General features: G+C 32.6%; 1 protein-coding gene across 1 annotated transcript; it reads right to left on the bottom strand.

Moving 5' to 3' along the window:
• Nucleotides 1-24,106: 24,106 nt before the first annotated feature.
• LOC124539951 lies at nt 24,107-132,728 on the bottom strand. The gene is made up of 9 exons (XM_047117311.1): nt 132,602-132,728; nt 76,271-77,147; nt 72,144-72,330; nt 69,595-69,694; nt 66,531-66,639; nt 35,941-36,032; nt 28,276-28,468; nt 27,894-28,048; nt 24,107-25,612 (listed from the first exon to the last, which is right to left on the bottom strand). Exons 2-9 carry the CDS (start codon nt 77,094-77,096, stop codon nt 25,481-25,483), a joined length of 1,794 nt encoding a protein of 597 aa, XP_046973267.1. The 5' UTR covers nt 77,097-77,147; nt 132,602-132,728; the 3' UTR covers nt 24,107-25,480.
• Nucleotides 132,729-144,179: the final 11,451 nt, after the last annotated feature.

The following is a 144,179-nucleotide window of genomic DNA, read 5'->3' as shown; positions in this document are numbered from 1 at the left end:
CGTGTATAGAACATATATAATGCTAGCAATTAAACGCTATCGTCCGATAATATAATCATATTAATACAAGTGGGGTGGGGGCTATCTCGTCTGAGATTTGCCACCTGCATTCAAATTTACTAACTTAAGACATACAACATACAGTTTTAGTTGTATTCGTTCTGATGATTGAGAGTTCAAATCCAGGCAAGCTCCACTATATTTGTGCTTAATTTGTGTTTATAATTCATCTCGTGCTCGGTGGTGAAGGAAAACATCGTGAGGAAACCTGCATGTGTCTAATTTCATCGAAATTCTGCCACATGTGCATTCCACCGACCCGCATAGGAACAGCGTGGTGGAATATGTTCCAAAAGGCCTCCTCTTCCAATAAGGAGAGGGTCCTTATTGGAAGAGGAGGCCTTATATCAGCGGTGGGAAATGTACAGGCTGTTACTTTACTTTTTTTTACTATAGATACGATTTTTACCAGAAACCTGTAATGAGCACATCTTGTTACAAAAGTACTCTGTATTTTGATCATATTACCTGTAATAGGTATCGACGACTTCGGCGGTCGAGTTGGTGTACACCGGTTTTCATGACTACGCCACTCCGACGTAGAAAAAGTTCATTAGTTTTCTATGTTGTCTTGGGTCTGGGTGTTTGTGGTATCGTCGTTACTGCTGATTTTTCATAACACATTTGTTTTGGCTACTTACATTTGAATCAGAGTAATGTATGTGATGCTGTCCAATATATAAAATATTTCTCGTTGATTTTCTCATATAATTTTTACATAAAAAGGTGAAATCCTAAATTCATTGTTAACTAGCTTTATGAATACAGATGGAAACTAATTTGCCAAAAGTTATATAATATTTCGATAAAAAAACCATGAAAACAATCAAGATTAATCTTCAATCCTAAATTGTAATGATGTCTGCTAATAACCCTTTGTTGTAACTCCACGATTTGAGAACAATGCTATTGATGACGCAGCTATTATCGAATATCCGAAAATCGCACAATTAATCTGTAGATTCAGCTTCCGTCGGCGGTTTTTCCGAAATTTGATGCATCGGTTAAGATAAAAAAGAATTTGTTTAATTTATTGCCTATATCGCCAAAATTACCTTGTAATTAGTGCTGGTGGGAAAAATGTGGTATTTTTTTATTTAAGCTTGTTTTAGCTAATGAGACGTACCTTTATGTAGCAAGAGATTTTGTAATTAGAAATTTGTCAAGGTTATCGACCATGTTTTAGGTTTCGATGTAATCTTTTTTGCAGACAAATATTTTCCAAGATAGTTCACTATTACCTTCACTCGTACGCTTATATTCGGTAAGGAGGATATAATAATTATTAAAAGTAGGTGTGAAAGAAAGGATATTTCTAATAATAAAAAAACTCTTCTAAAATGAAAGTTTTGATAAAAAGAAAAAAATCTTATTTAGCACAAACAACAATAACAGTTTCACAAAGAATCTTAACATTTGCATTTTATTAAGTTTTCAGGCGACCTACTTTTGCTATATAGTTTCTGAGAGTTAAAGTACATAATCAGCAATAAGCGATACCCATATCCCTATTATTCTAACTACCTTGTTGGTGTAGTGGATGAGGCCGCAAATCTGTATGTTCTAGGTTCGACGACGATTATGAACTTCTAATTACACATATTTATTTGCTATCAGTTTCAATAAATAGTAAAGTTTTATATATCATTTGGAGAGGCCTATGTCCAGCAGGGGACGGGTACGGGTTGATGATGATGATGATATAACACAAGCTGTGTCATCAATAAAATTAGTGTTGAAACCTGAGTAAAGTAATTCCTTATAACATCAGCTATGTGCCAGTGGAATTCCAATCAAAATCGGTCCAGCTGTTCCAGAGAGAGACAGACAGATAAACATTGAAAAATATGTTATACATACATACCGTGTATTCATATACAGTTAGTAAAAAGCGTTTGTCTCAATATTACAAATAAACACTTCAATTTTATTATACATATATAGTAGAAACTCCTTTGTGTCATGTCTCAAAACAATTGTCTTAATCGTTCGACCACGCATTGTGACGTCGACAAAGAACATACTCAAGTGCAAACGCATTTACACGCCGAGACTTAATTGCACATCAAAGTGTTGTTAAACTCAGACGCGCAATCTTTAGGTATAGCGACGCTCTTCAAGTTCAAAGGAGTGCCTTTTAGTCGTTACTTTTATTTAATCTGTGGCATTAATTAAAGGATCTAAGTGCCTCAATAATGCGTGACATAAAACATATATAAATACATTTTAATTTAATCGTGGCGAATGTGTTTGAAACGCAATACAAATGAACTGAAAATGTTTTAAGAATGTTACCATTACCAAAATTAAAAAATCGCAATTTGAAAAATAATTCTCCTTCTTCATTATTATGTTATTATGCATTGTATGAATAAGTCTTATCATCATAAACGACTGGAATTGAATTTAAACTCTAAATGAATATTCAAAAATTCAACATTGCATATTTTTACAGTTATTAATTGCGGGATATTTACCATGCTTTTTATTTTTGGTGGTGACCGGTGTTTACGTAGCAAACGTACAAGAAAGGAGGTAGTCCGATACGGACACTTCTAACATTATCAACATATACCCGCAAACTTCAGTCTCGTGAACAAGACATTCGTAGATAATGTTGAAATATCGAGCTCCACCGAACACAAATAAAAAACATGGTAATTATCTTGAAATGAATAACTTTAATAATAAAAATAACCATGTTCATTTAAAATCTTATTGCATTTTTTTTGTTAATATCTAAAATGAACAACACATGTATGTACGTAACAGTTTTTAAATTACTTTATTGAATTTTTGGTTTGCTTTATAAATACAAACTATGTATTCGTACATTTTTAAAATTTCCAATATTAATTTCCACTTTTTAATTTTATCCAGGTCAAATTAAATGAACGAAGATAAAAATAGAATACTTTTTTTTGTAGCTTTTTGCTATTGTGTTTCGTACGCCATTGTTACGTCGGGGATAATATTTAAGCTGCTAGTAAATTTTGACAATCAGTAAAATAGTGTTATATTAAGCTGAAGAGTGTGTTGGATTATTTCAACGAAATTCAGGTATTACTAGTCGGACTATATACGATAAAAATGCTTTTATGTTAGATAGCCCATCTGTTGAGAAGGAATATTACAGGATATCACACTATAGCCAAACCAGACACTGGTGATATTTTCTTTATGACTGGCATATTTATCTTTTACATCGTAATACAAGTTTTGTTGTATGCCAGTTTGAATGGTGTGTGAGCTAGTGTAACTACAGGCATGAGGAACATAACATCTTAGCTCATTCGGTTGTCATAAGCCGATTGGTTAACATTTCTAACAGCGCTAATGTATGGGCGATTGTTACAATATGCCACCAGATTAAACATCTGCCAATCAGTCTACTTACATTAAAAAAAATGAGACGGGCCTGAAAAGATCACATAATTATACAGTTATATTGTATAATTATGAGAACGTTTATAAGAACTTGATGATATTCGTTTATGAAGTTTAAATAATCCACCAATATAAGGAAAATAATAAAAACACAACGGTATCATATCGAACTGGATGCGACTGGGACATTTTGTGAATAAAGATTTTATTATATTTAGTATCGTTTAACACTACAATATATAAAGTATTTTTTTAATATTATTTAATTATTGTTATCTCGTATGACACTCTCTGTCTCTTTCACACCAACCATCATAAATAAAACAAATAGCATCGATTGCATTAATTCCCTCTTGTTATAAGCATTTAGTGAACGAAATTAAGTTTCAACGTGATAAATACACTCAAAAAAAAATGTTTTCTAAAGCGTAATATCAGTTATGTGGTCGTCATGCAAACAACGCTAGTATATACTTAGCATAATATATGAAATTAAAAAATATATATTAAACAATTTTATAAATATTGTATTGTAAGTCTTATCTAGAGATTATGATATCAACGAACGTATCAAGTCGTACCTTGAGAATTTAATTTAGTTCTTTGGAAACTTTTGTAAGGAATAATCTTTGTTAACAAATTATATTGTCGCTCTTGTTTTCAGTTCAATTATTTAATAAATTACAGCTTAATTAAGCAAATACTTTTAAAAGCTTATTATAGATACATGTATGTATCAAAGTTTGACGCTGTTTACGAAATGTTTGACGAACACAGACTTTACACACACATTGACATATAGTACTTGCCTGGATTGGAACTCAAAATCTTCTATTATCTTATTCCAGCCTCTAGGCTATCCGATAGTCGACCACAAAACTTGGATATTGCACTTTCTTAAGTGACTTTATAAACTTTAAATTATCAAACAAAGTTAGTCGGTAAAGCAAACTGTCGGTTCGTTTGCATTTCAAACGCATGCTAACAAAACTTACGGACCACTGGTTCTCAAAGGGCGTACCCAATTATTTACTATAGAATAATGACAGGGTAGAACGTGACGTGATCTAAAATTAGGCATCTTTAAGTGAAGTGACGGATGTAACCGACTGAATCTCGAAGTCGAATTAGGGTCAAATCATTTCAATGTAAAGGTTACCTAAATAACTATTCCATTGATTATCTAGGTGCCCAAGCATAAGCGCCAAAGGGATCTCATGTGTCTACGGTTAAGGGTAAAAATATTTTGGATATTTTATGCAAAGTCAGTTTGAAAATAGAATGACAGTTATTTCTTATGCGTTTTAAGTTATTTTACATTTGCAATTTTATAAAGAAACATCACCAATGGGTCAATTGTTCAATAAAACGGAATGGACTAAGACGACCCTGATATTGCTTTCGTAAAGTTTTAGGCTTTTAGGATACACTGCTTTAATAGCCAGCTATATAAGCAGAGATAAATCTCTTTGTTCAGTTTATCTATATAATGTAACCTAAACAGCTCGCTGTCTTCTTAAGGGTGGTATGGCCAAGGTCAGTTAAAAGTTACAGTCAATACATTTAACAAATAACTTCAAGTTACACTATTGAGTTGTTATGAAAAATAACCGGAAGCTCGAATGGAATGTAAATAACATTAAAGTCAGATATAATAGCCGAGGTGGCCCAGCGGTTAGAACGCGTGCATCATAACCAATTATTTCGGATTCAAACCCACACAGGCATCACTGAAAATTCATGTGCTTTATTTGTGTTTATATTTCATCTCGTGCTCGGCGGTAAAGGAAAATATAGTGAGGAAATATGCATGTGTCTAATTTCATAGAAAGTCTGCCACATGTATATTTCACCTACCGCATTGGAACAGCGTGGTGGAATATGTTTCAAAACCTTCTCCTCAAAAAGGAAGAGGAGAACCCTGGCCCAGCAGTGGGAAATTTACAGGCTGTTGTTGTTGTTATTGTAGATATGATGTCATATAATACAATATTAATGGTATTAATTGTATCATATTGTGTATCATAATCATAATTGATTCATATGAACCATTCCTCAAGTCAAGTATATACACGACTTTACGTTTAACGGGAACAAATTAAAAAATAAAAATCCCAGTCCGGGAATAAATTACTCGGCCAATTATTTTTTTAATTTACCGCCCTCGGCGTTTTCATATTAATCTTTGAGTATTATTTATTTGAACGGCTTTTTTAATATTGTTATTAATTTACAACTAGTGAATGTAATATTTGGAAAATGATTATTAAATTTTCATATGAAAATGTTGAAATAAATTTAAATCAACAGCTTGTCAACTTTGTCGATTTGATGACGTTGCGTCATCAAATAGAATAAATCTTACAAATTTTGTAAAAGAAAAATTTTAACTGCACGGGTACTTCTTTCTGACCGGAAAAACGCATTACGCGTGTATGACCGGTGCCCAGCACTGCACTCGAGTACACTGGAATACTGAATTAAAAATCCAGCACGCGCCACAGGATCGCTTTACACCTACTAACGTGACACCCTGACGGTCAGTCTGTCTATGCGGGCCTCCGATTCCTTAGGAGAATTCCCGGGGTACAGAAAACCCTCTCAGATCCTGCAGCGCCTATTGAGGGGGTCTGTTGAGGTAAAAAAGTTAATTAAAAAAAAGTGATCGTTATGTTTTACGCTCGTTAGAGATATATAAAAGGATAAAGGGTACCTAGAACCTACCCCTACCCGTAATCACGCTCGGATGGAAAGCCATTTATACAGTTAATATTAACAGTTTACAAATTGATGTTTTGAATTACAATTAACCCGATACTTGATGTTAATCACTTAATGTAATTAATGCTTTAAATATTAACGGTAGTCACTGGATACGAATTAAATTCATTAGCAAATAATTTGTATCGAGTTATTTGTTGTTACAAGGCAATTACTCATAGATTTTTAAATTGTTCGGAAGAGGACGGGTAAATGGGCGGGTAAATGGAGTATATTAGTGATTCCTTAATTGCCCAAATCAATCATTGCGTATTCTTAAAAATAAGATCATCATCAAAGGTAGACGTTAGCGCCGTGATAAATATAAACCGATCCTTAACTCGCCACTGCACAACCAACTTTGGGAGTATGATTTGGGTCCAATGAGCACGATACCCAAATATATGTGCAAACTTATAATCTGGCGGTTAAAAATCCGATACGACCACAGACTCCAGGGGCTAAGTTTACGTGCTCTCAGAAACAAGGAAATGTAAAAATTTACAACTTCCAAACTGTAAATCTAATAAAATAAATTAAAAGTAACAGCCTGTAAGTTTCCCTCTGCTGCGATAAGGTCTCCTTTTCCAGTAATGCAGGTTTCCTCAAGATGTTTTCCTTCACCGCCGAGCACGAGATGAATTATTATAAACACAAATTAAGCACATAAATATGGTGGTGCTTGCCTGGGTTTGAACCCTCAATCATCGGTTAAGATGCACGTGTTCTAACTACTGGGCCATCTCAGCTCTAACTAAGGAAATAAAAAATATTATTTATTACATAAGTTACAAAATTTAAATAACGATACAGGTAACGAGAGTATAAAAAAAAGCTCCATCAAAATAAATAAAGGCTGTTTAGTCCGATAAGGCAGAGTAAATAAAGCCTCGTAATTGCTAATAGTCTGAATTGTTCGGAACTTTATTAATATGTCCCCGAGGTACTTCGGTGCTCCAGCGATATTAACAACTAATGAAACACTGCTTCCGAACAATATTTCTCAGCGATAACAAATATTTTATTGAATATTTGTGTTCGAAATTATCTCAATAACATATTTAATAGAAAATTAAATTCAAATCAAACATAAATTCAATATAAGATTTATATAAAATTAGGAGTGAAGGGTATTTGAAGTATGAATCTATTTACGTAATATGTTTCAATGTTTTATAAATTATGTGAATGTAACTCTGTCTGTCTGTCGCTCTTTCACGACCAAACCGCTGAACTGAATTTGATTAAATTTGGTATGAAGCAAACTTGAACTAAAAGAAAGGACATAGGGTACTTTTTTGCCAAACATGCGAACCACAACCCTGCGAAGCCGCGGGCGACTTCTAGTTTCTGAATATGTTAAGAAATTATGGCGTAAAATTGAATTCCAAGCCGTATTTAACTCAAGTGATAGTTTATAAATAAGAATTAACAACATTAAATGCTTAAATATATATATACAAATATGAACTAAAACTAGTTACTGTATAAATCTTGACCGCGTGGAATGGTGGCAAGAATGCTAGCAGCATTTCCCCGTTGAATCGCAATTCCGATCCTCTGGGCAAAAAACGAACCAGCCCTCCTGTCACCAGTGGAGGCAATGAGGCGAGGTGTTATACTTTTGATGAAGCTTTTTGCACCACTACTCCAAGGGCCAAGAACTTATAAAAAAAAAAGTAAAAAATAAAAAAGCCGTATTCGATGTTAAAAATGAATTTGTCAAATCCAGCAGCTTCTAAACATAATCTATTGAGAGCAAACTTTTGAGTTCTAAGGACGAGGATTCGTATACCGCCTTATATCATTATCAAGTATCTGCTCGTCGGTAGAGATACTTGGGAGATTTGTTAACTTGAAACTTTTAGATGTTCTTAGAACCTTGGCTATGGACTGTATTTAATTAATTTGACGACAAAGACCCGCTGAATTTCTTTCGCCGATTCATCTCAGGAAATGTGTTTCTTTTTCCGAACCGATAGTAGTGTTTAATTTGACCATCAATTAGTTAGTGTAATGCTTCTAAATTGAATAAATGAATTTGAGTTTGAGTTTGAGTTTGGACACAAGATATGCTATTAAGTTCACGCTGGCTGGTAAAGAATCTTGGACTTTTTATGTGACGAGATTTCCATTGTCCAAGGAATTCTAGGCAAAGTTAAGATCCTCTTAATAAAAATAACTTTTACGTATAGCGTGTTCTCTATGAGCTCAAAGAAATTACTCGTAATGATGATAAAATACCATAATAATGACGTGTTCTCTGTGTACAGCATTGGAAAACGTTGAAGCGAAAAAAATATGGATATATATATATATTATGTTATTCAATTTTATTTATTTATTTTTGTATCTTTTTCTTTCTATACTTAAAATTGAATACTTTTGATTTGTAACATCTATATAAAGAACTAAAGAAGAAGAAAATTGTTATAGTTAATCGAAAATAAGGCATCCACGACACAAGCTCGCTTAGTGTGGACGCCCCTGGAAATCGCGCCATGATATCACTTCAGCAAAATGTTATGGTTGTAATGTGTTCCCTGTCAACATTAAGTTATTGCTGGTAATAAAGTATTTTTCATTTTCATTTTCATATTCGTGTCTTATCTATCTATTCCAAATTAAATATTTAAGCAGCGTTCAATTTAAAAACATCCAAGCCACTGGAGTTACTTCACTAACGACCAAGTACTTACAGTCTCTAAATTAAAATTGATTTGACATTTGAAAGAAAAATACTTTTCATTGTTTGACTAATCACCCTTTAAATATTTTTTTTGATATAGGTACATAATAGATTAATGATCATTAAATATAACGGAAAACGTATCAATGATTTCTTAAATTAAATGGACGATGTGAGCTATTGTATGCTACGACTACGTGGAGTGAAGCAATATCCATAAATGTCAACGGCATCTGGCAAATTGTACTGGTGTTCAGTTAATGAGATGCAAATGGTTATTCCAATCGGTGGACCTTTCAGGATCGGCCATAACGGCCATTTATGAGATGGACACGTGTGGAATTACAAAATGTACACTTGAAATAAGGATACATTAATCGTGACTGCATAAGACAGTTATAAAATCAGTATTTGAAACACTGAAACGAATTTAAAATGACAGGTCACCTAAAGATCCAATACTATTTAATAAAAAAAATACATTGGTAAAGAAGGCATTTTATTTAATACACGATTATATAAATGATAAAATGGCGTGAAGCTAATGCTCGTACATATATAACTGTATTTAACTAACATGACTTTGTATTTTTTTAAATTGTAATAACATAACTAATTAGATTATTACCGGTTCTTCTCTGTAGAATCTGCATTCAGAACCGATTCCGGTAGCGTCACTTAGTATAGTTTGTTAAATGGCAGAAGTGCTTGTATATTTGAATAAAGTATATTTTAATTTTGAATGATTTATAACTAGCTGTGCCCGCGACCTTGTACGCGTTTGAATTTAACAAAAAAAAATTGTAGCCTAAGTTACTCCTTATTATATCAGTTATCAGCCAGTGAAAGTCAAAATCGGTCCAGCCGTTCCAGAGATGGCCAATCAATGAGTCGAGATGGCCCAGTGGTTAGAACGCGTGCATCTCAACCGATGATTGCGGGTTCAAACCAGGCGAGCACCGCTGATTCATGTGCTTAATTTGTCTTTATAATTCGTCTCGTGCTCAGCGGTGAAGGAAAACATCGTGAGGAAACCTGCATGTGACAAATTTCATAGAAATTCTGTCACATGTGTATTCCACCAATCCGCATTGGAACAGCGTGGTGGAATATGTTCCAAACCTTCCCATCAAAGGGAGAGGAGGCCTTTAGCCCAGCAGTGGGAATTTACAGGCTGTTGTTGTTGTTGTTTGTTGTTGTTCCAGAGATAGACAAATAATAGCGCTGAATAGTATTTGTTGATTACTGTCTGTGACGTACTAGAATAATTGAGACATCGTACCTTGACCTTGTAACCTTCCAGATCCCATTCAGCCAGGATCTAATAAATATTAAATAAACAAAAAGGTTCAACAATGATATTACATTTGCAAATTACTTTAAATTCGTAATAGTTGCTTTTTCAGCGTTGTTTCAATAATTAATGTCATTTAACTCCATTCATTGCTCATATATTCTCACGTTGAAAATTGTTAAATGGACATGACGTTATTGATTTACAATTTTGGCTAATACTCTATTGGGATAAGGTTCATTTTGATGTAAAACAATTTGCGTTTTTCGACGTTTTATATTTCAGATTTCAAAGCTAAATTAAAGGTAACAGGCGATTAAATATTCAAAACAAAAGGGCCGTTGGGGAAGACTCCCCAAGAGATGCTTTAAGTTTATTTAAAATTAACCTTATGACTTGGGTGTAAGACTCAATTTACCTTCGCAACTGAATGTGAGCTCAAGAAAGAAGAAGTTTAAAGGATCTATTATCTTAAATAGAAACAGATTTCGTTTGTAGGTAACGTGCTTACTGAGTCTTTACTTAATAGGAGGGAACTGATAAGAACATTTAGCCTGCGTAATTACATAAATACCAATAGCAACAGTCTCTTGCTATTTGACAGTAAGAGACAAGATTATGATGACAAAATATATGATAAGTATTAATATGAGTGTTAGTTTTTTTATGGAATGTGTTGGCGGACGAGCGTATGGCCCAATTGATTGATAGACAATGACACTGTAAGAAATATTAACTATTCCTTACATCGTCACTGCGCCACCAACCTTGGGAACTAAGATGTTATGTCCCTTGTGCCTGTATTTACACTGGCTCACTCACCTTCAAACCGGAACACTACAATACTGAGTAGTGTTGTTTGGCGGCAGAATAACTGATAAGTGGGTGGTACCTACCCAGACGAGCTTGCACAAAGCCCTACCACCAAGTACCGGTACAGTCAGTGCGACTAATATTTGAGATTTGTTATTCTAGAATGTGAAAATGATTTTCGATTCTTATTTTGCGTGTTCCCACTCGGTGGTTCAAATATTGTGAGAAATTCTATATATTAAATTAATTTTTAACATATTCTAGTCAATCAAGATTCAAAGGTACCAGTAAGTTTTTACTTAGTAATGGTATTAACTCAGTGGGTGTTTGCCTGATATTTGAATATTTCGCGCTTGCCGGTGAAGGAATATTCATGAGCAAACCTGAAGAATCTCCAACATATATGTTATTATGAGTTTTAAGACATTTTCTACTTCGCAAAACTACAAGTAAGTTTTCTTCGACGGTTTTTCCCAACCGATACGATTTGGGAACCTTCAAGAAAAGAGTATTAAGAAAAGAGTATACTCCTTCCTTAAAGGCCGGCGTCGCACCTATAAGCGCGTGTTGCAGATGTCCATGGGCGGTGGTAATCTCTTTCCATGCAGGTGAACCTCCTGCTCGCTGGCCCATACATAAAAAAAAATAATCAAAACTTGGAACAAGATCCTAACTTTTTTTAAAAAGAAGAGGAGGCCTCAAGACTCATCGTTCAAAAGGATGCCTTTACAATTAATTTAGAAACATCTTTACTATTCTTCCTGTGTAAATTTCATAGCGGACACACATTTTTTCGTAACTTATACTTAAATAAAGTTTCAAGTTTCAGTCCCATAATCGTGAAAGATCCAATCGTTACTGTAACCGCTGTAACTTTTTACGATAATACATAATAATATTCGTAGTCCAAATTGGGCGCATATAAAACCTCTTTAAGGGATCCAAGGGTACGGGTGGACCTTGTTCCGGAACTAACAATTCAGTCGGTAAGTCTTTATAAGGAAACGATTGATGATGACTAAGTTGGTAATCGAAGAAAAGTTTACGACATTTGTTGTAAATTTGGAATCCTTGGAAGTAAAAGACGACCTCAGTGGTCGAGTGGTGTGTACTGTTTTCATGGGTACGCCACTCCGAGGTCCCGGGTTCGATTCCCGGCCGAGTCGATGTAGATCATCATTACTTTCCTATGCTGTCATAGGTCTGGGTGTTTGTGTCGGTTGTTACTTCTGATTTTCCATAACACAAGAGCTGTAGCTACTTACATTGGGCTCGGAGTAATATATGTGACGTTGTCTCATATTTATTTATTTATTTATTTATTATAAGAAGCTCAAAACATCGCCATATAAAGTATTTTATTTTTGAATCGTCAAAATATTATAAACATATATACGTGAAAAAGCAACACATATTAAAAAAAAATAAGTTATCTAAACAAACGAGTGTCGTAGTAATGTGCAGTTTTATTAAGTTTGTAAAATCAGAGAACTTTTACGTCTAAATAATAATGAACATAATGGTTATTGAAATACATAGATATATGTTTGATAAAAACTTAATTTTTCCGAACCATACTAACTAATCTATATTAATATTATAATGTGAAAGTAACTTTGTCTGTCTGTCATTCTTTCATGACCAAACCGCTGAACCGAATTTGATGACTTTGAATATGAAGCAAATTTGAACTGCAAGAAAAGACATAGGCCTTTTTGCCTAACAGATGACGACACTAAAACGCGACCAAAACAGCGGGTGACTACTAGTCATACATATACTATAGCATAACAAGTAAGTATACGTTGCAATCGGACTTTACTTTTTCGTAGTTCATAAGATCCATGTTTTCTAGATAAATATAATGGGTTAGGTGATAATTAATCAAAACTTTATTTTTGAAATGTCTCTTTCTTAAAATTTGACGACCTCCGTGGTTGAGTGGTGTGTACACCGGTTTTCATGGGTACGCCACTCCGAAGTCCCGAGTTCGATTCCCGGCCGAATCAATGTAGATTATCATTAGTTTTCTATGTTGTCGTTACCGTCGTTACTTCTGATTGTCCATAACACAAGTGCTTACATTGGGATCAGAGTAATGTATGGGATGTTTTCTCATATTTATTTTATTTATTTATTTATTAAATTAGTAAATAGAAAAGCGTAGTTGCATTTCCAAGAGTACACGTGACCTCACAGATATTTCCCGTATCATCGCCCTCGAGGAGATTCCAGCTTCCGCGTCATTGCTATTCAATCCACTTACACCAATACAATTTATTGAGGCCGGAACTCATATCCTAGAAATAATGTTACCTGAAATACACTTCATGTATTTTATTTCCCAATAGGGTTAAAGTTTTTATATAGATAAGAAAAACACTCACCTCGAGCAATGTACAGGCAGTCCTTGGACTTACGACGTTTAGGTAATGCGCGACGTATATCGAAACTGCGTATAGTACGACACAACTTAGATGTCGCATCGGCAAAATTCGTAAAACCGATCACATCCGAATTAAGTACGCTATCCCAAATTATCAATATTTATTTCTTATGTGAATATGATCTTTACACAAACGTAATATCACATGACCTAATATATGATTTAATAACATTAAATGCTTAAATAAATACAAATATGAACAACGGGAGAAATGCTGCCAGCATTCTTGCCACCATTCCACGCGGTCTAACTAGTGATAGTTCCTAATATATTAGTCAATTTAACACGTCGATTTATAAGCACTTGCCTTCTCGGGTTGAACTGGCACGAGAGTCTATAGCGACGAATAGCGTCGAATGGTACGATAGGGAGCTGTTTCTATTGTTTGTATAAATAAACAGTAATCGGTTTGATTGAATTTGCCGATGCTACATCTAAGTTATGTCTTACTATAAGTACATATATAAATAAAAATTTTAACAAAAAGAAAAACCGACTTCAAACAAAACACTATTTTAAAACACATGAATATACACTAAAAAGTAATAAAATTATTGCGTATTCAACCTATTTTTTAGAGTCCTCCTAACTAAAATGAAATGAAAAATATTAGACTACTTAAAAGTCGATTTACGATTATATAAGATAGTTATAGTTATTGCTATATTCTTTATTTTTTTCTTATTTTTTTCTTTCTATGACACTGACCTTGCGAAAACTGAATTCTACGATGCTGGAATTTGAAACAATTGACGTATGCTTGAGGAATAGTGTCAAAACCTTGTTCGACGTACCTAACTTGAGACGAAGTAAGTCGAAGCGACGTTATTGGTAACTCGACGTATATCCGCTACGAGGTGATAGGGGTGACTATTTGCATTAATGTTAACCCCCATATGCATAATCCAAAAGTCACCCATTTTTGAGTTATCACAGTATCACGAGTTATCACGATAATAATAGAACAAGTAACCTTATTCTTCTTTCTTATTATAAAGAGATGTTTTATTTTTATAAAATTATCCATTCACGTCCCTATCGCTTGTTTCTAAACATTATTTTTGTTATGGTAAGGTTTATATTATTTACAAATAATATACATGACTTTTGGAGTGGAAAGAAAACTAATATTTGGAACATATCTACTATCAATATTGTATAATAGTACATGTTACAGACTCGTATAATATTTTTAATAGTTTTGCTTTTTTCTTTGTTATACTATTCGTACCCGCGACTTTTAATTTAACAAAAAGGTTATAAAAGTATTCCACATTACATCAACTATCTTCTAGTGGAGGTCCCATAAAATTCAATTTGAAACAAACGTTCAAACAGAGAGATGGACATAAATTGTAAAAATATTATTTTGCTATATTTACCGTACACATACAAATGTATTAAGTAAAAGACGATTATTTTATAAAAAACTGACACTCCAATTTTACTATATTTACAGATTTGAAATCGGACTGGCAAGAAGGCCACGTGATTGTCTGGTCACAAGTGCTAGCAGACATTAGTATGGCCAGAAATATTAATCATTTCTCATATTACCAAACCGCCTTGCATTAAGATGCACGCGTGGTCAACCACTGGGCCGGGCACTCAGGCAAGCACCACGGAATATTTGTTGTTGCTGTTGGTGAAATCAATTATAAGATTCGATATAAAATACTTAAGATGATTGATGAATAAATGTCGGCGTAACCAAGAGAGATTACCTTTCGTAATTTCTGATTATTTAAGAGCGCAGTCTGTAAGCGTGGGAATTTATTTTCGAACACACACATAGGTATTTTACAATAATACATTTGCATTTTTCGGTGTATCGTACGCATCCCCTGAAATACTTAGTTGCTTTTTGTCGATGCAACGAATAAATTATATTTTCATTGCGCATTCACAACGTAGGATTTATAAAAATACATTTAAATACGAGCAATGTAATTAGCTATGAGGTTGTCACTCGCAAAATCAATTTTAAATTGTTTGTTAGCAAAGGGTGCGGTCCGAGTGCAATAAGATGCCTAATATACCTAATGATTTATAGATTTTCAACTGCTTTTGTTGCTTCTAAATAAATTATTATTATTTTGAGAATATTTTAGACACATTAAATAATCACTTACTAATATTTAATAAATAAAAATAACGGAAGCATATATTAATTATATTGTTTTTTTTTTCATTTCACTAAAATCTATTAAATAAACACAAAAAATATTACAATTTGACAATTATTACGATAACAGCGATATGAAAAAAATATCTAAAACATTTTTTTTTATATAAATTACAATCAGAAGCAGAAAAACTAATAATACATTTACAAAAAAATAAAACAAATTTTTTGGTGTTATGGGGGATAAAAAATCTTTGTCTTGATTAAACAAGTCAATAACACAAGAAAATGTTTTTTATGAAATAATTCAATTAAAATTATTTTATATTAGGTATATAAAAATAAAGGGGTTGGGCCGTTGACGGGATCTGCTCATAAAAAGTACTAAGCATCAATACACAGAGGAATGTATATCAACATTTTTGCTTAGCACTATGTACTAACTAATGTATTAATAAAGCAGTTAAATATTTAAGAATTAAGCAGACTAACGTCATCAACATCATGAGCAATGGTATGAGTTACCGTTCGTTTTAAATTTGGAATTTAGAAAAAAAATTAGGCAACTGTGAGGCAGCAAATCCTCCACAAAACAGCAGCTCCAAAGCAGTAAAACTCTCCAGTTAAGTCAACCGAGAAATATAATAATACTTTGGAATATAATTTTAAAAATATATGACGATAGAATGACTTTGATTAAATGATAGAGCCGTGTAGTTTTTTCTGTATGATCTGTTAGACGAGCATGAATGAGTTACTACTGTGATCACAGGTATTCCGTTAATGTCTACTGCGACGTCTAGTAACACTAAATCAAATTCCTATGCAGCTTCTTCCATTCCATGTATAACATTAATCGTACAGGTTTTTAGATTTACAGGGTATTGCAAGATAAGCAGAAACCTGTTTTAATCCAGCATAACCAGTACCTTTCGACATAAAACCAGACACAGCAGTCTCATTAATATTCAGGTTTCCACAATTTTCATCCTCACAATTTTGCATTTCTAATTCGACATTACAAATTTTGCACATTAATATTTAAGATTTTACAGAGGTAAATTCAGAATGCAAATCCTTTTTTTTTCTTTTAAAAGTTGAAGATGCTTGAAATCATGTATCCAAATGCCGAATTGCGATTTGTGATTTTCTGTAATTGCTCGTAAAAGTGTACCTAAAGGGGCGCAACTTCATCTCAGTGCCCCAAGTCATCCACATCTGCATGTGGTGCACCCTGATCTACGAGGCGACCCTGGCGACCGATTGATGGTAGGATGAACATCTAAAACAGCGTAAATAAGTGATACAGACATAGTCACCTATGCGTGAACGCCCTGCGATTTCCAGCCCGAAAGCCAAGCTTGGTGAGTATAGCATTTACTCCAAAAGAAGGACCAAAATGTCCACGGCTCCACTATTCTACTATTCTTGATTACGGCGGTGGCCACAGTAACAGTAGGGCAGGCTCTGCCAAGAAACTCCGTGTTACGAACGGCCCCACAAACAAACTAACCCTACAACAACAACAGCCTGTAAATTCCCACTGCTGGGCTAAAGGCCTCCTCTCCCTTTGAGGAGAAGGTTTGGAACATATTCCACCACGCTGTTCTTCGGTTTCCTCACGATGTCAACCTTCACCGCAGAGCACGAGATAAATTATAAAGACAAATTAAGCTCATGAATCAGCGGTGCTTGCTGGGTTTGAACCCGCAATCATCGATTAAGATGCACGCGTTCTAATCACTGGGTCATCTCGACTCAACTAAACTTAGGTTTAGGTTTATCGTATTAACAAACGATTAGGTTTGATGAACATCTGGTGCAACTGGAAGAGAAACTGAAATATATAAAATAATACCTTTGAGGTATCTGCGAAATTCGAAGAGAGGGAGAGGACAAAATCACTTAGATTCGGGTCCTCTTATGAACTTCAGGGAGGGAAACCAACAATCTCAAGGCGGGACCGGGTTTCTGGTGCATAAGGACCTCATTAATAACTTCAATACAAATGGGATATTTACCATATTTTTTATGTTTCTTAGATGCAGCTCCATATTTGGACATTATCTACGAATGTCTTGTGCATGAGTCTCATGATAAAAATAGCCATGTTAATTTTAAATCTCATTAATAACGTTGTCGAAATCTCCAGTGAGTTGACAGGGGTTGCGTACTTCTTCAAAGTTGTACAGGTTACGCACCCAACAAGACACCTTCAGATGATGAAGAGGAAAATATGTACCAAGGCATATCAGGCAAAGCCCCGATGCAATGACCAAAAATTAGATAGATTTCATCATAAAGGACAAGCGACGGATACTAGGAGATGTCTCTTTGGTCACCGGGTTTAATACCGGAAGTGATCACCAACTCGTACGAGGCACTCTGGATATTCCTTTCAAGCTCGAACGTGCCTATTTGATGAAGTCCACGTTTAGACCTAACATGCTTCAAGCCGGAGATAGCAACCGATTCGCTGCCTTGGAAGCCTTAAACGACGTTGACCAGAAACTTGCACAAGTGGTAGGAATTCTGCGAGATGAAGGCAAGAAATTCCTTCAGCAGAGACTCTGCAGCTCATGCAGGAGCGACGAGGTAACCATCTACTTCATCAGATAGGGCTCAGACAAACTACAAAATCACGAGACTTGTGCAACATGATCTCCACAACTCGAATATCCATTCCAGCGAACGGGCGATCGAGCTACGCAATGCATCTTACAAATTTTTCGATATTTATGACCAAAAATAAAAATTAAAACAAAAATTGTTGCTGAGTTTTTGACTTTTTTGATCGACATTTTCATAACGATGACGACAATGATGACGATAACGACGAACGCGAAAATGATTAAGATATCTTTGTAGAGCACAAAAAAAGGTACAAAAAAGGTTCTCGTAAAAATTTTCGAATCTCATCGGATTGCCGAGTTATTGCCGGGAACAAATTTTACCATTTTTTCAAGATGGCGGCCTTAGCGCCCCGGAATTCATGGCCTTTCATTGTCATTTATCTGCCTTTTTTTTTGACGAAATGACTGCACTAATAAGCAATGATAAGTAAAACATTAACCGATTAGCAATCATACTTGTTCAGTTCATCTGATTCCTTGAAAAGTAAAAATTAACAATTGCGTCCCACGACACTCGGGCCCCACCCTTATGTTCGCTTGTCTATGTGTGCGTAGACGTTTCGCGTAATTATAATGTTCGGCTCGAAATAAAATTGACGTGCTCTCACCTTGAGCTCTGGGGAGGGACTGAAGATTTATTGACAGCGATGTCGAATAAAAAATCAAAACCGTCAAATGATTTTCTCCATACTAAAATGTATGGACGACGAATGCAAAAAAGTAAGTAATATTTAAATAAAAAATACTAAAATATTGTGTAATATAATAAAAATTTAATGTGGTACACTTATTATTTGCACTTTTGAGACCCTTTTTAAGCAAAAATACATGAATAAACTAGCAGCTAAATAGCTCAGTAAAGCTAAATAAAAAAGGTCGATTTCAGTGTTTGGAGTCATGTTGGCGATGAATATGCTAGGTTATTGATGTATATTCTAGATATATTAAGATGTAAAACTTGAGACATATCTATTAAGATACTGCATGTAATTTTTTATCCATATTCGATGCTCCAGTTTTCAGATATTTAAAAACTAGTAAGTGCTATTTTAGCGTTCCGTAAGGACGGCCCCCTTAAGAGTTACATTTCATCGTATAGTATAATTTTATTTTACAAAATCGGTCGCATTTACTAGTCTTGTTTAAGCTGGAAAGTTTTATTTTACAAATATAATGTACAAATGAAATGCTACGCTTCCCCCAGTGTCCCATATAACTTTGTAGATCAAACACAGAACAGTTAATTTTAATCTCCGAAGTAATTGGGAGTTACCCTTTTTGGTTATTAACAAATTTCCGCATCCCAATTAGGAAGATGAAGAGAGATAGATATATACAATTGTAAAATGATGAAAATGAAAGAGTGAATACGTGTTTTGTTTAGTGTTGCAAGTAGTAAAAATAAAAGAACGTTTATCACTAACTAGCGATCCGTCCCGGCTTCAACAACAAACAACAACAACAGCCTGTAAATTTCCACTGCTGGGCTAAAGGCCTCCTCTCCCTTTGAGGAAAAGGTTTGGAATATATTCCACCACGCTGTTCCAATGCGGGTTGGTGGAATACACATGTGGCCGAATTTCTATGAAATTTGTCACATGCAGGTCTCCTCACGATGTTTTCCTTCACCGTCGAGTACGAGATGAATTATAAAGACAAATTAAGCACATAAATCAGCGGTGCTTGCCTGGGTTTGAACGCGCAATCGTCGGTTAAGATGCACGCGTTCTAACCACTGGGCCATCTCGACTCATCTGTCTGTGTCCCGGCTTCGCACGGGTGCAATGCTGATACTACAGATTATTTTTTTTTAGTTTAGTACATATATTGTGTCTATATCAAATACAAAAACCTTCCCTTCTAATCACTCAATTTATTAAAAAAAAAAACCACATTCAAATCCGTTGCGTAATTTTAAAGAAATAAGCATACATATACAGACAGTGGTAAGCGACATTGTTATATACTATGTAATGATATAAAATAAAAATTCAATATTCAATTTAAATAGTTAGTTTATTTGCAACTATCATATTTAATCACATACAGTTTCAAATTGAAAAACACCAAAAACTTTAACATATTATGAAACACTATACACATTTTTGTGTTATACAATATCATTATTAACTATTTAGAAAGCTCAGACTTTAGATTTTAAGATAGAAAACGTTACATAGTAGTACGAAAACAACACTCACTTTATAAACTAATTATTATATTATATATAAATAGGTTGGGGGGAAATGTCTGTCGTATTTTAAATAAGCAGGTAATTTCTCTTGTAAATTAAAAAGTGACTGGTGAGTTATTGGGATTTTTACCTGAAAGATGGCAACAAGTTGTAAGAAATAACGGGGCAGATATAATTCATTAATATTAAATACATAATTTTTTAAATGAATTCAAATATTTTCTTTAAAATACGACAGAACTTTCCCTCCAACCTATTATTAAGTCTGTATAACTGTTACATGATTTATTATTTAAAGCATTATGATCATTTTTTCTATATATATATGAATAATACAAAACGCCGAACTTCAGTGATGTTAAATTTGAAAGACAGCCTACACAGTAGATTTCATTATGCACAAGTGCCTTCTTTATTCGAATGTCTTTGACAGGAGAGAAATCATGTATCATTATTTACGTACTTTCCGAGGTTGAGTTGAGTTAGAAAATGTGATGCCTTATTTTTTAGCTGTCTGATCCGATGCCCGAGCCTATCTGCGGCTTCTTATGATTCTTAAGCCTTATTGGTTTAACAAATCGATATGAATTACTAATAGAAGATAAGAGTGAAATTTATAAAAATTAATGTGTCACCATAAGTCGTTTTTCATATCTCACGAGTGAGACTCGAAGTAGGTCCGATAGGTCATATGAGATTATAAGAAACAGAGTGAAATAAACATTTCTGTATTAGTTTATATAATGGATAAACATGGATGTTTATTAAAGAATTTAATTACTATTTCATACATGTATACTTTGAATACATGTGTAATCAATCGTAACGTTTATAAGCTTAAAGATTATCATGATTTTTTTTATATTAACTTCATTTTTTTAATTCGGAACACTGAAAGAAGAAAGTATACATTGATAAGAAACACGATCTCTCTTTTATACTCTTAGGCTGATTTACAAAGCTGTCTCCAAAAATAATGTACCGATAGTTTGCTCCAGAAATATGATCATACATGGGTCGGGTTTTATAAAGACAGAACTCACAACACAACACTAAAATATACAAAAATAATATTATAATAGACTTATATGTAGAATATATGATCCAGAAAATACCAAAAGTAAAAAGTTGCGTTGTATGGAACAAAAACAAAACTATAATTATGTATTAGTAATCATAGGTATTTGTGTTTATATTCATATAATTGAATATAAATAATAACATACAATAATGCATAATTATGATACAATTATTTTAATCGATACATGTAATATATCTTCCAGATAATATTGCACATGGTTTTATAGATATACAGCATTCTACAAACAGTGGTTTGAAAATATTAGCATTAGGTAATTCATGAACTTTATTTTTAGAAATACAAGAATTTTATTCGTTAACCTAAAAAATTAACCTCAACATTTTGACGACTAATAATAAATTGAAACATATTAATGTAATTTATCTAAATTAAAAAGTAATAAAAATGTTTATAAGCGTTTGAATAAAACTCAACTTTTGATAATGATTTCTACATTTTATACGAATCAAATTCGAATGTAATAAATATATGTATATCAGTTTTTCTAAATAAGTTTTGTCAAAATATCGTCTACTTTTAAAATCATAAAATCATTTGTTTTTTTTTCTCAGTCTGTCTTTCTAATATTATCATAAATCTTGACTTATAGAGAAATGATAATAGAAAGTTCTTAAATTATTTATCTGTGCCAAGAAATTGACATATCATTTTATGAAGAATTTAAGAAAATATAGGTAATTTTATGGCACAGATAAAATCTAAAACAGATCATTCAATATAAAAAGTTCGTAGAAAGTTTTATATAGAAAAATATAGTTAGTTTACTAACAATAACATGAACTTACATACAACACTACTATTAATATTTAACCAAGCGTCATTTTGCTATAATTACGTAATACTGACAGTACGTCTAAATACACTTAGAAATCTATGTTTTTTTTTTTTTATAATAATATGTATTTTGTATTCTCTAACATCATTCAAAGATAAAAAATCATCCATGACAAGTAGGTATTATTAATTTAGAATTAAAAAAGAAAACAAATAATTCTCATTAAGTATAGAAGTAAATACAAATAATTTAGAAATTATAATTAACCCAAAAATAAATGTCAGTAAGGAAGACGTCGCTTAATCTTACGATCTTAGGAATTAAATTAATAAATAGGCTGAATAGTGCAATACTTTTACCTTCTAAGAAAAAATAATAAAATAAAAATAATATCTGTCATTCATATACTTCATGTAGTCACATTTTTTTTTATTTTTGAAAAGAGAGCAGCGATTTTCCTTTTGTAGTCTGCTTTCCATAAATTCTAATAAAACCTCGTGGTTAGAACGTTGACAAAAATTCTTTTGTAAAATCGTGTGATTATCAATGTTATTCAATTTTAAGTTTTTATATTTACAAATAATATTATAAAATGCCCATCGAAGTAGATAGTTGCTGTAATCATAAGCATCTATTGCTTGAAATGATAATCGTAGCGTACGAAATATTAAAATTCGTTGAGATATTGCTTTAGAAGAATAAAAATGATTGAAATACATCAATAATAAAAAAACCTGCGTCAAAACACTGATGTCAAACAGTCTTGATTAATCGTGGGCGGATTGAAGAGGCTATACATCCTACACGGTTTGCGCTTAGACTCCTTTTATACGAGTACCATTCAAAATCAACTTCTTAGAAAATTATGGTATGCTTTAAAGGTTCTTTCCGAGCTTCAAAGTCATGCTCACTTCGCAAATTGTTTATCTTAAAAGGATACTAATTGGGTAAGTGTCCTTTTGAGAGATATATTACAACATTTATTAAATTTGTAAGTATATACGTTTGCTCTCTAAAAGTAATAAGCAGTGTAAAGTCTCATAAGACAATGACGATTCAAAAGTTGTTGGCAATTAAAAATTTTTTTCAATATATTTGAAATATGGTAATAGTTATTTATTAACCTAAATACATTTCAAATAGAAATAGAAACAATAATAACCTCAATTAATCGCAATCTGAGAACTGTCATTTGAAATAAAAAAACAAACAGCAAAAATACTACTTTACAATATATTTTTTAAATGATATATATTTAGAAAAAAATACCTAATATTTTGAAGTCATAAATAGTTTTAGTCATCATTTAAACCAGCTATGACGTCAGAAGATAGCGTGGGCTACTCCTATTCTTATTTTATTCACTATGTTTGTCAAGCCTCTACCAGAAATAAAATAAATGACGTAATTGGAAGCCAACAGTAAAAAAAGAAGGAAAATATGAGGTCGAATTATTAATGTACTTAAACAACTACAATAGAATTTCTACAACAGTGTTAAATCCTATTACTTTGTCAACAATATTTAATATCGAAAAGGTCGTATTGACTTATGATTGATCCTATCAATTTATGTTCTCCTGGTACCCTTAGCTGGCCTTCGACCGTTTTCATTTTCATTTCAATAATTTGACAACTAACAAGACTTTCCTTCCAAGTACTAAGTAATTTATTAATTACAGTATTTTATCACCAATACTAAATTAAAAAAAAAAAAACTAAAATAGTTTCATGGTACTTTTAAAAATAGTTATACATATATAACTACAAACACCTGTGAACGATAACTCAATTAAATATAAAACTTATAAAATGACGGTAGATTATAATCTATCGATTAGGTTAGGTTAGAAAAATTAATTTCTATAGATTATAATCTAACGAAAAATAATACATTAAATTGTAGATTACGGTTGATAACTTTGGACAGTATTTAAGATGATAATCGAATCATTATCTAATATGTAAGAGTGTAGTACGAATTGTATAACACGTTTTTCTTTTCACAACAATGATTTCGTATTCTACACGGAAATACTATTTTTCTCACAGAAAAACTGATAAAGAATTTAAGGCATAAGAGACGTTTCAATTGATATAGTATATTAATCTATTTTAGTATGCATGAATAGTCATCAACACAAATAGTGTTTATTCAATTTCAATTAATTTGGTGGAAACTGTTTATAATTAATTCCGAACATTTACCCACAATTTTATGTTAATTTTTAAATGAAATTTTGTTAATCATTTTATCAGTGATAATTGTTAAGTACTCTTTTCGATCTTAATAGTTATTTATCAAATAAAGCAAGCTTATTCTGTGAAAGAAGTAAGTAAGATTATTGAGTGAAATGACAGTAAAATTTCAAAACAAAAGGTCGATTTTGAGTGCACACTTACAGTTCTACCAGGTTTATTAGGCTATACGCTGTGAAAAGTTTTTTATGAGACAGAATTGAAGTATCCGGTGATCGAGGGACCAGAAATACTGGGTACAAGAAAGCATCCTCTTTGTCCAAAAATCAGTTACATCATCTCAAGTTTTATCATCAGAACTATTTATTTAGAAAATCTTTTTAGTAAGTAATTTTGCTACCAAGAAAAAAATAAAAATAAGTAAGACATGGTTGTAAGAATGAAAGAAAACGAACATCATCTTAAAATTAGTTCTAAATATACATAAAAACCCTTTCAGGATTGTTTTTTTACATCTAAAGATCCCCAAAAGGATAATAGGCATAGAATTTCAACAAGATTCTTTCAATACATCAAATTTTATCCAACACATTCGCAATTGTAACATTATTCCTTTGTTCTTTTAGTCGCCGTTATTCTTCATTGCTCATACTCGTATTCCATTTTTAAAAACCATTTTCTAATAACAGTTGTTATATGGAACCTACCGAATCATTCCAAGATTTCTCTCAACAGTATAACATGAATAAACTTAAAACTTCATGGAAACATGTAGTATATACTAAGTTAGTGTTGATTCATAGACTCCACGATGGTTCAATTATTTTGTTCTCCATTCAATTTGTTGCTTACGACCATTCAGAACAAAATCTGTTTCAGCTGACCTATATCATGAAAAGAGATTTTATTGAATCTTGAGATTTTGTTCAATTTTCAAATATTTATCATAAAATGATACGTCTTTGCACTTTGCGTTTGTGTTGTAAAATGAGCTGGATACGATTTTACAAGACGTGTAAGTTTTCGCACGATTTTGACTTCGATATGTCGTTAATGCAGATCTTCTGGAGAAGTTCCCGAGCGATGCTGAGTGATATGTGTGTGCGGGAACTGGCCAGTTTCGACGGTTTGGCATCCTGTGTACAAAGAAAATAAATGATATTTAAGTCTTTTCTTATACAGGAAGAAAACTTTTTCCTTGAAATAAATATTTCTAAATTGTCTTCCTGAATAGTTGGTCGTAATTTTATTTATATTTTTTTACGTATAAGCTTATACTATTGGAGAAATTTTTATTTCAAAAGATTTTTTTCCATGGTTTTTGTGTGATTACCTTCTAATGAGTTCAACATAAAAAAAAACAACCTTATGAAGTATCTATTTGTCTATTACACGTAATTCACGAAACATATTTTATAATTTAATAAACTTTAAAATTCAACAAATGTAAAAAAAAAACAGGTACTTATAAATTAATTATAACAATTCATACATAAAATATTGTGTGTTAAATGTGTTAAAATCTCAACTCGAGCAAAATTTAATTTCCATCAGTGTGGTGACCTTGAAGACGTCGTGGGAGGAAACATTTACAAACAAAGGCTTACGTCGAGCTTTTGACAGAAGCTCTTTCGTTAATTTTAATGAAATTTGATCAAGTTTGATTTAATTAATCGAACAAATGGAACGCCTATTTATTCAGAGAATGCTTCTTATGAATTTCGTTAAATTAATTAAAAAACATTTAATAAAATTATGTCAAGTTTTGACTTAAAATTTAATAAAGAAAGTATAAACAAAATATTAAAATATTATTTTTAAAACTCCAATTGATAGGAGTGAGCTAGACGGCGCTTAAAATATTGTGGCAATTATTTTTCACTAAAATCAACACTGATAATATGGTGCATCGAGTTGAAGAGTCAACTGGTTCATTTAAAATTACAAGGAACATCTTAGATCCTACGTTAATCGGTACGTTGATGATGAGAAGAAAGTCATTTTGTTCTTTCTCTCTCTTTCTTACACCATTGATTTGACATTCAAAAGAAAAAGACACACCATTGCTTAAGCCGTATATTTCTTAAGTTTAATAAAAGAACATTTAATTAACGCGTCGTTTTTTGAAATTTCATCTTTTTTTATAGTATTGTTATACACAAAAGTACATATTTCACAAAGGTAAGTTAAATCCAAGGAGCATCCTTGGACCTACCTGAAGGACGTACAAGAGGTTGGTAGCTGTGGAAAAACAAAAGAATTCCTACTTTATATAATTAACTAGAAATGAAACCTCTTTTTTTAAATGTAATTTTTTACTGAAAAAATAACCTAGACGGGTGTTCCCCTTTTTACTATCTCATCCATGATTTGCATTTGCTAAAAGAACGCTGAAATATATTTTCAACGTCAAAAACACACTTTTTAGAACAGATTTATTACACTTGATATGAAAATATATAGACATATTTCTGAACGTTGGATGATAAACAAAAAGAACTAAACAACTTCAGTATTTATTTTTATTATTTATTTATTTTTCGGATAAAACTAAGTTAGTTTTAATCCGTAAATGATATTATACAAAAAATATTTTACTCAGATTTTCTACGACAGTTTCGTCTGACTCGATCTGACATCAAATGTAATTTAAAAAAGTTCAGTTGTCAACTGTTTTTTTTTTTAATTCTTGAACTTTATAATAAATCCATAAAATTTTTAAATTTAAACTTCCATGGGGATCTATATTATTAATTCAAAGCAAAGGTTTCTCATTTAAAATTTATTTATTGGTTATATATTTTTATTTTTACTGCCTTTCTGATCTTTACTCTTGAGAATGCCTTGGAATTGCCGAGACGCGGAAGGCTTAGGTGTATACGTGTCCGATGATTAACAAAAAATCCTTTAGTCGGCGTACGATACCTAGAATTGGTGACGTTTTCGCTATACTCTACTTTGCTGGAATTTATATTATATGTAGCTATAACATAGTTTTTTCAGCATTAAAATAATTTAGTTACTATAATATATTAGCTTAAACATATATATCAAAAAATTTACATAATTTCGGTTAAATAATACAAGTTCAACAGGCTTAACAGATTCAACTCAAAGCGTCATAACGAAAGGCAGTTAGAGATCCAATAAAGCCTTCTTATTCCTTCATACTTTTTTCCATATATTTTATAAAGTTACGTATTATTGACGTCATAATAGCTGAAAAAAATATGGTCACACTTTTTTATAAGTATAAGTGACCTATTTGCAAAATACATTGAAATATATTGAAAATAATTTATATTTTAAATATAATCACAATCCTTAATAATACAACAATATTTGACGTTAAAAAAGTTTAGTGAGTAAAAAAAAATTACGTAATTTTCTTCTAATTTCAAAAACTTTTATGTTTACCTGTTTTCCACTTTTCTTTGCATGTTTTTTATCACGGCTTTCTTTCAATCGTATCTGTTTCAGGATCCCAACGAGGAGCTCGTCCACGTTGTGCTGGATTCCAGATGATGTCTCAATGAACTTGCAGTCCTTTGTCGTCGCCATAGCTTTGCCCTCTGCAATAACAAGCCTAATATAATTACGCGCTAGACTGTGAAAAAATAATTTACCTTTCAAACGTTTTATTATTATTGTTATATCTTTAATATTAAATTTATATTTAGTCTCAAACAAAAAAGTCGTTTTCTCGTGTAACTTAATTTTGTTAAAATAATGTTTGAATTAGAAAGCGAGCTGAGATGGCTCAATGGTTAGAAACCAAATATAAATGCAAATCACTCACCATTTGTAGAAACTTGCCTGGCTCTCGCCAAGTCAGCCTTATTGCCGACGAGGACTACGGTTCGGTCCACTGTGAATTGCTCTCTGGCCAAGTAGGATAGAAGTTCTCCAGCTCTGATGAAGGAACTCTTGGCCACAACGGAGTATACGACCACGCACGCGTGAGGTTCATACGTTGATAGACAATTTTCAACCTAAGAGCAATAAAAATATTTTTGTACCTAATTATTGAAAAATATTAGCATGAAAGATTATTTTATATATATCTAGATATAATGTATGCTTTATTTTTATTTAATTATTATTTTTTATGTTATAGGTTGACGGACGAGCATATGGGTCACCTGATGGTAAGTGGTCACCATCACCCATAGACAGTGAAGCTGTAAAAAAGTATTAACTATTCCTTACATCGTCAATGTCCCACTAACCTTGGGAACTAAGATGTTACGACCCTTGTGCCTGTAGTTAATATGTTTAAATTATCTATAAAGAAGAGCAAAGTAAAGTAACAGCCTGTAAATTTCCCACTGCTGGAATAAGGCATCCTCTTCCATTAAGAAGAGGGGTTGGAACATATTATCTATATCAATCTTTAAATCACATTTTTTAATCGAACGAAAAATCTGACGTAATAATAAAATTATTCGATGATACAATAATAATAACAATATAATAGGGTTTATTGAAGAATATTAAATATCGTTATTGTGTAATTAATTTCGCGGATAATGGACATCATCATAAACAAATCTGTTTTGATTGGTGTTATGGAATCTTTTAAATTGTATGCAGTTATTTAAAATATCACTTTTGCTCTTTCGTAACGATATTACGACTTCATCAGATCTTATGTATGCAATAATATGCTTTTCTTACAGTTAAAATATAGGCTTTACAACTTTTTTTTGGTATACGTTTTAAGACACGAGAATAAAACAGAATTTATTGTTGGTATTTGTTTACGACTAAATGACGTAACGTGACACAAAAAAAAAAAAAAAAAAAAAATACAGACGAATTGATAACCTCCTCCTTTTGGAAGTCGGTTGATAAACCCAATGCCTATAATTTTTACTTTGATATTACGTTTTTTATTTCGTACGTATGCTGTTATTTAAGGATATTTAAGAGTATGTTCTTAATTTAAATTATGTGGAAACATTATTCAATTTTTTTATCAAAATATAACACGTGTAACTGTTACGAAAAAGGATTTACTTGAAATATTATATTTTAAATGTGAATATTTACTCTTTTACTTCTGTCATAAAAACCGCTGATTTAAATATACCCGGAAATGTAATGTTATATTAAAGTACAGTATATATTTTTTTAATTTCAGTAAAAATATAATATAAATAAAAAAAAAAATTATTGGAAAAAGCACATACATTACTCTGATCCAAATATAAGTAGCTAAAGCACTTGTGTTATGGGAAAGACACCTAGACCCAAGACAACATAGAAAGCTTATGAGCTTATTCATCGACTCAGCCGGGAATCGAACCTGAGATCTCGGATTGGCTACGATTGACCAAGGAGTTCTTCACAAATTTAAAATTTTTAATATTTCTACTATTTCTAGACCTAATAATCTGTTACATACAGATCCGATAAAGGTATGATATTTTTCATTTATAACACTATTTAGCTGGTAATATTACCCGTTACTTTTAAAATGTTAGAAAAAATATATGTCGGCGCGGAACCACGAATTTAAGAAAAACACGTGTCCAGAAATGATTATTTTAATAATTTAAAACTGTTTCATTGTTAAATGAATAATTTTTAGTGAATTTTGAAATGTTAAATTACTCTGAAAAATTTAATGTTTGTAAACAACTGTTATCTTGAGTGAATAAGTCTACCCACCTATTTTTGTTATAAAAGATCAAGCGACCGCCGGTTTCGACAGACTTGGTCGAGCCGTCGGAGCGATCGGACCGTCTCATATTGGAATAAATCAGAGAGGATTAATTCCTGAGTTTTATTTCATACCAGCGAGAATGGTTAAAGATCGAAACTCTGACACTCGTGACGTTAGCTATGCTGACGTCATGTATTTTTAAAAACGGGCTCGGACATGCTGCTCCGTTATCAGAAGCGGGATTGGAAAAAGCTCCGATCTCTGCTACGTCCTCATCAGCTTCGGTTCCACCTGTCACATAAGGATCGCTACAAGACAGAACCATATTGCGAAGTGATAAGAAGATCTCTAAGCACTTCACACTAACTGCCTGCAACTTCGGTGTAAGGGGGCCCATCTGTATGGCAGGACCGCAAGCCACGGATCCAATAAATCATTCATCAGCTCCAAGGCCGACTAGTGCGGGAGTACCCACTTCGTCAACACTTGAGGCGGCTACTTCCAACAATTAAGAACAATACGCTTCAAGGGCATCCTCATTTGCCATGCTGTTCATATGTGTGGAACATCTTAATTGAAAAATCAACAAGAGACCATGTGGATCACGGAGATCATGGATAACACGGGGAAATGAGACACACTAAGATAAACAACACGTCAGGAACCAGCCGAGCAAATGGCCAAGTGGAAAGAATTATTACTACCCTCAAAAACGAGTTAATAAAAATGAAGATCTGCGAGACCGAACAATGCATCTAGTATATGGAGTTGCACCACCCACTTTTTGCACAAAGAAAACATTGCATACCACCTGAACCTCTTAAACCTGATCGACATTAATAAAGAGTCCACGTAACCACCATTACTTGATGTGATTAATTAATTGTGTCTTTCGAGATTTGCAGGTTTCATAAGAATAACGACAGTGGAGAAGGTGGTCGGCAGAGGGCGCTCGTGATCAGCTTCGTCGTGCACCGCAGCCGGGCGACCAAGAAATGCGACTGGTGCAGAGCGCGCACCGTCCCGCAGAATGGCCGTGACAGTGGGAGTTGTCGTGCATATCACGAGCTGGTCAGTCAGTGCGAGTGGTCAGCATCGACGAGAACTAATCATCGCATAAAACTGTGAGGCAAAATTTACTTATCTTACCTCTTAAAATCTAAAGAAATAAAAAAGAGCAATAACAAAAAAGAAAAAAAAAATTTTGAATATTAATTACCATTGAGATTCCTCATGCAACCATAACTACACACGTACACTCTGGTTTGAGAGTGATACCTCTGAGCTAACCACGTGTTACCCTCGTACTACTCACGGATCCTTGATGTATCCAAAAGTGAACCATGAGATACCGTTGGGAGGCGTTGTGGAGCCGTGGTAGCCATTTATATACCGTAATCTGGAGAGTGATACCTCTGAGCTAACCACGTGTTACCCTTGAGCTACCCGCGGATCCTTGATGTATCCACAGAGAACCATGAGATACCGTAGGGAGACCTTGTGGACCGTGGTTAGACATGTATACACCACAGATCTACGAGAACCTTTAGTAGCCATGTATATACCATAGTCTGGAGAGTGATACCTCTGAGCTAACCACGTGTTACCCTCGAGCTACCCACGGATCCTTGATGTATCCACAGAGAACCATGAGATACCGTAGGGAGACCTTGTGGACCGTGGTATAGACATGTATACACCACAGATCTACGAGAACCTTTAACAGTTATTATGACACAGTTATGAGCATAGTATGCGTAAAATCTGCCCATATTTATTATAATGAAGGTGCATGAGAGATTTGTGTACTGTTTTACAAAACAATTATCAAAGGTCAACATGATGTGTTGCTTACAGATACCTGCTTCAAAAATGTTTTTTGATTCGCAGATTTCCAATCGCACAACTTAGGCAGGTGCAGAGCGCGCACCGCCTGTCAGAATGGCCGTGTCGGCGCGGAACCACGAATTTAAGAAAAACACGTGTCCAGAAATGATTATTTTAATAATTTAAAACTGTTTCATTGTTAAATGAATAATTTTTAGTGAATTTTGAAATGTTAAATTACTCTGAAAAATTTAATGTTTGTAAACAACTGTTATCTTGAGTGAATAAGTCTACCCACCTATTTTTGTTATAAAAGATCAAGCGACCGCCGGTTTCGACAGACTTGGTCGAGCCGTCGGAGCGATCGGACCGTCTCATATTGGAATAAATCAGAGAGGATTAATTCCTGAGTTTTATTTCATACCAGCGAGAATGGTTAAAGATCGAAACTCTGACACTCGTGACGTTAGCTATGCTGACGTCATGTATTTTTAAAAACGGGCTCGGACATGCTGCTCCGTTATATATTATTTTTATAAAACAAAACAATATTCTGTTAATTCAAGTTATAATTAACTTTTGCGTTGTCATGTAATAGTTTTCCATTAAATATATAGCTACCACTTGTTCAGAATATATATTAAAGAAATTTAGTGAGAAACTCAGTCCGTTAATCTTTTCCTTCAATTATTATTTATTTTAATATTAATATTGGTATATGTTTTGCAAGTAAATCATCGAATATTACATCCACGCATTTTTAGTATTATTTATATTTCTTGAAATATATGGCCCTAATTTTTTTTTTAGGGTTCCGTAGCTCTTATGGAAAAATGAAACCCCTTATAATACCAGTTCGTTGTCTGACTGTCTGTCTGTCCGTAACGGGAGTTTTACGAAAAATAGAAGTAAAAAATTTAAATGAATACTAAATATTGAGATATGATTAGTCCTTTATAGCTTTAAATCACCATATCAATCTTACTCGCAAAATAATAAGCTATTTGACTGGTTTTTAAAAATCCATTTTCTATTATTTAGTAGAGGTTAAGGAACCCAGTAAAAGTTGATTTTTTTTATTTCTAGTACATATTTGCCGAAAAATATCATATTAAAAATTCCATATTTAAATAACGCGCGAAAACGCTACATGGACAATATGGCGCTGCAATGGGGTCGGTGACGTCACTTTGCTGTATTTTAATCTGTGGTACATATAGTAGAAAAACAAGGCTTACAAGAAAGTGACTTCATCATAAGCCCGGCCAATCAGGAGCGTTTTGTGTCACGTGACAAACTTAAATAAATTAATAATTATTTTCAAGTTTCGTTAGTAAATAACCATTTTTAAACTCATAATATACACTGATTACAATAATTCACAATTTATTTTTCGCATTGTCAAATAGCCCATTGTGATAAGGAATCTGCATTTCACAGTTCGACTCGCACTTGCCGAGTCTTTTGTAACATTAAATTTATTGATAGTTTATAGGATGTAACCGATATTACCTATATATAAGTTTTAAAGTGATTACATTTAAGTTATAAGTAAGTAATAAGTTTTGTGTAGTTATTTATAAAGAAGTTTCTAGTTCAATGCCTCCGAGTTGCAGACGGTCGTTAGAAAGGGATAGCTAATTTATTATCCTTGGGTAAAAGCCTGTCCCGACGATGTGAGATTTTTGATTTATCCTATTATTGTAGAAATAGCTGTTTTTAATCTATATATGACAGAAAACTGGCGTATACTTTAGAACTAGCGCGCAATGGTAACTTTTGTCACGGTGACTTTTTTAGTCACTCTTGTCAATCCGTGAATATGTACAGATGCAGACACAAATGTCACGTCGTAATGTGCGCGCACCTCCATACATATTCACGGACTCGACAAGAGTGACGATACAGTCACCGTGACAAAAGTTACCAGTGCGCGCTAGTTCTTATGGTATAAAATAGACGAAAAAAGCCTTAAAGATTTTCCTATTTACTTAATAATATCCTACGTACCATTAACATCTGTTAAATGATATTAAACTAAGAATTAAATTGAATAGATTATGAAAGCTTAAATCATAAAACAGCAAAAATAAAAATCACATAAATCTATGTATAGTACGACACAACATAGATGTAGCATCGGCAAAATTCGTAAAACCGATCAAATTCGTATTAGGTATGCTATCTCAAATTATCAATATTTATTTCTTACGTGAATATGATCTTTTCACAAACGTAATAACTTGTAATATCGTATGACCTAATATATTCGTCAATTTGATTCGTCGTCATGGTTGAACTGACGCGAGAATCTATAGCCACGAATAGCGTCGAATAGCGCGAAAGGGAGCTTTTTCTTTCGGTTGTGTGAATCAGCAGTAATCGGTTTTATTGCATTATCCGATGCTACATCTAAGTTGTGTCGTACTGCATAATATTAAAAATCAATTATAATATTTAGACTTACTATCTTGTCAATCTGACAATTATAATAAAAAAATCGGTTTAAATTGAAGTGTTAATAGTCTATCATTATTTGTTTCCTTTATTAAATCACTTATATATTGAATATTTTTTTAAACATTTCATCACAGTTATGTATTTTTTTTTATAATTTGTTATTGGATTATTTGCATAATCGAGCTTCTTAGTTGCCAATTATGCCCTTTAAGTATCCGCAAAACGTTTTTGCTGTTGTCGAAGTCACATAATTAGTTTTTTTTGTATGAAACTTTATTTTAACCACAGCATTGGTTGCAAAAGATACTCATACATCATAGAGCTAAACCTTCCCCATGCTAATTTGATGATGATGACCTTCAATTAATTAACGCTAAACATATACGTACACGATATATGAACATATAAGCGATTTAGTATTTCTCGAAACAAGAAAACACTCGTGTGAAAGGTTAATGACCTATGACCTATTTATTAGAAAGACAAAGTTAACGACACATGACGTCACTCATAATCCGTAAGTTATAATGAAAACAATGACGCATTAGTGCCTTCGGATACTACTACCTTTATCGAGATAGATATTCTAAAGATAAATATATTTTCACATCAACTAACATATATTATTTATTTAATAATTTATATAATTAATTGCCAGGCGTTCGATTTCTGAAAAATTATATTTTGATTAGACAATGATTCTTAGTAACATATCTTATGTATGTTCTTTTATTTATTTTGAGAGCTGAGATGGCCCAGTGGTTAGAACGCGTGCATCTTAACCGATGATAGCGGATTCAAACCCAGACAAGTACCACTATATATATGTGCTTAATTTGTATTAATAATTCATCTAGAGCTCGGCGGTGAAGGAAAACACCGTGAGGAAACCTGCATGTGTCTAATTTCATCGAAATTCTGTGACATGTGCATTCCACCAACCCGCATTGGGACAGAGTGGTGGAATATGTTCCAAACCCTCTCTTTAATGGAAGAGGAGGCCTTATTCCCGAAGTGGGAAATTTACAGGCCTTTACTTTACTTACTTATTTATTTATTTCAGGAAGACAACAGCATATAATACGAAGTATAAACATTAAAAATACCTCATACAGACAATAGAGCGAATTACTGTTTTCCATTGAATTGTACAAACTTAATATTAGTCAAAAGAAGTAGCAACACACATTGTTGATAGATTACACGAAGAAGTTATAAAATATACATAAACGAATGTAAGACGTAATCTATAAATCTATATGTATGTATATACATACTTATCATCATCATCATCATCATTCTCCTGCCCTTATCCCAATTTTATTTGGGGTCGGCACAGCATGTCTTCTCCTTCCATACTTCTCTGTCAGACGTCATCTCACAAGTAACATTCTTTCTAGCCATATCGTCTTTCACACAATCCATCCATCGTATATATACATACTTATATATTTTAAATTGTTAATGTTTTATATAATTATGAATGAAGAACATGCTGTAATTTCTTACCGACATCTCAGTGCTGGGATGGTCAATGAATATGAGCTCTGATTCTTCCCCGTCCAACAGCACTGAAACGGATTTCTCGCCGAACTCGTCATCTGAAACAACAATATTATCAAAATACCGATGATCGAAACTTTGACAATGTTTTAATAATTACAAATCAATGAAAGACGTGTATGAAATGGGGGAGAAGTTACAATCATCACACAAAAGATGTCCTAAAACTAGTCGCTATAAGTCTACACTGACAATAATTTTTTATAGGTGGGTTTTATAAATCAAGCGTGGTATGATGCTTCATCTTTCGCTGCTTATGTTAGCTTTGATTTCACGTGTCAGTTTATAGTAACATTTACCAAACAATAAAATGCACTAATATGTGGTAAACGATGTTGGTTTTGTAATTTCTAAGTAGTTTTTAAGAACAAAATCTATTGAAATTAAACAAGCTATAACGGATTTGAATCGCGTATATTAATTATTTTTAACATCCCGACGTTTCGAGCACTGTAAGCGGTCGTGGTCACGGGTAGAATTTAAGACAACATTGTAACAAAATCTATGACGATTTTTATAGGCTCGTAACAAATAATTTGTCTAAATAACCAAGAGTTGATATGCCTTGGTGAGATCTACACCGAACATTTCAAATTCAAATCTACATATACAGACTGAGTATACCTATACTTCACTTATAAGGCGTAAGTAACCCTGTCTGTCTTGCAAAATTCAACTTTGTATGTTATCCTTCTTAACCCCTTACCTAAGAAACCCAATTGAAAATAATTTGTGAATTGAAAATTACATTGTGGATAAGATAAAATAGGCATATCCGGGTTTAGCGGAAAGGTTCTCGTCCAAACAGACACATTTAAGAATGTATTTTTTTTAATAGTTTTCCGCAAATATTTTTAAACATTTTTTGAAACATGGGACAACATCACATCCATTACTGATCCCAATGTAAGTAGCTAAAGCACTTGGGTTGTGGAAAATCATAAATAAGGACGGTACCACAAACACCCAGACCCAAGAAAATATAGAAAACTAATGAATTTTCTACATCGACTCGGCCAGGAATCGAACCCGGGACCTCGGAGTGGCGTACCCATGAAACCCGGTAAACACTACTCGACCACGGAGGTCGTCAAATTTATATGTATGTTTTTATTTCCAGCCAACACAAACAACATTTTCGTATAGCAAATTGATGACGAGGCTTTCTTCACTATGTATTTTGAATTAATTAATATCGTTCCGTTTTGAAATCGAACCATCGTCAATAGTTAGAACAACGTTTCCAACTAATTGATAGTTGCTCATTATTTACAAGTTAATACTAATCATTCGATCGTCCGCCCACTAATTACAAGATTGGAACAATTTTGAGCGTTTCATCGGAAATTATCAGAACGTAACACAGCTATAATTGGATGTAGTTTTAGTCGACTGAATATGGCTTTTGGGTGTTATATCGTTTGATAGTATATTCGAATGTAAGCTACACATATAATGGAATGTCAGTCTTTTGAAGTTTTTAAGCAATATTGAATCCTATTGCCTGTCTGATGTCTTTGATTCAATTGTGTTTACGAGTTTATTGCTGATTGTAATGTTTTGAAGATAGGAAATACTTTTACATACATAATTGTACTTTAGTCTAACTTAGTGATATTTGAATAGTTGGGTGGTAATCAAACGTTTTAACACTAAACATTAATTAGTGTGATACAGTTTAAATGATTAGCCAGTGTAACTACACGCATAACTTCTTAGTGCCGTAGTTTGGTGGTTTGGTTAATATTCCTAACAGCCGATTGCTTTGGTCGCTTACCATTTGCGAGCTAAATACATAATAATAAAGGAATGGCGGTAAAACTCCGTAAAGAAGACATTCTTATGAATATGTTACATTTTTTACAACTACTAGCGCCGCTCCGATTTTAAACGGGTACAATTTATTATAATATAGTTACCCGAACACACACATATATGTATATATTTAACGTCTTTTTCATCATTAAAGATAATTAAATCATTACTGAATTTGGTTTAGTTTTATATTCTGTGATTTTAAAAGCAAAGTATGAGAAAATAATTATGTACAAAAAGGTTTACATAAGATGAAGAACGATATAGTATAAAAAGTGGCAATTGTCTGCCCACACGCGCCCGCCGCTTACCCACATCATAAATTAACGCTCTCTGTTTTACCGACCGTTAATAATAACTGAAATATAAGGTAGAATTCAGTATTCCCAACGTTTCAATTATTTTGTATACCAACAGTTCAAAGTAAAATCTTTTGCAAGACATTTTTAAAAGGTAAACAATTCATACAACGCGAGTTCACAATGTGTCCTTATGGAAGTAATAAATAAATAAATCACAACACGCTTACAGTTTTTAATTCGTGAAAGTGTGCGCAAGGCACCATCTACCCTGAAATTGTCGGTACTGCTGTGTTCCGGTTTGGATTTTGAGTGTATGCCCAAAGGGCATAACATCTCAGGTATTGGTGGCAAATACGTATTTGAAGGAATGGTTATTATTTCTTACGGTTGGCGGCGGTAAGGGTTCGTCTATTATTTTATTGGAATAATGTATTTATTAAAAATAATAGTACACATTGTTATGGCCAGTATAGTACTCAAATTATAGACACTACAATAACTTTTTAAATAACTGTAACAATTATAGGCGAAGGTAATACGTACAGATATAACAAAACGATGAATATAATTATTTTCAAACATACAAAAAAACATTGAATAATAAAAAAAAACTATGCGATTTAAGTAAAAACTCTTTGGAACTATATTCTAACGTTTAATTTGAGGGCTGAATTTAAAAACAAACATTCAAAAGTTTTCGTTAACTACGTAGGCAGTCTAAGCTCGACATTCGACAGTAGCCGAGTGTTTTCTCTTAACCACTAATTGGGTATTCTAGTTGCTGCTAATGAGATACTTATAATATATGTATGTTTTCGTGTATAATATTACACATACGTAAAATTGTAGACGCCGACACATGCACGATTTAGTTAAAGTTGTATTACTTTGAACTCACGTTATTAAATATGATTTACTAGTTGTCGAGGTTTCTATCGCGTTGTAAGGAGTTGGTTGTCATGTGTTAGGAGAAAAGTTAGCCTATGTCCTTTCTCGGAGTTAAAGTTTGCTTCACACTAAATTTCATCAAATTCGGTTCAGTGGTTTAGTCATGAAAGAGCAACAGACAGGCAGACAGATAGAGTTACTTTCACGCTTATAATATTAATATAGATTGTATAAATTTATTCGTATAGTAATCGTAGACGGTATTATTATTAAAATTAAAACAAAGTCGTGAACTGTAAAGTGACACATTCTCATGACTGAGAAATTTCTCGCTTGTAAAAGTTTGGGAGTTTATTTCCCTCACACGATTCTATTTATTTAGTATACATCAAACACCTGCAGGTTTACTAAAGATATTTTCCTTTGCTGAGCACGTGATGAATTATAAAGACTTATAAAACAAGCACATGGAAAATCAACAATGTTTGTTAGGCTCGAACACGCAATCATCAGATAAGTTGAAATTTTTTGTAACTAAGTCATTTTGGCGTGATCTTATTGATGAGATGAGATGATATTACTGATAATAATATCCAGCTAAGTTAAATATCTAGTTACGCAATCATACCTTTTTATTTATAAATAATAATAATAATCTCAAAAATATACCATTCAAAATAGCCGCATGACGATTGAATTTGTCCACACGGTTTTGGGGAAACAAATTATTGTTAATGGTAGAGATTTACGCGCTGACAACAACAATACAACTCACATCGTGCTATATTGTATTTTCAAGAAAATTTATATATAGAATAAAGATCAAAACAAAAACCTTATATGGTAATATGTATATACTATTATATACACATGCCAATAAAGTTCCCAGGTGCCATGATTTTTTACAATTTACTGAAAAACCATGATAGAAATTTATCTTACCTATGCATGCTATACATACCTACATATATAAATCACTCCAGACATTGATAAAAATAGGTGAGCTGTTTGCAAATCTGTTCCGTAGCTTCTGAGTTTTCGTACATACAGACAAATGCGAGTTGTGTATATATGTTTATATAATTATTTTCTAAGCAAAGTTTTCAAGTCTACTCAATACTTTAAAAGAAAAATATATTATAAGTTTTCATCTCGACAGAAGTACTTTTACCTTCATTAGGTCGGAGTTCAATTCAAGAGTCCTAAAAACTTAGTTTTATCGAATAATGATGAATTCGTGTTTTTCTCAGAAATGCGTATCTCCAATATTTTACCGGTAGTAGCTGTGGGCTTATCTGGATAGATGGTATTAAAACTAAATGTACCTTTCATATAGACGATAGCAATCTTAATTAACGTTTATATTAAAAGTATCAAGATTAATAATGTATAAAATACCAGTAGTCGTCCGCGGCTACGCTCGTATTTTAGGATGTTGGTTTTTTGTTTTTTTTTATGAGATAGGTGGTTTGATCGTGAAAGAACGACAGACAGATAGACAAACAGAGTTACTTTCACATTTATAATATCAATATCTAGATTAATATATATTGACGACCTCCGTGGTCGAGTGTGAGCCACTCTGAAGTCTCGGGTTCGATTCCCGGCCGAGTCGATGTAGACGGTTTATTATTCTTCTATATCGTCTTGGGTCTGGGTGTTTGTGGTACCGTCGTTACTTCTGATTTTCCATAACGCAAGCGCTTTAGCTACTTACATTGGGATCAGAGTAATGTATGTGATGTTGTCCGATACTTATTTATTATTTATTTATGTGCTTTCTTTACTGCATCACTGTCAAAATAGTATGTTTAGTGGGAATCGTTGACTAAAAATATCATTGTCTTTTTCTAACCCGAATCAAACCTAAGGCTAATATGAAGTTTATGTGGTACGGTGTATGGTAGCAATGTGTGCGTAAGCTGACAATATAAGTCTCATAATCTGAACACAATTTATCGACGCGTTATGAAAACATAATTAACACATTGTACAGTTATGGTAAACGGTTCTGTTCCATTATGTTGTAAATATGCATAAAGATGCCAGCGCTGTTGGCTAACGTACATTTGCATTTAGCCAAAGAGACGTTTGACATGTATGAGAGGGACGATGCATGTGTGAGTGTGTGTTTATGTGTGGGTAGCTGATGGAAAGCAAATGCATATATATCTCTATCAAAACTAATACTGTAAATGATAAAAATGCTGGACCGATTTAGATAAAATTTGGTATGAAAATAGATTTAGTCTCGGGTAAGGGTATAGATTAATTTTTATCACAAATAGTATTCCCTTAAGGGTGCGAAAAGGAAATGGAAGTGTTTGTGTATTGGAGTAAAATGGGAGTTTATTATAATTATCATTTGATATCATATCCTAAGTTACTTACAAAAAAAGTCAAAGAATTTGTTGATTAGTAATTTAGATGTCTTGTTGTTTTTGTTACTAATAACCACCAACCAACTTGTTAATAATTTAATTACGCTCATTTATACTCTGTGTAAATCAAGACACAAGGGAAATAACGGTTTGGACGTGAGGACAGTATCGACTTAATTAAAAAAATACTAAAATAAATGTTTATGTCACTATATTATATACAAATGGAGACACATAGTACTATAACTTATAATAATACACGAGAATATTACATATAATACCTGAATTACACACAGAAAACATCAGATCAATACAATACAAATATAAAGGCAATCGGAATAAGTGACATTGAAATAAAGCATTAACATTCCACTGTAGTCTGTTTGTTTGTTTCAAATAAAAAATAATGCTGGCACACGAGAAATTAACCAAACAACGTAAACAAATAAATTAAAAAAAAAATATTACCACTCGAAAGATTAAATACAATTCATATATTGATGCGTCTGACACGAAACGTCATACGATATTATTTAAAAAAAATGGGTTTTTCATAAAACTAACGATACGTACGATAATCGGTAATAGTCAGGCCAAAATAAAACAGAGATTTAAAAAACGAACTCATGCAGAAAAAGAACTATTTAACATTACACAAAATCTACATGTGTGGGTTAAACACAAACATTCTAAAGGAAAGTGAACTTACCGCGTTTAGCTTCACCAGATAGCAAGTAAAAAGAAGTAATGTTATTTACAAAAGAGCAATAGCCAGCCAAATACAAGATACAACTAAACACTAAGAACATTATACATATTTATAATCTTTCAATTGTGTTATTTAATCTTACAATAGAACTTTTAAAATATTATATCATGCATTTAAAAAAAAATTATTTCATATTAAGCCTTTTACATTTAACTTATAACATAATTAGAAAGAAAAACTTTATATCTTATTTATAAAAATTCGTAAATAAAAATCTCGTACAGGCTACAAAGCTAATAGATCTATTAACTAAAAATGTTTCATACACTTTCTGCGTCGTCAAATTTAATTCAAGTTTTACTAAAGCATTAAAGTAGGTACTTAAAACTGTATGTCAATGTTTAATACGATTACCTCAATTTAAAAGAAAAAAAATCGAAACCTACAAATAAATTATAACTCATTCATTTTGTCTTATTTATAAACAGTTTAAAAAATAACAGTTATAGTGTAGTATTACTCGAAGGTTTTGATACTTAGTCTATATAATCATCAGTCATGTTGCCAAAACATACTATAACTTTGGTAAGCAGTTTTGAACCTTCATGAAACAGGATCATATTAAATGTAAAGCAACAACAGCTTTGTTATTTAGATTCTGCAAACAATCTGCCAAGAAATACAGTAGTTACTCTTTTCCACGTAATTGCTCTGTACCAGTTAGAAAGGTGAATAACCAGTGTAATTACTGGCACCAGGCTCGTAAACGGCGTAAGGAGTGATTTCTATTTCATCTGCGAGGGAGATCTCTCAGGTGGCCCATTTAGTCGTTTGGCTTCTAAGTAATAATAGAACCAGGATCGATTAACGTAGAATTGATTATAAATATCATTGGAAGAGATTCAATAGCAATATTTAAGTCTAGTTAAGTCTAGTTAATGAAAAATTCGCAGATTCCCTTGCGCTATTATCGTTTTCATTCCTAATACGAGTTTTAAACTCATAAGCGAAACTTTAAGGGGTTAAAATCAAAATCAAAATATACTTAATTCAAGTAGGCTTTTACAAGCACTTTTCAATCGTCATTTAACAACTATATTAAGTGTAGCTTTCACCGATTCGGAATGCAGATTGCACTTAGAAGGCAAGGACCCCGTAGTTACTCTTTATCGACATTTCAAAATACAATTACATATGTATAATACATCCTGCCTGGAAGTCTACAAGTATTAGCTCCTTGCTTTTTTATCAGCTACGTATATGTTCAATCTTGGTGATTTCTATAAAGGGGTTTAGCTTTTATTCTTTTTACTAACTTACGTGTCTAAATATGAATAACACAAAGCAAAGATAAACTACACGAAAGTTAACAATGTGGTTAGCTAAATTCCATTTATAAATAAATGTATTTTGTTTGTTATGTTCATGTAAATTGACGACGCTCTGAACATATGCTCGTAATATTGATGTCCCGCTCTCATACTTGTTTTGTTAACAGGTGTGAAAAAGATGTATGTATTTGTAGCCTAATGGAATTCAGCTTGAATACTAGTATAACAGTGATTTTATCACCTTACTAGTAAATTATTTATTTATTCATTTTTCAGAACATACAGCAAATATTTGATACCAAAATAAGTCTCACATAAACCACCATAGATACTGCTGTTACAATAAAACATGGAATCAGCCTAATAAGATAAACTAATTAACAGATAGTCAAATAATATAAAATTAGGGTTTTTTAAGTAAAGTAAAGTTAGTTAGTTAAATTAAAGTTAAGTAAAGTAAAGTTTTTTAAGTAAAAGTAAGAGTTTAATTAAATAATTAAAAAAAAACAAAAGACACCGAAATAATTTGTAGTGAAAAAAATTTAAGCTCAATTAACAAATATCACGGCCTGGTAAGTTATATAATGGCATTTTCGTTTGTTAAGTTCATAGATTAGTCTATGTTGAAACACAAAAAACATGTGAAATTACGTGCTTGTGATAATATTTAGTGCATAAAATCTTGAGTGCTTATGCATGTTTATGTAAATCTTTAAGATGACTATCACTATCGCTATCGCATACAAAACAGAGATTAGCTTACTATCACGGACTTTAGAGTTTGTTTACCTTTCGTCTCGTTTGAAAGTGCTGCTAGTCACGTCATGCATTAAAACGCTATCTTGTAATTTCAGGCATTGACTACGAGATTAAAAATTACTAACATATCCGGATTTTATGTTATACAGAAAGTCATATTCGTTAATCGTTTAGTATTAAGTAGTACTGAGTTCTTATATAAATTAATCTAGATTTATGCTTTTTTTATGACATAGTTGGCAAACGAGCAGGAGGCTCACCTGATGGAATGTGACTACCACCGCCCATGGACATCTGCAACACCAGGGGGCTTGCAGGTGCGTTGCCGGCCTTTAAGAAAGGAGTACGCTCTTTTCTTAAAGGTTTCCATGTGGTATCGCAAAACGTAAAGCTGGTTCCACAAAGTGGTTGTGCGAGGCAGAAAATGTGCTTCTTAGATTCTATTTGAATTTCCTATGTGAAGAATTTTACTAAAAGTCAAAACAATGTAGTTAATATGAAATTAAATAAAGTTGGCATTTTATTCATTCAAGATTTTATTTCGCTATTATTCGCTGGGTCTACAGAATTCCATTCAAAAATGTAATATGGTTTTATATGTAAGTACGGAACAAAATTAAGTTATATAAAAATCAGACGTAGCGCTGAGATAACACACAGATACTGTTATAGAATGTTTTCCTCGCATTTAAACCAGTTATAATTTTGTTGGTTTACGACAATCGAGTATCAAGTAAGAACGAGTGATCAAGTTGAAATAAAAATACTCGGATATTATAGTACTAAACTATTTAATATCTTTACATACGTTTTTTACTTGGTGGTAGGGCTTTGTGCAAGCCCGCCTGGGTAGGCACCACCCACTCATCAGATATTCTACCGCTAAACAACAGTACGCAGTATTGTTCTTTATTTTTGTTTGTGTTCCGGTTTGAAGGGTGAGTGAGCCAGTGTAACTACAGGCACAAGGGATATAGCATCTAAGTTCCCAAGGTTGGCGCATTGACAATATAAGGAAGAGTTAACATTTCTTACAGCGTCATTGTCTATGGGTGATGGTGACCACTTACTATCAGATGGCCCATATACTCGTTCGCCAACCTATTCCATAATTAAAAAGAATCAAAAATTTCTCTTTTTTTATTGTTTTTTGGTCTACCCATACTATTTCAACAATACCGTAAGTAATGGTTAACTATTGGTTAATATTTTCGTAAGTAGAGCTGACGGTTGTGTATTATGACTACATCAAAATGTTATGACAATGACACCATAATCATTAATTATCAGTTATTTTTAAAGTCAAAACTGATTAAATACAAGGTTGCTTTTATTGGCGATGATTTATAGTCACCCCTATCACCTCCTAACGGATATAAGTCGAGTTACCAATAACCCTGTACAAATACAAATTCGTTACCTTACGCACACAAAGACACATAAGACATAAGACCCCGCGGGCGTTTTCATTGGCCAAAATATTTGGTGACCCTTTTTTCAGCCAATTAAGAATTGAATTGACCTTCCCTAATCAAAAAAGTCAAATACAATGGAACTAATTCGCTCTTCGTATGCAATTAAGTAGATTTACAAATTTCAGACATTTTCCAAAAATACTAAGTAATCTTTATAATTAAGCTTGACAGAACAGAAAATTCAAGTGTGTACTCAGACCCACCTTGTATTGTTTTGGTCATAAACATCGCAGGAACATATATATTTTTAAGTCTTTCTAATTTTATATATGTGATGTTTGTATGGATGTTTATAACTCAAACACACTAGAACGTGTGAACAAATCTAATAATTCTACAAAGGATTTTTAATACAGATTTTTTTTTATTTTTGTCACAGATCTATGTAATACCACATAGGACTTTTTACCCATATTGCTTGCACCCTCGTGTTATTAATTAATCATAATCATTTACTTGTTTGATTGAAAATTTAAGCAAAAAGATCTTCATCAACATAATATAAAATAAAATTAAATTGAGTTTCAATGCAAAACTTATCATAATTTTATTAGAAACCTATATCAAGTATGTTTGTAAATTATACGCTTGTGTTTATAATTAATTTTCAAGCGCTACGTCAAACCTACGTGAGCTCTACAACTGCTACGTCAATGCTACGCAGGGTTGACAGAGTTTATAATTAAATGCAAATTGTGAATTTATCACATTTACTCGTTGGTTTGAAGTTTTTTATTTTTTTTAATTGTTATTAAAAACGCTTATTGATTATATATATATATTTATTTCAAGTATAAAAATGCACCAACTATCACTTACATTAAATAAAAGAAAAAGTAATAATAATTCATTAAATATTTAACCAATTGGCACCACCTACTTAATTGTTAACAATCTAGTTATTTACATAGGGCCAAATTTAGATAAATCTTTTATGAAAATTGTATATTTTGAACTGCGTATTCTTAGATGTGTGTATGCGTAGGTATACGCAAGTTTCCGTGAATCTTTTACCGATGTATAAAGGCATAGTAAATTTTGATATAACTTTTATTACATAGATTAAACAATTTAAAACAATAACGAAATTAAATTAATATGATTCGAATTGCTGGAGCAGTTAGAACGCGCGCAACCAATGGCTACGGATTTAACTAGGCAAACGCATTTGAATTTCCATACGCTTAATTTTGTATCTACTATTCATCTCGTACTCTGTGGTGAAGGAAAACACGTGAGGCAACCTGCATATGTATATTTTCAATTAGATTCGGCTAAATATATTTGTACCGACCCGCATTGGAGCAGCGTAGTGGAATTAGCGCCACCCTTCTCATCAAAGGGCCCTTTACTTTATTTTATACATGAATATTTCTTCTAAGAGCGCCGAATAGGAATTTAATTATAAACCAAATATTACAACTGGAACTTTTATTTATAATCCTATTTTAGTTTTGAGTGTAAATTGTAATTATATGCACAAGAGAAATTCCATCATAGCTGCAAGCGACGTGAGGAATGCCTTCCAGTATGCCCAGAGATATTGAATTTCAGAAAGCATACCTTACATTTCCAATGTGCCACTAACTCAGGGTATTAGGTTTTATATAATCTATAACCTGAATTACACTGGCTCACTCAAAAGAGCAATAATATTAATATAGAGGTTATACAATTTGCATTCGACAAATGTCTTCGCTTTTTCACTTTCGTCTACGTTATTCGATTCAATACGTCAATTACGTCATAAATCAAATACATATGTCATTTCCATACATTTCCAACCTTTCCTGGCTAAAAGTGAAATCGACAATCGCAATGTGATTTGACTAGGCCCCCTGATCGATGATTGATGCCTAAAAGAAAAAAGGTAACCGTGATATATATTTCAAAAAAGGAAATGTCAGAATCATTTCATTCAGCGTAACATATAAAACCTTACGAAGGTTCGAAATCCTTAAATACGATCTTGAAATTATAACGAAAATAACATCATTTTTAATTGTTGTGTATTTATGTAATTTAATATGTGTACTGCTTCCTAGGCGATTCGATTTTGAAAGTTCCAAAGTAGACCACAGTTTGATGAATAAGCTTGTAACACTTATTATAACTATCCAAAACAATGAAACATTATTATCTCAAACAATAGTTTGAGAAAGTAAACAGACGAACTATGAAACTTGAACAACAACTGATTCCATGTGAATTAGGTAACTAGTTAAATAGGTTATAATCATTAATATTTATATTTATATTGTTATAATAGTCTTACTTGTTTCATATGCTTTAGATAGACGGACGCCCAGCTGTAGGTAAGTGGTCACTAGTGGCTTAGACATATTGATAATGTGAGAACTATTAATCCTTCCGTACATTGCCAATGCGCCACTAAGCGTGGGGACTTAGAGGGTTGTTGTGCCTGTATTTATAATGGCTCACTCAACCGTCACGCTGGTACTCAAAACTACGAAGTATTGTTATTTAATGGTAGTACAAAAGTATGTGTAGTAAGTAAGTAATAATGGTAGTATAATAGTAATATAAATTTGCTTAGACCGTCATAAATCTAAATATAAAATTATCTATCGCAAATGATGAAGATTGCACAATTGAACACACGTACTCTATTTTCTTGGTTTCATAATCAACTGTGGCGGGAAACTGCTACTACTGAAGTATTCATCACAAGAAAAATGAGTTGTTTTTCAAGAAATAAGATTATAAACTGCCAACATCTCAACTTGGTCGCACTATATTTGCCGATAGAAAACCAATTAACTTTTATTTACTCTACTCGGACTTCTTCCAAACAACTCGTGTCGTCAAATCTACCATGTAAGCAAACTACTATACCAAGAAGGCTGTATTTAACACTAAACTTTTTTATATAACTGTCATTATTGTTGTAAAACATGAACAACCAAAAACAACCCAAAATTAATAACAGTATGCACATCTAGCCTTATCATTATTATTAGATCTACCAATTGTTGAATGCTCAATGATTTTCAAATAATACTCACACAGATATACACATCACTTTATATTATTCGTTATTAAACTGGTTACAATCTTACTTAAATATCTCAACCTTTTACAATTGAGCCACTTTCGTTCTTCAAAATTAATCATGTCCCTCTCTCTATTACCCTCCATCTTATTCCTTTCTAATTTATAATCTACCCACAAAGTTAAATATTATTATTTATAAGTGTTGCAATTATACAGAATAAAAATCGATTTAAAATTAAATCGCTAACACAATGGACAAAATTAATCAACTTACTTTAATAAAACTTATAATTAAAAATTAAATATCTAATTGATAATATATCGTAACAGTCACAATTATATGTAATAATTATAGTACAACTTATTTTAATATTAATAATCGTAATAAAGGCAGTAAACTATTTAAAATAACATAAGTTGCATCAGTGATCAAGCAATTTATTTTTGAGTAGTAAATTATCTTGAACCATATCTATTGTTATATAGTCCTTGTAACTTGGGCTACTGGATAGCTAGCCCAGCTAGCCATAGCTTCTTGTAAACATAAGGTATTAAATTAAGTTGTAATATCGTAAATGTTAGATTCTATGTACATAGCAACATTACTAATTTTATAAGTATTTTAAGTACGGATTACAAGATACATTATAATGTGGAGTTTTATTTATACCTATACTAATATTATAAAGAGTTAAATATGTTTGTTCGAATGTATAATTAAAAAGAAGAGAAACTGGTTGAAAGACTAAATTATATTTACAAGCAAAGTTTGAGCTCGTCGCTAATTAAATATGTGTCTATATTTTTAGACGTTTGTGTTTGTATATTTTTAAAATGTCTCTATTTTTTTTTAGTTCATTAGCTTTCAATCTGTGTAATTTAGTTAAAAGGGCCGGAAGTGTGCACCAGGAAGCCGGGGAAGCGCTCGCTATTTGATTTTCCCAATGAGCGCGAGCGGTGTTAAATGTCGTCAACAGGAACCCATTCTCAGAGAAAAAAAATAAAGTAACAGCCTGTAAATGCCCCACTGCTGGGATTAGGCCTCCTCTTCCATTAAGGAAAGGGTTTGGAACGTATTCCATCACGCTGTTCCAATGCGGATTGGTGGAATGCACATGTGGCAGAATTTCGATGAAATTAGACACATGCAGATTTCCTCACGATGTTTTCCTTCATTCTCATCCTTCATAAACACAATTAAGCACATATATATAGTGGTGCTTGCCTGGGTTTAAACCCGCAATCATCGGTTAAGATGCACGCGTTCTAACCACTGGGTCATCTCAGCTCTTAGCTCTTTCTCAGAGAAAATATGATGTTAATGTTGCTTATTATCAAGGTATTATGTCATACATTACACATCACACATGAACACTGTAAGGCATTTTTGTTTTATTATTGTGTTGCCATTCCCTTAGTAGTTTGTGTTAGTTATTGCGAAACATTTATATTAAACTTAAACTCAAATTGCTTTATTCAATATATAAGCATTACTAATTGATGGTCAAATTAAACAGTGCCGTAAATAGCCTTTTCTGCGCTCTGTGCGAGCTTTTTTAACTGCGCCCTATTTTACTGTCTCAATCACTAAAACTTGACCGCCGGTTCACTACTGCAAATGCGTTGCCCATTTACGAAAAACACTAAACACAAATACGCTCGTACGCTGCCAAATAAATGAGCGCGGTGTAAGTTTTTAATGATACTAGCATGTAAGTACGTTTGTATTGGAATCGAGTACTAGGGGCTCAGCAAATTCTTAACAAGAGCAAAACGAAAAAACAATAGTCCTGCCCAGTCTGTCTATTCTTGCGACCCCTACGCCCTGTGCCTGGGCAACTGTGGCACCGCCGTATTTACGACACTGAGTACCACCGGTTCGGAAAAGAAAACACTGAGAAGAAACGGAGACAAAAACTCAGCGGTTCTTCTTTTGTCTATTATTATAATATATATATATATATATATACACAATCGAATATGAAAAGAAATAGCCAGGAGGCGATCGTTTCATTCCCATTATTTATTTGACTGTATTAAAATTGCTCATAAATCGCTCATTAGTCAGCTAGAAATCTAATAGTAAATATATTTTGTTACATTAAATCAAACGAAAATTTACAGTTGTTAGGCAAATCAATAATTGTCGAATTGTGTTATTCAAAGTAAACTACGATTTAATCTCCTTAAATACAAGCCTCTAAGGCACTACATCAAAGATACAAATATCAACTGAAGCCGCAAAGAAGCTCAAACGCCAACAGAAACTTGGATAAAGTTACTCCACGCACCAAGAGTTATTTACTAAGTCAAGAAACTTGTACAAGTTGATGGATTATAAGATCTTTGTTATCGAGAATTGATAGTAATCTTTGATTATTATACGAATGTTTTAAGGGCCGGATTGTAGTTTTAAATATTGTTACTTATTATTAATAATATTTTGAGTATAAATATTTCAATCAAGATATATCTATTGATGTTAAGATTTATATAATTTTCATAAATTTAGATTATTAAATATCATTCGAGCTCTTATGGGGATCATCGGAAAATATACTAATATTATAAATGTAAAAGCAACTCTGTCGGTACATCTGTCGCTCTTTCACGACTAAACCAATGAACCGATTTTGATGTAATTTGGTGTGAAGAAAACTTTAACTCCAGGGAAGGAAATAGGCTTTTTTTGCCTGACACTGTATAAGATGCAACCTCCTAAAACGGGTTCGAAGCCGCGGGCGCCATAACAAAACCACTTCTCGCAAATCTGTACACTTAGATCTATTAAACAACGCAAGAGATTATGCTTTGGTTTTCATCATTAAATAGAATTGTTTAAGACGAAGGTATGTATGGCAAATGAATAAATATTCCAGTATAAAAAGCTAAAAGTTTCAACTGCAAACTTCTCTTCCTTTCCTCCGGTAAAAAACTTTTTATATTTGTTCTTCAAACAACTATTTAAATATACATATACATTTATATTATTATGTATTGTGACTAGTATGTATACTCTCAAATCATACAACAAATAAAATAAAAGCCGTTTTATTAAATGCTATCATTTATTACATAAATGTATGTGGTAATTTGTAATGGCCGATTGGAAACAATATCCATTAAACCAGATTGACAAGGGAATTAATTAGACTGTCTGATCTGACAATCCTACCAAAGCCGGCAGATCTTCAGATAGTTTTATTTCTCAAGTTAATGAATAAATGAATACAACCAAACCGAAATAAATAAACGTTGCTCTGAAAAGTACTTCTCTTTATTATTTTCTTAATTTCAAAACAGAATTTCGCTTCGACATTTTGCATCTATTTTACACTAGTTGTGCCCGTAAGTTCATGGGCGTTTGAATCTCACAAAAAAAGTTAATGTTGTAACCTAAGTTCCACCTTAGTACGTCAGCTATCTGCTAGTGAAAGGCCCATCAAAACCGGTCCAGCCACTCCAGAGATAAGTATATCAGAACATGAAGATCACACTTCTGACGTCAATGGTCTACATTCAAAGCAGAACGGAGTTCTTTAACGCGGTTTAAAGTAAAGTGAAGAGGCAGAACGTCACGCAAGGAAAAGGAAATGAATATACTCCAGGTAACTTTTCTATTATACACGGTTTTATATATAATATTTTCAACTTAAATATTTTTATTGTTTTATTTCACACGTGAATTTATTTAAAATTGACGACCTCCATGGTCGAGTGGTACATATACACCGGTTTTCATGGGTACGCCAATCTGAGGTCCCGGGTTCGATTCCCGGCCGAGTCGATGTAGATTACCATTAGTTTTCTATGTTGTCTTGGGTCTGTGTGTTTGTGGTACCGTCGTTACTTCTGATTTCCATAACACAAGTGCGTCAGCTACTTAAATTGGGATCAGAGTAATGTATGTGATGTTGTCTCATATTTATTTATTATTTATTTATTTATTAACTATATTGTCAGTGTCTTTTAATTACTTTTTATTAATTAATATCATAGCGTGAGCCAAGCGTTTCACATCTGGTATTTGAAATAAAGTTATTTTATTATAACTGGTTGTCGCCCGCATCTTTGCTCCCGTTATAGGGGTTGTTTGCGACGTGTTAGGCAAAAAAGTAGCCTATGTCCTTCCTTAGGCTTCAAGTTTACTTCATACCAAACTACATCAAATTCGCTTCATTGGTTTAGCCATAAAAGAGCAACAGACATACAGACATTCAGAGTTACTTTCACGTTTTTAATATTAGTATAGATTACGTTTATAATTTTGAGAGTATGTTAGTGCCCTAAATGTGGTTCTTGATAATGAGCAAAAATTTAATACTCTGAAAAAATTACCTTAACTACTACTAAATTACCTTGTACTAAAAATCTCAAAAAATCCATGCTATAGTTAGAAGTAAACAAGAAAACGAAGAAACACGAAAAGCGACTTCTTTATATACACCATCTAAAAATTCACGGGACTTTCACATTAATTATCTTATGCATAAGATACATTTTATAAAACCACATTCACAAGTATTTATGTACATCAACTTAAATTCCTCGTTTGATCTCTGCGGAATTGAAAAACGTGCTTAAGCGAATCGATCGAGGCGTACAGCATTATTTATTTCAAATGAAACTGACCTCATTCCCAAGAACGAAGTAATCTTGCTTCTTTTAAGAATTTGTTTTTTAAATCGGTTTTAAAGACGACTGCAACCAATGATTTCAATATATATACAATATAGGTGCAATCATTTATATTGAAATTATGATGCTCCCTAACAATAAAATGTAGGCACATTCAAATGTCACTTTAATAGACACTATTTTGATAAAGTATATAACAATACAAAAATATATTAACGTGTCTATACAATATGGCATATAAACTTCTGTATACCTTGCTAATATCAAACTGTGAAATATCTTATCCTAGTATTTTATTTAGTAAATTACTTATTTATTTGCCACTTATCTCTCTTACTATCTATCTATACCTATATTATGGCTCTCACAATCAACCCATTTTTAGAGAGTGAGAGGAAACATGAAAATAAAGACTCAATGTATTTTTATTTTGATAATAAATTGGAAGATGGACATATTGGCTTTATAACATTAGTAGTCCCTACCACCCATTCCAGGACATATTGTGCAAAAGTGTGTGTGCAAATACTAGCACATTCCTTGCTCTGAAAATCTGTTACGACGGCAAAATAGACATATCCTAATGGAGTTTATCATATATATTATGTATATCTACATTGTTCATGTATCATCATCATCATCATCACAGCTGTCCTGCTGCACATAGGCCTCCCCAGACCGCGCCATGTTGCTCGATCCTCTGCGTCCCTCAACCAGCTTCTACCTGTGGCTTTACTTGTTTGCTGAGGTAAAGGGTGTAAATGAAATTTCATATTCCAATCTACCTACTATTGAAAATTTTGTTGATGGAAAACTCATAAAAATTTTACTGACCCAAAATTTGAACTGTGAACCTTTAGGATCTACGGCGTTATAATCTATCCACGAAACGATTAATTGCAATTTCTACTGTCAATCATACGCCTGTTTATTTTTTTGATTGGATTGGAATAGCTTTTCATTAGCTAATTAATCTATAAAACAAATTCGAATTAGTGTAACCAAAACAATGAAAATAACGAGGTTAAAAGGATTATTATCTAATTTGAAACAGGCGTACACCCGGATTAGTTAACTCCTATGTAAACAATTTTCGTAACATGTTAAAACAAAAATGTTTACTGAAACAATGTATCAAATTGTTTGAACAATGAACGAATGTAAATATTTGTTGTTTTTGTTTCGTTAATAAATTAAACGGAGATTTTAATTTAGTGATGTTGTGAATTGAATTCAATATATATTTATTTACTAAAGGAAAATTAATTTAAAAAAATACAAGTTTTATTCTTTAAAATCTGTAAGGGCCGAGCAGATAGTCACCCTGGTAAGTGGCCACTATCGCTTATAGATATTGTAATAATTGTTAACTATTTCTTTAATTGTCAGTGCCCCACGAACATAATATGTCTGTATACGAGGGACATTATGTTCATTGCGCTAGCATAAAGGCCTACCACTAAGTATATGTTATGTGTAATGGAATATCAGTAATATAAACATTACTCTATCACAATTATGTGTAATTACAGAATTAAGTTACCAAATTTGAAAATATTTTTTAAATAAATAAATATAATCCCAAATTTATTTAATTTAAGCTTGAAACATTTACGAGTATGGTTCATTTATTTCAATAGTATATTAAACCACTGCTATTCAATCACATTTAACCGAAATTTTGCCAACTGTTTTGGTACTGGTGAAAAAACAAGCGACAAATACTAGTTATAAGTTTAAAATAATAATGACATAATCGGAAAAAAAATTACAAACACTTTACTGAAAAAATAATAGCATTATTCTGTAGACTAACTACTTCATTCGAGATGAAAGTTCCGTGACGAAGCGATTTTCTAATAGTGGTAGGCGTGATCAAGCACATTTAAGCCACGTTCAGAAGCCATGGCCTAATAATAGAGCACAGTGCTGCACGCTTACAAAAAAGACCTTTTATAATGCAAGGGACAGTTTTGATAAACGTATTACTGGATTGTATTTTGTTATGTATATTGCCACAAAATCTTAAATGCAGTTAGATTTTAATCTATCTCACGCAATAATTAAGAATAGATAACTCTTTAAAATTTCATTTTGTCGCGTTGAGAATTTGAATACGCCGTAGTACAATTTTATTTAACGTAAAATAATATATTTATTTAACGTACTTAATATACCACCGTAAAAAATAAAAAAATAAATTGCTTACCGCGGTCTGTTTATATCTATGCTTAGTTGTTTAAAATTAAGCAACGGATTTTGATGAGTTTTTATAATAGATGGAGTGATTCGAGATGAATATAGTAGAGAAACAAAATCTGTAGTATATTTAGTATCAGCATTGAACCTTTGCGAAGCCAGGGCGGGTCACTAGTTGTATATTACATTATTATTTTTCAAAAAGGAAATCTTATGCAAAATATATTGTCCTACTATACCGTACATCAGGTCGTTGATTACATAATTTTTAACTTTATTAATTCCTCACATTCTACACAATTATGAAAATTAAAAACAATAATTTTCTCACACTTATTACAATATCAATTCTTCTATCCAGAAATCCATAAATCGTAGAAGTCAACCAAGTTGCGACAAGCTTTTATCCGAGAATCATAAATTATTTATCGTCCTCTAACAAACGATGAAGGTAATATTTTAAAAAAAATTCTTGAAATTGCAGTAATTCTAATAACGAATATGAAGCCGCCAACGCAATGATCATAAATTCAAATTTCGAACGTATTCTATACGTTCGTTCATAAATTATAATTAATTAATTCAAAACATTTAATTACGGGTCTGACAAGACATTCGTAGATACCTATAGAACTATCGAATTCCACCAAATAAAAAATAAGGTATATATACCGTTTTTGTTAACTACAATAATAAAAATCCCCTGGCTGTGGTGGGTCTGGGTAACGAGAGGTCTGCGTGGTTTTTTTATTTAGTTCAGTTGCTTACTGGACGTTGGATGCGACACTAGCTTTGGAGTGGCTCTATTTGACTATCTGTGTATAGCGACTTTGTAGTTTTTGTGACTAATTGAAAGTATGTTTGCTATCTCATTTGCGCGATACCTACGTCGACAGAAAACGTGTGCTTTAATACATTTCAGATCTTATATCCTACATGTATATACTAAAATCAATGAGGCATGAAACTAAAGGATAGGGAAAAATGAAGAGAAAGATAGATAGATATAGGTATTGATATTATATTGAGATAGAGATTTAGTATTTTCATAGATCAGACCATTTCAATATTGGAATTTAAATGAAATTTTGAGCCTTGTCACTCATATTTTCTTATACATGTTACATAAATAAATAAATATTACAAAAAAAAAATTATTAATTTGAATAAGGTATGCCATATTATTGATATATATTATACTGGTTAAAATGTGGACTATATTTTATCAGAACTGAAAAGGTTTCTAGGAAAAAGCTAAAATCAAATGTAAAATTGAAGTATATCGAATACTACGTAATCAATCAATTTACTGTAATTGTTTCGCGTTATTAAAACAATAGATTTTCAGGTAAATTTGTTATTTTTCACAAAAATATTTAGAAAATCTGATCATGACGTATCGGTACGAGACTAATACCGTCTGTAATTAGCTACTGTTATTGGAACTTTTTGATGCATTATCTTTTATTTTTATTTAATGCCTAGTATTACAGCCAGTATTTAGTAACAATCAATACCCTTTTTTCTCGCAGTGGAAACCTTCAGGAAGTATCAGAGTTCTTGGAAGGGGTTTAGAATTGACACCAATGTGAGGGTTGTCTTCTGGATCGGAAAGGTTGCAAGTTTGGAATCGAATAAAATAAAGTTAAAAAGATATATACTTTTTAACGTTATGTTTGCTGATTATCTCAATGAAGATCGCATTTGGGCGTACCTAACTTGTCTTTACAATACTTGATGACCAAAATCAATCGATAAATTTATCAAAATATTCTGATTTATTTTTGATCTATTTTTAAATGTTATTAAACTAAATACCATACCAAAAACTATTTACAGTATAAAAAAGTAATCGATTGAATTCAATTAAAATGTTGCACCAGCAAACGACACGCCTTGGACTATAATGTTTTAGGACGCACCTTAACTGTTAAAGCATTAAAAAGTAGGAAATTTTAGTCGAGGTTCCATTTATGAGGTAGTTCGATATTATAAAACTATTTTACCATAACTAAAAATTAAAATTATAAAAATATGAGCTTTGTTATGTATATGCTATGATTGACATCGCCCTAGGACAGAATCGTTGGAAGTGTGACGTTCGTAGGACACGAAAATGATAAATATTGAAAGTTTGCTACACGTATAAAACGTGGGAATAATAACTGGATATAAAAAGACGATGCAACATCACGGACTGAACGGGAATCACAGCTGTACGAGAATTGTTAAGTAATTATGTGATCTCAAGATTCGGTAACGTTCTCTACCTCTGGATTGCTGACTTCACTGTTTGTGATTTTCTCTTATGATTTTTTAAAACGTAAAATATTTACGAATCGACCAATAACGAGATAAGTTAACATAGAGAAACTAGTATGAAATTCACTATATTCTAAGCTAGCTATGCTATATACTATCTTGCATCGAGGCATTCAATTCTGATTCTGATGGAAATAAAATAAAAAGATAAATTTCATACAAGGCAAATTAAACGGCAATATAAAATTATTTTCTTCTTCGATCTTGATTTTATTGGATTGATAAAAATTAATTTGAAATCGCACTCTACCACGGATTGGTATTTGTAACCAAAATTGTAACCTTTAATACGTGGTAAATAAATAGTATTGAATTCATATTGTAATAAAATATCCAGGATCATATGAGCCGAATAAATATGAAAAGAAAATCCTTTTGTCACATAAAGGCAATACATTCTTCATCGTGACTGGCAAATTGTCGCTGAAGTGATATTTTACGGATCCTTCGCGGAGTGGATGGAATAGCCGAAACTTATTGATATTGGCTGGGAGGAAATTGTTTCCTCAGAATGTTTTATGGAAACGCAATGAGATGGGATTTTATTATGAACGACTACACGATGTAACCGAAACGTTATTGAAACATATTCTAATTTTTTGCCATCGGGTGACTCCCCGAAAAAAAGACTAACTTACTTAAGACTTTCTATATAGTTTTTTTTATTATAGATGTTTAATTGAACCAGGCGACACTGATATTTTTTTTAAAAAAATACATACCATTTCATCCACCATTAATTCTACTTGCTTTATTATTGTTTTTATTATTCTTTTAGTGTTATTATTGTATAATAACATGTAACTTATTAATTTAAGTAATTACTAATATTGTAGTAGGTATAATTTCATTCGTACAATTGTTTTGCCTAATCCTAATGTTACTATTTGTTGATTTTTCTATCATGTTTTAATTTTATAGTCTGTTAATTCTTAATTCATTTATTTTGTAATTATGTATTTAAGGAGAGCAATGTCTATTTATTTGCGGGCGTTAATAATTCCACCACAGATCTCACTTTATATTATCTCGATTACACTATCGCTCGCTGCAAACACAGTGTGTTCATGAAGCAGTAGACCAGAGCTACTGTAAAACCCAAGAAAGAAATATCATATTTAATATGAAATAATTCGAAACAACATATATTAAAAATCTGAAATATTATAATCGTTCATTTCTTGTTCATGATGCAATATGGTACTTAAATAAATAAAATTATTGCTATATATTATATACTACTACACTACAGGACCTTAAATTATCCTTGCACTTTTATATATGCTGGTGGACTCACAAAACAAATACTAATTTCCACGAGCCACCGTATAACCTCTACATATTATATGTAGTTAGTGGTAAATGTAATGTTAATTTCAATAGTACTTTAGAGAAAATTCATTTTAATTTATTAATTACGACAGCTAACAAGAACTGTTTATTCTGGGTAAGATTTATTAGAATCAAAAATACTTCGAATTTTGTTTAACTTTAATTAATTGTTAACAGCACAATGATCTTTCTTCTTATTGTGTTTTTATGGACATTTGTTTAAGTACACGTGGTTGAGTTGAAATTCAAGAGGGATTTGAAAAAGCTTGAATAATGGAATATTACTTTATTGAAGATTATATTTATTATTAAATTAAATTGGGTTATTATTTGTTATATACATTATATATGGTATATTGGTTATTATATTATTAAATAAAATTGGGTTTAGTCTCCGTTGATTTCCATACAGGGTAAGTAGGAATTCAATTTTGTATTTAATTCATCAATGTAACTGATAGTCATAAAGATTACCTATTGTGTATTTTGCCGGTGGAAACTACATTCCCTACATAGGTAATATTAAATTAAATCATTTAACATTACGATTCGAATTTGCAAGCAAGGGGCAACTTGATGTGTTTATTTTGATTTTGATATATTTGGCCCAAATCTCGAAGAGGAAATCAAAACTGACACTGCAACTATTTCTTAGAAAACCTTATCACAATCGACAAGCGAATGACGTATGGATAGCCTATATGGTATAGTATAAGCTCATACAGAAAGTTCTCGTATTTATGGCATGTCAAGTTTAATTAAACGATCGCCTTTGCTTATTGCTATCATATTCAATATGTATTTAAATTATTTGACAAAAAAAGGATCTGATGAGTTGCTTTTGCCGGTTCTTCTCAGGTCAGGGGGTTTCTTTTTCCGAACCGGTGGTAGTCGTTTATTTGACCATCAATAAGTAAATGTAATGCTTCTTATTGAAAACGAAATTTGAGTTTATGTTTCTTGGGTTCTCGAAATACGCGACATAAAATCGAAACGACGCGACGTAAGTCAAGACATATTCGATTGCTCCGTTTTAGTCTTGCTTTATGACATTGACCTCGCGATAAGTGAATTCTCCTGTGCTGGAAATTCGAAACAGTTGATGTAAGCTTAAGAAATGGTGTTTTTTTTTTACATAAGTCATAGATAAATAAATAAATAAATATGAGACAACATCACATACATTACTCTGATCCCAATGTAAGTAGCTGAAACACTTGTGTTATGAAAATCAGAAGTAACGACGGTACCACAAACACCCAAACCCAAGACAACATAGAAAACTAATGGTAATCTACATCGACTCGGCCGGTAATCGAACCCGGGACCTCAGAGTGGCGTATCTATGAAAACCGGTATACACACCACTCGACCATGGAGAACGTCAAAACATTATTCGATGTCCTTAAAACGACGTAAATTAACTACCTGTACTAAAAATGTGACTGTATGTGTTACTACAAATTTACCACTGCTAGACGCAAACTTCTTACTTCTTACTGCTAGAATCAAAAGTCTTATCTGATGAGAGTGGTTGGTTCGAAAAACAAATTCATAGCTAATTTCTTATCTTACCATGCCACACGAATGTGGATTAATATATATGAGAATAATAAATTCATAACGGTTTAGGTACCGCTGTACATGAGATAAATTATAAACTGAAATTAGGTACATGAAAATAAATAAAATATATTTAACCAAATAGCCTGAAGGTTTGCAAAGTGGGCAGCAAAGCTGTGTAAAAGGTCAATGCCGTTGCTCTTCTACAAATATATTTATATATACATATATACTACTCCATTTTGACTCATCGTTAAGTTAATGATTTAAATTACTGTGTGATATTTCTTCAATTGTTTATCCTCGAAGCAGTGGCGATGCAAATTCAACCTTAGGCTAATGTCTATAAGGTTATTTTTTGTGTGAGGTACATTAAATCGATACAGGACCTTGTAAAACAGAATATCGGGTGACAGAGCTTAGCGTAATCGGGCGCGCGTAAATTATATTTCACTAAAAGCTGGAATGGAATTATTAAGGTGGAGTGAATTGTGTTTATTTTTATATATTTATATAATCTAATTTAATATTAGGATACAGAATTTGTAAATGTACATAAAGGGAAAGTGAAATGAAATAACATACATTAATTATATTAAATTAAACTACAACTGCGTAACTGTCTTATGTTTTACAATTTTAACGAGAACTATTGTAAAACGTCACATAATCATTCTATCACAGCAGTTCTACGAGAAGTTACTAACGGAACTTCAAAATGTAAATTCTACCAAGATGGAGCTAACTCACGTAGCTGTTACGCTGCAAGCGTAGCAATCGTAGATTGAACTATGCTGAGTAACTCCATTCTGATTGATACCGCAATACGTAGCATGTCAAGCAGTCTTCGATAGATAGTTATAAACATTAAATTACTGTACAGAATTCAATATATTCATTAATGGGTTGACAGTCTGGAAGTATTCAAATGCTGTATACATCCTGCTATCGGATTATGAGAGAGACTATTTCTTTAAAAGTGCTCTTGTATTTCAGGAATTACTTGCCGCCAAAGTAACTACAAGCCCCGGGTATTACCGACGCAGTTATAATCGCTTAACATTAGGTGATCCTCCTGCTCCTTTCGTCCTGTATTACGAGTTACGTTCTTGAGAATAGTTTCCGCTGCCGAAAATGGTCAGAAGGACATATGATGATGTCATCTGTTTCATATTAATGACAGTTAAAAATAATGGGTAAAATTTATTACATATAGCCAGTTTAACTCAAAATTTGTTAGCATTACTGCGTTTTATTCATAATTTTAATGTAAATGAGTGAAAAGTCAAAAGTCACGGCTAGTCTTGACATGCGAACTGGGCTGTCGCCTGTCATTGTCACATCTTCTAAAGACATGACAGCAAATGGAACATTTGACACTTTATAAACATGTCACAAGCGAGCGTCGGTGTTCTATTACCTTAACATTAATGTGCTCGAGGCACAAGTGAGCCTTTAATAAGAGTACATTTTAATTGAATGTCTAATTAATTATATTGAACTTAATTAGTGTCGCTATTTTTTTATATAAAACATCTATTATCACCTCAGGGGTGTTATCTATCCTGAAAAGACGTTTTTTGGCAAGTAAACCTTGACGTCATTCATTATGATGCTTTTGCATGACCTCTCTCCGCCTGTTTTCATTAGTGTGTGCGAATTACATGTGGAAAATTCATTGATATATAGTTGATAATGAAACACATTCAATGCATAAACGAGGGTATTTTTTAATTATTTTGGCTCGTATACAATCTTTAATGGAACCCACACTTTTAGTAGAAGATTTTTTACGTTTTGATTATACACATTTCTGTCAAGTTGGGTTATAATCCATGCCGGAAGGACCAATCTACCTCTTCATAGCGCACCTGAAAAACTAAAAAACTAAATGCTTCGTGTGCCTAAACATTATATCCGTGACGTAGATAGGCGTAGGCTGCTTGTCTGCTTTTAGAAAGGTAACGTATGTGTTCTATCTCTGACACACTCTCCAAACAGTAACGTGGAGAAGATGGACCACCACGGTACATTACGATGCTTGAATCACCAATAATGAATGTATTGTTGATCATAATTTAATATGTTAATTTGTAGTGACAACTCTAGCTGTGAATGATGAGTTGTTGAATGATGAGAGCCAATAATTGTGATGTACAGTATTAGCAAATATATCAAGTTGTAAAATTGTCATCTTGTAGAAGATAGTCTGAAGAAGATGTGTTGGCTTCCTATTTAATAAAATAAAATTATATTACTTTTTGTATGAGTCCATAAGCTAGTGTATAAACAGACCCAATACATTGGTGGTTACCAAACGGTGACTTGCATGGTACCATTCGTAAAATTATAACAAAGATAAATGTATCTAAAATAGCACAACGAACAACAATATCACGTTACATGAAACGTTTTAGAGCACGCTGTATAAGGTTATTACTGGCGGAGCTAATATTATTATTTTGATATTACCCAAACGTAATACTGTTAGGTAAAATTTACATGAGTCAATTTCATTTGATACTCTATATGTATATTGAATACGTGGATAATTATGCATTTTAAACATTCATTGTTTTATTTTATATCGAGAGAGATACGTATATCGTCAACATTTAATGGAATATACTTTATTTAAGCAAACTGTTATAAGAACGATGAGTAGAGATAGATGGCCCAGTGGTTAGAACGCGTGCATCTTAACCGATGATCGGGGGTCAAACCCAGGCAAGCACCGCTGATTCATGTGCTTAATTTGTCTTTATAATTCATCTCGTGCTCAGCGGTGAAGGATAACATCGTGAGGAAACTTGCATGTGACAAATTTCATAGAAATTCTGCCACACGTGTATTCCACCAACCCGCATTGGAACAGCATTGTGGAATATGTTCCAAACCTTCTCCTCAAAGGGAGAGGAGGCCTTTAGCCCAGCAGTGGGAATTTACAGGCTGCTGTTGTTGTTGTTTGTTGTTACAAGAACTATTGAATCCGAAAGTCAATTTACATTTTCAAAATAAAAAGGAGAAGGCTGAGTTTTATATTCTCTATCCGTATAGGTTGAAACAAATAACTTTAAATTGTCGACGAATATATCCTTTAAGCTTTTAGCGCCGATAACTTGAGCTCCGTCATAACATGAAAACTGTGATAATATAATTAGTAAAATACTTCTTACTGTATAGTTTATATAACGAGAGTAATATTTTTAAATACAAAACGGTTGACACAGACATACAAAAAACGTGCAGAATAGCCTTTCAAATAACTTATTAATTCATTTTTATATTTAAATATTTTAAAGTCTCAGTCAAAATCTCCTGACGTCAGGTCAAGTCCATTACTTTTTGGACTAGAATGTGTCAATGCGAGTACGGAACGAAAGGGACAAAAGTTTAAAACTAGGGCTAATAAAAATAAAATATGTGATCCGATTTGAATGGTTCATTTTAACTATTTACATAAGAGACATAACATCTTTTTCCCCATTCTTAGCAGCGCTTTGGCGATAGTAATCTTTCTTAAATTTCCAATATATTTTGGCGGTGACTATATCAAATTTAAAAGAAAAAATAGAAGAGAGAGTAGAATTAGGTGTGTTTAAGGAATAAAATTAATCAAATGATTTATTTAAAACTCGAAGATTTGTGAAATTTCTTAAGAATGGATTCTATGTTTGAAAATGTTCCAAGTAAAACCGTAACTAGAAACCCCGTTTATTATCAAAGAAGACCTTTTCATGCTCGAAAACGTTTCACCAAAAGAATGCTTAGTTATGACAGTGACAGTTACCTACGGTTACTTTGAAATTTTCTTTAATTATATCGCCAAGGTATAAAAATATATTTTATTTGTTATAAAAAATAATATTTTTGACACATGATGGAACTTCAAATTGTCTTTGATACTTAAGACTATTCGCTTTTTTCGAAGTAAAAACTTCTTTAGACGCGTTACCGAATGTCGGTTTTGAGAATATTTTCCTCTTTTCCTCTCCGACGTGATAACAGTGTATTTGTGAGTATAAATATAAGTTGCTCTTGGATTGAAAATATAATATAACATCATATACAACAACAACAACAACAGCCTGTAAGTGTCCCACTGCTGGGCTAAGGCCTTCTTTCCCTTTCAGGATATGGTTTGGAACATATTACACTACGCTGTTCCAATGCGAGTTCCATTGTTGGAATACACATGTCGCAGAATGTAATATCATATCATATACAACCTTATAATCGTCAAAACCATTGCTGCTCGATATGTGAAAACCAAAAATACGTATAACGATAATAATGTTACAAAAAAAATAATGATTCTTTAATAAAAATTAATTAATCAACTGTTTGGTGTTTGGTGTTTCTCATTTCTATTGAGAAAAGTGAAAACTTAACTACCACCTAACAGATGGTTCTTATACTGTGTTATAACAATTTCATCTAACATTTCAGAAGTGAGATATGAGACGACAATGTACAGTCGGAACTGACCACAAATTGAATAAACCTCTCCACCATTCGATATGTTAATTCAACATATAGTTCCTAGGAGGATCAACGTGACATTTTACACGTGGAAACGCCAACATGCCTTTTCAACGCGCTTGTTTAAAAAGCATTCAGTACACAAACCGCAACCTGTGAAATGGCGTAGTAATATGTAAATATTTGTTAACAATAAACCTCTTCATTAATATAAAACATTCAGTTTTTTGAACGAAATTCTTTTACAGTACAGTGAACTCGCAGACAAATTTATGTATAGAGAATGAGTTATGTTCCCTTCAGGCGATCAACCCCTCTCTTTCTTTCATTTTCTCTCTGTCTCTTTCTAATATGTGCGGTTTTATATAGCACTATTCATATTAGTGTTTTGTTATTTTTATTACATAATGTAATACAGCTAATTTAGCTTCGTCCCAATCAAGTGTAATAAGATACTTCTCTTTTGTTACCTGGTTTTGTCTGTGGAATCTATAACCCAAAGCGGTTGTAGCTTTACGTTTAATTTAATATTTTAATCTCATAAATTAAAAGTGTTATAAGTGTGCTTACAAAATTTACGAAGTAGATCCAGAGATTTTACAAAATATATTACTAGTACTAAAAATATGTATATCATTAATAGTAGTTATCTTTATAAGTAGTATGTTTACAATTATAGGCATGTTTTACATCGAAAGCATAGCGATAATAAATTGCCAGACGTGCGTCATGCATTCTAAGACCTATTAATTTGATTATAATATATTAATTATTTCAATTAAAGTCTAGTCTAGAAGCTGTGGTATTATTTAATACAACAATACTTTTTTACAGCAAAAAAAAAATTATTAAAAAACTGTCTAAAGCATGTCATTTACAAAGTTAATGAAAATAAGATACGTCATTTATAAAATGTGCTAGATTCAGGCTAAGTATAAATCTACGACGTGATCGTCCAACCATAAATTAACCTTTGATCATATCATGGTGTTGATCTCCACCTAAATTACACACGTCGAAGATGATTCCGAACTTTATGATTATATTTGTTCAAGTAATATAAGCCTGACTTTCGTTTGCACTGTAATACTTGAGTTTAATTTGATTGGTTAATAATATCAAGTAATAGACTCAGTATAAGTAGACTGACCAATAGGAGAATCTCTAAATCAAAATTGACCAATAGTATTAAGCCGGACTCTTTAATTTTGAGACTAGTGATGATGGTTGGAAAGTCATGTTTGTCAAATTTGACAGTTCCTTATTGAACGTCTTAATTCGGCTATTGGCATTTTAAACATCTAAAATTATATTTAAAAACTTACCAAGACTCGCGTCGTACGTATTCATGTACTCCGATGTCATGAATTGTGATACGAGGGCCGTCTTTCCGACACCCGCGTCACCAAGCAGGACCACCCGATATTTTGGTATCTATGAAAACAGGAAAAGCTATTTATAGTTGTATGTATGATGAACCTAACACAACATGTTATAAGGCTAGGCTACACTTACGTTACTTATTTGTGTTCTAATTTAGGAGCAGGTATATAGTTAAAGAAATATGTATTACCATTTATTATAATGAAAAATATAAACAAAAAGACCGCCAATATTTTGCTTCAATACTATTACAGAGAGACATATTAAGATGTATTTTTTGTATATTTACAGAGCGGAGGTGTTTTCCTTAAATTTATGCAAAATTTCATGATAATAGAATTAATAGATAAAAACGAAAAAAAATTCAAAATCGGATGTGATTTTAGTTATTAATAATATTCATTAATTTAGACTGCCTTGTTGGTGTGGTGGCTATAATAAAATCGCGCAGATCCCGGGGTCATAAGTAAAAACTCCAGGTCTAGTCGATGAAATGTCATTGGGTTTTGAGTTGGACTGAGTTGAGTCTGAAATGTCGAAGTGTTTACACTAGCGTACCTCGAAAATGAAAATAAGGCTGTCCCATCGGATTATAAAAGTGAGGGCATTAATAATGCATATAATGTCATGCGTAGTTGGCTGATCTTTTTTAAGATTAGCCAAAATACTTCAGGACGATATAATTAGTCAGGGATTACTTGATGTTTGTTTCAGAATTGTGTTGTAACATATTAAATGTTATTGTTATCTAATAATCATCTGCGACTAAAGAAAGAATATCAACTAACAATGTAACTCAACTCGCTGACCCACGCTCATTAATTTTAAGAGCGAACAAAACGATATTGTCTCGCTGAAAACCTTTGTAAAACTTTATTCCCCATATATATGAAATTATGTTTAACGACCTCCGCATACTACTCGATTAACTTTGTATGTCAGCTTGAATTTTCCGAACGAGTAATATGTTATGGACAATGAACAGGAATATCATTAAAAGTTATTATTACAGCGGAAATGCTTTTAGAAATTTTGACAGTTACTAGCATATTATCGAGAGTCGAGATGGCCCAGTGGTTAGAGCGCGTGCATCTTAGCCGATGATTGCGGGTTCAAACCCAGGTAATCACCTCTGTTTCTGAGTCTTTATAATTCATCTCGTGCTCAGCGGTGAAGGAAAACATCGTGAGGAAACCTGCATGTGACAAATTTCATAGAAATTCTGCCACATGTGTATTCCACCAACTCGCATTGGAGCGTGGTGGAAAATGTTCCAAACCTTCTCCTGAAAGGGAGAGGAGGCCTTTAGCCCAGCAGTGGGAATTTATAGGCTGTTGTTGTTGTTTGTTGTTGTTGTAGCATATTATCATACTCTATCGGAAGTGGGTTTACGAATAAGTTCTTTTATTTGCATTCGTCGTAATATTTTCACAAGAGTGATCTTTATTTGATGGATTTTATTAGAATTCTTTTTTTAAATTTCTCCACAGACTTAGTTAATAAGTTATAAAATTATATATCTATATTGATGATATCGGTTACTTTTGGATGCGTTCAATTTAAATAGATTTTTCTTGTTATTTTATATTGTATTCATTTAGCTGTTTGAATTCGTGTTCATTGATATTTGTTTACTGATCTTAGAAAAGTCTATAAAATCAATATCGGAATAAATCAGCCACAAGTTCGTTAACTTAAAACCTTTGAGGTAAATATTGAACATTACTAACAGATGTTTGCTTATAGAGTTTTGCATATATAGAATGATATGTTTATCAGCTAGTAAAATTATCATTCTATGTATAAAAATAAAAATTAGTACTTTTATGTCTGTCCTTTGTGCGTTCTTGAGTCATATTCTTGATTGTGATATAACTATTGTAGTGTTCTTCATACGTTCTTTACTTGGTGGTAGGGCTTTGTGCAAGCCCGTCTGAGTAGGTACCACCCACTCATCAGTTATTCTACCGCCAAATAACAGTACTCAGTATTGTTGTGTTTCGGTCTGAAGGGTGAGTGCACCCATCCAAACACAATATCCCTTGTGCCTGTAGTTAAGGATGGACGAGAGGACGATGTAAGGAATAGTTAATATTTCTTACAGCGTCATTGTCTATGGGTGATGGTGACTACTTACCATCAGATGACCCATATGCTCGTCCGCCAACCTATACAATAAAAATAAAAAAAAAATGTTCACGAAGGCACCAACTCTATGACAAATAATTATTCCCTATGTTCGTCCTGTAATTAAAAACGCTTTATAAAAATCCTCATTCTAACTGTGCGAAACTGGGACATCTAGGTCGAGTAGGTTTTACAATCCTTCCCTTTTTCAATAAACTCATGAACTCCTGGTATAAAAAATATTATAGATGAGTGATCGCTATCAGAACAGCACTTTTAATTGCCTATATTCGCTAAATAAAGTAAAAATAAAGAAGATACTGTTAGTGAATGTTAGTTAATTATTTAAGATTGGCTTCTTAAACTAGAACTATCAACATGGTCCAATTCTTAGTGCTTAAGATCTTTCTACAGATTAGATATATCAATAGTGTTAGCGAGTAGTCCTAGCTTTCACTATGATGTTATGTCATTGTATTATACCATTCATTATATCACATTATTATTAGTACATATTATAAATATAACAGGAACTATTACATTTACTTATTATTCACATAATTACTATTGTAATTAATTAATCAATAATTTGTACAACTTTAATGAATATTTTTAATTTTATTTTAAATATATAATAATATATATAATAATAATTTATTTTTGTATGGAATAACATTTCATACGGACATATAGCACTGCTTCGTTCTTTGAAAATGATTTAGCTGTCATAAGAAAAACAATTGGATGATTGTCAAGCATTGTAAAAAAAGATATAAAAGAGGGCATCATTGTAAAAACGGATTCATTACTATATCACGAATTACTGAAATTACAATAGTTTATTATCACACAGATTATTTTATTAACTTTATATGTTACCGGATCAAGGTCATCTTCGTCAGGCGTGTCTAAGCTGGCGGAGTCGACTGGTCGGTAGCCGGAGCAACACGAACCATCAAATGGTGATCTGTCGGATGCTCTGCAAATAATATATTTCAATATTGTATATTTAAAATTAGTACAACCTAATATGCGAAAAAAATTTGATCTTAAAAAAAATATACACAAAAGTACAAATGACCCACAAAGGTCAACATGGTTGAGATAAGGATTTGGAATTTGTTCCAACGTCACTGCAATCAGGTAAAAATCTATTTATCCAATTCTGATTAAAATAAGAAATATGCTTTATTATATTAGTGTTTTAAGAATACTTTTGATATTTAATTTGACAAAATATAGTAACTATCTTAAGATATTCGTCTTGGTGGAATCGTCAATAACCTAGATTTCTTTGATATCGCTAATAATTTACTAACGCATGAGATAAAAAATACCACTGAGCTTATTCCACCGGATCTCGATCTGTGGGAGATTTACCATGTTTATTATTTTTAGTTGGTGCATCTCGTATCAAATATATAATAAAAATAATCATGTTAATTTTAAAATCTTTTTACATCTATATATTTAGTAGGATTTTACCTTAGGCTTGGCTTTATATACAATAAATTCTATTTCTCCACGGTGTTTAGCTTCACCCAACAGTACGAAATGAATTACGTCACGAACTGCATGAATAAATTAGTAATACGTGTCCGGATTTAAAACTACTACGTTTAGATCCACTGCTATTCACTAAGACACGAACAAAGGATCTCTATAACCAATTACTACACATTCAACTGTTTCAAAGAAGCTGCTGGTCTTGACTACTAAAAGTGTTAGAAGCTTCTATGCGCGATACATTTTAGAACAAAAAGATTGTAATGTTGAATAAGATCTTATATAATTGTTTTTAATAATAATACAATATTTTTAACTGCCTATTTATCTAGTAAAAATATATATTCAAATAATTATGTAAAGACACTTATACAACACAGACCTTAAATTCTAAATTTAAAAATTATAAATAGCCGGTCATATTAACGTCAGAGTGACGTTCTTTTTTATTATTCGTTTAAACTAAAGTACTAAATAGGTACAATAGACTGGCAACATTTTAAAGCTAATTTTTTACTTTGTACTACCATTCTAATGCATATCATTATTTCGAAAGATTAAAATCTACTGAAATATTGATCCAATTCTATAAAAAATCACAGATACAAAATTACAATATTCCTAATTACTATACATTATATTTTTTATAGAAATAATGATTATTAATAAATTAATTGTCCGTGTAAAAAGTCGAGCCAAATCACTAGTGTATAATAAAAATTAAAGTCACGGTGTTAATTTGTCTGTGAAAAAAATATATAATTTTCAAGCTCTAATAAAGATATCATGGTAAAGATACTAGGACATCATCAATTACAAAGAGCTGTTACGTATATTTGTAAATAGAACGGCAACCAAATAGGTCGGCTGTGGTCACGCAACTTCGTAATCAAGTACGAAAATCAGATTAACGGTTCGAGCGTATTAAAGAAAATACGCAAGAAGTTTTTTAGATAGCCTTTTGTTTGACTTGTTTTCGGTGTTCTGACGGATTGAATTGGTTTTATTAAAGATAATTCTGTTTCGGTAAAATCTTAGTACATCTGATTCTTTTATTAGTCTAATCAAAATAAAAGTAACGGAACATTTTATATGTTAACATTTTATATGGCAAGTAATGGTAAGTGATAGTAAATGTCACCAGCCGTTGACATTGGTACCATAAATAGATGTATATTAACTATACGTTTCATCGTCAATTTTGGGAACTAAGATGTTATGTCCCGTGAGCTTAAGCCCGAATAAATGTTGTATTTATTCGGGCTCATTTACCCTTCAATTCAGAACATCGTCGTCATCAAAAATCTAACTTAACTATTACAGTGGTGAAGGAATAGCTGATAGTTTTAGTATGACTACAAAGTATGAAAATAAAATTAATAATATCTTTAATTTTTGTTCATAATTAATCTCTAGCCCGACGGTGAAGAAAATATCGTCAGAAATCTTATAAGTGTCTGATTAAAATCTGCAACGTGTGTGGCATCTGAAGCAGTGTAGTGGAATGAACTCCAACCCTCCATCTCTAGAGTAAATATTTACAGTCTAATTAATTTTAACTTTATATTATTTATTTTTGTCTGTGAATTCAAGTATCTAATTTATATAGTTATATCTAGTTGTCGCATGCGTTTTTGTTCGCATTTTAGTCGTTGATGTTTGGCATAAAAAGTAACATAATATGTCCTTCGTTGGAGTTCACACTTGCTTGATAGCAAGTTTCATCGAAATCAGTTCAGCAATTTGGCCGAGAATGAGCCACAGACAAACAGAGTTCCTTTTGCGTTTTATAACATTAGGGTTGAATTAAACAATAACTAAAGAAGGATCTAATCTGCGACTTTATATTGCAGGATGCATAGCATTATCCATTTGGCTTGTAAATTTAAAAATAGAATCAAAATAAAAAAATAAAGCTATACCTGCTATTGGTAGAATTAACGGATGTGTTGGAACGACTGCGACGGTTGCAAATTGAGTCACCACAGTTCACCACACCGCCTTTTGTCGTTATGGAGAATGTCCGGAGCCTGTACAGGTCGTCCGATAGTCTAGGGTTATAGGGCTTTTCAGGCAGCGAACATACTCTGGGTCTGGAGTGCTCGACAACTGGAAAAAAATATACCAATAAAACAAACATTCATCATAGAAAAATTCGGCACATTGTTTAGTAATGGAAATTATAATTGAATTATTGTAGCTATTATTTTTATTTGCATTTCATTGTTAATAACATATGATATTTTTTTATCTCTTTTACGAGACGGAACGAGCTGAGATGGCCCAGTGGTTAGAACACATGCATCTTAACCGATGACTGCGGGTTCAAACCCAGGCAAGCACTACTATATATGTGTGCTTAATTTGTGTTTATAATTCATCTCGTGCTCAGCAGTGAAGGAAAAATTCGACGAAATTCTGCCACATGTCCACCAACCCGCATTGGAACAGCATGGTGGAATATGTTCGAAACCCTCTCCTTAATGGAAGAGGAGGCCTTATTCCAGCAGTGAGAAATTTACAGGCTGTTAATTTTTTTTTTCTTTTTACTCGACGGAATGTGGTCAATATGTTACCTTAATTGTATATTTAATTAGATGTACCCGTCACTTCGTGTGCGCTTAAATAAAGCAAAACAGTTATTGGATAATTCGCAGATTTTACTACTCATTATTTTCGTATTAGGCAACTTTTGTGATATTAAGTCGTTTGTATTAAGGGCACCCGACGTAACGATGGACTGGTATACGCCGGAGCTGCGTGCGGTACTGGACATTATTTTTACTTTTCCGCCTAATTTTGTTTTGTTGTTTGTTTACCAGTGAAAATGCCGTTAAAATCGGTCCAGCCGTTCCAAAGATTAGCCGGAAAAAAGGTACGAACTGATGAAAGGACTAAAAATAAAATAATCCACCTATTAATATTAAACATCTTGTCCTATAATAAAATTGGGTCCCTGACTTCAGACTGAATTAAAGGTAGCACAAATACCGTGTTCATACTACCTTCTATAAGTAAACTATTCAAAAGTGGTTGAAAGATAACCAGCATAAAATACCTAAGTTGGTTTTGATGAAATATATAAAGAAATTACTTGGTGGTAGCGCTTTGTGCAAGCCCGTCTGGGTAGGTACCACCCACTCATCAGTTATTCTACCGCCAAATAACAGTACTCAGTATTGTTGTGTTCCGGTTTGAAGTGTGAGTGAGTCAGTGTTTCTTACAGCTTCATTGCCTATGGGTGATGGTGACCACTTACCATCAGGTGGCTTATATGCTCGTCCGCCAAACTACACAATAAAAAAAAGAAAGTCACCAAACAAAATACGACTTGCAAAATACGTGATGAATTTTCATGTGGATTAAATTATTAATATTTAGATTTTTAGCGAGCTTTAAATAAATCTCATCCGAATATATGAATGCTAGAGAGATACCGACGTTTTATCATTAAGTCGGATAAGCCGCTCTAAGACCCGAAATAAGCCGAACATTTAGATACTTTAAACCTAAACAAAGAATCGTTTGTAAATCTCTCCCGAAGGAAAAGAGGATTTCTATTGATATAAAAATATTTGTCTGAAATTTGCCGCTATATACCATATTAAGGGTACAGACGAAACTACTAATTAATACTCTATAACAACCGTTTATAGGAAACTTAAATGACACTTATCTTTTGGTATAATTGTAGGCACGCGGGCCGAGCGATACTATAGCGATACCATAACGATAACGATCACCAAAGTCATTAGTGCTGCAAGTTTTGACCGTTTCTCACAATCCACCACTAACATTAGGAACTAAGCTGTTACGCCCCTTGTGCCTGTAGTTACACTAACTTACTATTCAAACTGTGTTTCAATTGATTGCGTTTTCACAAAGCTTAAAATAGAATTCAAAGAAGACCATGACATCATATGTAAGAGATATATTTTTCGTGATGTAAACACCCAATAGCAGGTACGATTCTCGTTTTCCACTTTGTATCGCCTCCTTCATTTCTTGTCGTTATTATAATCCGTCAAAGTTTAAGAGGATGTTATTAACAACAAACGACTCGCAATTACAATGCCTTTTATATTTGTTCCAAACATTAGTTTCAATACATTCTATTATTTTACTGTACCAACATTCACGCAAGTGTAAATATTACTGCGTTTCAAATAGACTAAATAGGTACCGCTAGCTTTTTAGCGGATATTCGAGCGCCGGCGAGCCGTACATACACCCTCCTCACATCAGGTGGGGGAAACGTGAAAAGGCGGTTATCCGACGAAAAAAGAAGCTTAAATATGAACTGAGCAAAGTTTTAACACTATCGGATGAACGATGCACGAGTGCTTGAAATACGAACAAAAGCCCTTTAATGCCCAATTAATTACAAATAATTATGTTCTTTTTTTAAATTAGATCGTATTTAATATTGCAGCAATTTATTTTTAATTACTTTAAAATGAAATTATATTACTAGAAACTGATAGATTTTTATAAATATTTTTTATTAAATAGCGTACCGTACCTAGGAATACGTTTTTTTATTTTTTATTTGAACTGAAACATAATACCGACCGCTTAGAAGCATTATGAAAGACCCAACGAGAACAGATAGAACTAAGTTTTATCTCCAACTAGTAAAACACTTATATGGTTTCGTGAACACGGGTTACAATGAACTCAATGGATAGAAGCTTAATGCTCCAGTTCCTTTGCTAAAGTGGGTAAAACCAGTAATGCAATATAACAGAGCATCCGATAGCGCTGTAAAGCGCTAAATATTTATTTAAATTAAATTACATGTAAAGAGTCCTATAGAGTTGGCTTGTCAATAATTCGTTCGATTAAAATTCAAATTGTGTGTTATTTATTAATTGTATCAAAACTTTGAAAATCGAATAAAAAAGCAATATAAAATAGTTCCTGTAATATCAATTATTATCGTTAAAAAATCTACTTGCTTTCTTATATTAGCTAATTATTTTACTTTCTTGACATTTTCTTTTAGTTTTAGACCAATTATGTATCATATGATAATGTTTTCATTGTAAATAATCTTGTTATCTGTCAACTCGTCGTGTTTCTGTTAAAACCTTATGCGGTAACAACAACTACTATAAACAATAGAACATCAAAATGAAATATTAGCTAGACAAAATATTATGTGGTTGACATATTTGTGTATTTTTGCGTCATGGCATTGTAATTTCCAAATGGATTATGAATTTTAGATTTGATGGTTGGTGGTCACCAGCGCCTATATGTAATGGTGGTATAAAACGCCACCAACCTTGGATTACCATCCATCGATATTACGATAGATTTTATATATAGATATTTTTATTACCATAGATATTACGTCTTGTGCGTATATCACTGGCTCACTCAACCTTTAAGGCACCACACTAAGGAACTAAGAAAAAAATAGTTTGGGAGTATAGCTTATGAGTGGGCGAGAGCTACTTATTTGGCTTTGCTCAAAGCCCTTTCACAAAGTAGGTAAACTTTATTTTATTATTAAAGGAGAAAATAATAGCTTTGTGTTAAGAAATGTCTGAATCCCACTAAGAATATTTTCTATCTCAAATTGAGCTACTTCAATGGTTAAGTCACAAAATAATTATATTTATGGCTTTTCTTTATTGTGTACGCGAAAAACAAGTTAAAAATATAATCAACAAATAAAATTAGAAAGTGAAAAGCAAAACGACAATATAAATGTTTTTATTTATCAAATAATATTCTTTCACTATCGAATAGGGCATTGGCCTCTTCGAAAGCCCTTGACGACAAAATTATTGGATGGAATTCTAAGGTAAATATTTGTCCCCGGTACAGTGACGAGTTTTCGTTGTCAAGCGCTGTACTAATACGAATCTATACATGTATTTTTTTAATCCTTTTATGTCGAATTCGCAGTGCGTATATTTGTTGGTCCTTTTTTTAATACAAAAGTCAAGCTAGATAGAGTATCATTTTTTTCATCTTTGACATGAAATCAGTCTCTGTATTATCTGTGTGTAAGAAGTTTAGTTTTATTTTATGTTCTTACCTGGTAACTCCAGAAAGTTCGAGGTCCTCCTTTGACGACCGCGCATAGTATTTTGGAAATTGAGTGGCCCAATATCTTCTACTGAATCACAGTTGGACACCGTCGACTCTCGTGAACCTCGTCTACTCGCCAGATAAGCCAGTCCACCTTTCATCGACCCTCGACGCATCGGAGAACATGGTCTACTAATACTCGTAGAACGAGTTTGGGGAGTATCGTCAGTTAAATCTGTCAGATCAGATGTGGACTTTCTAATCCGAGAAGATGTTTCTGTGGCTTCATCATCAGCGTCGTTGACGACCGCAGATGGTGTGCCAGGCATTGCATCAATAGAATCATCCGTTTGGCTTGAGATTATGCTCGGCGATGTTACCAGCCGAGGGGAACTCACTGTGGAGGTAGAGCTATATAGTTTCCTCGTTCGATTAGGTGAAACGTAACCAGGGTTGGTATGAATATGCACTGGTGGAGGCTTCGGTGATCTAGACTTTTCACGGCGGCTGTGTTTCAGAGATGTGGTGTAATGAAGGCCGTGGTGGGATCGCTCGAAGTTGCATGGACTCGTGCGTTCAGGTGGCGGTTCGGCAACTTGCGGGAAGTGAAAGTGCCTTGGACTCACCGGACTCCTGTGCCCGTGAGCGATCGGACTCTTTGGGGGAACATGTTTATCATAACTGCAGCCAGATTGAGGAGTATAATACCCAGATGACGAAGTGCTGGAAGTAATGGATGGACTTTTTTGAGGGAAAATGAAATGTCGGGGACTTTTTGGAGTGAGAGGCTTCGGAGAGAGTGGGGGATATCCACTCGGGCTGTTCACTGCCATTATTAGATTTTCACCTTTAACGCCACGGCGTATGATTCATTTCCTCGAGATCTGAAAAGAAAATGAAAAATCTCATAAGCACAATATACCATAACATTTAATAAAAACTAATTTAAGAATTAAGATCGTAGGAAACTTAAAATCATAATCAAAATATTCTTTATTCAAGTAGGCTCATAAAAGCATCGTCATATTACATACAGGGTTGAATATTAAAGTAAAGCTACCACCAGTTAGGAAAGACGATTCTCCCTAGAAAAACTGTCCAAATTTAGTTACTCTTCTGCACCATTTAATTACAGTGTATGTTAGTAAAATACAATGAATGTCTATTCTGCCTAGTAACCAACAAATAAAAACACTCTGTTTTGCCACTAATATAATCTTATATACAGCTATATATTTTATATGATAAGACTTTTTTTTAAATGAGACTATTTAAAAATTGCCATTGTTGCAAAAAAATCAAACTCGATCGCTTATATCGCCAAAATTTTACTTATATGCAGAATAAAGGACAAGTGTCAATAGTATGGATGGCTCAGGGTAAGGAGAATCCAAAATCACGGTCTGAAACCAACTAGGGTTTCTCTACTACTTTTAGTTTATCTCGTGTTAGTACACTATTATATGTATGAATCTTAAATAAAAGTACGCAAATAAAGTTAACTTCTAGACTAACTTTTTTCTTTGCACTTAAATGCAATGCAATTGTAAAAGTTTCTTCTGAAACAATGTGATTAAGAGGTTTATCTCTTTTGACTATTAAACTTTATTCATTTTAAAAATTTGTTATTAAACTGTTTGAAAAAGATGCTTTTTCCACTGCAATTTTTTTCAAATATAAATGTAACACCATGTCCAAAAGAATAAGAGAAGTAATTTATAGTTTTACATAAGACACCAACTACACTCGACACCAAGATTTTTTTTTTAATATTTAAATTTCATACAAAAATTAGGACGTATGTTGAACACAGATGACACACGAATTTAATTTTATAAAAAAAAATTAATGCTTACTTTACTTTACTTTATACATTTCATTAAGTAAACTGTACCTATTTCGGGACATTAAGTAAAAGCCACACAAATATTACTGAATGTTGGAAATTTAATCAACTTGCATTAAATGTTGAATCGAACTTAAATATGATTCATAGCTCTGTATATCAGCCAAAAGGTAATATTTAAAATCACTCGCAAAAATTTCGAGTAAATTTCGTTAAGTTACGATCCCTAGTTGTTTGTTAATGAATTAAAAGCAACGTGAATTGTAAAGCCGAGTGCGGTACATTATATTTATCGAGATAATTCTGTCGTAGGGGCTTTCACACAAATTGACTACGTATTAAAACTTATATACGCAAGACATCTATAGAAATTAGATTGAAGAGACAGTCTGTGATTTTAAAATAATTAGCTTCTTCTTTTTTCGTCTGCCTTTTCGGGTTGATCTTCGGAAGGAATAAAGACAACTAATAACTTACTAAATGTGTGAGTGGGAATTATTATTAATATTATTATTTTAATGGCTTAAAGTTGAAAATTTTAGATATGCATTCATTCAATGAAATCAATAGATCGTTCATCGTTTATTATATCACAAATTTATAAAATGATACATAAACTCGCAGTTAGATCACATGCTGTCAATTAAGGTTGTCTTCACTTAATTTTATAAATACGGAAGTAACTTCTATAACTCTTCACACTTCAGCTACTGAACCGATTTAGATGAGATTTACTATGAAGATAGTTTAAGTCCCTGGGAAAGATATAAGCTTTTTTAATTCACCTCTCCATATTAGGTAACGGTTTGTATGAAGTTTTATAAATAAGTAAACCCTAGGTTTAGATAGTATAATATTAATGTAGAAAAATAATAAAAAAAAAAATATTTCATATAAAGTCGAACCCGTAGGTGAAACTCTAGTTAGATATTTCATTAATTTAAAAACCTTTTAAAAATGTATATCATGGAAAATAACACTTTAAAATTAATAATACTTTAAATGTACAAATGTTCTTAATATATTAAAAACGAATTCTCTTGCTTGTTTAGGGAATTAATAACATTAATATTTCTCTCTCTAATAGAGAGTAGGTAAGGCTTGCGCTAAATGTGGGTACAAAAATTATCAAAGGTTGACTTCTTAAAATATTTATATTAAACCTATAAAATACTCTATCATGTCTGTACACAAAGATCTTTAATAACATACTGGTGGATCTTCCGCGACATTTTGCATATATTCCAAAGACTTTTACTATTTAGTAAATTGCAATAAAAATCATCTTTAATTATCTGCACATTTACGACTGGACCTCTTCAAAATGAGACTATAATCGATTTTTATATGCAACTATCGTCCTATAACCACTGGACCAAAAAACGGGTTACGCTATGAATAGTCAAAGTCAAAGTCAAAGTCACATCCTGTAAATTTCCCACTGCTGAGATAAGGCCTCCTCTTCCATTAAGGAGAGGGTTTGGAACACATGGAATGCACATGTGGCAGAATTTCTATGAAATTAGACACATGCAGGTTTCCTCACGATGTTTTCCTTCACCGCCGAGCACGAGATGAATTATAAACACAAATAGATAGCGGTGCTTGCCTGGGTTTGAACCCGCAATCATCGGTTAAGATGCATGCGTTCTAACCACTGAGCCATCTCAGCTCTACGCTCTACGCTGTGAACATATAAAATTAATTAGTATAAGATATATATTATATAAATATATGTTATCTGTGTAGTTTTGCATCTGTCAACTCGACACACATCACAAAAGCGCGGAAAATAAGAAAAAAAAATGGGTTCGCGGTCAAAACGGTGTGCATGCACAGCGTGCTGTTGTTTAAATATAATATCTATTTAATCTAGTTTGTCAATCGACCTTACACGTGAACCTTACAATGTCTATAAATACCTTAACTTTACAATATCTATAATGATATATATTTATTAAACAGGATTATAAATAAACTGTTGTGTGACGTAAAAGTAAAAAAATGAAGGTAATTTAACATAAAATATCACGCCAACAGATTCAACGATAGGTAAAATAATTTGGTAAAAAACACATTACCTATATTTTTTTATATAAAAGATAACTTCAATTACTGAGAGTGGGACAACTTGCGTGGGTATTACTTAGTGTCCCGTTGTTATATTAAATATAGCTTCCCCTGCCGACCTTATTCAACTATATATAGAGTTTATTTTTACCTAAAAAATCATCACAAAATGATCGTATCGTTGATTAAGACTATGTACACATGTATATATACAACAACAACAGCCTGTAAATTCCCACTGCTGGGCTAAAGGCTTCCTCTCCCTTTGAGGAGAAGGTTTGGAACATATTCCACCACGCTGTTCCAATGCGGGTTGGTGGTATACACATGTAGCAGAATTTCCATGAAATTTGTCACATGCAGGTTTCCTCACGATGTTTTCCTTCACCGCTGAGCACGAGATGAATTATAAAGACAAATTAATCACACGAATCAGCGGTGCTTGCCTGGGTTTGAACCCGCAATCATCGGTTAAGATGCACGCGTTCTAACCACTGGGTCGTCTCGACTCTGTATCATGTATATATGGTATCACGTAACTAAAAGAGTAAAGAGTATGAGCGTGCAGAAGGGAGAAGAAGAAAACGACCTAAGAAGACATATGTAGATGGAGTGTATAAATAAATAAATAAATAAATAAATAAATAATAAAGGACAATGGAAGGCAAAGATATACTGCGCCGACCCCAAATAGACTGAAATACGGGCAAGGACACATATATGCCGAAATAAAATTAATTGGTCTAAATATATCCAACGTCAGGGGAGAGCAATGACGTATTCAGTAAATGGTTGCCCTTAATAGGAGAGAATAACCTCGCTCCGATATTCGATATTTTTTTCTATTCTGTTTCAATAATGTATTAGACTTTTTATCTGAATTGGTTGTTTGCCCTGAGTCTACGTTTGCCCATTCCCCACAAATTATTACTTGTGATAAAGTATATGAAAGATACTCGTGTTTAAATTTCTTCAGTTTCATATTAAAGTTTGGAGCAGTATATTTTGAGGAACAAACAAAAAGTTTTTAACCATTGGTGATTGGTTCTTTTTTCTTAGTGTCAACATCTAGACTCAGTTATATCAACTTACGATCACGTGGTTAATTTTCCAGCCCATTACTTTTAAAAAATGAATAAAAAATAGTATTCTTTTCTATTATTAAAGTTATTAATTTCGGGATATTTACCATGTTTTTTATTTTTGTTCGGTGGAGCTCGATATTTCGACATTGTCTACGAATGTCTTGTTCACGAGACTGAAGTGTGCGGGTAGATGCTGATAATGTTAGAGGTGTCCGTATCGAACTACCTCCTTTCTTGTACGTTTGCTACGTAAACACCGGTCACCACTACTATTGTCACTTTCACCCCTACCATTGTCACTAGTCGAATTTATTTTATGTACACTCGACACTCGATCCCGTGTTTTGCAGACGAAACTCACCGTATCAATTCGCGAATTTTTTATTTTATTTCTATTTTGCGGGGGTTTGCATAATTTTATTATTGGATTCCATACTCTCGACAGTTGAAACCCATCCTATCTATTGAAATTACTAAATTTAGTTATTTCAATGGCTTCTCGTACCAGTCGGGGTATGTAGTGGCGTTCTGTCGAGAGTATCTGAGTATTATGAAACTCGATCCAATGGTTCGACCCGGCTTCCAGAAGATGTTCCGCGATGGCTGATTTCTTGGTATCGTTGTTTTTTACCGCCTTGATGTGTTCGTTAATGCGACAAGATACCGTACGCTTCGTCTGTCCTACATAGGATTTACCACAACTACAGTCGATTTTATAAACTCCGGGTTTTTCCAGGGGAAAGCTACCTTTAGGCGAACGCAACATTTGCCCTATCTTCTTGAAAGGAGTGAAGATAGTCTTCACCGCATATCTACTCAGGGTTCTAGCTATCTTATCTGTCACTCCTTTAACATATGGCATAAACGCTGGTTGTCTTTCAACCCTGTACTGTCGCAGTAGCTTATTATTCCGTGCAGCTGTGTTTCTCGCTTTATATCCATTCCGCTGTAGGACCTCTTTAACGTGTGCTAGCTCAGATTGTATATGGTCTTTATCACAAAGGTCGTATGCGCGATTGGTCAATGATGTTACTACAGCGTTTAAGTGTCGAGGATGGTGGTGTGAAGTAGCATGGAGATATCGGTCGGTATGCGTTGCTTTCCTGTAGACAATATGGCTCAACGACCCATCCGTACGTACTCCAATTTTAACATCAAGGAATGCTATTTATCTATTCTTCTCCATTTCACAGGTGAATTTAATTTTGCTGTGGATGCTATTTAAATGATTTAAGCAATTCATTACACTATCGTTGTCTCCCTTTATGATGGCAAATACATCATCTACATACCTCTTCCACAGTTTAATTGTAGTTACAGCCTTCGCCGTTGACATGGCTATCTCCTCGAAATGTTCCATCCAGATGTTTGCGACTAGAGGAGTGACTGGACTACCCATTGCCACACCATCTATCTGCAAGTAGTACTCGCCTTGGTAAATAAAGTAACTCGTCTCTAGACAATGATGTAGCAATTTCATATATTCAGTCGGTATGTTATTTTGCTGTAATTTCACCTTTATGACATCCATACACTCAACGATAGGCACATTCGTGAACAATGACTCGACGTCAAAACTGACCATCAAGTCATCAGGCTCAACCGTAGTCGAACGCAAGATGTCAACAAATTGTCTGGAGTCCTTGACATGAGATTTTGTCTGGCCTGCTAACGGTTGTAGTACTTTACATACATGTTTTGCCAATTCATAGGTGGGCGAGCCAATCTGACTTACTATCGGCCTCAGCGGGACATTTGGCTTATGTATTTTCGGTAGTCCGTATAATTTAGGCGGTTGTATGTTTCTCGGCCGGAGTAAATATTTTGATGTCTCATGTCCAATAGCATCCCTACAGGTTTTAATTAGAGTGGTCGTAGCTCGGTTTGTTCTTGCCGTAGGGTTATAGGTGACTTTTCGATAAGTATTTTCATCACTCAGTAGGTGTTGTATTTTTCTGTCATAGTCTGTGACATCCATAACCACAGTAGCATTCCCTTTATCCGCTCTAAGTACGATAAGGCCTTCGTCTTCCCGTAGTTCTCGTAAAGCGGACAATTGATCCGACGTAACATTAGGTTTAGGGGGTTTTGATTTACGTAATATAAGGGCGGCATCTTGTCTTAATATGTCTGCCTCAAAAGTAGGTATATTATTACGCTGAATCACTTCCTCAACACTTCCAATCACGTCTTCATAAGGAATGCATTTTGGCGTAGGGGCAAAGTTCAAACCTTTTTCGAGTACCTCCCGAGCGCCTTGCGTCAACTCTTTCTTTGACAAATTTATCACCGTTCGAGTTTCATTCGAGTTTTTAGAGTTAAGGCTAGTTGGTTTTTGCCGTTTTACTAGTTTTTCGAATTTCTTCTCTTTCGTACGGTATCTTGTCGCATTAACGAACACATCAAGGCGGTAAAAAACAACGATACCAAGAAATCAGCCATCGCGGAACATCTTCTGGAAGCCGGGTCGAACCATTGGATCGAGTTTCATAATACTCAGATACTCTCGACAGAACGCCACTACATACCCCGACTGGTACGAGAAGCCATTGAAATAACTAAATTTAGTAATTTCAATAGATAGGATGGGTTTCAACTGTCGAGAGTATGGAATCCAATAATAAAATTATGCAAACCCCCGCAAAATAGAAATAAAATAAAAAATTCGCGAATTGATACGGTGAGTTTCGTCTGCAAAACACGGGATCGAGTGTCGAGTGTACATAAAATAAATTCGACTAGTGACAATGGTAGGGGTGAAAGTGACAATAGTAGTGGTGACCGGTGTTTACGTAGCAAACGTACAAGAAAGGAGGTAGTTCGATACGGACACCTCTAACATTATCAGCATCATATAATAAAAATAACCATGTTAATTTAAAATCCTATTCTTTTCTATTTTTATGAAAATAGAAAAAAATACAAAAATGCTAAAATCCATCATGTTATACACAAAATTATATGTATTGATAAAGTAAAAAAGATTAGACGTTAAAAATAAGTTATAACAGAATTCGTCTCTGAATCTTCTGCAGTCTATATAAGCTGTTATTTTTCTAAGGATCAAAGACATACACGTGTGATATATCACTGTATGTACTTTTACTTCACATGAATAATGGATTTGTTTGGTTCGATACTTAATGTCGTAAACCTGCCAAAATTAGAAATAGTAAATTCGAATTTATTTAGAAGCAATTTCTTACTTAAATTACTTCATACTATTTAATACTTTTAAATTATTAAAAATATATTTTTTTATTACATATACTATAATTATGATACTGAAATTATAATATGATTTATTTATAAATATCTATAATTTGCTTTATATATTTTTAGTATTTTTTTGTATTTATGTATTTGCTATATTTATTAAGTTGTATTTGTTATTATTTCATAATGTAAGTTTTTATACTGCACCACCATATTGCCGTCTTCCATACACATTATCCTTCTAGCCCAAAGGTTGTCTGGAAGAAATGGCTTATAAGCCATAAGACCGCCTTTTGCTTGGCCAATTTTGTTTTGAAGAAAATATATTTTCTACCTTTATGTATATTTGGTGTGCAATAAAGAGTTAAAGAAATACACAAATCGTCCATTATTATTCAAGTTAAATAGCAGTACTTTTCAAGAAATTATCATCAATTAATTTATGCTACAAAGAAAACATACAATAAAATAGATCGATATACAAGTTTCATCATTTGACTTATTACGTAAATCGCCTTTGAATAAAAGTTTTTACGAATTCTGGAATAGAAAACATGCGCCTGGATGTCATCAATATAATTGAGATAGTGTCACCGTTACTTTCGACAGAAACGTGCAAAGGGATCAGTGAAGGGAAACAGATATCTGAATTCAAACGCATTTAATTTACTGTACCCTTTTGAAAGCATATTGATATTAGCCAAGCGATAATGGGCCCTATAGATAACTGTTACAGTATTTCTGAAAGCGATTTTTCATTGGTGTAATAAATAGAAATTTAGTATACTTCCTTAAAATTAAGAACTATTTTTAAATGCTCCAATTTATTATGTACTCTTATAATCGATTTCGGTTACGGCGGTATTTTTAATGAAGACTGATCAACTACGCAGGACATATTATAGTGCAGAAATGTCTGAAAAAAATAAATTTTATTCAAGTAGGCTTTTACAAGCACTTTTGAATCGTCATTTTACAACCAAGTGGAGCTACCACCGGTTCGGAAAGTTGAATCTACCGAGAAGAACCGGCAAGAAACTCAGTAATTACTCTTATTTAACATTTAAAGAATATAAAGTCATGTTAGTTTAATACAATTATTTAAATTAATATATCCTGCTGATAGGTAAACAAATTCAACTCGACTGGAAAGATTTCAGAAACATGCTCTTTCTGAGTCGTGGGACAGACTACGGGCTGTTTTTATAAAAAATCTACTTTGATACTTTAATAATAATTAATCTTTTATACGCTGGCTGCAATATCGTTTATACGATCGTTGACCAAAATTTCCATTATTCCCTTATGTTATACTTTATTTACACAGTGGTTCACCTGGGTATAACGTAAGGCTTTAGTTGCACTGTTTTTTTTTTCTTAAACATTAAATTTACAAAATAAATAAGTAAAAAATAAAATGTAAAATGGTGCGTAGAAAATATTTACCTACAGTGTCTTATAATTAGTTAATGTTTTAAATAAAATATATCAGTTGGCAAAGGTGCAAGTATTTGCGGCATTTTTATAAAATCGAATTCACTTGGTGGTAGGGCTTTGTGCAAGCCCATCTGGGTAGGTACCACCCACTCATCAGTTTTTCTACCGTCAAATAACAGTACTCAGTATTGTTGTGTTCCGGTTTGAAGGGTGAGTGAGTCAGTGTAACTACAGGCACAAGGACATAACATCTTAGTTCCCAAGGTTGGTGACACGTTGACGATATAAGGAATAGTTAATATTTCTTACGGCGTCATTGTCTATGGGTGATGGTGACCACTTACCATCAGCATATACCATAAAAAAAAAACTTGTTTTTGTTGATGCTGAGAGATTTGTTCATGATCTAAAAAAGGAAAAGGAATCCCTAAAAGTACGAAGCTAATTCAAACGCCTCAATAATGATACCTTTTTTATTGTAAAAACATATTGATGTTTTTAAGCGACACAGGCGCTGTGTATTGTTGAGTATTGTTATCGTCGTTTTTTGTCTGGCAAACGCAGACAGCGCTTCCATAGCATAGACGAGATACTCAGCTCGGTGTCACCCACTTTAAACGTTACTACTCCGCCGCCTTGCGTCGTATCTTGTTGCCGTATCTTTCTTAATAAATGGGCTGTGCAAGGCATTTTTTAATTCTAGTATTTTTCTGAATTTTAAGTTAAAGGAAACAAACTCTTCATCGTTATGTTTTAAGGTTGCTCATAACTTATATATGAGACCTGTTATTGGTATATATAAATAAAATTTTATTTGTTAATAATTAATATATTTTTATGTTATTATTTTTACTTTAATCGTTAAGCTTTGAATCTTCCATAAGAATTATTTCTTTGTAACCTATTTTCGAGATATAGACGATCATTGAGAGTATTACATATTATTTGCTTTATAATAATATATTTTAATAAAAATACACAAAGAAACATTTTACTATGTACAAAGGGTTAGCTTAACGTTATTACATTCTCAACAAATCAATATTGTTCATCATTTCTTTCCAGTATTTATTTTTTCTAATAGTCTTGAAATATCCAGAGAAATTCTTCTTATAGGTACTGAGCAATTGAGTTCTTCTCATCTCCAGTAAATATCACACAGGCCTACTACAAGACTGGTATCATTATTATTATTTCAATAATATTATATTATTGTATATTTTTTGTTATAACGATGAACAGCATTTTCAAAAATCCCATATAAACATACTAATTATTATTCAGCTTCAAAATTGAAAAATTTTCATGTCAATCTTCATCGTGTAGTCAAGCTTTACTGAGTTTCATGATAGGTTATGACGGAGTTATTTTGCATTAACATTATTATGGATTTAGGTCAACAACACTCTTCGAAGTATTTGTTTATCTCTCTGCTCTTAGTAATGTCATATTAATTTTAGTGGACGTGGAATTGAATCTCAAACCATTTCTACGCTGGCTATGACTATTTTAACAATTTCTTAAATTATGTAACTCTAAAGGAAAGATTTTAGCTTTAAAATGTGTAAAAATTTTATGTAGTCTCGTTAATACATTAACTGATCAATAGTTAACTAATTGAAGGATATTTTATATTTGACGTTTATTTATTTTTTTATTTGATATTTACATCGACAAATTAATCAAATTAAAATATAAAAAATAATAACAAAGAATTGTCATGCTTGCTGTACAAAGCAGAAATAGTACAGTGTGTGTTTTTAAACGGACATGTTTAGCTTTATGTGGATGTGTCCGGATAAAAAACTACGTGCGAGGCTTGTCCGGATTTTCTTTTGGACACTCAGTCTCGTAGGCGGACACAAAGCAAGGTCGAATAGTATTATAAAAAAATGTTCCTCTTTTTAAAAAGTAAGTACAGTTGCAAAAAAAAAATATGTTGACTATTACGGATATACATTCAGTCTTATAAAATATCGAGCCAAGCGTTTGTGTTTTTAGGGCCTAGCAACCCAGGGGTAATTTTTTTTAAAACGTTTTTGATGATAGAAACGCTTATACTTGTTTACTTGAGGGTAGGGCTACCTTAGGTAGTCATATGTCATTAATTCCGCCGTGAAAAATTACAAGAGTTATATTGTTCCTATTCGATTTCAGTTTGAGTAACGCAATATAGCTACAGCCATTTAGAACATGATGTTTAAGTTCCTTGATTCGTAGACGTAGCAAGGAAAGATTAATAATGATTATACAATAGTCATAACATACAATTAACTGGAACATCCAATCGCCAACCTATATAAAATATAAACTACAATAAAATAAATATTGGAAAACATCACATACATTACTCTTATCCCAATGTTAGTAGCTAAAGCACTTGTGTAATGGAAAATCAGAAGTAACGACGGTACCACGAACACCCAGACCCAAAATAGAAATACTAATGAACTTTTTCTAAATCGTCTTGGCCGGGAATTGAACCTGAGACCTCAGAGTAGCGTACCCATGAAAACCAGTATATACACTATTCGACTACGGAGATCGTCGGGGTATAAAAAAATCAGATGTAATTTGATAATTTAGTTTTACATCTCCTATGTCTGTATGTACATATACTTTTTAAGCTATTATATTCTATCTTCCAATCAGTAAAAGCGATATATATTTACATACATTTGCATATAATTAATTATGTGCAAAATAAATATGCGAATGATATATTTTCCATCATTTATATTATTTGCAATATAAAAGTAGATATTACTTTCGACTTAGTCCTTAGATTCCGATAGAAATAAATGTTATTTGTACAAAGAAATAAAGTATGAAAAACAAGCTTATTAGTTTCCAACCTGAAATATTTACTAAGATATTCCTTTTTGTTCCGTCGCAAGGAGCTCAAATAAAAAGTTCCACCGTTTGAATATGGTCGGTCGAGGCGAACTTTGATATATACAAATGGGATTTAGTTGTGGAAAAATTCTAAAGTAGCCATTTTTTATTTTAAATTTTCTACAGCTGCAAACCCACACATGCAAATAATGCGAAACTACTTAATATTCATTATACAATATAGCTAGCAATACAACTAGATTTCTCTATGTATTTTCGCGTGATCAGTTCGTCATCATTACATAGTATAAAACAAAGTCGCTTACCGCTTTCTGTCCCTATGTATGCTTAGATTTTTAAAATTACGCAACGGGTTTAAATGCGGTTTTTTTAAGAAATAAAGTGATTCGAGAGGAAGGTTTTGTATATAATACATGGACAATATAGCAAAGAAACACTGACAATGTTTGAAGTTTCCAACGTGATGTCGTAATAAACAAATTCTGTAGTATATATAGTATCAGTATTGGACCCGTGCGTGCCGGGCCGGATCGCAAGTTGACTATATTAACAATCTTAAATATTTTAATCATAATTCCTGTTAGTATACCAGTGTTCGAAGAAAAGACCATTGTGGATATACAAGCTACGTGAAAATAAAACCTTACGTTTATTTTAATATTATTCATGCAAAATCTTAATTAATGTAAATCGAAACATAAAATGTATGTTGCACAAACCACGGGTTTAATGCTTATTTAAAGAATCCTTTAACAGTAACATTCAAAGGGCATGATAGAATGTTTGTGAGTTGTAAGTGCAAAATAAATACCAATACAACACGCGAAACCATACATGTAGTCTATTAAAAAACACAATTGCATGTATCTGATAATAAGTAAAAATGTACACAAATACTATTTATTGCTGAGTTACAGTTTGTGGAAATACTAACAACGAAGGTTAAGGCACCACGTATTATCTTGTGATCCATTTGTTCACCTGCAATCCCAAAATAAATAAATAAAATGTCTCCAATTAAACAATAGACTAATTTATAAAATTTACAGCCATTCAGCGTCTTTTTAAGTGTTGGCCTTTTATCCAACAATTCAGAGTAAACACTTCCATTATCATTTTACCTCATACCCCAAATTTCGCTTTTCGCTGTTTATTAAACCACAAATTGTAAAGAGCGGATCTAATTTGTCTTTCGAGCCCCACGCCGACACAAGCAGAAATCAACTTCAAAGAAAACCAAGCCAATATCAAAAGGCCTCTAGACCGGTCCATTATTGAAGGCGGATAGGTCGTAGGTCGGTGACGTAAAATTCATAATAATATCGGTATAATAAAATGAGTGGGCCAATGTTAGCTGGACTTTGAAGGCACTTTAATTTGAAACGTATGCTAATACTGTGATAGCAGTTTCATTATACGATGACTCTATTCAAAGACTTTTTTTATAAGCAATCTAGTTGAATATTAAGGCGGTAGGTTCATTGACACGCCAGATTTTTACTGTACTATGATCATACAAAGCTTAAGAGTATTGCATCAGTTGAATAAACTTTTGAAACACTTACTTGGTGGTAGGGCTTTGTGCAAGCCCGCTTGGGTAGGTACCAACCACTTATCAGATATTCTATCGCTAAACAACAAAAAGCAGTATTGTTGTGTTTCGGTTTGAAGGGTGAGTGAGCCAGTGTAACTTCAGGCACAAAGGACATAGCATCTTAGTTCCCAAGGTTGGTGGCGCATTAAAGATGTAAGGAATAGTTAATATTTCTTACAGCGTCATTGTCTATGGTTGATGGACCACTTACCATCAGGTGGCCCATATGCTCGTCCACCAACCTATTCCATAAAAACAATATTTAATGTGTTATTCAATTTAGTGTGCTGTGAATTTTATGAATGAATAGTTAGAACGATTACATTCAAGAGTTTCAAAGTATAAATATATATGTGTATATCCAACCATGTCCATATTTGATCATATCTACCTATAATTTATAAAGTATCATCATCAAAAGCAGCCCATATTCGTTGAGTATTGGACGTAATGCTCTCCAAAGGCAAATATTAAGCACAACTTTATAATAAAATACCTGCTCACATAAAAAATGTAAAGTCATTCAACGCATTTAAGACCAAACTGGCTAATTACATAAAAGCACAATCATTTTAAATAATAATAATAATACAATATCAATAACAATAATAAAATAATGCGTTGAATGGGTAGTTTTTTTAAGACGAGCACGAATGTTACTTTATTCTTTATGTGTATTCTCATGTAAAAATGTCTATAAACCTAAATTTATTAGCAGGTAAACAGAATTAAACAGAAGTTTTTAAAATATCAGTTAAATCCATATTATTGAAGTAAATCGTTATTAAACATAAAACCAATTATTCTTCTAATAGATATTTATTTATTAAAGTTGAACATGTAATCAACCGAAAACGTATGAAAATAATATTGTGAATAAATCTGAAAATCTCGAAATAGATTCTCGGAAAAGAACCTATATCCGTTAATTCAAAGTTGATCAGAGTGACGAGTAGAACGAGATTCGACGTGATCCAATCATCATTTCCATTAGGTACTCCATGGTATAACTATTTGGGACTAAGTATCTTTAGAAAACTAAAAAGATTAGCTTATATACATACTAGTGGTCGCACGCGGCTTAGCTCGCTTTTTTGGATGTTGATTTTCATGAATCAGGCAAAAAAGTAGCCTATGTCCTTTCTTGGAGATCACGTTTGCTTCATACCAAAATTTCATCAAATTCGGTTCAGCACTTTGGTCGTGAAAAAGCGACAAACAGACAGACAGATAGAGATACTTTCACATTTATAATATCGATATAAATTTAATTGATTGCTTAATGTATTGACAAATACTTTAAATATTTTCATTTTTGTCAAAATATTGTCTCACTTTTTTTTTAATTTGATATTCTTATTGTAGCAAGTATCGTACACGCCTGTAATGGTGTACCATACAGAATAAGTCTGATGTTCTTTTCAACCGACTTCCAAAAGGAGGAGGTTATCAATTCGTCTGTATTTTTTTTTTTTTTTATGTTTGGACCGATTTTGATAATTTTTTTTTGTTTGAAAGGTAGTGCTTCCCGTGGGGTCCCATTTTTTTTATTTTTTTTTCAGATGATGGTATCCATGTGAAAACGACATAAGTCTTAAATTTGCGTTATGTATATGCGCGACAAATAGGTGAATAACTGAAAATCACGTTAACCAATTTTGATAATTCTTTTTTTATTATAAAATATATACTTCAAGGGTAATTTGGTGAAAGTTTGGTAAGGTTCTGAGCACAGGATCCATGACAAAGTGACGGAACGGATGGGAACGGAACAATTCTGAGGAGCACGTTAGCGATACTCGGTCGAATCTTTTATTTATAGGTTATTTGGATATTTGAGTCACCTTCCGTAATGTGGTTATGTTTATGTAATTATCATAGTCGAATATTATAATCAACTAGCTACCCACCCCGGCTTCGCACGGGTGCAATACTGATACTAAATATACTACAGAATTTGTTTATATACGACATCACATCGCAAACTTCTAAAATTATCAGTGTTTCTTTACTACATTGTTCATGTATTATATACACAAACCTTCCCCTTGAATCACACTATCTTTTAAAAAAACCGCATCAAAATCCGTTGCGTAGATTTAAAGATATAGGGACAGAGAAAGCGACTTTGTTTTATACTATGTAGTGATGGAACTCCTATACGGCTCGCAGTTAGGGTGCGATATGGGGCAGAATTTCTTACTATCTTTAATCAAATTTTGTGTATGTGATGTGATGTCATATGATGTACGAAATATAGTTGGTCTTTTTCAAAGTTTTTTTGCTGAGTTCGATTACAGCTCTTTCGAGGGGTCCTTGTAGTTCACGCCGCGTGACGTATTAAATCCGCATTTTCGAAAGTCTATTTTTGCTTTCGCAAGTTTCCTTTGAAATTGTCCTCGAAGTAGTTTCTGACTCATATAAACGGAACGCTTAATCTATCCATATTAAAAAAAATTTGTTAGTCAACATCAGCTTCACTTAAAATCAAAAAATAAATAAATTTTTAACAAAAAGAAAAACCGACTTCAAACAAAACACTATTTTAAAACAAATGAATATGCACGAAAAAGTAATAAAAATAATTGCGTATTCAACATATTTTTTAGAGTCTTCCTAAGTTAAATGAAATGAAAAATATTAGACTACTTAAAAGTCGATTAACGATTATATCATGTAGTTATAGTTATTGGTATATTTGGAGCCGGTGTCAGCCAATAAAACCCTGCAGTAATAAATTTTTATTTTTATTAAGTACTATTTTATTGTGTGTATGCCGACGGTGTGTCTTTTGAATAAATAATTAAATAAATAAGTGTTGCCAGTCCATAAATATCCTGGTTAGAACTTCATGTTATCTTAAACAAAAAGTCTTGATTTTATTCCATCACGCTAATACATTACATGCATCGCAATTTTTTATCAGATATATGCGTATTTAAAATCTTATATAAAATTTTGTACATTTAAAGCAATTTTATATTATTTACTTTATATTAAATAAACACACACGAGCTAAAGAATAATAAAGGCTTATGACTGAGAAGTTTCTATTAAAGTTTGTTTCAACAAACAATTTTAAAGGCACGTCAAGCCAATGGCGTGAAACAGTCATACAATATTAAATATTAGCTGAGAAAATAACTCAGCATTTTTGTAAATAACGGTAATATATATAATATAATAATATGTAAATATATAATAATAATATATATATTTACATATTATTATATTATATATATATATATATTATTATATTATTATATTATATATATTTACATATTATATATATTATTATATAAATATATAATAATATATATAATATGTAAATATATATATATATAGTACGACACAACTTAGATGTAGCATCGGCAAAGTTCGTAAAACCGATTACATCCGAATTAAGTACGCTATCTCAAATTATCAATATTTATTTCTTATATAAATATGATTTTTACAGAAACGTAATAACTTGTAATATCATATGACCTAATAATATTCGTCAATTTGACACGTCAATTTACATGCACTTGCTTTCTCGGGTTGAACTGAAGCTAGAATCTAGCGACGAATAGTGTCGTATGGCGCGTTAGGGAGCTGTTTCTATTAGTTGTATAAATCGGCAGTAATCGGTTTTATTGAATTTGCCGATGCTACATCTACGTTGTGTCATTCCATACTAGGTACATATCTTCGACTTTTATGTGTTCGTTAGCTTGAAAAGGGTTCTTTATTTACAGTGAACACGATAGTACTAGTCTTATGCTATCGTGACGAGACAGAGTAAGGGTAGCCCTCGAGGAGTTAGGTGCTATTAACCCATCGTATACAAGCCATCTTGTTGTTATAGTCACTAGCTTATTAAACAACAATACTCAATGTCACAGGTTCGATCTTCAGGTTGTGTTAATGCAAAAAGTATTTCGTCATCAAGATATTTTGAGTAAAATTTTAATACTGGCTATCTTAAAATTATTAAGACTACTAATATCAAAACTATTTTCGGGATAAACTTGCTCAATGAAATGATGTGATCTAATGAATGACGCGACTAAATTTTTTTTAGTAGCAGATCATCATTATGTTAACTCGGGATATGCTTGAATATTTGGACCACGTAATGTACTCTACGTACTAGTGGTAGAGCTCTTTGTAGTCGATATGTCGGTACTCACTCATCATATTTTATACCGTCAAATAGCAATTCTTAGTATTATTATGATCCGATATGAAATATACCTACAGTTTCCATAAATGGTATCGCATTGGTTATCTATGAAATGACTAATATTTTATACTAACAGTTTATGGTCATTGGCAAATAGTAACAAAGTCGTGAACACAATCAGGTAATCCCGTTTACCTACCAATGCCATAAAGAAGCATCAAAAAGTAAGGGTTTGATTGGTAACATTTTGCAAAACTCAGCAGTTGCTCTAGGTCAGCGGTCGGCTACACGCGGGCCGCGAACCTCTTCATTGCGGCTCGTGACTGTTTTGTAAAAAAGTTGACAAATATGACAGGTAATATACAAGAAATAGTGTCTCAAATGCAACCTCTGATTCCACACTAAAATTTGTGTAAAATCTGTTTCCTATTAAGGTCGTTTGTAGTTTTTATTTCTTATTTTTCTAGCTATAAAACTCAAACATATAAACATAATGTAAGTATTATGTGTATGAATTAAATTCTCTATCTTTTTAAAAATATTAATAGCATTTTTCTTTTTTCTATAAAATATGACAATTAACACTAATTAATTATGGGTAAATTTTATGACTGCGGCCTACCTATAGTTTATTTTGCTACCTTGTGGCTCTTGCCTACCAAAAGGTTGCCGACCGCTGCTCTTGATGATTAAGTTACCAACTTTCATTTAATTTCTTAATTAGTTTTACCTCTAAGGATATTAAAGACTTCTATTATCATTTCTTTTAGAGTACCGTTTTTACAACAACGTTTACCAATCTTAATATACTTATTCATTATTCATAAAAATCGTTATAACAATACAATTTAAGAATTCCCGAATGATCGAGCGATATTGGATACAAATCTCTTATGCAAAGTGATTTCGAAGGCGACAGACACTGATTGATAATCTAACAATGATAACGATCATAAATTAATGAGAAATCATTCGAAACAATTTATTTATTACAAACTGCGTTCATAACTTCGCTTGATTGGAATTCATGAACAAATATATTGATTAATGAACCAAAATCTTCATTTAAGTTAACAACTTAATCGTACAGGTAAACTGTATTGTTATTTTATCTCATACTTGTCATATTAGTCGTAGTGGAAACAATAACAAAGCTACATTTAAGCCCTAACCAACGATTCTAGGTTGAATCTTGAACAAAACTACAAAAGTTATATAACATCCTGCCAATGCCACAATAATGGACTTTGTCTCCATTTGAGAAGTTGGTTTTTATTAAGACGCGTCACGAAAGGTCACGTCACGCCTTCTACCCAAATTTAATCTTAACCGGAAAGTCTGGGTAAATCATCATCAAACCTGGGCAAAACTAAAAATTGTGACGGTCAGTGCCCTACCTCTGGCCTTGTCTCCCCTTGAGAAGATTGTTTTATTAAGATGCGTCACGAAAGGTTAAGACGCCTTCTACCCAATTTTAATCTTAACCGGAAAGTCTGGGTAAATCATCATCAAACCTGGGCAAAACTAAAAATTGTGACGGTCAGTGCCCTACCTCTGGCCTTTTCTCCCCCTGAGAAGATTGTTTTATTAAGACGCGTCACGAAAGGTTAAGACGCCTTCTACCCAATTTTAATCTTAACCGGGAAGTCTAGGTAAATCATCATCAAACCTGGGCAAAACTAAAAGTTGTGACGGCCAGTGCCCCACCGCTGGCCTTGTCTTTCCTTGAGGAGATGGTTTATATTAAGACGCGTCACGTAAAGTCTTTGGTTAAAACCTCTGCCCATTGAGCCATCCCAGCTTGTCAAACCGGGAAAACAACATTGTATTTTCGTGTGAAATTATGAATTGATGCTTGCTCGGCTTGCCAGGTGTTCATCTCACACTCTCAATCAAAATTCACGTATTGCTTGTTCTGTTTTGACAACGTCCGTGGTCGAGTAGTGTATACACCGGTTATCATGGATTCGATTACCGGCCGATTCGATGTAGAAAAAGTTAATTAGTTTTCTATGTTGTCTTGGGTCTGGGTGTTTGTGGTCAAAATCAAAATAAACTTTATTCAAGTGGGCTTTACAAGCACTTTTGAATCGTCATTTAACAATTAAGTGAAGCTACCACCGGTTCGCAAACTAAGTAGTTACTCTTTTTCAACATTTAAAAAAATACAGTCATGTTAGTTAATACAATTATTTAAATTAAGTGCTTTCGCCACTTATATTGGGATCTGAGTAATGTCTGTGATGTTGTTCAATATTTATTTATTTTATTTTCACTTTCATTACAGCTAGGGTAATGATAAAATTAATATTAGTTTTGATGGGTAGTATGAATACCTATAATTCTTTTGCGCCATTGAAGTCATGGCGTCACACCGGTTATGTAATGAAGTATATGACGCATATTTTTTTGTACATTTAAGGCATTAGCTACAAATGTATTTTGAGGCTATTACAGCAACGACCTCACCCTATTTATCTAAAATTCCCAATTACAGTGTTGCGTGTCTCAAAGAAATTATTATATCAAAATTAAGGCTACGCTATTGAATTTCTTATGAGACATTAAAAGATTACATCCAGTAAAGTTAATCACAATTTGATATGCTTGAATAGCTTCAATAGCTTTGTACTAAATAATATATTCAATATAATCTTAATACACTTCATTAAAACAGGTTCAAAAGTGTCTCCAAAACCTCTGCAGTACTTTTGAATCATATCTTTATTAAATTAAACATAAATTCATCATCTATTCGAAGTATACCAATATTCTGAAATGTACTCAAGGTATGGCTACGGGCAATTTGTCTGAATAAGTAACACCCACATATTCTTCCCTAAAACATCTATGATGCGTTCCGGTTTGAAGGGTTAATAAGCCAGTTTATCTACATACATAAGGGACGTAATATTATGAATTGTTAATTTATGGTACACTACAAATATAAAATACAGAAATCTAAAAAAATATTTGTGGCTAATTATGGCGAATTAGCCATCTCTACCAGACAACCCAAATGTCGGAATATGTTATTTCCGAACATCTGTGGCATGTTAGCGATGTAAGGGATGGTTAATGGTTAAGGTTTTTGTCTATACTATGGTGAGTTACCATCATGTTTGCTCGTCTTCCAACCTATATCATAAAAATAATAATAAATAAATCTAAATCACTGACAAAGAATAATATAAATGTTTGACATACATACTACTAAATTATAACAATATTACCTAGGTACTATAAAGTTTACTTAAGTTTATTTAAGTTTAGTTTTTTTACTATTAGTTTTATATGTAGTTTTACTTTACTTTTACTTTTTACAAACGAATATATTATTTCAACATATACAAATTTAAAAAAAGAAGTCATTCTTTTTTTATTATTCTTTTTATTTAGAAATCCGTTTCGCCCAGCGTCAAGTGCTTGAAGAATTTTAAATTCTCCTCGTAAAATCACAAACCGTATAATAATGAAATACTTTGAGACCTACCTCAAAAGAATAATGTTTTAAACATACAAATCGGTCTAACCGTATTCTAGTCACCGGAAGATACTTAACATGCATAAACATATATATTTTCCCATTTTTGACGTGGGAAGTTATCCCTTGATTGACATCCGAGACTTCATTCATCTCACATGAATGCATGATGTAATGTATTTTTATGTGTAGCTACTGATTTCCCTGTCTGTTCTCGTTAGGCTCGCTCATTCGGCTTTGAGCTTATTTAATATTATAAAATTACTTCCAAGAGATCAATAAGAGGGCACTGGAATAAAGTTTATTTCAATTTACATGAAGTTTTTGTGAAAAATAATTTACCTATCTTCTTAATTTACCTTGTAATGAATGTAATATACCTACTTTATTGTAAACCACGAATACAAAGAAACGAAAATAAAGAAATCTTAGAATTAAAATAAAGAGTAAATAAAAATAAAACAAAATTAGTGGTAATGCAAAAATAAAAAATAATAATTTATCAAGTGCTTTGCAATAGGCAGACTAATGGCTAATTGGCCATCTCTTCCAAACAACCCAATCTGACAGAGATTTTAAAAACCATCGCGGTAAGCCGTGCAGTCAGAAAGTTACAAACAAATATTTATACACTAAAGTCTGTATACATAATATATAACTCTATTATACACGAATAAAGTTAAACCATAGCCCGACCTTGGAATTACGACGTTCTGAAATTAAGGAAATATTGTCGTTCATAATTCTTATCAACTATTCAATCACTTATCATGTATTACAATATAACACATGAATATGTGATGTACAGATAAAGAGCGACCTTGCCCTTAAAAATAATACCCTAAAATGTATTGTTAAGTAAGCTTTTCGCTTCTGAATAGTCGTGTAAAAAATACCGTATCGTAATATCAAACAACAATATTATCAACTGATAAAAATATTGATTTTATGGTCTTTAATCTACGTAGCAATCGAAAACATTTATGAGTCGTATTACCAATAATAACGAATCTCTACTACGCAATTTGTATGCACTTTCCGAACTTCCCTTTCCTCTTAAATATTTTACGCCATGACTTCAATGGCTTAAAAGAATTATAGATATTCATACTCCTCTTCAAAACTAATATTATTTTCATCAATACCCTAGCTTTAAATCAAGTTTAAATTAAATAAATAAATATTGAACAACATCACGTACATTTTTCTGATTCCAAGGTAACGCACTTATGTTATGGAAAATCAGAAGTAACAATGATACAACAAACACCCAAACCCAAGACAACAAAGAAAACAAATAAACTTTTTCTACATAGACTCAGTCGGGAATCAAACCCGGGGCCTCGGCAAATCGTTGAATTTGAGTTTGATGTTGAATTTGTTGATTAGGAGAATCGATAGCAATATACACTTTATTCAAGTAAACATTTTTGGATTGTCATTTTACAGTAATACATGAAACGCAAAACTACCATCGATTCAGATTATACCCATACATACATTTTAGCTTTTCCACTAATGGACTCGACAACATGTAACAACTATGTTATTTTGTCAGGGCCAACTGGAATGTATACGCTTGATGAGATTTCGTTTGCTTCGAAAAAGAACATCGTAACTGTCTTACGTTTATAATAATAATACAACAAAAATAGTATCGAATATTATTTATTTATATAATGATAATTATTTAATGTTTCATTTATATTTGAAACTCTGAGCATTTCATAAAATGACACGCACTAATATACGAGAAGCCACACACGTGGATTACATTCGATAACATCTTTTAACTTGGATCAATTAGGTTATTCTGTAACAAGAAACTCGAAACTCACCGCTGATCAGAAGCTTGAAATGTCTGACTGCGATATACAACAATGTTTTTAATAATTATAAAATTGACGTATCAAAATGGCGTATCATTATCAGACGGTCAATATTTCACGAATGAGATACGAATTATTACAGAATCCCACTACAGGAATGAAACACAGAATGCCTGATAATATGTGTTTCTTAAAAATTTACCCCATTTCCATCGAGCTTCTATTAATCACAATTTCAGAAATAAAGTACACATTGAATAGAGGCTGAAACTGAAATCGGTATGAAAATTCGCACGTGTGGAAATCTGACCTCATAAAATCCAATTACAGAACTCCGAGCTGGGGGCAAAATTGACGGCCGTTTCCAGTTTATCCTTTAATTGTTTTTGCCAGGTCTTGCAATCGTCACGATAAATTTTGAATGATAAATAAAAATATGAAGAACATGAAAATCATTAAGATACTATTTTCGATTTGTTGTAAATTGTTTTTATACGATAACAGAAAACATATTTTCGTCATGTAAAACAGCCTGCACGCAATTATCTCACTCGATATGCAAAAAACTAACTCGTCAACTAAGACGTTCGTAGTTTTGTAATACCCTTTAGCAAACAAGCGCTTTTTGATGATTATTTTTTTTTAATTTGACACTTTTATACACGGTAATATTTATTGTAAATCTACGTGCATTTCAGAAAACAGTCTGTACCTAAATGTCAAGAAATTCAGTAGAATTCACTTTAACGTAGTATCGTTAACTTTGCAGATACATAAACAAGTTACATGACCAGCGAGGCAGTTTAAATAATGATCATGAAATATCCCTAAATCTTTAGTCGCCGACCCCCGCTCACGTGACCCAAATAACTCCCAAAACATGGTCAATTAATCTCTGTCCCAACGTGTCGTCTGCCTTACAGTTTGACGAATAACTTCAATAAAACTGACCGGTTCGGATTAAGTCGCGAATTTATTACATAATTATATCGAATTAGGATGAAATGCCTGTCACGGTTCATTTGAAATTGAAACGAATTATGCTCCCAAATTGCTCAATTCGTTTGAATTATTTTCAGGAGTATATAAAACAAAATAATACTTCGTTGTGAGATTTGACCAAACAATCTGTGCCCTGTGTATGTATTTAACGTATTTGTAGCGGCTTTGTGTGAAATTGATTATGCTATGCTAGAAGATTGTGGGCATCATCATATCAATAATGGCTTCCAAGATGCGACAATACTCCCGGTTTTCTGTTATATACTACACATCATTTAAATATATATAGCGTATTTTCTTATGGCGCTATTGTTAGCGTGATTTTTAAAATGCTAATTTAATTTTGGTCCAATACTCTACGGAAACTATAGACGACCGATCATTCGACGACCTCCTTGGTCGAGTGGTATGTACACCGGTTTTCATGGGTACGCCACTCTGAAGTCCCGGGTTCGATTCCCAGCCGAGTCGATGTAGACGGTTTATTATTTATATCTTGGGTCTGGGTGTTTGTGGTACCGTCGCTACTTCTGATTTTCCATAACACAACTGCTTAAGCTACTTACATTGGGATCGGAGTAATGTATGTGATGTTGTCTCATATATATTTATTTATTTATTATTATTTATTAAAAATATGTACTGCAATTATAAAGAACATATAAATATCTACCAAAACTTTCTCGATACTGTTTGTCCGAATATTATCGTTATTCCACTATAACCACTTCCATCTTAAAGTTTAATAGAAATACCAACCAAAATAAGAAATTGTTATTTATATTTCTGTTTAAATCCTTATCCAAATAAATCATACCGTTTTCAATTTCACATCGGCTATTCCATTCAATAGATATAACGAATATAATAAGTCATAGAAAAAGAAAAACATATATCTAACTATATAACGGTGATCTAAGTCGAATTGTCAGCATAAAAAGATAATTTGGTTCTGCGTTTGAAAAACTATAAAAAGAAAATAACAATAAACATAAAAAAGGTAAAATCTAAAAAACTTATGTCCATCCTTGCGAAGACTTATATATTAAAAGGATTATGTATAAATAGCATTCTCCGCTTCCAATTTTATATATTATTATATTACATTTTAAATGCTGAATATATATATATATGTAATATAAAAAATATTTTACTTTAATAAGCAATGTAAAATACATCGAATATTGTATTTTCGATCCGAGCTAGCTTTACTGAGTAATACATATAGTAATACAGTTTCTAAAATTGCGTTTATAATTTATATCGTGGTTTTCGGTTTGTGAAATCTACATCGCATGAAATTCTAATGTAAAATTTATTTAGATATATATCCTATACTTATATTATAAATTCGAAAGTATCTATGTCTGTCTGACACAAATAACATATAAATAAAATTTTAACAAAAAGAAAAACCGACTTCAAACAAAACAGTATTTTAAAACAAATTAAAATGCACTAAAAAGTAATAAAAATAATTGCATATTTAACACATTTTTGAGAGTCCTCCTAGGTAAAATGAAATGAAAAATATTAGACTACTTAAAAGTCGATTTACGATTATATAACGTAGTTATAGTTATTGTTATATTTGGAGCCGGTGTCAGCCAACCCTATTTTTAAAACAACATTAACTACTGTTTTTTAATGTTTACTTGGTGATAGGCTTTGCTCGAGCTCGTCTGTATAGGCACCATCAGCATCACCATCATCACCATCATCAGGTATTCTACCGCCTAACAATAGTACTCATTATTTTTGTGTTCCAGTTTGAAGGGTTTTGAGTTCCAGTGGTGGACATAGCATAGTTCCCAAGATCGGTGACTGCAAACAATGCCTAAAATTTCATATAACGCTTTTCTATGGGCAGTGATGACCACTTACCATAAGTTAAGACCTGTTGACACTAATATGGAAATACCATATCATTTTCGTTAAGAAATTTGTTCAGAATTTTCTGTTTTCTATTGTTTTTGCTTTTGTCTTTATTCGTAAAGAGGAAACGAAAATAGCGACCTCTTTTGTTGGCAGAGGCCGCATTATACGAGGCATTAAATCCACCTTACATTGTCAATACCAATCCAGCCGTAATGTCTAAGTGGTTATATGGCTCGTTGCAGTAATGGCTCTGGCTCATGTTGCACCGATGTTTGTCGGTGAAATAATTGGCCTTCAGCTGTGTCTGTCATCATGTTCATCTAGTCTTACCTTAAAGCCCAAAATATATACATACTAAAATCACTGGCTTCGTATTTTTTCATATTTTAACAGATCATTGTTATGATATCAATATTTTTTGCTGTGTAGCTTTCAGGAATAATGTAGTTTTGAACCAGGATAAATAATAATATAATTAGGTTCCGAAGATATATGTAACAAATAAATGAACTTGATTATTTTATAATACTAGTACAAAATCATTGATGTAAATGTATGATGTACAAGTTCAAATGTAAATCACAATAAATCGGTGTGCCTTATCAACATACATAGACAGTGGATATAAGTAAACAGGATAAACAGTGTCATTATACGGACCTTTAGGTATGAAAGTTATCAGATTAAAAAAGCTAAAGTGCACCACTTATCCAGTATATGCCTTGCGTAGTTGTTTTGTATCCTTTAAGATTCTTGGCCGAAATTACTTAGAACTAATATTATAATTTTATTAATTTTATTTTTATCATTAATATGATATATTTGTTCAGCCCTACTTATAATTAAATGGAACTTTTAGACGTGTTTTTAAACAAAAAAATAAATAAAATAATAATAATCATAATCAAGATGCCTCCGAACGCATTTTCCTATTACATTGTATATTATAATACACAAAATAAAAGGTGATTGACACTTCATTCAAATGTATGTATAGAAAGAGTTTCCCAAACATCACTTATTCTGGTGCCAAGATTTCAACAAAACAAAAAAACTTTATAGTGATGGAAAGTGTTACGGGAAAAAAACATGCAGATCGAAATAACAATTCCCGAGTTCCTTTTACTCAAATCACTCGAGGAAGTGAAAAGTTCCCGTGGCCCAGTTCCGTCCGAAATTAACAAAGTTTCTAATAAACTAAAATTTCCGTTTGTTTTTTATTGAAAAAATATAATGATCTCATAAAATATTTTATAATTAAATATGTAGAAATAAGAACGAAGGGGACGAAAGGGACAAGGTCAAGGGACAAGGTCTCCTGGGTTGTCAGTTGGTATGGGGGTCCCATAAGGATCAATTCTTGGACCTTTTCTATTCCTCATATACATAAATGACTTGCCCTTTCTTGTTGGGAACAAACATGATATAGTATTGTTTGTTGATGATACCTCTTTGGTTTTTAAAATTAATAGGAAACAGGTTCAGTATGACGATGTAAACAATGCTATGTCCGATATAGTACATTGGTTTAGCGTGAATAATCTTAGACTGAATAATAAAAAACTAAAATTGTAAAATTTAGCACACCAAATGTACAAAATGTAAAACCCGATGTACTTATCAATGGGGAATCGATGTATCCAGTTGAAACAACTGAATTTCTTGGCCTGCCAAGTTACAGTGGCTCCCCCATATAAACGGATTGGCGGGTAGACTGAGTTCTGCGGCATTTGCGGTCATAAAAATTAGATTATTTACTGATGTTGATACGGCTCGACTAGTATATTTTAGTTACTTTCACAGTATAATGTCCTACAGTATTACGCTTTGGGGTAACGCAGCCGCTATCCAAACTATAATTGTGCTGCAGAAGAGAGCTATTCGCGCAATCTATGTATAACCTAGGAGTCAAGGAATCATTAAGGTATAGATTTAAAGAAATAAAGATATTGACTGTTGCTTCTCAATATATATTTTGTAATGTTTTGTATGTACGGAAAAATATTAATGTTTTTATGATAAAATGTGATTCTCATAACATTGGTACAACACAATCTTGTTACTCCTGTTACTCGACTGCCTAGAGTCAGTAACTCTTTTGTGGGGCAATGTATACGCTTCCACTACAGGATCCCAGAAAGCGTTCAAAATGCTTCTGTTGCCAAATTTAAAAAAAATTGTTAAGGAACGCTTGTGTGCAAGAGGTTACTATACAATTGGCGAGTTTATGTTTGATAGCACACCTTGGGAATGAAACGATCGCCTCCTGGCTTTTTCGAATCATATTACTATGTATCTTATTAATTTGACAAAAAAAAAATAACAAAAAAGAAAGACCCGCTGAGTTTCTTTCGCCGGTTCTTCTCAGGTCAGGGTGTTCCTTTTTCCGAACCGGAAAATGCTTCTATATTGAATAAAGGAATTTGAGTTTGAGTTTGAAGATGGCCCAATTGTTAGAACGCGTGCATCTTACTCTAATCTTAAGAGTTCAAACTTAGGCAAGCCACTGTATTTTTATGTGCTGAATTTGAGTTTTATAATTCATCTCGTACTCGGCGGTGTACCAATTTTTCAACGAGAAAATAAGCAATTTATTTAACGGCCAGTAATTAGTACATGCAAACATCATATCGAGTAGATTATTAACGTTCTTTCATTGATATTAGTTTATTTTTTTTATTTTTATAAAAAAAATTATTGGTATAAATAATGTAAGATATTATGTTTTACATAAAACAGTTCATTTTATTTTCATAATAGGAATATTATATATAATATAAGTATAGACTAGAATAGATTGATATGAACAAAATAATCGTATCCTGAATCAGCACTTCGCTACGAATTTCCGTATAAAACCGTTCCTGTTTGTATATAAAAATATAATAAAATTGAAACTGCAAATGGGCGGCTATGCTACATGGTCTATAAAAACGTTCATGGTAACTTTACTTGCAAAATATGCTCCCTAAGTCTCTAAATGGCCTTTCTACGGCTATAGTAAATAGCACTAGAAATAACCATAAAAGAAAAAACCACCTTATTCGGAAATAAACCCTGCGTTTATATGCCTGCCCTCGTTTGTTTAAATTTTATTTTTTATCTGTAACAATCAAACCAACACGACAATATATAGACAGAAAATCGTTCACCGACAATGAACATTCATGTGCAGATTTTGTGTTAATAATTCATCTAGTGCTCGGCGATGATGCAAACGTCTGTCTGACCAAGTCGTATTGGAACAGCGTGGTGGAATATGTTCCAAACCTTCTCCACAAAGGGAGAGGAGGTCTTAGCCCAGCAGTGTAAAATGTACAGACTGTTAACGCAATGTATGTATGTACATTTTAAACACTTTCCAGAGCACTTGGCTAAATTCGAATCCACGATCAGATATTTAGTTTAATTATTTTTTCCTCTAAGCAAATAAGTCGTCTTTGTAAACGTACATTAAACCATTGTTAAGAATACAAAAAACAAACACAGCATTAAAACGGTACAAGTAAATAACGTTTTCTTTAGCACGCGCCTATTTTTATGACTGACACGAGTTTTCCAATACTTTCAATAAAATGTAACGACTTCTGTAACAAGCTATTTGTTTTTACAGCCGGCGTTAAATTGAGGTCTTACTCGTTAATGTTGCAGAACGAATGTAAATTAATTACATTGGAACAGTTTTCATTCTAGATTTTATTTTTTAAACCGAAGAACTTATTCGCATAAATGCATTATGTGGTTATAGACTAGACAACGTGTTTTTGTGCAGAATCCCCTAATCCCCATACTTCTGTGATTCCATAGAACGCGAAAAAGTATACTGATATTTGGTAGAACCAACAAAATGTTCCATACTTACACCGGTAAGTTTTAAATTTTGTGTTACTATAATTATTAATTATATAGCTCGGCGGTGAAGGAAACCTGTATGTGTCTCATTTCAACGAATTTCTGCCGCATTGGAATCCACTAACCCGCATTGAAAGGTGGTGGAATATGCTCCTAACCTTCTCTTCAAACGGAGACTTAGCCCAGAAGTAGATATTCATAGGCAGGATATGTATTGTAGCAGGCGTACATTATTCTTATATTTAAATATAAAATAACTATATACATATGTATGTCATAACAATGACTATTTCATTATAGAACTACTAGTAGTCGCTCGCGGCTTCGCTCGCGTTTAAGGGTGTTGCTTGTCACGTGTCAGGCAAAAAAAGTAGGATATGTCTTTTCTTGGGAGTTCAAGAATGCTTCATACCAAATTTCATGAGATTCAATCTCAAACTCAAATAACTTTATTCAATATAGAAGCATTACACTTTCTTTTTGATGGTCAATTGAAACACTACCACCGGTTCGGAAAAGAAAATACCCTGACCTGAGAAGAACCGGCGAAAGAAACTCAGCGGGTTTTTGTTTTTTTGTTTGTCTCATATATTATATAAACAAATTTTTTCTTATGATTGATTCTATTTAGCGGTTTGGTCATGAAAGAGCGACAGATACACAGACAGAGTTACTTACACATTTATATAGATTTAAGTCGTTCATAGAATACGGTCAAGTTATTCATTTCAATCAACCAATCAACAAACTGCTAGGCGGTCCTAATAAAACTACGGGAGACGTAATTGATATAAAATGACGACAGTTCTATTTAATGCAGTTTTAATAGTGGTATAAAAACTCGCGTAATAAAACAATGGTGGTATTATGATAGGCAAATTATCGTAAAATTCTTAGTGTGTTCTCAAAGGCTAAACTTAAAACCACATATATTTATAGAAAAGTCTTTATAATAAATTAAGACATATATATATTAACCACTAAAATTTAAAAGTTAGTTTGATATTATTTTGTCAAGGTTCATAAAAAAATCGAAAAGTCATGTAATTATTATTCCTACTGATATTCATATGTATCTACTTAAATGCGTAGCGTTATACTGTTATGATAATAATCTCCTTTAGATATATTTATTCCAAGATCTTATCTATGAGATAGTAAAGAATTTTATGCAAAAATCAGTAAATATTGGTATGATATTAAAACAAATAAGGAGGTCGACGGGATGTCTTATTCAATTCGAATATATTTCGTTCAATTATTCGGACGCCATTGAAGTACAACATAACTATACTTCGCTTTTAAGGTCTACAATAACATTTAGATACTTAGAGTATCCACCAAATACCATACATTAACGCAATGGTTGGTCCTATCGATGGTTTATCTAGTCCAAACTACACCATAAAAAAGTAATATATAAACTAGCCTTTTCAGAACAATATATTGTACAAACAAAAACTAAAACAAACTGATCTCGCTGTGTTGATATATAGGCTCACCTTTTCAAATTACGAGGTACTTTTTCGAACCTAGAATCGTATTTTGGCACGTATGCAAGCATTGGGAGGATTAGGCTTACCGACTAATATGTTTTTGTTTTATTTATTCAGCATCGCAATTGATATTTTTATTTTTTACCGACGAATCGAACGTAGAGATTGAAGATATAAAGAGCGCGATCACTATTATACAATATATCCTAGGTTAATGACTTATTTATCGATAATGGCTTCTGAAATCGTTTAAAAGGTGATAATCACAAATAAAAAGAACCATAGCTTTAAATAGTTATCTGTTAAAACAAAGTAATAATCGAAAGAAATTGATTTAAAGTAAAACCTAATTTTTATGCCTTGGATGGACATCATACAATATAATTATATACTTACATATTTCAAACACGTGACTATTTATAGTTTACCACATTCATAGATATATTATTTAAATTCAATAAGCAAACTATATAACGCAATAAGAAACATATAACTCTCCTATTTCATCAAATAAATATATGTAAACTACCTTAAAAGCTATATACTAAAGAAAGAGAGAGAAAAACAAATCAATGATCGTACAAAACCAGTAAATCCAATACAGCTATTCGTATTCGCCAATTTCCACCGAGGCAAGGATCATCTTTCATTCAGCCCAGGCTGACCTTTAGCGGTCTTGCCGACCCGTACTGCAACCGCTTTCTTACAAATCGACGTATTTTGTTTTTCATTTTCTCCTTCATTCCTAACTTTATTTATTTATATTTACTTATACAAATTATTAAAAAAGTTAGCTTCGCAATATCAAAAGGCATATAAATGAACTAAAAAGAATTTGTTAAATAACCTCATCAATAAGCCGAGATGGCCGAGTAGTTAAAACACGTGCCGATCTTAACCGGTAATTGCGGGTTCAAACCCAGGCAAGCACCACTGAATATACATGTGCTTAATTTGTGTTTATAATTCATCTCGTGATTGTTGGTGAAGGAAAACATCGTGAGGAAACCTGCATGTGACTAATTTCAATGAAATTCTAGTAGGCTTATACAAGCACTTTTGAATCGTCATTTAACAATTAAGTGAAGCTACCACCAATTCGGAAAGTAGATTCTACCGAGAAGAACCGACAAGAAACTCAGTTTACTCTTTACTCTACAGTTACTGTACAGTTACTCTTTTAAACATTTAAATATACAGAAACATATAAAAATACAGATAAGACACGTTAATAAATCAAAAGAAGTATCGTGCCATGTTAACTTTATACATCAAATTATATTTTATGATAATGTTTATCTAAAAACCATCTCCAAAACGCTGAATATAATATTACAATTTTCATGCTAAAATATTCAGAGGTTTTTGCATAATTCCTGTTCATGAGAAACAGCGCTTTTTTATTTATGGATTAGAAACAATTGGCAAGTGACGTCTTATTAAAATTATATTTATAGAGTGTTAAATTATAATATTATGACGTAAAATAAAGCAATAGACAGCTTTTCTTGCGTTAATGTGAAATTATAAATTCTGATTCCGTATAAACAAAGAATATTTCAGACGGCATTACTGATAACCTAGTCAATTCGCATTAAGCCCTTTATGTGTATCTTTAAAAACATAAAATAATATAAATTAAAATGGAAAAAATAATATTTTTTTATATTAATTTTAGGATTTATTCTGCGATACTTCTGTCATAAATTGCCAAATTTTGAACGACTCGATTAACAAAAAATAATAAAGGATAAGACTGAAAGACTTTATGTTTAGGGCAGATCTTTTTGTATTTCATATAGAACATTAATTGATTAGTTCGAAATTAAAATTATTCAAAATACCTAAAGTTTAAGGTTTTTATATGTTTTTTTTTTTAATTAAACGAACGTATTGATATGAAAATTAATTTAATTTTTTTTATTTTTCACAGGCCAAACTTAATCGTTTAGTGACTACATAGTCATATATTGATAACAAAACGTTATTGAAGATATATATTCATATTGAGCTATCAAGCCCAGTGGTTTTAAGACATGAATCTTAACTGATAATTCTGAATACAAGCGCTATTTAGTTTGCACGCGCTCAATTGTTATTTATAAGTCATCACGTGCTCAGTGACGAAGGAAGACAGCGTGATGAAACCTACAAGTGACGATTGATAATCTGTCACGTCACCTACCCGCATTGGAGCAGCGGGGTTGAATAAACTCCAAACCTTTCCTCAAGAGGAAGAGGAGGCTTTTATCCAGCAGAAGTATATGTACAGAATGTTAGTTTACTTTACTATAATACACAGGTAATGTATTATTTTTATGCTTTATTTCGAACAATAAATTAAAACAAAAAAAGAAAAAACATTTTCTGCAATGATTTAAAATTTTGAAGGCAAAATAGTTTTAATAGGAATAAGTTAATTTGAAAACTTTAGGAAATGAGATAAGTCGATAAAAAGTTTGCCAAGTAATTGACACAAGCACCTCATTTTAATATTCGACTTTTATATTAAATTTAATAATCGAATCGTTTGCGAGCGAGAACCGATAATGAGTTTCGAAGTTTTACTTACTTTGTAAGATCGTCTAGTACCCACTTATCAGACATTCTACCGATAGACAAACAGACATTCGACAGACATCGCATTTATAATATAAGTGTAGATGATGTCAATCAGAATTGCTTGTAAAAGCCTACTTGATAAAAGTATATTTTGATTTTGATGCCCAAAAATTTCGCTTGCATGATTCTAAAACGCAAATCAAATTATTATTAATTAGTATGGAAAGGAAAATGTGATGATTCGTGGCTAATTATATAATTTAATTGAAAATTTCAAAGAATCACAAAACTTGACGTTAAAAATTTCGCTGAGTTTCTTTCGCGGCATCTTTTTAGGGTATTTTTTTTTCGATATGATCGCCAAGATTTGAGCTATTTATATATTCATCATAGTATTATATATAGAAACCAATACATTTTTCTTGAAATTGAATAATTAAATTTGAGCAGGTTTTGTAAAACTCTACCTCTAGCAAAAGAAACGTTATCTCCCATTTCAAGACATGTCCATAATTTCTTTCTAAATTGGTACAGCGATTTAAGCTTGAAGAAGTAACAGTAAGAGCTACCTTCGTATTTATATATATTAGTATAGAAATGTATATAATATGTTGTCAAGGTCGTTCCAAGTAATATAAACAATATTTCGAATAAAAATATAATGCTACATGTTATGTTAAGTCTTCAGGATAAAGCGAACAAGAACCTAATTTGAGTGCTCCAATGAAAAAACTTGACATAATAATAATAATTCAACGTGTATCGCAAGTGTGGCGTAAGATTTACCTCTGGCAACATATTCAACATTCTAAAACAATTAAAAATTAGCAAAGCATCCCGAGCATTCAAATCACGTAGAATCATTTACGTTTAATTATCGCTTAATATAAATTACTAAAGTAAACAGAGTAGGTAATTACGAATGCCCGATTTATTATTACAAGTAAGCGTTTATATATTTTTGTGTTATCATAGTTTATTAATCGTTTCACACACACTAAGACATCGTGTAGGCACGAACGTCGCACACTCGAATACGATTAGGGAATTGATCAATAGCTAGAACTGTAACAAACAAAATGTATACTAATATTATGAATGTGAAAGTAACTGTGTTTGTCAGTCGTTCTTTCACTACCAAACCGCTGAACTAAATTTGTTATGAAGCAAATTTAAACTCCAAGGCATAGACATAGGCTACTTTTTAGCCTACAACAACAACAACAGCCTGTAAATTCCCACTACTGGGCTAAAGGCCTCCTCTCCCTTTGAGGAGAAGGTTTGGAACATACTCCACCACGCTGTTCCAATGCGGGTTGGTGGAATACACATGTGGCAGAATTTCTATTAAATTTGTCACATGCAGGTTTCCTCACATTGTTTTCCTTCACCGCTCAGCACGAGATGAATTATAAAGACAAATTAAGCACATGAATCAGCGGTGCTTGCCTGGGTTTTAACCCGCAATCAAAGCCGAAGCCGACAGATAGTATTATATAAATTTAATAAATTCAAAATCAAAGCACACGTAAAATTCTACCTTATGGTTAAGTACATTAAAACTTTTCAAGCGATAAATTAAACGAAGATTAAGATACGATCTTTCATTTATTCTATTAGGAACTCAGATCAAATAACACGCTTCAATTGGTTTGTTTTAATCGCCATTTCTAAGATAAAATAATAGAGATATTACGGATTGCCCATTTAATTAGTGATACCATTGAGTAGTAGTTTATTTAGATACATATTACTTACAGAAGAGAAGCGTCTTTGTCATAACAAATGAAAATCAACAATAACATTAATTTCTTTAAGTGAATTTTAATTAGTAACAAATAACAACTTAATTTACCAATTTTCTACGACTACAGTGGAACTACAAGCACAACATCTTGGCACATCTTAGTTGGGTAATGTAGGGCTATAACATCTAGGTTGTGTTCCAGCTTGAAATGTGAAGAGACCAGTTCAACTACATATGCAAAGGACATAATATCTTAGTTCCGAAGATTTATGGCGTGGTGGTAGTTGGTGTAAGGGAGGTTTAATATTTTTTACAGCACTATGGTCCATGGGCGGTGGTAACCAATTTCCACGTGGCCTATTGCTCGTCCGACTACCTACATCACAAAATAAATAACGTAGAAATAGTATACCCACAAAGGTAAAACCTCGGCCTATGTGACAATCGATCGCATTCCTTTTTAATATATTAAAGCTGTAGCTTTAAGATATCAAATTTTACCAATTTTCTACGACTACAGTGGAACTACAAGCACAACATCTTGGCACATCTTAGTTGGGTAATGTAGGGCTATAACATCTAGGTTGTGTTCCAGCTTGAAATGTGAAGAGACCAGTTCAACTACATATGCAAAGGACATAATATCTTAGTTCCGAAGATTTATGGCGTGGTGGTAGTTGGTGTAAGGGAGGTTTAATATTTTTTACAGCACTATGGTCCATGGGCGGTGGTAACCAATTTCCACGTGGCCTATTGCTCGTCCGACTACCTACATCACAAAATAAATAACGTAGAAATAGTATACCCACAAAGGTAAAACCTCGGCCTATGTGACAATCGATCGCATTCCTTTTTAATATATTAAAGCTGTAGCTTTAAGATATCAAATTTTTATCATCCAATGCATCAATGCATTACAATGCATTGATGCATTGGATGATAAAAATTTGATATCTTTATCGATTGTATAAAACCAACAAATTGACTAACCCATAGTAACATATAATAAGGACTATTATTATTTTTGTTAATTTAAATAATTCGAAAAGAAAGATAGAGAACAAAAATAAATATTAAAACTTCCGTTATTTAGAAATGTAAGAGCCATGACTACACAGTGGTTGCAAGACGTGAACCTTACCCGATAATTCTTAGTTCACATCCAGGGTCACACATAATTAATTTCCTGTTTACTAAAACCCATAGTAGCACTTGTATCCATTAAACTATTGGACCAGCGTATTGGAATAAGGTCCAAAGCTTAACCTCTAAGGGGAGAGGAGTGCTTTGCCCAACAGTGGGACGTAAACAGGTTGTTACTTTGAATAGGTATAATAAAAAAGACATGACAAGAACATGTAAATATCTTAAAATTTTACAAGATCGTGGCCTGATTAATTTATATTTATATAAAGATTAATCATGTATCGTACTCAAAGGATTTTTCAGCCGGATAGCCTCCAGCGTAGCTTGGAGGAGCAGCGAAGGACAAATATACGAAGAAAATATGTTCTTTCCTCCTTAGGGGAAAGCGCGAACATAGCACACTACTAAGGGAACATGATTTATATTTGTATAATCTTTAACTGTAACTTCCCCAATTGGTTCAAAGATGGTCAATACAGGTTTATTAAAGCAAAAAAGTATATTTGACAGATACTAAGAAGTATACATAGTATACATGTATATGTATGGAGGTGCGCGCACATTACGACGTGACATTTGTATCTGCATCTGTACATATTCACGGACTTGACAAGAGTGACGAAACAGTCACCGTGACAAAAGTTACCAGTGCGCGCTAGTTCTAACGCGCTCAAGTGTCATTTCTCTTTTGAGATGAAAAGCAAAGCCGCGGACAACAACTAGTTTATAAAGTTATGGCTGCAAATCATGTGTTACGCTTACGCCGGTAGCAGAGTAATCGGAGCGCAGGATGCTAACCGAGCGTCACTGGTGCGTTTGCCAAAACAATAGAATTGATAAATAGCAATTTTATTCAGATTCACTGAACTAATGTAGCGAGCAGCCATTCATTGAACTTTATTAAAAGTTGAATAACTATGTTTGATCGATCCACACCACTGTTCTACCTCCACTTTGACTTCGCCAAGTATTCCTTATTATACTGTATAGACTTCAAAAGGTTTTAGTAATGAATAAATAATAAAAATACACCTCGACCAACTACATATACATACATCGCCTAACTGTCTTTCTTAAAAATTATAAAATCTACAAATCGTATCTCGATAACATAGCTACGCGTCCCGACTTTGCGTAATATCGTAATGTATATCAATGTACATATTGTTCTACGAAATGCACGCTAATAACCCTTCTAGTCAAAATTCCTTTCCGATATCTTCGCAATCATAATGATATGGCGCCAATTTTCAACAAACTTTAATGAATGATACAATAAATAATATGATAATCATTACCCAAAAAACACATGTACATGGTAAAGAACCGCATGGTAAACAAGCGTATGTATCTGTTAGCCAGTATTTTGTTCACATTCAGACAGACAGACAGAGGTGGCGGCAGGACCATAATAATATATATTTAAATAAACTTAAGAAAAATAAAATGACAGGTAAAATAAAATTATAATTCCGCCTTTAAATTTCCATTGCGACATCGTTGAATGAAAAAAATGTATTGAATGTCCAATTATTGGGCGTTCGATAAGGAAAATGGATACTTTTGTGACGTTTAATCGGTCATCTGAATATTTTACGAGTACATTCACATTCGAGTTATTGCATTCGAATCCAGAGATTCGTATCATCGCTTCGAACAGATGACTTTACACTGAAATGATATATGAATATTCAAATGTTTGCCTGAAATACGTGTAACCTTCTTTAGATAACAGTATTTTAAAACTATTTGTTTGTGTGTTCGTGTTAATTACAAGAACTACTGATTTAACTAATACACAGAATTATTAACGAGGAAGATTTAGGTGTGTTATTTAGAAATATTATATCAATAAAAATATTTTAAAAAATGTTAAACTTAATAATTTTGTTATTTTAAAATTGTTATTAATAAATATTACTTTTGTTTAATTATTTATTAATGTATTGTATTTTAAAGTTTGTAAAGTATAGATGTATTATATGATTATTTTGTTGTTTTTTTTCTTTACCTTTATTTAAGTATCCCACACGTGATTTTAATTGAGATACAAATGACATATTTTATCTAGGCACACTTCATTATAATATGGAAGGCATCTTCTACCACGTTGCAAGACGTAAAATTCGGGGAATTAACATTAAATATGCGAACTTATTCAAGAGAATATGTCCGAAACGAAGACTAATCATGATAGTTAAATCCGATCTAACAAACCGACTGTTATCAATCCAAGATGATTTAAGGGGTTGAGGCTGAATCGTTTTATATCAAACCTTTCTCTTTGGATATTTCGTCAAAGTATTCCTTTCACAAATTTGTTGTTTAATTTTATAATTGTACTATAACAGATTTTTAAGAAAACATTGTTTTACCCACACTATATGAGCTACTCGAAACATAAGTGTTGAAGTAAAAGTAAAGGCAATTATTTAATTTTAACAATTTATTTTATGTGTAAGTAATGACTGCATAATATATATATATATATATATAGACGTCAGAGGAGAGAACATAGATTACAAATATTCGATAAATAGAAAATTTTAATAATAAATTTTTAATATTACTATCAACTAAAATATCTTTACATAATACTTCTGACAAATATATTTATTATTACGCAATCTACGTCGAAAAAATAATTTAATATTATGTTATTTATATTGAATGCCATTTTATATTACCGACACAAAATTAAAGTTGTATACATTAATAACTGGTAATGGGTTTACTGGATTAAAACGGTAGCAGTCCGAGATTTTTCCTCGCAACTTTTTACATCGAAAAATAAAAAGCTTAGAAGCAGTATGTGCTTAACAACAGCGAAACATTAGCGAACTTAACGACACTGGGAAGCACGAGCGAATGCACTTCGAGTGTTCCTAATCGAACTGTGTTCTTTTTTTAAATTCAATATAGGAAAACAGAGTCGAGATGGCCCAGTGGTTAGAACGCATGCATCTTAACCGATGATTGCGGGTTCAAACCCAGGCAAGCACATTGGGTATTAATTGCAAATTTACATAGGCACTAAAAATGTAACGCTAGCCATAGGAACTAAGCTATAACTAAGCTGTATTTCTTTGTAACAAAACTACACTATAATATTTGGCTTGATGTTACTAAATATCAATATATATATATAATATATAGGCTGAGATGGCCCAGTGGTTAGAACGCGTGCATCATAATCGATGATTTCGGGTTCAAACCCAGGCAAGCACCGCTATATATATAGTGCATGTTTCTAATTTCATCGAAATTCTGCCACATGTGCATTCCACCAGCCCGCATTGGAATAGCGTGGTGGAATATCTTCCAAACCCTCTCCTTAACGGAAGAGGAGGCCTTAGCCCAGCAGTGGGTAATATACAGGCTGTTACTTTACTTTACTAAATAATAAAAAATCTTATTTTTTATTATTTAGAAACATTAAGCCAACATAGCACCCATATACCCACTCTAAATTAAAACTAAGATTTTCTATAACAAACATTCGTAAGGAGTTGTAAACAACTTTTTTTTTTTTTTAAAGTATATATGTACATGTAAACGGTATACCGCAGAGCTAAAAATGTATGTTGTTGAATAAATCAAAATGTGAACGAATCCCCACGAACAAAGTCTTGTCTGCGGCTTACGTACCTTTATGTATGTTGAGAAACGCTATCTACTGTACAGTCATCCCTGATAACATCTTCAAGTTGCCATCTAATCAGTAAAATGTCTATATTCATGTATGTTCAGAATAAACGCAATTCAATTAATAACAGAAATATATCATACGGTCAAATATTTTTCTCACAATTTCAAATTAAACTATAGACTATTTTATAAATTAAAATTGTATGGAACTATTCACTCAAGAAAGCGCGCCTCTCAGCATTAAATTATTATGTTGCGTGTGTGTGTGAAACAAGTATAAGTAAAAGTAAAAGTAAAGAAAAGAAAAAGTCAGTAATAGGCTAAAACATATATACAAATAAGGTTATATTTGTTAAAGTTATTTTAATTATAAATTAATTAATAACAAGTGAAAACTCAACAATTATGTTATTTATGAAAAGACAGTTGTTATTTTGACTAAATGATAATAATTTGCATTTGAATGTAAAAGTCGTTGTTCGCTAATTTGTCACAGATTCCATGTGTAATATTTAATTTTAGTTATTTATTTATTTAATTGTCCTTGATAACGAGTTGTTTTCTTTGACAAAATTAGTTAATACATTTGTAAATAAAAAATAGAGTAGGTAAATTAAATTTACCTTTATTCGTAGCTGATTGTATATACTGGCCATGTACAATTGTAGAGCTGCCTACGCTCCAGCCTATATTCTTTCTCGTGTAGGTGGTCTTACACGCAGGACTCGGCTTATGGTCTATTGAGTTATAAATAAAATACCAACTCTACATATAATTTTACGCAAATTCTGTTTATTCTGCTGACTATTAAAAATATAATATAAATAAAAAGTTTATCGTAAAATAATCGAGCGTCAAAAGTCTTTTTAAGTCATCTATAATAAGGTGGTATTAATAATATACATCCTTTAAGATCTTATAAATAATTACAATAAAAAAAAATAAAGCTAACTTTACTTAAAATCTTAAGTTAAGGATTTTCACATTCGCCCATTAACATTGCAAGCATTAACATTGTACGAAATAAAACCCCTCCCTTGACTTGTCACTACCTCAATTCACCTTCGAAAATAAGATGTTACGTCTTGTACCTGTAGGGCCTTTTTTATTTATTGAATTATACCCTTTTTACATTATTATTTATTACATTTTGGAGTTTCATTATATACCTTAATACTAAACATCAGCAGATCTTCGCTAGACTTCCACTGGCTATCTATGCCTGAAGATACCTTGGTTCACTCACCTTTCAAATCAGAACACAACATTTTTTTTATGGTAAAGCATATGGGCCACCTGATGATAAGTGGTCACCATCACCCATAGACAATTACACTGTAAGAAGTATTAACTATTCTTTACATCGTCAATGTGCCACCAAACTTGGGAACTAAGATGTTATGTCCCTTGTGCCTGTAGTTACACTGGCTCACTCACCCTTCAAACCGGAACACAACAATACTGAGTACTGTTATTTAGCGGAAGAATCTACCCAGACGGGCTAGCACAGCCCTACCACGAAGTATACATATTACCTTAAGTACCTAGTCAGACCGCGTAGCAAGCTCTGCTAGAAAGCTAGATGTAAGTAATGTATAGAAAACTCTATCTAAATAATGATTACTTTTGAGACGTCATTAGCGTTCGTAACATTACTTTATCTTGTTCATATTTTTCTGAGACATTAACTTCGTTTATTCACATCTATTTGCTCAAAAAAATATGAAGTATAATTTGTAAATATAAAGAAACACAAAGGCGATTCGGGACATAAATATAAATTGGTAAAGACCTTTTCTTCTCTTTTTGACAGCCGTTACATTTACTTTAGTTCGGTAGCTAATAAGGTGCTTTAATGATATCAATGTATAACATTGAAATGAAAATAGTAACAAAGTTTGTTCGAAATATTCAAATGCAAGTTAGAGCCCCTACAAGTTAAATTACGCGTATTAGTATGATCGAGTGACGCTCTTGCTTACAAGATTTCTTAGTTTATAACACACGTCTAATAATTGAAACCAGACAAATATATAAATAATATTTTATTAAATAATAATTTAACGTGGAGGGACGTGACTTGATTAAATATATCTATACCATGTAGGAATTTGCGGTATACACGTATAAAACCGCGGGAAAGATGTATGATGTACGATGCGGTTTTGATACATATATATACATACATAGCTAATCAACGTTAAATAAAATTGTATAAGAAGTCTAGAAGAAGAAGAAAGATACTTTGGCTCGTTAAGCATCACAACAACAGCCTGTAAATTTCCCACTGCTGTGCTAAGGCCTCCTTTCCCTTTTTGAGGAGAAGGTTTTGGAACAAATTCCACCATGCTGTTCTAATGCGGGTTGGTGTAATTTCTATGAAATTAGACACATGCAGGTTTCCTCACGATTTTTCCTTCACCGCCGAGCTAGAGATGAAAACAAATCAAGCACATGAAAATTCAGCGATACTTGCCTAGATTCTAACCACTCCATCTTTGCTAATAGCCAAGCTGTTAAGCCAAAGTATCGTTTTTAAAAAGTAGTCTTTATGTTTATTTGAGTATCACTAAAAATTCACTGAATATATTAACAATTATTTGAACTTATGTCAGAGTAAGTTAATTTGAAGTAATATATAGAACTGTACAGTTACCTTTTTTAGTCTCACTACCTAAATGTCCTTGAACAGCTATAAAATCACATTAAGACAGGGTCAAGCAGCGGTATCGCTTAACACGGAAAGCAGTACGAAGCCGTTATAAATACGTATAATAATTGTTATTCTAAATACCGGTATTTCTAAATGATATTAACAAATACTTTACTACTAATATTAACCTAAGTGGGATCAGTATTATAAAGTTAAATAATTTATTTAAAACTTTATTGCCCAGTAAATATCAAATCAACAAGTCAACCTTATGAATTGCAAGAACGGACCTTTGTGTGTTTGCAAATGGAAATATTAAAAAAAAACATTTACACACACATACAAAAATCTATAATTGATATGAAACAAAGTAACACCGGAGATAAGAACCAGTTATAACACATTAAACTGTCGCCTATCAATCTGTTCATGGCTCGTAATGTGCGTGGGTCGACGATGCACGTATTGATTTTCACCAATAGAGATAGCGGCGGTCTGATTTTGAGATAAATGAAAATGTTCGCAGGATCGAACCTCGATTGGCGCTTTTTGTTCTCGTTGCATTATCAAAAGCAATTAATACATGCTTTTGTATTATTTCAATCACTTCAAATGAACATTTAAAAACAATGCGTTTTATTACGAATTCAGTAATATATATTAATATTATAAATGTGAAAAAAATCTGTTTGTCTGCCGCTTCATCCTTCACGACTATGATTTTGATGAAATTTGGTATGAAGCAAATTTGAACCCTAAGGTCCTTACTAAGGGTTCAAATTTGCTTAGGCTACTTTTTGCCTAACACATGACAACCAACACCTTAAAACGCGAGCGAAGCCGCGGCAACTAGTAGTTTTATATAAGTATTCATATTTTATTATAATTTATTAGTTCGGTTTAAATTGAATGAAATTATAAGTCTATAAACGAAATAAATAAAATAAAACATTATTTATTAATTACCTTACGAAAATAACTTATTAACTACGTATTTATAATATTTTTGCCGCGATTTATAATTATTTTTAAAAGATTAAATAAGTTTCTGTATCATTAAAATATCGATAAATATTTAATACAAAGTATCGTTCATTATTGTAAATATTGCGCGCGAAAATCCGAATCCGGATTTATTTCCTTACTTATAATTAATTAATTCCTTATTTACTTATAATTAAGGAATTAATTAAGGTAAATCCAGATTGGGATACCTTATTTGAATTATTGAGAAACATTCAATCTCGAAAACATTCGGATGAAACTTTTGTTTAACAGAAATTATAAAATGTCATGACTTTAATTATTTCTAACATTGCGTTATTTGTTTAAGTTGTAATTGAAGCTATACCTACTAACCTTTTGTTATGTATGTATAACTACTGTATAATACACACAAGTTCCAATAATAATTGCAACTCGGTGGTGAAAACACCGTCCAGAGAACTGCATGTAATTTTTTTATATTTCAATAATATTCTGCCACATGTGCACACCGGCTCCAAATATAACAATATCTGTAACTACGTTATAAATTCGTGAATCGACTTTTAAGTAGTCTAATATTTTTCATTTCATTTTACTTAGGAGGACTCTAAAAATTATGTTGAATACGCAATTATTTTTATTACTTTTTAGTGCATATTCATTTGTTTTAAAATAGTGTTTTGTTTGAAGTCGGATTTTCTTTTTGTTAAAATTTTTATTTATTTAAAATATATAAAACTTTATTTTAATTTATTTGACTGTAAACTATATATAATGAAATGCTCCGGACCGATCCCGCTTGTCTTGACCTTTGGTTACAATATTGAAGCTCCAATCCTATTAACGGTCAAACAATAACGTCAAAACATCCAAGATCCCATTTGAAATGTTCTCTGCGATATAAAGTTCGATAAAAGCATCATTTTAGCTGACCTTTCCTAAACGTGCTGTAGAATGTACTCTGAAATTGAAGTACCAAGTCTCGGAAAAGTTAACTGAAAATATTTTCAGGGTTATATAAAAAATCTTACGCGAACGCGTGCATCCTAACCGATGTTATTATACTAGTAGTACTTAATTTGTGTTTATAATTCATCTCGTTCTGGGCGATGAAGGAAAATATTGTAAGGAAACCTGCATGTGTCAAATTTCATAGAAATTGTGTGTGTATTCCACCAACCCGCATTTGAACTTACGCTTGGTGGAATATGTTGCAAAACCTTCACCTCAACAGGGAGGACTTAGCCCAGCAGTGGGAAATTAACAGCCTATTGTTGTTGTTGTTTGTTGTTAGATGTAGATAGATAAGAAAATATTTCAAGGTCATCTATTGACCGGAAAATTAACGCTTCCTCTGATGTAAATTGAGTTTCATGGTTTCTGTAGGCGATATTGGATTCGTGACTGACTTTAAAGTCGATTTACGTTTGGTTTATCTCGAATCTGATAAAGTGAACATATATTTATCCCTACAATTAGAATGAAAGAGAAACAGCTATTCTACTTATTGTATAACTAATTACAATGTTATTTTAGAATATATCTAAGAAATATTAATTCATGAAAAATAAGCATCACTAAAAATATCATTGTCATTAGAAATTATTATTGTTGATTATATTATAGCCGATAATAATTAGGCTGATTATGTTTAAAAAAGAGGTTGAACTATTAATAGAAACTTTTTACTTTTTGAATATTAGTTGGCTATAATAAAAAAAATGTTTGAATATTTTTTAATTAAAATAGGTAACATTCAATCTATACGTTAATTCGATTTCTTGTGGCTTCTTGCTTGATGAAGCTTGATTACCGAATTATAAGTAAGTATACATGTGGCTGTACCCTACGCCTTGTTTGGTTTGGTCGGTTTCATTAAAAGGTAGCATTTCAACCACCTAATCAATTCAGGCGTACACTACATACATATGCAATAAGGCAAATATTTTAATTACTTAAAATTATTTGCGACTTTTTAATACGCTGGTAGTAGTTTGTATATTATTATCTCTTTCGTTTTGTATATATTAAAATAAAAATGGCTGTCTAAATTGTATAAAACTGAAATTATTTTTTTCCGACATTCTCCTCTAGAATTTTTTTCATAATAATTATCATCAAACAATTAGAAAAAAACATAAATACCTTGCAATTTAGTACGTAACGTGGTCCATGTCCGCTGGTCAATATCATCGTATACAAATGCTTCGTTTCAATTCATTTTAACACAATAAATAAACTATTTTTTTTTAATATTTCTTAGTATCAGACGAACGACAGTCGAATTATGATAAGTAGTTTAATAATTGTGCAGAAACGAATGAACAGACATAATATCTGAAGATAGTATTATAAATTCACGGTACTTATAAATGACATTTTAACAGTTAGTTCTGAGTTATCTACCCTAAAAAACTATAAATATTATTAAATGTTATACATTGTTAGTATGAGTTGCCATATCTGTTCAGGGCCATAAACATTAGTAGTGAAAGAGAATATAGGTAAAACCTATTACGATAACAATGCGCTCATGATTGCGAGCGATGCGTGGTTTAATGTGGTCCTCATTCCTAAAATTAGAAATGCTTAATAGAATTTAATTTTAGCTCATATTTTGCATTAGCGGCAGATTTAATAACATAAGTTGGGGATGTGCCACAATTTCGTTGAAGGTACTTTCCGCTGGGGATTTAAGCAGATGATAAAAATGTATCACTATTTTACCGACTTAATAATAATTCCTTTGATTTTTTATTATCTGTGATTACATGCAAAAGTGACAATTACTCATTATTTCAGCCCTTGACGCATTTACGATACAAGAAATGATTTATACAACCCATAATGCCAGTATCTATGAGTGACCGCTTAGCCTAAAATAGCCTTATTTTTTTTTTTCAAAAATTTGTGCATACCAGTCTGAGTAAACACCACGCTCTGAATTTCATATTCTATCGACAAGCAACTATACTCTAGTAGTATTTTATTACATGATCAAGGGACATAAAATCGTATATCCAAGGTTGGTAGAGGAATTGTATGGTAAGTAATGGTCAATATTTCTTTAGAACCCAATGCATATGTGCCACTTACTATCAGGTGGCCTATAAATAAAATAGAATCCTATAAAAAACTGGTATGTGCAAGAGTACTTGCACTTTTAGCTTAACTTTTGAGTATCCTCGAAATGACTAAGCTTTTTTAAACCGTATATCTTTCACCTTAGGGCTATTTTCCTTTGTTTATCATTGACGTACATTCTGTTCGTTCGGAAATACGATTGAATCGAAATAGAATAATTGACTGTTTAATGCAATGTCGTGAAAATAGTTTACTTGTGGTTATTGATTGAAATGCGACGATTTGATTGAACAATGTTATTGAGGATATGATGAAATATAAATACATGTCTGATTATTGATAAACTTTTATAAACTTTAATATATACGAAAAGAGTGATTTTTGGATTAATAAGCGAGTTTAATTCACTTGTTCTTGGTATGATTACCAAAAGAAAACAACAACAACAACAGCCTGTAAATTCCCACTGCTGGGCTAAAGGCCTCCTCTCCATTTTAGAAGAAGGTTTGGAACACATTCCACCACGCTGTTCCAATGCAGGTTGGTGGAATACTATATAACATGTAACAGATTTTTTATGAAATTTGTCACATGCATCCTCACGATGTTTTCCTTCACCGCTGAGCACGAGATGAATTATAAAGACAAATTAAGCACATGAATCAGCGGTGCTTGCCTGGGTTTGAACCCGCATTCATCGGTTAAGATGCACGCGTTCTAACCACTGGCCCATATCGGCATTAAAAAAATATTACACTCATTTAATGAACTTCCAAATATTTTTGACAGTACTGGTTTACAACTAATCTCGTATTTGAAAATGAATAAAGACTGTAATTTTCCTGAAAAAGGGGAGGCCTTGCCTGAGGCCCAGCGATGGGATTTTAACAAACTGATCAATTTATCTTTTTTAGTATACAATTCTAATTGTTATTTGGAACTTCTCAGCTGCAACTGGTATAATAAAACATTTCCTAATTCAAATGTATGTCAAGTTTATAAATGGAATAAATTAATAAATTTACTAGTTAATAAATTCATTTTCTACGTCTTAAAATATTTTAAGATCACCATCCTCTTGCCCTTATCCCAATTTTATTTGATGTCTGCGTAGCATGCCTTCTCCCATACTTCTCTGTCTGACGTCATCCCACAAGTAACATTATTTCCAACCATATTATCTTTCATAAAATGCATCCATCGTTTCTTTGGTCGAAATCACATTTTAACGATAAATATTATCAAATATTACTATTATTGTTCGAGTTTAAATTTTTGTGGTCACATAAATATAATATATTAATGTAATGTATAAATATGGTTTGTTAAGCATCATAGACTCATATTTCGTTTCGTTAAATGGGATTATGTTTACCAGAACATGAAAGTGATATGAGTTATTGTAATAAATAAATTGCCAAATATTTACAATACACTGAAGTATTATATTTTAATATATTTAGAATAATCTCCTTACAGCTTATAATCGTTATTATTAGCTACGCTAATCAAATCCCATCTACAAGGAATAACAGAAAATGCTTAAATGAGTCTCGGAAATCTAGAGCAATTTCAATGTTAGAAATTGTATTATTTTTCTAGCTGGCAGTCGAACTAATTGAATTTGCGAAAATAAAATACAGTCTGTATTATTGTATTACAGCGTTAGTAATAGGAATAACATATAATGCTGCAATATTAAATAAAAAAGAGGTCATACAATAATATTTTCTATTTCTCTTACGTAACTATACAAATGATTCTAGAAATCATTACTACTTGAATACATAAATGTAATAAAGCATTTAATGTTATTAATTCCTATGTTAATACATAAATAATAATAATTAAATCCTGTATCAATCTGTATCAACACACTGACTTGACTTCCATCACTTGATTGACGGTGGAAAATGAACAACTTTGACAGTGAATTGACGCGTTATCATTGCTCGAGATCTTGGCTAAAGATGTATTACGGATTCGTGAAAAAATGGCGTCTTTATGTCAGTCGATATGGCCCAGCGGTTAGAACGCGTGCATCTTAACCGATGATTGCGGGTTCAAACCCAGGCAAGCACCCCCGATTCATGTGCTTAATTTGTCTTTATAATTCATCTCGTGCTCAGCGGTGAAGGAAAACATCGTGAGGAAACCTGCATGTGACAAATTTCAAAGAAATTCTGCCACATGTGTATTCCACCAACCCGCATTAGAACAGTGTGGTGGAATATGTTCCAAAAACATTCTCCTCAAAGGGAGACGAGGCCTTTAGCCCAGCTGTGGGAATTTACAGGCTGTTGTTGTTGTTATGTCAGTTAAGTTGTTATCGGAAGTTCAGAATTAAAATTAAAGTGGATTTAGTTAAGTGGAATCGTACGTAAATAAATGCTAAACTGCACCGAGCAAGATCTGTTTGTATTGAATAATATAGTAGAGCTATTAACAAATCACACGGAATAATGTGACCATATTTAATCCCCGGCTTCGCACGTGTGCAATGCTGATACTAAATATACCTACTACAGATTTTTCTTGTTGCTTTACTTTATTGTCCATGTATTATATACCAAGAACCTTGCTCTCGAAAAGCTGAGATGATCCAGTGGTTAGAACGCGTGCAACTTAATCGATGATTTCGGGTTCAAAACCAGGCAAGCACCTCTGTATACATGTGCTTAATTTGTGTTTACAACTCATCTTGTGCTCGGCGGTGAAGGAAAACATCTCGAGGAAACCTGCATGTGTCTAATTTCATCGAAATTCTGCCACATGTGTATTCCCTATGTTCCAAACCTAAGCGGGAAATTTACGGCCGGTTACTTTACTTGTTTTTGCTTTCGAATCACTCTATCTACTTAAAAAAAACCCGCATCAAAATCCGTAATTTCAAAGATATAAGCATACGTAGGGACAGACAGCAGTGACTTTTCCTTTATACTATGTTATGGAGATACACATTTTTTATATAAAATAAAAGAATTATAAAAACAATTAACTATAAAAGAGCGTAATAATCTCTTACAGCGAAAGTCTCTTTCACGTCTATTTTCGTCGATGAAACGAGTCATAATCACATTTACATAATTTCATGAGAAAAAATACAGAAAATTACAACATTAATAATCCTACATTGAATTTAGTGAATTCCTGTGCAACTCTGTGTATTAAATTCTATCAAGTGTATTTTTTTATGGAATAGGTTTTCGGACGACAATATGGGCCACCTGATGGTAAGTGGTCAGTGGTCTTCAAACCGGAACACAACAATACTGCGTACTGTTGTTTAGCGGTAGAATATCTGATGAGTGGGTGGTACCTACCCAGGCGGGCTTGCACAAAGCCGTGGTAGGCTTTGTGCAAGCCAAGTAAGTATCATAAAATTCCTATAATCGTGCTATATATAATAATAATTCATTATTTTTCCTATTTATATAAGTATTACTACGTAATTACAACCTCATATTATACTGGATTTTCTGGAAACAAGAGATTAACTTTTCTATGTAACACAAATTTTAAATACATAAGTAAGTGAATGGTACGAAAAGATAAAAAATAGTTTTTGGAATTATTTTTAAATCCATAGAGTAACAGTCTATAAATAACACACAGGCTGGGTTAAGTCCTGTTATCCTTTTGAGGAGGCCTTAACGTTTAGTCTTAATCTACAATGCCATTCTAATGCGAGTTACTATATATATATACATTTTCGATGCAAATTTCTTTATAATTTTTCACCTTCAAGCACGATGTCAAATATATATTGAAAAACCTGATCTCACTAGTAATAACAATCACTGGACCACCTCTGCTCTTTCCTTAATCACAAAAACAACAACAACTTGTAAATTTCCCACTGCTGGGCTATTCCACCACGCTGTCCTAATGCGGATTGGTGGAAGAATAAACATAATCACAATAAATTTCAGGAAAATTTTGTATTTCTTCGTCGTTTAGATTTTATATGATTGGCCCCTTACTTACGATCTTTTTCTTATCTCAGATCTAAAATAACTTTAATTGATAATTCTGACTGTATGATTAATTATATTATTTTATCTTCTTAAATTTTTTTTAATCCTAACTTTATCCAAACAAATTCGAGACGGTTAGCTATTGTACCAATAAACGTCAAACAATTCGGTACTGTCTATCGACTACTAACAACAGTTACTAGTAAATATTGATCATGATGTTCAGTATTCGGCTAACCTAATGAATTGGCCTACATTCTCGTGGAATGTTTGTCTGCCAATCCCGTAAAGTGATGAGCAAATTGTTACAATTCCGGTTGCTTTTCGTGTATTGAAGGGGCTAATTAAAAATTTTAATGTCAATGACCTGTTACTTGAACCGCTTCACTGTGTAAGGTGAGTCATTAGTATTTGCTATCTTAAATTTCGCCTACTATCCGTAATTAGTAGGCTTGTAACCTAACGATCTGTAAGTAGCGAGCTAATGGCATCTCCTCGTGTCGTACCGGCTTAAAATAGACGGGTTACTAAAACAAACGAATGTAGGAAAACAATGGAGGTACGACGTTTGTGAAGATCTTAAGTAGGTAAAAACGAAGAGCGAGCTTCACGATTTTAACTATTTTAAACACAAATCACAAAAAAAGAAACTATACTAATATTATAAATGTGACAGTAACTCTGTTTGTCTGCCTGTCTTATTCTCTTTCACTACCAAACCATTGAACCAAATTTGATGAAATTTATTATAAAGCAAATTTGAACTCTAAGGAAGGACATAGCTTTTTCATTAGCTTTTTTTGTCTGAGATATGACAAGGAAAACCCTTAAACGTAAACGAAGCCGCGGGCGACAACTAGTATATTTATAATTTGTCGTAGTAACTCCTGTTTTAAGGCACCTCGTATACTTGTAGCTCTTTCTAAGACCTGTCTCTGAATAATTCCAAAACTCAATTTGAAGTCTTTTACTAAAAATCTTGGTCTTGTTCGTTGTGAACAAATGAAGCAATAAATTTCGTTAAGTCTGTTCCGTTAAGTTCTAATCTTTATACCATGTTGAAATATTTACCTTTTACCTTTTTTAGTGGATTTTATTGTTCGGTCTTCATACTTTAAGCCAACAAACGAAAGTCTGGCGGTGCCGGATTTAAATCCAACTAACTAGGTGCATTTACGTCGTATATATGAGAGATAGCCCTCTGCGGTATGAGAGGACGCCAAATTGTTTAATAAAATATGATGTATTATATTATATTAGATTGTACCTGTTTAAAAAAACGTCATGTAATATGTTCATTGTTTTTATTTTTAATAAAATTATATTTATAATTTAGCGTCTAAGTGCTGTTACGACTCAACTTTGTAGATTCTAGGGTAGTTTCTATGTAGTATGTACTGTTAGTAATTTTTACTTATTAAAAACTGTGAATACAAATTCAATCAAAAACACATAAAATTCTTTATTGAATATAAAAAAAATATTTGTCTTTTAAATGGGCTAGAAATAATGAATGAAGATTTTTTTTATCTTAGTTCACGTGTTACATGTGTGAACTTGTAATTATAATGGTTTATTAATATAATAACGATACAAATTAAAATCAATAAAATATATTTTTATATATTTAGTAAGACAGTTTTTTTTTCAGAATAGTATAAGAAACGCTTTAATTACGGATGTAGGTAAATATCGTTTGCGAAAATTAATTTAAAGGTTTCTATTAAAAAATTGAAGTCCCAAAATACGTTCATTTGAATTTTTACATTCTAACAAGATTCAAAAATGTTTCTAAGAGCTTAATTCAATAAAGATTATTTTAATATTTGATAACAAGACTTCATTAACGTATTGCTATTCGTAACTTAAAAATCATTGGAAAGTATACGCGTTGAACTTTCATAAAATAGAAGAACAGTTTCAATTTAACTTCGAGGCATTATTTCTTCCAGAAATAACACTTCAGTCAATATTCTAAGAATTATTCCTGGAATATTGTTGCAAAATCATATAACCAACAAAATCAAAATATACTTTATTCAAGTAGGCTTTTACAAGTACTTTTGAATCGTAATTTAACAGAATTTATTAAATGAAGCTACCGGTTCGGAACGCAGAATTCTCGTCAGCAAAAGTTGACTTTTTAATATTACGTCATTAAAACAGGCTTGATAGACAGTAAGAGCTCATAAATATTTATTCCAGAAGGCTGTTCCACAACGGTTGATATACCTACCTACTTGTTGTTGAATTGCTCCTTACATAAGAAACACTGAAACGAGCTTGCGGCTCACCTGATGGAAAGTGAGTATCACCGCCCATGGACATCTGCAACGTCGGGGGCTTGCAGGTGCGTTGATGGCCTTTAAATATATAATATATATTTATATGTGAACTTTCATTCCACATCCCACTCGTCAAATGTGAAATGTAAATAACCACCTAACAATGAAACGCTATTATGATGCTTGTAAACTTTAAATATCATAACATTTGTAGTCAATATCGCATAACAATTTCTGATATTTCACGATCATGTTCTTCTGTTAGTTTCCTGTTAAGTCGTACAGGATAACTTTACTGGTTTCATCGAGGTGTTTTCCTTTATCGATAATCTTGAAGTTAGCTGTAAATACAAATGAAACTCGCTTTTACTAAGACCGGAAATGGAACCTCAAACTTCGATTAATAAATACGTGTTTTATTCATTTTATCTCGACTAAGATTTTATTCGGAAAATTAATCTAATTTCAGTCTAATAAAAGTTCACAAGTTATATGCTACGTCGTAAACAAAAATTTATCACTACATTTTATAATACAAAGTCTCCGGCCGCATCTGTCCGTCCGTATGTTCGTGATAAGCTCCAAAATTACTGAACGGATTTTCATGCGGTTTTCACTAATAGTCAGAGAAATTCATAATGAAGGTTTAGGTATATAATTTATTAAGGTTTTTGTGTAAATAAGTTGAAATAGATCAACTTTTTTCAAACCTGTCGGAAAAACGAATCAAAAATAGATTAAGAAATATTAAAAAAACTCATGTCTGTATATCTGATCTGAGAATCATTCGAGTCATTAAATCGACATCTAGTTTACCTTCAGGCCCTTGAGACCGATTTAAATTCCTGGATAGATCGTACCGAACACGTACACAGCATGACACGAGGAATGAAACGATAACGACTTCATCAAATACCCTTTGCTGGAACTTATACAAGTAAACATTCTATATTCACGTTCCCAGAACAAGATATGAAGGTACAGGTCTATTCACACACACCACACTAATCTATGTTAATAATATAAATGTGAAAGTGACTCTGTCTGGCTGTTGCTCTTTTACGACCAAACCTATAACAAAAAGATCAACAACACTCTGTAAATTTCCCACTGTTGGGTTAAAGCCTTCCTTTGAGGAGAAGGTATGGAACATATTCCACAACGCTGTTCCAATGCAGGCTTGTGGAATATACATGTGACAGAGGATGATTTAAAGTTGAGCTTTTGGGAGTAAATAAATTTATATCTATGTGAGAATTTCGTGATTCATTTACTTCTGATTTATGACCTCTTTCATTTGATGTTAGAAAAAAATACATCCCATGTAAAATTTAAAAGTAACAAACCTGTAAATAGCCCACTGTTGGGCTAAAGCGCCTTTAAATTATTACATGAATTTTGGACATCAATGGTGCTTGCCCGGGTCTCACCTATTGTAATCATATACCATCTCATTTCATTTATATTAAGTAATCTCATATTAGGCAGAATTACGGTTTATATATACATCACAATATTTATAACAAAATTATAAATCAATAATACCACATAAAGTTCATATTTTTAATCCCACTAATATGTATATTCACATGTTTGTTCTTCAATCATACGAATACAGTTTAACATATTTAGAATTAATATAGCTAGTACCCTGACGATATAGTTATCCTACATAGTAACCAAACTCTTAACTTCCCCTACTAACTTTGCCAGCATGGTAAAGCCGCGGGTGGAAGCCAGTTATTTTTAAAACTTTCAACGCCTTGAAATACATTCCTATTTCTTTAATTGTATAATAATAATTTCTTCAAATTCTGGAATATGAAATGGTTGTGATTTATTTCCAAAAAGGTTCCAATTAAAATGTTTTATTACAGAAACTCCTTGTTAACATTTTATATTCTATCTGTAATTAATTAATCTAGATTGATATTAAAAATTAATCATTTTGGTCAAATTTTGGTTTCTCTATAATTTGTAGATTAATTATATTTAATAATTATTTGCGTCATTTATATTTAATAATTATTTTATTATCATTTTATATTCATATGAAATAACTATTTTATAAATTAATTATTTAAGCACAATATATATTTATTATAATAAACTACATTATATTTAATAATAATTCATGTTATTATCAAAACATATTTCAGCTGAAACACGCTTAACCATTTGCCAAATTTTTCGTCTCGTGTCTATATGAGTAATCCCGGCCTAATAGTAACGTGTTCATGAACCGATCAATATCGTGAACAATGCACAATATCAGGCGTATGTAAACATAAACGATTATTTTATAATACATCGTTCATTCATTCGTTCGTTCATTTCGTGTTTCAAATTGAACCGCTTCCCAATTACTTCTTCTCAATTTGAGATACTAAGCAACAGGTATACGCGTGACCTTGAACGAAATGATCACTCACTTACCGTGAAATAAACGCACGCTTTCACGCTAACCACGTCACACGAAACTGAAATGTGCCGACAGATATTTCACACAGAAAAACAGGTTTTATCACATAAATCGTTAGGGGAGCGAGCGACGCGTCCGCCCTCTGCCGCGTCTCAGAGACTACTGGAACTTGGGAGTTTGTAGGATGTTATTATGAGATTCAAGGGAAAAGAATCCTTTTCAGCCTAATCGGTGTCGGCGGTGTAAATCGAACGTGACGGGATTTTTTTACTGAGTGCCATTGAAATAAAGTTCAATTTTGTATATACTTTCAGGTGATGAAATTCATGCGTGATCCTCATCCCGCTACATATCAGATACGAATGGTAATAACAGTAAAACCGCAGCTAAATAAATAAACTTATAGATTTACGGATTATGTGGAGAAATTACACTTTGCGCTTTTATTTGTAGCGTACCTTAGCGTTTGATCGAATGCGGCTTCTTCGGGGAGTTTGCTGAGAAAAGTAACCAATACGAACGTAGAATATTTTATTAGTTGAGAATATATAAGATAACATTCATTTTTGTTAAATAACTGTAAAAATAGACGCTCACAAACTATTGTTTTTTTTTATTATTAAATATAGGTAGACTGACATATGGATCTCCTTACATTAAGTGGTCATCATCGTCCATAGATATTGGTACCGTCAGAAATATTCTTACATAACCTCACCGTAACCATCCCCTAAATTACCCATGCACCGTCAATCTTGGGAAATAAATTGTTACATAAATAATATATATAGAACAATAAGAATATCGCGGCTTAGTAGAATTTATTCATGGTGTTTGGTACCCAAATGGGCCAAAGTCTTTCCAACTGAATATATGTTACACATGAAATACGACAAATATTAAAGTCTTTATTTATATTTAAAGATTAATAACGCATGCTGACTTAAAATTGTAAACAAGTAATTTTATCAGTACCGGAAATCTGTATAAGAAAAAGTAACAACGCAATTTTTTACGTGAAGATGTAAAGAAGCAATTTAGAAACAAGAATTTTAGGATATCTCTAACACCGCAACAAGCTGTCGACTTGCGTACATCGTAAAATAACATTAATTAAAAAAAAAATTGACATTCCTGCCTGCTTGTAATAAAATAACAAAAGTATAACCATGTTATTAACATCAGCCTGTAAATTTCCCACCACTGGTCTAAGGCCTTCACTCCCGTTGAGGAAAATTTAGAAGCTTATGCCTCCTTTGTAGATAGGGGATTCACATGTGGCAGAATTTCGTTGAATTTAGACACGTGCAGGTTTCCTGGCCTTTTTATTTCTTTTGCCACTGAGATCGATATTTATTATAAATACCAATTAAGCACATGCAAATTCTATGGTGCTTACCTGGGTTTTAACCCACAATCATCGGTTAAGATGTACGCTTTCTAACCACTGGGCCATCTCAGCTCTTTATGCTTATAATTTTATAATTATGAATTAATTAAATACATATTTACTTCATGTGGTTATTATAAAACGATTTTTTTTTAAATTTCATTTCGTTTATTATGCGTCCATAAAATAAATAAAATAACATACAATATAACTACCTATGTCTATTAGCTATTCCCGTTCTTTGCACGGCTATAATGAGAGTCTACATTCTACAACTAGGAATATATATCTTTGAGATTGAATGGAAACATTAAAAAGAAGATTTTTTTCGATATCCGACTACGAAAGTTAATATTCGCCGCTTTTCTCTACTTTAATACGCCTATATTACCTTACATTACATACATTACATATTTACATTTTTTTTAATTACTGTTTATTGAGGTGGTATATAAAGTTAATCAAAATCGAAAAGGAATAATTAAAGCTGAGTGAATCAACAGTTTTATTTTCTAACGATAATAAAGGCACGCTCGATATGCGCAACATTTGTTAATAATAATGTATAGTACGACACAACTTCGATGTAGCATCGGCAAAATTCGTAAAACCGACCACAACCGATTTAAGTACGCTATCCCAAGCTTTCAATATTTATTTCTTATGTGAACATGATATTTACATAAACGTAATAACTTGTAATATCATATAACCGAATATATTCGTCATTTTGACATGTCGATTTACATACATTTGCTTTCTCAGGTTGCATTGACGCGACTCTATAGCGACGTATAGCGTCGAATGGCGCAATAGCTATTTCTATTGGTTGTCCTAATCCACAGTATTCGGTTTTATTGAATTTGCTGATGCTACATCTAAGTTGTGTCTTACTAAATGTACGTACTTACTATCTAATAAATAATGTCTATGCTTTATCATAATGTTCAAGCGGCCAATCTCGAGAGACAATCTCGAGAGACACACACGCAGGACATTTTAAAGTGCAAATGTATTTGTGCACATAATAGTGTATATGTGTATATATAGTGCGATGAGACGATTGACTAGAAAGTGTTTAGGCGCTGAACCAACAGTGTTTAAGTGCTTTCCGAGGCACGGACGTCGACAAAATTGCACTTCGTCTGGTCTTTTTTATGCTATAGCTTGGCGGATGACCATATGGACCACTTTTAAGTAAGAAGTCACCACCACCACGTTGGTGCTGTTAGAAATATTGACCATTCCATCGTCAATACACCACCAATCTTGGGAACGGAATCAAATTATTAAAATAATAAATCGACTCGTTTGAAAGATCCAAGCTTTCATAGGAACAGGCAGCGGTAAGCGTCTTAGTTTTATACTGAGTAATGATAATTACAATGATGATGATAAACTATTTAACCAGAGTGATGATCCCAAAGACCTGAGTTCAAACCCCAGTTAGGTGGATAAAAGTCAAATTTTTTCCGCAGTAGACCTTTTAGTCGGTGGTAGCCGGTAGAGTGTTGTGCAGGCCCGCCTGAGTATATAATACCCAGTCATCAGATATTCTACCACCAAACAACAGTACTCAGTATTGTGTTCCGGATTGAAGAGTTAGTAAGCCAGATTGACTGCAGATACACGGGACATAACATCTTAGCTCCCAAGATTGGTACATTGGAAATATCTAAGGCACGTGGTGACAACTTACTATCAGCTGGACCATTTGCAAATAAAACATTTTTTACCACAATCCGATTATAATTTCATACAATATCATTAATATTCTAATTACGCCTAGATTGAACTTTACTGTACCTAACTTGTTTTGACATCAATTGCCATGTACTGAATAAATAATTTAAATTGTGGTAATTTTCCCAATATCAAAATATGAATAATTTATTTGTGATAGGACTTTGACTTTTGTCACCGAGTTTGCAAGGTACTATCTACCTTGTAAATTTGGCTTTAAACGTTGAATTTGAGAAATAATTAAAAGAGTCATCGCATCAGGTTTACATGTCAAATTGGCCATACTCGGACATTGAAGATTGATTGGACACAGAAGCCTTATGCCATTTTCAATCGGCACAAAATATTTTCAACAACTAGCTTCATAAAGTATGCCAGTGCAGCATGATAGCCAGGTGACATCCTATCTTACAGCTTCACATGATCAATGGTGAGAACCATCAGATGGCTCATTGGCCGCCCAACTATTCTATAACAAAAATGAAACGAGATGACCGCTTCTACATAGTAAGCCGGCTTGTATTTAACCGGTAAAATATGGGGCAGCAGTGTTAACTGACGTTATCACGTATTGAGTTAAATGTCTGCTACAAAACTATTCATTATATGACATATGTATAACAATTGTATAAATATTTAAAAGCAGATAAAGTGAGCTGAGCTGATAAGAGGAGGGAACCTATATTCAATTGCCTTAGAACAAATGATTACTCCCTTTAAAAAAAAAATCCAAATACTATTTCATATTGTGCTGTGAAAAGATGAATTGCCTTAAATATTTTATTGAGTTTTTCGATAAAACATTTTACAATAACGGCTGCCCCTCTAGATAAATGGGATAATGATTGCCTCCTCTCCTTCCCTGTCGCTTTAATCGACGCCTACATTATTTATTGTTCTATAAATTGTTTATTTAGGAAAATTTAAATATATACTTTGGTATACAAATAATCTATATAAATATCATAAATGTGAAAGTAACTTTGTATCTTGCTTTTTCACGACCAAACCGCTGAGTCGAATTTGATGAAATATGGTGGGCTACCTTTTTGCCTAACACGTGTCAACCAACACTATAAATGCGAGCAAAGCACACTTATATGATTATATAAATTTAATTACCAATGAGAATATGTAAGTAATTAATGCAGCTATTTTATAATATTAGTCCCTGCTGGTAAGTGGTCACCATCCGTAGACATAGATGCTTTATCAAATATTTACCATTAAATAAGATAAACACTGACTCACTCACCCTTCAAACCAGAACTCAATTATTCCAAATATTGCTATTTCGGGGTAGAAATATAAATTATCTTTATGTACAGATCATACTAATTTAAAAAATTTTTGTTTCTCTATATTTCGTAGATAAGTTCTATCTATCTTTATTCAAATTTTGCAGTATTTGCACAGCCTTACATTTTAATCTATACTTATAATACATCTGTAGGGATGTCAATTCTGTACATGAAATATTTTTCCAAAATAACTATCAGGGGATGATCAGGGGTCGATACTGAGGCCAAAAATGCAATCAGTAAAATTTTTGTCTGTCTGTCCGTATAACCGTTATAGAAACAAAAACTACTCGACGGATTTTAACGAAACTTGGTACAATTATTTTTCATACTCCTGAGCTGGTTATAGTATACTTTTCATCACACTACAGTCAATAGGAGTAGAGCAGTGAAGGGAAATGTCGGGAAAACGGGAAAATTTACTCCATATTTTAAGCTTCCGTCGCGTGTTCAACCTTAATGGTTAAAGCTACATAGAAATTGTGTATTATGGAAATGTTATCCTTAAAATTATATAAAAAATATCACATGACAGCCTTTGTCTATCTTTTACGGTTGACTCACAATAACACGTGTCACTCCCAATAGCTTAGTAGTTCGAAGCTTTCTGATTATATTCCTGCTTTTATATTTTATTATTTTTTTTTACTCTCAATCATCCCAAATTAAAAAAGTTAACAGTATTAACTATTCCATAAAAAAGAAGCATAGAAATCGCTATAGAAACACCAAAGTTTACATGAATTACGCTAATAATAAAGATATCGCACGTGAATACTAAATCTATACTACTACTATATAAATCTCTAGAGTCTACCTATATACTTATTTTTGTCGTAATTGGTCATAAGTATTCTTTTTATGATTGACTGACATAATTTTTACCATTTTTGTATTATTTGTCTGTCTGTATGTTCTGCTACAACTCGAGAACAGATGCATCGATCTTTATAAATATATATTGGTATACAGGAATAACATGTGATTGCGCAAATGATAGGCTATCTATATACAAAAGTAAATGTGTTTGTATGTGCGTCATCGATAAACTCAGAAACTATTTGGTCGATCATTAAGATCAAATGAATAAAGAGATTATGCTTTCTCCATTGATGTAACTCGCCACCTAGTAGCGCTGCGATATAAATATATCTACACCGTTCAACCGATTGTCATGAAAAAGAGTACGTACAAGTATTTTGTCACGGAGAAAGTAATTATTTCATCCGTATCATTAAAAATAACCAACAGATGGCCATTACGACTATTACGATGAATTTATATTTCGATCAACCGATAAGTATAAAATATGAAATAAAAAATGCAAATCATTGATCATCATTGAATAAAATAATTTATATAAATAGAAACTACCATGACATTGAAGAAACAAAAGATCGGAACATCAACAATATATGCGCAGCGTCATCCAAAAGAGCTACGGAAACAACATAGCAACAAGAAATAGAAACAAATAGAATCCGAATTTCTACTTTGAGAGTTGCCAAAACAGTTAGTCAACGTAATGATCAAGTTCCAGATCTTCGAACAAGAAACTTTATCAAGACATACTGAAAAACCTGACGAGCGAGCCCAACGACTGGATGATCAACGATTAAAAAAGACTAAGTCAAGAACTAGAACCAATCTCAATAAATCCCGATATGATCATTGGTTCAATGAATATAGTATGCCCGTATTGTCACGCTATGATGTTTAAAATAAACTGCTGATACAGTGCTACTCCCCTGACAAAATGAATTAACCACAACTGGTTGAACCACCAGAATCTCTTCTTATCTACGTTACGGGAACTACTGAGGAGTCTGAATATTTCCTTCAACATATTAGAAATTACAATTCTTGCTTTGAAATTGATAGATTTATGTAGAAAAAAGCAAACAAAATGTAACGATGTCAAAGGATTTTATTATCGTACTGACTTATTCTAGACCATTCTAGTTTACAAGTAAACTCGTTTGACACACAAACGAAAAAGGAACAAAAATCTATATAGCCAGTAAAACATTATTAAAGACCTATTTATTCATAAGTCATTTTGTAAGACCTTATGACATCGTTTATATTAGACAGATCTAATACTACCCCTTAAACCGATGTCATAAGAACTAACTATAAATAGTTACCTATCAGTTACAGTTATAATCAACATACATGTATTATAAAACTTAAATACAATATCAACAAAAAAACATAAAACAAAGACCTAAACATGTATTAACTAGCTTCAACATAGTTATGTAAACATTAACCTTTCACAAACTGATCATGTTTCTCTTTTGTCAGAGGTTTTGTCAACAAATCAGCAATCATCAAGTCTGTTGGCAAATACTTAACATTAACAAGGTTTTTCTTAATGTTATCTCGAATAAAATGATGCCTTATATCAATGTGTTTAGTTCTACTATGATACATACAATTAGAAGTTAATTTTTGCGCAGATTGATTATCATTATATAATATTACTTTACATTTAATATCCAACAACTCACGAAGAAAACCTATTATAAAAAGTGCCCTTTACAACTGTCAGAAATTGCCATGTATTCAGCCTCAGTGCTGGAAAGAGCAACAGTCTTTTGTTTTCGACTTTCCCAAGAAATCAATGAATTACCAAGCTTAAAAATAAAACCAGTGAAAGATCTACGATCAAGTTCATTCCCACCCTAAACAGCATCTACATGACCAATTACATCTAAACCACTCTTCTGAAAGACTAACCTATAGTTCATCGTACCTTTAAGATAGCGAAGAACGCGCTTCAAAGCTTTCCAGTGAGTTTCAGCGTGACACTCATTGAATTGACTGAGCATACTCACTGCATGAGCGATATCTGGTCGGGTGCACACTGCTATGTACATGAGACAGCCAAGCAAATTTCTGTAATGAGAATTTTCACTTTTATTAACACATTTTGGTAATTTGATTCCTTTTTGTAGTGGAGTTTTAGCTGGTTTGCAATCCGTCATTTTGAACTTATCTAAAATTCTTTTTATGTATCCCACTTGATCGAGCGTAATTTTATTCTTACTTTTAATTACTCTCATCCCAAGGATATGGTGCGCAGGTCCAAGATCCTTCATTTCAAATGTATCCATAAGTTCACGTTTCACTTTATCCTTTAAAGTTGAATTGCTAGAAAACAATAAAATGTCATCGACATACAGTGCAATTATTATCATGTCACTTTTAGTTTTCTTGTAAAATACACATGGTTCTGAAGATATCCTTTTGAAGTACATTTTCTGTAACAGTACTTCATTTATCTTCTCATACCACATTTTGGAAGCTTGTTTTAATCCATAAATAGCTTTATTTAATTTATACACAAAATCTTCCTTACCTTTTTCTATGAAACCTTGTGGTTGTTCCATAAACACAGTTTCATTTAGATCTCCATTCAAAAATGCAGTTTTAACGTCAAGATGATCAATGTCCAGGTTAAATTCAGCAGCAATAGCGAGTAGAGTCCTAATAGTTGAGTGTCTTACCACCGGCGAAAAAGTCTCCGTATAGTCGATTCCATACTTCTGTGAATAACCTTTTGCTACGAGTCGTGCTTTGTAACTCAAAAGTTCACCATTCAGGCCTCTTTTCATTTTAAAAACCCATTTGCACTTAATTGGTTTCTGGTTCTTTGGTTTCTCAACTAAAGTCCAACATTTGTTGTGATTAAATGATTTATACTCATCTGACATAGCTTTAGTCCACTCAGTTGCTTCGTTTCCTGCCAAAGCTTCCTGAACTGTTTCTGGTTCATTATCATCATTGCACAAATTTTTAACTAACAGAACAGACATTTCAGCTTCATCGAGATCTTCATATTCTGATGAATTTGATGTAATCTCATCCAGTGTTGAGCATCCTGGAACGTATGTAGGATCCGCAGAACTATTCGATTCTATAGTGGTGTCTATCTCACTATCTGAATCATTCACTGTAGTTGCTACCGGCCGTTTTCTTAGTCGGTCATTAGAAAACTGTGGTCTTATGGAGGATGGTTCAGACTGGCTTGGCTCAGGCCGTTCGCCTTGGTGTGAGTGCTTGTCACCATCCAGGGTTGATTCTGGATCATGCAAAATACGAACAGGAATCACATCATTTTGAGGAAACTCAATTTACTCTTAAAGTTAAAATTATCATCATGTGATTTATTATTGTGAAATTTATTTTCCAAGAAAATTACATCTCTTGCTTTGACACACTTATATGATCTATCTGGATCTAACAGTCGATAACCTTTGGTATCCTCACAGTACCCAACAAAAATATGCTGCTTTGATTTCGAATCAAGTTTGTTTCTATTCGGGGTAACAGCATACGCAATACTGGTCGACCAGGCCGGCATCCCGGTCGACCAGGACGACCTCCGTGGTCGAGTGGTGTGTACAGCGGTTTTCATGGGTACGCTACTCCGAGGTCTCGGGTTCGATTCCCGGCCGAGTTGATGTAAAAAATTCATTAGTTTTCTATGTTGTCTCGGGTCTGGGTGTTTGTGGTACCTTCGTTACTGATTTTCCATAACACAAGTGCTATGGCTACTTACATTGGGATCAGAGTAATGTATGTGATATTGTCCAATATATATATAATATATATATATATATATATATATATATATAGCATATATCTGCATTTCTCAACAATGGTCCTGTTCGCTCTTTCTGCCACACCATTTTGCTGTGGAGAATATGGAACCGTTGTGTGATGCTTGATGCCCCATTCTTTCAGATAAGCCTGTAATTTAGAATTAACAAATTCACCACCATTGTCACTGCGAAGAATTTTAATTTTGTGGTTAGTTTCATTTTCCACAGAAACTTTAAAATTCTTAAAGTGTTCAAAAACTTTATCTTTATTTTTCAAAAAATAAACAAATGTTTTTCTACTAAAATCATCTATAAATGTTAGAAAATATTTTGCACCACCAATAGACTTCGTTGGCATTGGTCCACATAAGTCTGTGTGTACCAGTCCTAATAACTGTGTAGCTCGGGTATATGACTTTTTAGGAAAAGGAGCACGGGTTTGCTTCCCTTCGATACATGCCACACAAGGATTAAAAACATTTGAATTATATTTAATACCTGTGACCATACCTTTCTTCATCAGTGTCATACTCCTGGAGTTCAAGTGGCCAAGTCGACGATGCCATATTTCCTGCGACTCCTCTTCTACTTTACCTTTTGAGCTTGATTAAGAAATCGTTACAGTCTCCTCACTAGACTGTAAATCTTTGTTAACTGTACTGTAAGAAATAAAATTGTTATTAACTACCCCCCCACACAAAGGCTGATCAATGGTATTAAGTTGATATACACCATTCCTAAGAGTGGCAGTGGCTAAAACTTTATCTTTATTAGATACAATACATTTATCATTACTAAATGTTACAGTATAACCTTTATTTACTAAACAACTAACAGAAAGTAAGTTTCCTAAAAGATTAGGCACATAATTAACGTCTCTAATGGTTCTCGTACAGTCTTGCAATTTGACACAAACATGGCCTTGTCCTGCTGTCGATAATTTATCACCATTTGCAACACTAACTTGTGATGTATTTTCTTCTTTAAAATCACAAAAAAGTTTTCGGTTATTACACATATGGTGTGATGCACCGCTGTCCACATACCAAACATTACGCTTGATGCCGACGGAGAATGCCGTCAAGAGAGCCACTGATGGTTGATCCTTATTAGACTTCTTGTTTTTTTCTGGCTTCTTATTAAAATTCTTAGGGCAGTCCTTAATAAAATGTCCCATCTTCTTGCATTTAAAGCATTTTGGTGCTTTTCTGGTTGTTGCGAAAGCCATGGTACCTTCAGTATTATTCTTGCGGTCATATTCTTGCAATAATTTACCTTTGACCATATCACTCGACAACTTTAAATTTGAATTTTCAAGTGCCATAATGAGTGGATCATAATTACTTGGTAATCCACTGAGCATGATGACGGCCAAGAATTCATCATCCAGAGATGAATCGATGTCATGCAATTGCTGAGATAGTTCCTGCAGTCGACCAAGGTAGCTTTCCATGCTATTGTACTCCGACAACTTAGTACTGAACAACGTTCTTAATAGACCTAGTCTTCGGCACAGCCCTTTATCTTCATAGGCTTTGCTCAGGTTGTTCCACGCCTCACGTGCATCCTTTGCGTTCCTGACGTGGGGAAATGCACTCGTGTGAACAGACAAACATATTCTCGCTAGTGCCTTCTGCGATTTTTTAATATCTGCATCGCTACGTACTTTTTCTTTATGCTCGCCATCGATAGTGTCCCAGAGGTCTTCATGGATTAGTATCATCTTCATACAAAACTTCCATGTTGAATGATTTTCAATTCCTTTGAGTTTTTCGATGCTTTGCATTTGTGAATTATTTCCAGACATTTTTTCCGCATTCATACGAAGAAGTTATAATTAATTTTTCTTCTAATTTCTGCGTCCTGGGCCCATAACCTGATAGATTTATATAGAAAAAAGCAAACAAAATGTAACGATGTCAAAGGATTTTATTATCGTACTGACTTATTCTAGACCATTCTAGTTTACAAGTAAACTCGTTTGACATACAAACGAAAAAGGAACAAAAATCTATATAGCCAGTAAAACATTATTAAAGACCTATTTATTCATAAGTCATTTTGTAAGACCTTATGACATCGTTTATATTAGACAGATCTAATAGAAATAACATCATTTGCAGCAACAAACATTGTACAATACAATAATTTCGCATCTACATTTAAAGTGTATCATATGATTGGTTCACTTCTTTCAGTATCTAAATAAAAACCAGTTTCTGGACATTTATCCCATGGACAACGTAGAAAAAGATTGATCTTCGATGCATGTTCAGTACCACAAGTAATCGAGAAATCATCGCTAAATTTAGGATTATGCTTTATGAAAATAAATGTTTAATAAAAGATTTTAAAACTGCTCTAGAAGGTGAAACAACAAATGATTCAAAGTCATTATCAATGCAGATAGAATGCCATTGAATGCAGAGCATGAAAGGCGTTTTACTGCTGCCGTAGCTCCTAAAGTCACAGCTGTAGTTGTCGGTACAAAAATTACAAAACGAGGTTTTGTTATCACTAAGCGACAAAAAAACAATCAAGGTGTCGC

The sequence above is a fragment of the Vanessa cardui genome, chromosome 24 (assembly GCF_905220365.1).
Source record: "Vanessa cardui chromosome 24, ilVanCard2.1, whole genome shotgun sequence".
In the NCBI taxonomy this organism is placed as follows: domain Eukaryota; kingdom Metazoa; phylum Arthropoda; class Insecta; order Lepidoptera; family Nymphalidae; genus Vanessa; species Vanessa cardui.
This window is presented reverse-complemented; position numbering and strand designations above follow the sequence as displayed.

Bases quoted from the DNA above. Each gene is read 5' to 3' on its own strand.
- LOC124539951 (XM_047117311.1), bottom strand. From the start codon at position 77,096: ATGGCAGTGAACAGCCCGAGTGGATATCCCCCACTCTCTCCGAAGCCT. The intron at 72,331-76,270 runs GTAAGAACATAA...ATTTTTTTCCAG, and splicing joins GAACTTTCTGGAGTTACCAG to TTGTCGAGCACTCCAGACCC. The intron at 66,640-69,594 runs GTAACATATAAA...CTGTTTTCATAG, and splicing joins ACGAAGATGACCTTGATCCG to ATACCAAAATATCGGGTGGT.